Source organism: Aquarana catesbeiana, linkage group LG02 (genome assembly GCF_042186555.1).
Source record: "Aquarana catesbeiana isolate 2022-GZ linkage group LG02, ASM4218655v1, whole genome shotgun sequence".
Classification (NCBI taxonomy): Eukaryota; Metazoa; Chordata; class Amphibia; order Anura; family Ranidae; genus Aquarana; species Aquarana catesbeiana.
The window spans coordinates 260,777,764-260,921,942 of NC_133325.1; positions in this window are offsets into that span (position 1 = coordinate 260,777,764).

A 144,179-nucleotide genomic window follows, 5' to 3' on the forward strand; every position below is an offset into this window, starting at 1 on the left:
ATGAATGCAGCCTCTGAATGCAGCCTCACCATTGCCATGAATGCAGCCTCACCATTGCCATCAGTGCAGCTTGATCGATGCCTATCTGCAGCCTTGGAGGGGACAGGGAGGGGGCGGGACGAGCGCCAACAAATTATATACAGGAGAATCTCATGTTTATTCAGTGGCCTCTTTAATACAAAGTCCCACCTCCTATGATAGACAAAACAGTTGTCCAATGCCAGCCCAGGAGACTGGACTTCCACTGAGTAAACAAGAGATTTTCCTTTACTTCCTTTACCAGTGGGGCCGCATGAAACCGGATCACGGGCTGCAATTGGCCCATGGGCCGGACTTTGGACATGCCTGATCTAAGGCAACAAATGTTACCTGTAGTTGTGTACTAAGACTACTGTACATAACGATTTCCTATTTGCATGCTGTGAACATATTTGTAGATGTGGCATCAGAACTTCTTTGTTTTTCCAAAAAAAAGGGTGCCACACTCACAAGACAACAAGTACATCACCCCCTATAGTCTGACAGTTGACAAGTTCATAACCTTCCCTGTTAGGTAAGTGGACTACTTTTTATTCCAACACATGACAATGAGAGCAATTTCCACAATGGAAAATACCACAATCCTGAAAGTGATTGTTTCTAGGGCCCTCTTTTTACTCCTGCACACTAATTTGTCCTTCAAAGAGCTTGCCTGTTTGAATGCAGTTGATGGACCTGGACTTATAAACTGTTTAACCAAGAGGTCATCCATTCACTAGTTTGGAGGTTGTGCATTAGTGTAGATATAGATTGATATATTTTTTTTTAATTTTCACATTTACATATATTCATTTTATTGATTCTCCATATATTTTTTTTTCATACAAAATGTTTTATAATGTGTTTCTATATATTCATTTTGCAGGCTTATATTAATAGGTATTGACTTATTATTTAAGGTTTTTTACATATTGCAATTGTTACTTTTAATGGCGTTTAAAATAAGACGTTTTTATGCTGGATCAGTGGTTTCTAACATGATGGTTTTATTAGAATATGGTATTATAATGTGGTCTAAAGATGACAGGTAAATCTGTAATCCATGAATGCTGTTCGCTGGTTTGCGTGCTTCAGATAGTGATATGTCAGGGCCATTATTTATCGTTCTTCTTGGCAACACAGCGGCCGGCTTCCCGGCCCACTCCTTAGCAACCAAAACAGCATGGGGATCCTCCCGACCCCCAGGCTGTTTTTTTGACAAATACTGCATGTGATACCACAAGCTAAACCCTGGTGGTAATTATTGCATGCTTTTTTTTACTCTGTGGTCGGTTTGTGAATCCGACTTAAGAAGTTTTTATGCAATATTTACCGGCACTTTTTTTGTGAATTGGACTTAATTTACCGCATGCAATAATTTACGCAAATGAGTAACATGATACCCTTATCGCATGCCGTAAAGTTTAGTGAATTGACCCCCTTGTATTTTGTTTTTTACTTTAATTTTGTATGTTTGGGCCCACATTTGCTAAAGAAAGTTTTACTTACAAATAATACCACTGTCCATCTATAAATTATTCCTATATGCATTTCAAAAACGTGCTTCTCTACTGCAAGATTAGCAGTAGGAACTATCACACACTTTTTTTAACTGTTTACATGCTTATACTACCATATACAGTATGTCTTTCACCTGATTGGCCCAGATTACCTTATTCTTTAAGTAGATATTTTCTTTGTGCACTCTCATTCCAGTGCTTTATGCTGGCATTATTGAGAGGTGGGCTTGACCTGGTAGGTTTGAGTGCACTGGCCAGTGTGCTTAAACTCTGTTGCCCACATTCATATTCAGACACACTGTACAACAACTATCACAAGAAAATGGAGGTGAAACTATGAAAATAGAGCAAATAAGTACAACATTTATTTATTTCTGAGACTTTCACTGGGATTTGAAGTGGTATTAAACCCAAAGACAAAAATATTGCAACTTACCAATTCTTAGACATGGTGGTGGAGATTTACTAAAACGGAATCACACCGAATCTGGTGCAGCAGTGCATGGTAGCCAATCCCCTTCTAACTTCAGCCTGTTCAATTAAGCTTTGACAATAAAGCCTGGAAGCTGATTGGTTTATCTGCAGAGCTGCACCACAATTTGCACTCTCCAGTTTTAGTAAATCCGCCCCGGAGACTGCCTTATTTATTTTTTACCTTTCCTGTTTATTTTCACCTGTTGATCCTCCCAGTAGATGTGTTATTTTTCAATGTCCTTTATCAGACAGCGCTGCCCAGCAAAAGTGGCAAGTGGAGTGACACAAACCATTTACCACTAAAAGGGGTGCCTACAATGGTCAGCTTTTATTTATTTAGTTAAAACCTTTATCCCAAAAGGAAAAATACTGTTATTTTAACTGCTTAAAAAGTGTTAGAGGAAGTTTGGCTTTATTTCATTATTTAAGTCTATCTACATATTCCAGTATTCCAGTGCGTCTAATACCCCGTACACACGGTCGGATTTTCCAGTGGAAAATGTGTGATAGGACCTTGTTGTCGGAAATTCCGACCGTGTGTAGGCTCCATCACACATTTTCCATCGGATTTTCCGACACACAAAGTTTGAGAGCAGGCTATAAAATTTTCAACAACAAGATTCGTTGTCGGAATTTCCGATCGTGTGTACACAAATCCGACTCACATAGTGCCACGCATGCTCAGAATAAATAAAGAGATGAAAGCTATTGGCTACTGCCCCGTTTATAGTCCCGACGTATGTGTTTTACGTCACCGCGTTCAGAATGATCGGATTTTCCGACAACTTTGTGTGACCGTGTGTATGCAAGACAAGTTTGAGCCAACATCCGTCGGAAAAAATCCTAGGATTTTGTTGTCGGAATGTCCGATCAATGTCCAACCATGTGTACGGGGCATAACACTACTCTCTCCCCAGATTAACAATGTTTCTGCACAAAGATGTCTCTGTTGCTCCTCCATCTGGAGTGGAGACACCCTAAGACATAAAAAATGTTACTAGGAATTACCAAGTGAAAAAAGTAAAAAAAAAAAAAACTAAAGGCGCCACCATATTTAAAGTGGCTATAAAGGCAGAAGGTTTTTTACTTTAATTCTCCGTATTACAGTGAAAAAATCTTCTGTGACCAACTTCCTCATCAGCCTCCCCACAAATATTTTTCCTGAGCCTGATCTTGATTCGGTGCTCAAGAGCAACAGCAATGATCTCTCACTCTTCACTTGACATTGAGGCAGCAGTGGGAGCCATTGGCTCCTGCTGCTGTCAATCAAATCCTGTGAGGAGTGAGTGGGGGTGGGGCTGAGCCACACTACATGTGTCAATAGACTCTTGATTGAGCCTGCCTTAGGAAGAGGGAGGAGCCGGGAATGCCAGCGGGGGGCCCCAGAAGAGGAGGTTCAGGGCTGCTCTGTGCAAAACCATTGCACAGAGCAGGTAAGTATTACATGTTTATTATTGATAAGCAGCAATAAATTACGTTTTTAGGTTTAATACTGTTTTAAGTAGATCTTAATAGACATTTCATTTCATTTCAAATTTCATTTCATTACGAATCAAAATTTGGACAAAATGTTCCTTATTCGGAGATTCAAATGTATCCGAATCTCTGAATCACAATAGTAACAAATTTCAATGAATCTGAAATAAATTATAATGAAACAATGCATTTGTTTCATTCAGATGACACTATGCAATAGTTTGGGCCTTTTGTTAATGCTTGACGCATCCAAAAAAACATAACATAAGGAATGATCAAAATTGAATTGGATCCATTTCATTTTTATTTTGCATTAATATTTTTCATTTTTATATAAAATGCACTACACACAAAAAATGTTTGTGTTTCCTTCCATAGGATTGTGTCCAGTCCATTTGAAGAATATTTTTTTTCTCTAGAGAAAGTAGATCAACCTGTGAAGGATTGCTTTTAGGCTGCTAAGGATGTGACTGATAATAGTTTTTTGCTGCCTCTAATGATGTTTATACTTTGCAAATACGGGATATCACAAATTGCCCATTCACTGTGATTTACCATATGGTTTGTGGCATACGAGGTGGCGATTCTTCAGAAATGCCAAGTCAAGCGTCCCAAGAGATAAGACCTACAGACATCAAGTCTGTTTGTTTATTATAGTCTAATGCCATGTACACACGGGCGGACTTTTCAACCGGACTGGTCTGACGGAACAAATCCGCCGGACAATCCGACCATGTGTGGGCTTCATCGGACCTTCAGCGGACTTTTTCTGTTGAAAAACAGATGGACTTTAGATTTGGAACATGTTTCAAATCTTTCCGAAGGACTCGAGTCCTATGAACTTTCTTATTCTAGTCCCTTCGTACGTCATCATGTTCATACCAATGGACTTTCGAACAGACTTTAGTCCGTTCATGTGTGGGAAAGTCCGGTCATCCGAAAATCTGCCGTAACTCCATCGAAAGACCGTCGGAAGTTTGATGCTGAAAAGTCCGCCCGTGTGTACACGGCTTTAGTGTTTTCTATAGCAAGTATATGTAGCACTTACCCCCGAAGAAGTGGCTGAATATTTGCTATATCCGTAATTCACGTTTACTACTCAACCCTTGCAGCCCATAGATTTAAAAGTCACAGTCCTTAATGCTTTTTCTTAATGCTTTATTCATCAACATAAACTGGGATGGGAGAAGGACTTCCTTTGAGATGCTCTTCTGTTACATTGTCATCTTTCAAGAATCATACAAGAAAATCCGAGTACAATTGCGGACAGTCAAGAAATAATTTCTCAATGATCTCTTCAATCAGGGACGATGGAAGTAGATTTGATAGAGAATGAGTTGCTAAAGAGTCACTCTGAATAACTTCTTCATCTGGATAACTTTAAAAGAACGATCCATATCTCTACATGTGTGCTTGCAGCTTCACCGTGACCTTTTTACCACTACTTCCCACTGACATGGTAGTTCCAAATTAAGCTAAAGGAGAGCCAATCTGAATAACTCCTTCTGCTTGACTGATTGGAATCCCGGGGCAATGCTGAACTCAAAGTCATAGGCCATCACTGCCCATCTCACTGACTTGTGCACCAACAACCCTCAGTCTCTGGCAGCACCTTTCCCTTGGGCTTTCACTCACGTGATCGATAGTCCATGTGCCACTCATAAACGATCAATCGCCCAGTTTCCTTCCGCTTTGTTGCTACTTCATCCACAATGTTCCTCAGTTTCCCTTATCTCTTTGTGGCCCGTTCCCCTCCCCGCTGGGGCGGCCTACGACATCCACGACTACACACGGCAAGATGTTATCTGTTCCTCCATGAGGACTGGATCTCCACCCTTCTCGCTAGGGTGAAGCTCCATTGGCTCCCCGGAGGGGAAAACCTCCAGCTTCCCCTCCGGGAACCAGGCTGGCTCTCTCGCTCCTCAGAGCAGGACTGGACTTGAACTCCCGGACACCATGTGACCCCCCTTTTTATATGAGAGTCCCAGGATTACCAAGCAAATTAATGATTGGCCGAGACTAACGCATAAACACCTGTCACTCAAATAAAGAAATCACACAATACAGGCCTGCTGCAAATAGCATCAGCCTGTCTAAATTTACCTGTGTCAGAAAGCTATCAAGAAAAGGTCACCTACATAAAAGTAGGTGCCCGCTACATTTATGTCTGCGTTATTGCTGATATTAGTGGGTTAGGCTCAAAGTTCTCAAAGTTTTTGAGGATTTGAAAGACATTTGTAAAATCTTTTGGAGATCAGAGTTTTAAAATTGGTAGATTTCTGATGAAGCTTCAAATGTGAGTGTTTTTTAATAGAGATTTGGTAAGGGATTTTACATTTTTGAGCCGTTTATTTAATCAATCCTTATATATACAGTACATACTTTTGCTGACATAGTGAAAGTTGTTAAAGAGTAACTCCACTTTTGTTGAAAAAAAAAAAACATTCCCCTCTGGTTGATTAATGTACATTGCAAGGATTATAACAAACTTTGTTGCAGATTCCTACCTTATGTTATTCTGAAGAAATCCATGTGTGTTTCTCTGTGCCTCTGTTCTGAGTAGGTCTAATGGGAGTGGTTTCATAATTAACTGTCAGGTGTGGAGCTTCAGGGCACTAATGAGGAAATCTGCTGGGCCTGTATCCCTTTAGACGGGTTCCTATTGGAAATATCTCTCAAAAAATGACATATTTGTTGCAAGGGATGCCTGAAATCTGACTTGTATCTTAGGCAGAATTCTGGGAAATTTAGTGAGCCAATCACACAAGCAGGAAATTATGTTTTTGGGGAGCGGTCAATACACACTCTGGTTACAGAAAACTCCAGATAGCCATATTGCAATGTATTCTCAAGAAAATTACATTGGCTACAGATTGAAAAGGAAAGGTCATTTTTAACCACTTGCTGCCCGCTGTATAGCAAAATGATTGAGCCTGCCTTAGGAAGAGGGAGGAGCCGGGAATGCCAGCGGAGGGCCCCAGAAGAGGAGGTTCAGGGCTGCTCTGTGCAAAACCATTGCACAGAGCAGGTAAGTATTACATGTTTATTATTTAAAAAAAAAATAACTTTAGAATCACTTTAAATATTATTTAAAAAAAAATAACTTTAGAATCACTTTAAAGATTGATAAGCAGCAATAAATTACGTTTTTAGGTTTAATACTGTTTTAAGTAGATCTTAATAGACATTTCATTTCATTTCAAATTTCATTTCATTACGAATCAAAATTTGGACAAAATGTTCCTTATTCGGAGATTCAAATGTATCCGAATCTCTGAATCACAATAGTAACAAATTTCAATGAATCTGAAATAAATTATAATGAAACAATGCATTTGTGTCATTCAGATGACACTATGCAATAGTTTGGGCCTTTTGTTAATGCTTGACGCATCCAAAAAAACATAACAACATAAGGAATGATAAAAATTGAATTGGATCCATTTCATTTTTATTTTGCATTAATATTTTTCATTTTTATATAAAATGCACTACACACAAAAAATGTTTGTGTTTCCTTCCATAGGATTGTGTCCAGTCCATTTGAAGAATATTTTTTTTCTCTAGAGAAAGTAGATCAACCTGTGAAGGATTGCTTTTAGGCTGCTAAGGATGTGACTGATAATAGTTTTTTGCTGCCTCTAATGATGTTTATACTTTGCAAATACGGGATATCACAAATTGCCCATTCACTGTGATTTACCATATGATTTGTGGCATACGAGGTGGCGATTCTTCAGAAATGCCAAGTCAAGCGTCCCAAGAGATAAGACCTACAGACATCAAGTCTGTTTGTTTATTATAGTCTAATGCCATGTACACAAAGGCGGCCTTTTCAACCGGACTGGTCTGACGGAACAAATCCGTCGGACAATCCGACTGTGTGTGGGCTTCATCGGACCTTCAGCTGACTTTTTCTGTTGAAAAACAGATGGACTTTAGATTTGGAACATGTTTCAAATCTTTCCGAAGGACTCGAGTCCTATGAACTTTCTTATTCTAGTCCCTTCGTACGTCATCATGTTCATACCAATGGACTTGCGAACAGACTTTAGTCCGTTCATGTGTGGGAAAGTCCGGTCATCTGAAAATCTGCCGTAACTCCATCGAAAGACCGTCGGACGTTTGATGCTGAAAAGTCCGCCCGTGTGTACACAGCTTTAGTGTTTTCTATAGCAAGTATATGTAGCACTTACCCCCGAAGAAGTGGCTGAATATTTGCTATATCCGTAATTCACGTTTACTACTCAACCCTTGCAGCCCATAGATTTAAAAGTCACAATCCTTAATGCTTTTTCTTAATGCTTTATTCATCAAAATAAACTGGGATGGGAGAAGGACTTCCTTTGAGATGCTCTTCTGTTACATTGTCATCTTTCAAGAATCATACAAGAAAATCCGAGTACAATTGCGGACAGTCAAGAAATAATTTCTCAATGATCTCTTCAATCAGGGACGATGGAAGTAGATTTGATAGAGAATGAGTTGCTAAAGAGTCACTCTGAATAACTTCTTCATCTGGATAACTTTAAAAGAACGATCCATATCTCTACATGTGTGCTTGCAGCTTCACCGTGACCTTTTTACCACTACTTCCCACTGACATGGTAGTTCCAAATTAAGCTAAAGGAGAGCCAATCTGAATAACTCCTTCTGCTTGACTGATTGGAATCCCGGGGCAATGCTGAACTCAAAGTCATAGGCCATCACTGCCCATCTCACTGACTTGTGCACCAACAACCCTCAGTCTCTGGCAGTACCTTTCCCTTGGGCTTTCACTCACGTGATTGATAGTCCATGTGCCACTCATAAACGATCAATCGCCCAGTTTCCTTCCGCTTTGTTGCTACTTCATCCACAATGTTCCTCAGTTTCCCTTATCTCTTTGTGGCCCGTTCCCCTCCCCACTAGGGCGGCCTACGACATCCACGACTACACACGGCAAGATGTTATCTGTTCCTCCATGAGGACTGGATCTCCACCCTTCTCGCTAGGGTGAAGCTCCATTGGCTCCCCGGAGGGGAAAACCTCCAGCTTCCACTCCGGGAACCAGGCTGGCTCTCTCGCTCCTCAGAGCAGGACTGGACTTGAACTCCCGGACACCATGTGACCCCCCTTTTTATATGAGAGTCCCAGGATTACCAAGCAAATTAATGATTGGCCGAGACTAACGCATAAACACCTGTCACTCAAATAAAGAAATCACACAATACAGGCCTGCTGCAAATAGCATCAGCCTGTCTAAATTTACCTGTGTCAGAAAGCTATCAAGAAAAGGTCACCTACATAAAAGTAGGTGCCCGCTACATTTATGTCTGCGTTATTGCTGATATTAGTGGGTTAGGCTCAAAGTTCTCAAAGTTTTTGAGGATTTGAAAGACATTTGTAAAATCTTTTGGAGATCAGAGTTTTAAAATTGGTAGATTTCTGATGAAGCTTCAAATGTGAGTGTTTTTTAATAGAGGTTTGGTAAGGGATTTTACATTTTTGAGCCGTTTATTTAATCAATCCTTATATATACAATACATACTTTTGCTGACATAGTGAAAGTTGTTAAAGAGTAACTCCACTTTTGTTGAAAAAAAAAAAAAACATTCCCCTCTGGTTGATTAATGTACATTGCAAGGATTATAACAAACTTTGTTGCAGATTCCTACCTTATGTTATTCTGAAGAAATCCATGTGTGTTTCTCTGTGCCTCTGTTCTGAGTAGGTCTAATGGGAGTGGTTTCATAATTAACTGTCAGGTGTGGAGCTACAGGGCACTAATGAGGAAATCTGCTGGGCCTGTATCCCTTTAGACGGGTTCCTATTGGAAATATCTCTCAAAAAATGACATATTTGTTGCAAGGGATGCCTGAAATCTGACTTGTATCTTAGGCAGAATTCTGGGAAATTTAGTGAGCCAATCACACAAGCAGGAAATTATGTTTTTGGGGAGCGGTCAATACACACTCTGGTTACAGAAAACTCCAGATAGCCATATTGCAATGTATTCTCAAGAAAATTACATTGGCTACAGATTGAAAAGGAAAGGTCATTTTTAACCACTTGCTGCCCGCTGTATAGCAAAATGATTGAGCCTGCCTTAGGAAGAGGGAGGAGCCGGGAATGCCAGCGGAGGGCCCCAGAAGAGGAGGTTCAGGGCTGCTCTGTTCAAAACCATTGCACAGAGCAGGTAAGTATTACATGTTTATTATTTAAAAAAAAAAATAACTTTAGAATCACTTTAAATATTATTTAAAAAAAAATAACTTTAGAATCACTTTAAAGATTGATAAGCAGCAATAAATTACGTTTTTAGGTTTAATACTGTTTTAAGTAGATCTTAATAGACATTTCATTTCATTTCAAATTTCATTTCATTACGAATCAAAATTTGGACAAAATGTTCCTTATTCGGAGATTCAAATGTATCCGAATCTCTGAATCACAATAGTAACAAATTTCAATGAATCTGAAATAAATTATAATGAAACAATGCATTTGTGTCATTCAGATGACACTATGCAATAGTTTGGGCCTTTTGTTAATGCTTGACGCATCCAAAAAAACATAACAACATAAGGAATGATAAAAATTGAATTGGATCCATTTCATTTTTATTTTGCATTAATATTTTTCATTTTTATATAAAATGCACTACACACAAAAAATGTTTGTGTTTCCTTCCATAGGATTGTGTCCAGTCCATTTGAAGAATATTTTTTTTCTCTAGAGAAAGTAGATCAACCTGTGAAGGATTGCTTTTAGGCTGCTAAGGATGTGACTGATAATAGTTTTTTGCTGCCTCTAATGATGTTTATACTTTGCAAATACGGGATATCACAAATTGCCCATTCACTGTGATTTACCATATGATTTGTGGCATACGAGGTGGCGATTCTTCAGAAATGCCAAGTCAAGCGTCCCAAGAGATAAGACCTACAGACATCAAGTCTGTTTGTTTATTATAGTCTAATGCCATGTACACAAAGGCGGCCTTTTCAACCGGACTGGTCTGACGGAACAAATCCGTCGGACAATCCGACTGTGTGTGGGCTTCATCGGACCTTCAGCTGACTTTTTCTGTTGAAAAACAGATGGACTTTAGATTTGGAACATGTTTCAAATCTTTCCGAAGGACTCGAGTCCTATGAACTTTCTTATTCTAGTCCCTTCGTACGTCATCATGTTCATACCAATGGACTTGCGAACAGACTTTAGTCCGTTCATGTGTGGGAAAGTCCGGTCATCCGAAAATCTGCCGTAACTCCATCGAAAGACCGTCGGACGTTTGATGCTGAAAAGTCCGCCCGTGTGTACACGGCTTTAGTGTTTTCTATAGCAAGTATATGTAGCACTTACCCCCGAAGAAGTGGCTGAATATTTGCTATATCCGTAATTCACGTTTACTACTCAACCCTTGCAGCCCATAGATTTAAAAGTCACAATCCTTAATGCTTTTTCTTAATGCTTTATTCATCAAAATAAACTGGGATGGGAGAAGGACTTCCTTTGAGATGCTCTTCTGTTACATTGTCATCTTTCAAGAATCATACAAGAAAATCCGAGTACAATTGCGGACAGTCAAGAAATAATTTCTCAATGATCTCTTCAATCAGGGACGATGGAAGTAGATTTGATAGAGAATGAGTTGCTAAAGAGTCACTCTGAATAACTTCTTCATCTGGATAACTTTAAAAGAACGATCCATATCTCTACATGTGTGCTTGCAGCTTCACCGTGACCTTTTTACCACTACTTCCCACTGACATGGTAGTTCCAAATTAAGCTAAAGGAGAGCCAATCTGAATAACTCCTTCTGCTTGACTGATTGGAATCCCGGGGCAATGCTGAACTCAAAGTCATAGGCCATCATTGCCCATCTCACTGACTTGTGCACCAACAACCCTCAGTCTCTGGCAGTACCTTTCCCTTGGGCTTTCACTCACGTGATTGATAGTCCATGTGCCACTCATAAACGATCAATCGCCCAGTTTCCTTCCGCTTTGTTGCTACTTCATCCACAATGTTCCTCAGTTTCCCTTATCTCTTTGTGGCCCGTTCCCCTCCCCACTAGGGCGGCCTACGACATCCACGACTACACACGGCAAGATGTTATCTGTTCCTCCATGAGGACTGGATCTCCACCCTTCTCGCTAGGGTGAAGCTCCATTGGCTCCCCGGAGGGGAAAACCTCCAGCTTCCACTCCGGGAACCAGGCTGGCTCTCTCGCTCCTCAGAGCAGGACTGGACTTGAACTCCCGGACACCATGTGACCCCCCTTTTTATATGAGAGTCCCAGGATTACCAAGCAAATTAATGATTGGCCGAGACTAACGCATAAACACCTGTCACTCAAATAAAGAATACAGGCCTGCTGCAAATAGCATCAGCCTGTCTAAATTTACCTGTGTCAGAAAGCTATCAAGAAAAGGTCACCTACATAAAAGTAGGTGCCCGCTACATTTATGTCTGCGTTATTGCTGATATTAGTGGGTTAGGCTCAAAGTTCTCAAAGTTTTTGAGGATTTGAAAGACATTTGTAAAATCTTTTGGAGATCAGAGTTTTAAAATTGGTAGATTTCTGATGAAGCTTCAAATGTGAGTGTTTTTTAATAGAGGTTTGGTAAGGGATTTTACATTTTTGAGCCGTTTATTTAATCAATCCTTATATATACAATACATACTTTTGCTGACATAGTGAAAGTTGTTAAAGAGTAACTCCACTTTTGTTGAAAAAAAAAAAAACATTCCCCTCTGGTTGATTAATGTACATTGCAAGGATTATAACAAACTTTGTTGCAGATTCCTACCTTATGTTATTCTGAAGAAATCCATGTGTGTTTCTCTGTGCCTCTGTTCTGAGTAGGTCTAATGGGAGTGGTTTCATAATTAACTGTCAGGTGTGGAGCTACAGGGCACTAATGAGGAAATCTGCTGGGCCTGTATCCCTTTAGACGGGTTCCTATTGGAAATATCTCTCAAAAAATGACATATTTGTTGCAAGGGATGCCTGAAATCTGACTTGTATCTTAGGCAGAATTCTGGGAAATTTAGTGAGCCAATCACACAAGCAGGAAATTATGTTTTTGGGGAGCGGTCAATACACACTCTGGTTACAGAAAACTCCAGATAGCCATATTGCAATGTATTCTCAAGAAAATTACATTGGCTACAGATTGAAAAGGAAAGGTCATTTTTAACCACTTGCTGCCCGCTGTATAGCAAAATGACTACGGGAAAGGGGTTGTGTTATCCTGACCAGACGTCATATGACGTGATCAGGATAACAGAGCCGGCGCGCGCCCACGGGGGCGCACACCACAGCAATTGGAGGTGCTGTGTGTCAGTCTGATAGAGGCTTCTTACCGCATGATCAGCTGTGACCAATCACAGCTGATCATCGCATGAACCAGGAAGTGACGGTAAAAGGCTTTCCTCGGTTCATGGTCAGTGCCCATAATAGTGCCAATCAGTGCCCACAACTGTGCCAATCGATGCCCAAAGAAGTACCAATCAGTGTCCCATCAGTAATGCCTGTCAGTGCCCCATCAAGCTGCCAATCAGTGCCACTCAGTAATGCCTGTCAGTAGCTCCTCATCAGTGCTGCCTATCCAGTGCCGCCTATCTGTGCCCATCAATGCCGCCTATTAGTGACATTAGTGCCACCTATCAGTGCCGTCAGTGCTGCCTATCAGTGCCCATCAGTTTTTTTTTTCAAAATTGTCGGTCTTTTTTCATTTATAGCGCAAAACTTAAAAACCGCAGAGGTGATCAAATACCACCAAAAGAAATCTCTATTTGTGGGAAGAAAATAATAAAAATGTAGTTTGGGTACAGTGTTGCATGACCACGCAATTGTCATTCAAAATGCGACAGTGCTGAAAGTTAAAAAAGAGAAAAGGGAAAACTAATGAGCAAACTGGGACTAACTCAAGAATGAATGGAGTAGCTGCCAACATGCAAAGTGTTCACACACAAATAAAACTGAAAAAGGAAAAGTATGTTGTGTTAACTCAGTAAAAATGCAATAAATCCTGTAAACAATAACACTAAAGTGACCGTGCTCAACTAAATTATGGAAGACTAATAATTCAACATGTATAGCAATAATAATAGCACAATACAATGATAATTTATCAATGTAATGAATATATAATGAAATTATCATTGTATTGTGCTAATATTATTGCTATATATGTTGAATTATTAGTCTTCCATAATTTAGTTGCACATGGTCTCGTTAGTGTTATTGTTTACAGGATTTATTGCTTTTTTATTGAGTTAGCTAAAAGCTAAAAATTGTCCTGGGCAGGAAGGGGGGAAAGTGCCTGATATTGAAGTGGTTAATAACACTGAATCACAAAATTATTAGAGTCGCAATTATATGCGCTATATTATTTTTTCTTTATTTGCTATTTGTTTTCCACATAAAAGTGGAGTTAACTTTTTCATTTCACATGGAGGAAAGAAAAGGGAACTGATGTTTACTTGGTGCTTGTTTCAAATTCTATGGCTGGTGGTCCAGCATGATTAGAGGAGAGGACTAGAAGTGACCTCTGAGGTCGAAGATCCATGTGTATAAGATTAATGTCTGGAACAGTGTTTTGATCTACAGCAGAGAAGAAGTTCAGGAAAGGTAAAGCCTCCATTTTTTTGTTGGTTGCTGCATTATATGTAGGCTAATTTTGGTGTTTTTTCCAGGCCAAATGAATATCCAAAAATGTGTGGTATAGCTGTTTAGGGTCTGATTGTTCTAATATGAGTGGTATTGTTTGGATAATATATGAACTCTGTAAATGTCAGCATTTTATCAGACTAATTCTACCCATACATGATATCAAAGTTACAGTAGGTGAGACAGTTTTGTAAGCTGACCTTTGAGAGTTTTCAGTGTATTTGGGACTTTTTTTTGTTATAGTCAATGTGGGTTTTGGGTAATGTAAACTACCAACGAGGTATTTTGTTATTATACCGGATAAAGGGTTAGAGTTTTCTACAATGTGCTCTGGATTTGCCTACATTTACAAAGTATCCTGAGAGGCTGCCATAATGTATGTTTCAGTAAATATATGTTGGGTAGCACCCTTTTAAGTTTGGAAATATATAATTTGCAAAGGCTGTTATTTTCACTTTGCGGTTGCCTAGGTGTATGCTTTCAGTCAGGTAGAACATATGTAAGGGATTTGAGAGTTGGTCATTGATCAGTAATTTGGCTGCCAGGTTATCGTAGATACATTGAATGTACATTGTAAAGATAGGATCAAATGCTGTTGTGAATAATTTATGGTTTAACAAGACCCATTTTATTTATTAAATGCTTTTTCTGCATCAAGTCCTAAAAACATTGGTTTAGGGTCATAAGGGAATTTAGATTTGATGGTAGTTGCTAGTGCAGTGTGAATAACTACCATAAAATGCCTTTTTACACAGCCTAAATGATGCCTGAGCTGTACAAAGCCTAATTGATGAAAAGACAATAATGAGGGTAGAAAAGTTTAAATCCTCTTTATCATTACTTTAACAGCTATTTGTAGTTAATTGTTAGGTAGTGTTATAGGTCTGTAGGTAGGAACCTGCACTGAGTCACATCCAATATTAATTCTGTATGCATGTCGTAAAAGTCTGGGAAGGGGTTGTTATGGGTTATAATTGTATTGTATATGCACACCATCTTTTAGCACATATCTCGTCAATGTACAGTAATTTCTCTTTAAAAGAGTATAGGGCAGCACAGTGGCTAAATGGTTAACACTTTCACCTAGCAGCACAAGGGGTATCAGTTCAGATCCCTATCATAGCACTACCTGCATCTGGTTTGCATTTTCACCCTGTGCCTGTGTGAATTTCCTCCCACACTCCAAAGACATACTGGTAGGTTAAATGGCTACTGTCTGGCCCTAGTGCATGTATGAATGTGAGTTAGGGACCTTAAATTGTAAGCTCCTTAAAGGCAGTGACTGCTGTGAACATAATATAATAATAATATAATTATATATATATATATATATATATATATATATATATATATATTTTTTTTTTTTTTTTTTTTTTTTTTTTTTTTTTGGAGGAGAACCGCACCCAGCGTTGAGTTTAGTGCCAGCAAACAGGTCTTCCCACCGACCTTATATATAAAGAAGAAAATCCGAAAGGTTGCTGCACTTAAAAAATCTTTGTTGCTTTATTTCATCAAGTCTTGAAGGAAGATTACAAAGCAGACATAATCGTTCCAGACAAAATAGTAACCGTTGTCAATTCAGACATGAATGGATTACGTTTCGGGCTACTTTGCTTACGCCCTTCCTAAGATCCATTAAAGCACATTTTTTAAGTGCAGCAACCTTTCAGATTTTCTTCTATACATTTTTTTTATGATAGGCAAAATAATAGTCAAAAGTTAATATAAATGCAGTTTTGGTTTGTTTAATGCTTAACTTTTTTTTTAACAAATAACACCAATTAAAAATACAGTATTTTCACTAAATTATTTTCTTGTCTTAAGTGCAGGAACCCCAATCTATAGTGATTGTTATACCTACATCACAGCTGTTTAGTTGAAAAACATATCTATATTTTACATTTTCTAGTTATTAGGCATTCTCCAGTAAAATGGCTGCAACGGCTGTAATTTAAAAACTGGGTTGGGATTAATGAAAAACATATGATGAAAGAATTGATGGCTGCAGTCAAAACCCTTGAAGAACAGTTTCGCAATAGTTGGTTTTACTGGACCAATTTTACTTTCTCCACAGACTGCCAATCCCTAAAGTCTTCTTCTGGCTAGGGGAATACTCCATGATGATATATTTGACATGATATAGCCGTAGCAGGGAATCGAGCGCAAAATTTCCCTACATCTTTATTCCCTACCCATATTTGTTTTTTTCCCTTAGCCCCTTTCCTTCACATTTTCTTCCTACTTTATACACCATACTCTTCGTAGTCATACCCACTGGATCATGGTACTGCTTGTGTTGTGTTTTTCTCTGTGAGAGGAAATGCATTTCGAGATGTGGTAGGTGTCTATTTTGGATATGCTTGCTTTTAGACCCGTTAAATTCATTTTTCTTGGACGCTTTACTGTGACACATTCTGCTAATCCTTATTTCATGGTTAAACTCTCACAGGTATACCGAAACTGTATATGACTACAAAAACTGAAATTTAAAAAAAAAGCTGGGATGGGAGAAACCATGTGTATGTAAACCTTAACAATGAATTTCTCTTATTTTCTTTTTAGTCTGTAAAATATTGAAAGCAGTTTGTAATATCTGTTTTCTAAGTGCAAAAATGTTTGTTTATCCTACCAGAAATCGTTTGAATTGCATTGTCATCAGTTATCATCATTTCCAACGTTCTCTGTGGACTACAAAAACCTTTTCCATTTGTTATGGGGATGAGGAGAGGGGGAGGTGTTCTGTACTGCTGTCCTAGGATGACAACAATGCATAGAAGCAGTACGGTGAGTGAGTGTTGTCATATATATTACTGGCAGGATTATTGGTGAAAATAAAGAATGGAATGACTGGTAAGCTGCAAAAGATTACAGTTTTATTCTTGGGTTTAGCAACACTCAGTTTTCACATAATCCCCTACCAAAATGATCTAAACTTCCTTATTTGCATTGGAGATGTATAGGAGCCTGATGTCCATCACTACCAGTGCCAAGGCTGATGATCTGGGATAGAGAGGGGGACTCTAAACTGAATCCAACATCATTATGCACCCATTCTTTGAGAGGTTTGTATCAATCCTGCATACTGGTGTTGATGCTGTGGAGATACCAGCATGTATTTTGTTTGATATTTTTTAGGTTGGGACTGAAGGGGGTAGCTTTAAAAAAAATAAAATATAATAATAATAATAATTTGAAAACACATTCTGAGGACTCTGGTGAAGACTATTTGTAATAACAATGCAATGCAATTTATTCTCATGATACTATTTTACTATTTTTTTAACAAGATATTTTGGTTTTCTATAATCCAATCCTGTACCTGAAGTGATAAACCATTTTGTATAGTTTTTTCCAATGATAAATTAAATGCCTTTTTAAGCTACAAGCCACTCTGTATACAGGATAAATGATTAAATAATCTAAGGGTTTTCAAACTGAATAACAAGTTTTTCCAGCTACATTATTGGCTAACAAGCAGTGTAGAAAAGTATGATAAATCTAGGTCTTGTTACATTATACCTGTTACACATTTCAGAAAAGGGACACAATGAAAGCTGCCTGAGCTATTTCTTGATATTGAATAAAGGTGCAAATGTACAGAGGCCCATAGCAACTATCCAGCAATTAGTCCTATTTTTCTGTTTAGACTCTAGAGCAATAAAATGTCTGATCAGATCCTCTGGTTAGGAGCTTGCCTGTACCATTAAGCCACAGCTATGTTATCAAAAGAACCCTTTGAATACAATTTCATCACTTTTAGCTTGTTTTGCACATTACAAATCAAAAGGTAAATTTTGCAAATGCAGCATACTGTATATTTCTTCATTTTTTTTCTATATTTATAGGTAGGGATGAGTCGAACACCCCCCAGTTCGGTTCGCGGCAGAACATGCGAACAGACCAAGAATTTGTGCGAACACACGAACCCCGTTAAAGTCTATGGGACTTGAATTTGAAAAATCAAAAGTGCTAATTTTAAAGGCTAATATTTAGTTATTGCCATAAAAAGTGTTTGGGGACCCGGGTCCTGCCCCAGGGGACATTGATCAATGCAAAAAAAAAGTTTTAAAAACAGCTGCTTTTTTCGGGAGCAGTGGTTTTAATAATGCTTAAACTCCCTGGCAGTATTCCCGAGTCTGGCTCGAGGTGGAATTTCAGTACCAAAAGCAGTAACCCCGAGCCAGACTCGGGATCACATTGCAGTATCCAGACAAAGTAACTTACCTTGTCCCCTGGATCCTGCGATGTCTCCCCGCTCCCTGCTGTGTCTGTGATTCACAGTACCGAGTGCTGAGCTCCGTTCCCTGCGAGCGTTGCGTATTCAAAATATTAAAAACACACAATACATACAGTACACTGTAATCTTACAGAAATAAAAAAATTACACAAAAAATTACACAAAATAATTACACATCCCCTTTGTCCCTAATGGTTTGTCCAGTGCCCTGCATGCACTTTTATATTATAAATACTGTTCTTTCTGCCTGGAAACTGTCCATAGCAACCAAAAAGTGTCCCTTTACATCAAAAGTGGTTTTAGACCAGCAAGAAAACAGTGATAATAAATTAGAATCACTTGCAGAATTGAGTGATAGTGATTTGTGGGGAAATTCGTCATCAAACACTGAAAGTAATGACAGTGACAATTCTGCAACTGAGCAAATTTCAGTGTTTTTGATTTGATTACATTACATTATTGAATAATTTTTATTATTATTATATTATTATTTGTTATAATTATTTATAGTTATTTATTATATTATAATTTATGATTTTGTGTTTCAAACTTTATCATACCCGGGATGTCTACTAGACTCTTGTTTGGACAGATTTAAGTGTGTTATTCCTAAGAATTACAGGCCTGCAATATAAAACACCAAATTTCCATGCAAAATAATTGTACCGCTTTCAGCACCTAAAATCTTAAAATAATCATACCGCCAGGGAGGTTAAAGTGAAACAATAAAAGTGTAATATTCCTTTAAATATCGTGTCTGGGGGTATCTATAGTATGCCTGTAAAGTGGTGCATTTTTCCCGTGTTTAGAACAGTCCCTGCACAAAATGACATTTCTAAAGGAAAAAAATTCATGTAAAACTGCTTGTGGCTGTAATGTAATGTTGCCCCAGCCCCCCCCCCAGCCCGTTATCAGGCACTTTGGGTCTGGTAGGGATATTAAGGTGACACCCACACCCAAATTTAAAAAAAAAAGGCGTGGGGCCTCCAGGCCCTATATACTCTGAACAGCAGCAGTATACAGGCGGTCCCCAGGTTACAAACAAGATAGGGACTGTAGGTTTGTTCTTAAGTTGAATCTGTTTGTAATTTGGAACAGGTACTTTTGTAAGTTTAGCTCCAGCCAAAAAATCTATTTTTAAACTTTTTGGATAACATAGGGAAGGGTTATCATCACCCCTGTAACATTTGTTTTGCTGTCTGTGCCCCTGTTCAGAAGATTTCACTTCACTTTCTGTCCCAATGACAATTGGATTTTGAAAATTTTGGGTGTTTAGGGAAATAAGGATTGGTGATAAAGCATCAGTAGGGAGACACCTTTTTCCCATATTAACTCTTACAGGAGAGAATTTCCCTTCCTAGGGGTACATTTCCTTTTACTTCCTGTTGTCTCTCTCCGTTTGTAAGTAGGAGTCGTTTGTAAGTTGGATGTTTGAAAACAGTGGACCGCCTGTAAATACTATAGGGCCTGCCCTATACACTCTGTGGAAAATTGGGCCTTAGGTGTTGGTGGTACCAGAACACTGTAAGCCGTAACAGTTACTCTTGAGCGCTGGAATGGGCCCTGCTGTGAAATATTATATAAAGAATTGTAATTACATGGCCCTGTTAAACAGGGGCAGAAAAATTGGGCCCTAGGCGGTGGTGGTGGTGGCACAACACTGTAAAGCCTCACAGATACTTTTGTTGAGCGCAGGAACAGGCCCTGCTGTGAAGTATTAGAGCAAAAATTGTAATTACGCACCCCTGTTAAACAGGGGCAGAAAAATTGGGCCTTAGGTGGTGTTGGTGGTGGCACAACACTGTAAAGCCCCACAGATACTTTTGTTGAGCGCAGGAACAGGCCCTGCTGTGAAATATTAGATCAAAAATTGTAATTACACTCCCCTGTTAAACAGGGACAAAAAATTGGGCCTTAGGCAGTGGTGGTAGTGCCACAACACTGCAACTCCTCACAGACACTCTTGTTGAGCACAGGAACGAGCCCTGCTGTTAAATATTTGATCAACAATTGTAATTACACACCCCTGTTAAACAGAGGCAGAAAAATTGGGCCTTTAGGCTGTGGTGGTGGTGCCACAACACTGCAACCCCTCACAGATACTCTTGTTAAGCGCAGGAACGAACCTTGCTGTTAAACATTTGATCAAAAATTGTAATTATGTGCTCCTGTTAAACAGGGGCAGAAAAATTGGGCCTGGTAGTGGTGGTGGTGCCCTGAACCGAAAACATTCTTAGAAGCTATCATCATGAAAATTGAGGAGGAATAGTATAGTCACTCAGCATAATAGGATAGTCACTCAGCATCAGCATATGCAGTCTTCAAGGGATACCACATCCATAGAAAAATTTGGTTACATCAGCATCAGGTGCTTGGTAGCTGGTGATCCAAGACTGATTCATTTTTATGAATGTGAGCTGATCAACAGAGTCTGTGGACAGGCACACTCTGTTGCAAAGCCTCCAGCAGCACTGAATGTGCATTCAGAAAGAACGCTGGATGCAGGGCAGGCCAGTAGCTCAATTGCATATTGAGCAAGCTCTGGCCAGTGGTCCATCCTCAAGACCCAGTAACCCAGTGGATGTTTTGGTGGAAACGTCTCCAAGTCTGATCTTGCCCCTAGATATTCCTGCACCATGTAATTCAGACACTGGTGATGGTTGCTGGAACTGATCAGACCTGGGCACTGAGGACTGAAGAATTGCCTGAAGGCATAGGTCAGCCGGCCACCTTCTCCATCACTCTCTGTAACCGAACGAAGCCTCAGCAACATGTTGTCCAGCACCAGGAAATTGCAACCTCCCAGGCTCAGGAAAAGCATTGTACAAACCTTTCTGCAAGGACTCCCGAAGATGTTTCATCCTCTGCTCCCTCTGCGAAGGCAGGATAAGTTCTGCAACCTTACCCTTGTAGCATGGATCAAGAAGGGTTGCCAGCCAGTAATGATCCCTCTCCATGATAGCATGAATTATAGGGTCCTTTCACAGGCTTTGCAGAATCATGGAGCCCATGCAGCATAATTTTGCATAGGCATTCGATCCTGAGTCCTCTGGGTCACTAAGGATCACATGATCCTCAACCACCTCCTCCCAGCCACGTACAACTCCATGGGTTTCTGGGGACTGTAAATGATCCCTTGAAGACTGCTGCTGCTGCAGTGTTATCCTCCACCTCCATGCTGACACAATCCTCCTCTTCTTCTTCCTGTGTGATCAGCGGGCCTGCAGGAATACTAGTATCTGGATAAAGGGGGCCTTGAGAGGTAAGGAAGTCCTCCTCTTCCTCCCGCTGTTCTGCCTCAAGTGCCCTATACATTATTCCACGAAGTATGTGCTCCAACAGGAAGACAAGAGTGACAGTATGACTGATGCATGCACTGTCACTGCTCACCATCCTTGTGGCCTCCTCAAATGGTGACAAGACAGTGCATGCATCCTTGATCAGTAGCCACTGGTGTGGCAAAAAAAAGCCAAGCTCCCCTGACCCTGTCCTGGTGCCATACTTACACAGGTACTCATTGATGGCCCTCTGCTGTGTGTGCAGCTGCTGCAGCATTGCCAACATTGGGTTCCACCTGGTGGGCATGTCACAAATGAGACGGTTCTTGGGCAGGTTGCATTCTCTTTGAATGTCAGCCAGCAGAGCACTGGCATTATATGACTGGCGGAAATTACCACAGACTTTCCTGGCCTGCCTCAGGAGATCCTGTAAGCCTGGATACCTGCAAAAGAACCGCTGCACCACCAAATTCAGGACATGAGCCAAACATGGAACATGGGTCAAGTGTCCCTGTCAGAGGGCAGAGAGGAGGTTGGTGCCATTGTCGCATACAACCATTCCTGGCTGAAGCTGGCATGGCATCAACCAACTCTGAGTCTGCCCCTGCAGAGCTGACAGAATCTCTGCCCCAGTGTGGCTCCTGTCCCCTAAGCAGACCAACTCAAGCACCACATGGCATCTTTTTGCCTGAGTGCTCGCGTAGCTCCTTGAACGCCTATGCAGCACCGCTGGTTCAGAGGAGAAATCTGCAGAGGAAAAGGCCATAGAGGAAGAAGAAGTGGAGGGGTGGAGGAGAGATCTGTGGCAGAATCACCACTAGCATTTTGGTGACGGAACAAGCTCCAACAATACTGAACCCCATCCTGCATTCTTCCCAGCTGCCAGCAGAGTTACCCAGTGCGCCGTGAAAGAAAGGTAATGCCCCTGTCCATGCCTGCTGGACCATGAGTAAGCAGTAATATGCACCTTACCGCCCTGTCCAATGAGGCCAAGACATTGTCTTCCACATGCTGGTAGAGAGCCAGAATGGCCTTCCATGAAAAGAAATGGCATTTGGGAACCTGCCACTGAAGTACCACACAGTCCACAAATTCACGAAAGGGGCAGAGTCTACCAGCTGAAAAGGCAGCAGTTGCAGTGCTAGCAATTTGGCCAAGCTAGCATTCAGACACTGAGCATGTGGATGGCTGGGACCGAATTTCTTTAGATGGTTTAGCAACTGGGGTAGGGAAATTTGCCTGTTAAAATCCAATGTTGGTGTACCGCTAGCAGATTGGCCGCAAGTACTTGGGACACCTATTTCTATACCTTCATTCCTCTCAGTGCAGGTTTCTAAGAGGACTGGAGGTATAGTGGGGTTGGAGATCCCAGCTGATGAGAAGCAAGGAGAGGTCTGCCTTGTTCTTTGATGTGGGTCTTTTAAGTGCTGTTGCCAATAGACTGCATGGGAGGTTGTCCTATATCTGGTCAAGCATGTGGTGCCCAAGCAGCTGCTGTTTTGGCCACGCTTGATATGCTTCAGACATGTTGCAAACAGCAACAGTGCAATCTGCTGCACACGTGTCAAAAAAGGCCCACAGCAAAGAACTTTTCAAAATATGCAGGGAGTCAGCAGCACCCTGCACCTGCTTAGCTCTGCGGTGTGATGCAATAGGGTAGCTGCCCTGGAGGGCATCCTACCTTGTTGGAGATGTGCCTCCTCCTCCTCCTCTCTTCTATCAGGCATCCAAGTTGAGTCCATGACCTCATCATCCCCTCCCTCCTCATCACTGGAGAAAACTTGACAGTATGCTGCAGCTGGGGGGACATGACTGCCAGTTTCTTGACCTTCTTGGGCACCCTCTCTCTAGGCTGATGTTACTCCCTTCCTCAACCTGGGTACCATCATCGGAGCCTTCAAATCACTGCTCATCTTCCTGTAACATGTACCCGACACGGTGGTCGAATAGTTCGGGGGACTCCTCCGTGCATGATGGTGGGGCTAGGGAAGGAGTGACTGTTGACATGGAGCTGATGGAATAGGCCGCTTTGGCAGCTGCATTGGCAGGCAAGTACTCTGAGCTTGGGTGACAGAGGATAAGGAGGATGAGGAGGATGAGGACGGCTTTGTTATCCATTCCACCAACTCTTCTGCATGCTGTGGCTCAATAACACAGCCAGCTGCAGGATAAAAGGACAAGTGTGCCCCATGGCCACGTGTTATGGATGCACCATGTCCACGACCAGCACTATTGACTGCAGACACAGAGCCTGCTTGCCCTCTTTTAGTGGCCTGTGAGCGTCTGCCTCTCCATGGTGGCCTTCCGGACATGCTGTAAATTTTGTTTAACAAAAAAAACTAAACTGTATTGTGTACTGTGTACACCACCAGTAAGTAGTAACAACTGCAATAGGCGTGCACGGTACTGTGTACACTAGGGATGAGCCGAACGACCCCCGGTTCGGTTCGCACCAGAACCTGAGAACGGACCAAAAATTTGCACTAACGTTAGAACCCCATTGACGTCTTTGGGACTCGAACGTTCAAAATCAAAAGTGCTCATTTTAAAGGCTAATTTGCATGATATTGTCCTAAAACGGGTTTGGGGACCCGGGTCCTGCCCCAGGGGATATGTATCAATGCAAAAAAACTTTTAAAAACTGAAGTTTTTTCGGGAGCAGTGATTTTAATGATGCTTAAAGTAAAAAAAAAGTGAAATATTCCTTTAAATATCGTACCTGGGGGGTGTCTATAGTATGCCTGTAAAGTGGCGTGTATTTCCCGTGCTTAGAACAGTCCCTGCACAAAATGACATTTTTAAAGGAAAAAAAGTTATTTAAAACTGCTTGCGGCTTTAATGTAATGTCGGGTCCTGGCTAAATGGATGAAAATCAGTGAGACAAACGGCATGGGTACCCCCAAGTCCATTACCAGGCCCTTTGGGTCTTGTATGGATATTAAGGGGAACCCCACACCCAAATTAAAAAAGGAAAGGTGTGGGGCCCCCAGGCCCTATATACACTGAACAGCAGTATACAGGCGGTGCAAACAAGACAGGGACTGTAGGTTTGTTGTTAAGTAGAATCTGTTTGTAATTTTGAACTGGTGCATTTTTAACGTGTTTAGCTCCAGCAAAAAAATCTATTTTTAGCTTTTTGGAAAACCTAGGGAAGGGTTATCACCCCTGTGACATTTGTTTTGCTGTCTGTGCTCCTCTTCAGAAGATTTCACCTCACTTTTTGTCCCAATGACAAATGTTTTTGAAAATGTGGGTTTTTTTGTGAAACAAGGATTGGTGATAAAGCATCAGTGGAAAGGAGAAAACTTTTTCCCATATTAACTCTTACAGGAGAGAATTTCCCTTCCTAGGGGTAGATTTCATCTCACTTCCTGGTGTCTCCTTCTGTTTGCAAGTAGGAGTCGTTTGTAAGTTGGATGTTTGAAAGTAGGGGCCTGCCCTATATACTCAGCAGAAATTTGGGCCTTAGGTGTTGTTGTGGCCACAACACTGTAAGCCAGCACAGGGACCTGCTGTGAAATATTAGATCAAGAATTGTAATTACATGCCCCTGTTGAACAGGGGCAGAAAAATTGGGCCTTTGGTGGTGGTGCTGCTCATTGGGAGATTGCTGGAACTTATACCAAGTGGAACTTTTCTAAGTGGTGAGTTAAAACCAGAGGGAGAGTGAACAAGTTTTACTTTTTGTTTGCTGGGTAGCATTTTTGGGGCTTTTCCTTTTAGCTTTTCAATTAGCCTTTTCTGTCACTTTTTAAATAGCTTTTTTTTTTTTTTTTTTTCTTCTTTGGTTCCTTCAGGCTATTAAGTAGGGGGAGGGGTGATTGCTCACAGGTGCCTGCAGTCTATATAACTGTGTGTAGGACTCATCCTGAGCCTGCTCATTGGGAGATTGCTGGAACTTATACCAAGTGGAACTTTTCTAAGTGGTGAGTTAAAACCAGAGGGAGAGTGAACAAGTTTTACTTTTTGTTTGCTGGGTAGCATTTTTGGGGCTTTTCCTTTTAGCTTTTCAATTAGCCTTTTCTGTCACTTTTTAAATAGCTTTTTTTTTCTTTTTTTTTTTTTCTTCTTTGGTTCCTTCAGGCTATTAAGTAGGGGGAGGGGTGATTGCTCACAGGTGCCTGCAGTCTATATAACTGTGTGTAGGACTCATCCTGAGCCTGCTCATTGGGAGATTGCTGGAACTTATACCAAGTGGAACTTTTCTAAGTGGTGAGTTAAAACCAGAGGGAGAGTGAACAAGTTTTACTTTTTGTTTGCTGGGTAGCATTTTTGGGGCTTTTCCTTTTAGCTTTTCAATTAGCCTTTTCTGTCACTTTTTAAATAGCTTTTTTTTTTTTTTTTTTTTTCTTCTTTGGTTCCTTCAGGCTATTAAGTAGGGGGAGGGGTGATTGCTCACAGGTGCCTGCAGTCTATATAACTGTGTGTAGGACTCATCCTGAGCCTGCTCATTGGGAGATTGCTGGAACTTATACCAAGTGGAACTTTTCTAAGTGGTGAGTTAAAACCAGAGGGAGAGTGAACAAGTTTTACTTTTTGTTTGCTGGGTAGCATTTTTGGGGCTTTTCCTTTTAGCTTTTCAATTAGCCTTTTCTGTCACTTTTTAAATAGCTTTTTTTTTTTTTTTTTTTTCTTCTTTGGTTCCTTCAGGCTATTAAGTAGGGGGAGGGGTGATTGCTCACAGGTGCCTGCAGTCTATATAACTGTGTGTAGGACTCATCCTGAGCCTGCTCATTGGGAGATTGCTGGAACTTATACCAAGTGGAACTTTTCTAAGTGGTGAGTTAAAACCAGAGGGAGAGTGAACAAGTTTTACTTTTTGTTTGCTGGGTAGCATTTTTGGGGCTTTTCCTTTTAGCTTTTCAATTAGCCTTTTCTGTCACTTTTTAAATAGCTTTTTTTTTTTTTTTTTTTTTTTCTTCTTTGGTTCCTTCAGGCTATTAAGTAGGGGGAGGGGTGATTGCTCACAGGTGCCTGCAGTCTATATAACTGTGTGTAGGACTCATCCTGAGCCTGCTCATTGGGAGATTGCTGGAACTTATACCAAGTGGAACTTTTCTAAGTGGTGAGTTAAAACCAGAGGGAGAGTGAACAAGTTTTACTTTTTGTTTGCTGGGTAGCATTTTTGGGGCTTTTCCTTTTAGCTTTTCAATTAGCCTTTTCTGTCACTTTTTAAATAGCTTTTTTTTTTTTTTCTTCTTTGGTTCCTTCAGGCTATTAAGTAGGGGGAGGGGTGATTGCTCACAGGTGCCTGCAGTCTATATAACTGTGTAGGACTCATCCTGAGCCTGCTCATTGGGAGATTGCTGGAACTTATACCAAGTGGAACTTTTCTAAGTGGTGAGTTAAAACCAGAGTTTAAAACAGGAGATTATAACAGGGGTCATAGTACCTGTGTAGTGTGAGTACATGAGTGTTGTCTGAGTAGTGTGTGTGTGGATCGTTAGTACTTGTGTATTGTGTATTGTATACTTGAGTATTGCGAGTGTACATAGGTCTGCGACTGTTCTGCGATTGCACGTAGGTCTGTGAGTACCTGTGTATTGTCTTGTGTACCTGTGTACCTGTGTATTGTCTTGAGTATTAGTGCCAGGAAGCTAGCTGTTAGGTAATTTGGACAGGGTAAAATCCCCAAATCCTCACTAAATTTAATAGGTACGATGCCCGGCGGGTGTGGAGAGGCGACTCTTTGTACATCTTGCCGCATGTATGCGTTCCTTGATCATCAGATCGAGGGCGAATACTGCTGTGCAAAATGTAAGCACATTGTTTCCCTGGAAGCCCAGGTTCTGAATCTGGGGAAGCAACTGTCAGCACTGAGAAGTCCCTCCATACTAAAGGAGAGCCAGGAACGTACACGGCAGGTGCCGGCAGGGGCCAGCACAGAGGCGGGTGGAGACAAAGAGGTGCTGGCACTAGCAAAGAGTAGATGGGTGACAGTCAGGAGGGGTAGAGGGGGAAATGCCAGGGAGGCCGATCCAGGACTGGAGCATCCCAATAAGTACGCTACTTTGAGTGACATTGGTGAAACCAGTCAGGGACCAGCACTGCTGGAGATGAGGGACTCTCCTAGCTGCCGGGGGAAGAACTCCTCCAGTGAGAGTGGGGGGGCAGCAAAGGGAAAGGAAAGACAGATTCTGGTGGTAGGGGACTCAATTCTTAGAAGGACAGAAAGGGCAATCTGTAACCAAGACCTGAAGCGCCGAACAGTATGTTGTCTACCGGGCGCTCGGGTTCGGCACATCACGGATCTTGTGGACAGATTACTGGGAGGGGCTGGGGAAGACCCGGCTGTCATGGTGCACGTTGGCACCAATGACAAAGTCAGAGGCAGATGGAGTGTCCTAAAGAACGATTTTAGGGACTTAGGAGCTAAATTGAGGAAAAGGACCTCCAAGGTAGTATTCTCAGGAATACTACCGGTACATCAAGCCACACCAGAAAGGAAGAGGGAGATTAGGGAAGTAAACAAGTGGCTGAAGAGCTGGTGTAGTAAGGAGGGGTTTGGGTTCCTGGAGGACTGGGCCGACTTCTCAGTTGGTAACCGGTACTATAGAAGGGACGGACTGCACCTAAATGAGGAGGGTGCAGATCTGCTGGGAAGGAAGATGGCCAAAAAGTTAGAGGGGTTTTTAAACTAGGCGATGGGGGGGAGGGTCCAGAGGCAGAGATAGCCAGCGCGGAAGATATTCCAGAGGGTAGTATTGGGGGCATTAGTGGTAGGTTAACCAAAGCACAAAAACACAAGGTGAGTATAGTAGCAAGTCCTAGTTGCAATCTCGAAACACCCAATACGAGGACAATATGCGACCGGTCTAAACTATGTGGCATGTTCACCAATGCCAGGAGCATGGCGGACAAGATGGGTGAACTAGAGATACTGTTGTACGAGGAGGATTTGGATTTTGTGGGAATTTCAGAGACCTGGTTCAACAGCACTCATGATTGGCTGGCAAACATTCAAGGGTATACCCTATACCGCAAGGATAGAGAGGGTAAAAAAGGGGGAGGGGTATGCCTATATATCAAGAATAATGTACAAGTGAATGTGAGAGATGACATCACTGAGGGAGCTAGAGAGGAGGTGGAATCCTTATGGGTAGAGCTCCAAAGGGATAAAGCTAAGGGGAAAATAATACTGGGAGTATGCTATAGGCCCCCAAACCTGAGGGAGGAAGTGGAGACGGATCTCTTATCACAAATTGGATTAGCAGCAAGAATGGGAAGTGTTATCATAATGGGGGATTTTAATTATCCAGACATAGACTGGGCGGAGGGAACCGCACATTCATTTAAGGCTCGCCAGTTCCTTAATGTCTTGCAGGACAATTTTATGGGTCAGATGGTAGACGCACCAACTAGAAATAAAACATTACTGGATCTACTGATTACCAACAATACAGACCTGATCACGGATGTGGAAATGCGGGGCAATTTAGGTAACAGTGATCACAGGTCAATTAGTTTCAGTATAAATCACACAAATAGGAAACATAAAGGGAATACAAAGACACTGAATTTCAAAAGAGCCAACTTCCCTAAACTACAAACCTTGCTAAAAGGCATAAACTGGGATAAAATATTAGAAACAAAGAATACGGAGGAGAGATGGGTTTGCTTTAAGAGCATATTAAATAAGGGCATTAGCCAATGTATCCCATTGGGTAATAAATTTAAAAGAGCGAACAAAAGTCCTGGATGGCTTAACTCCAATGTAAAAATGCATATAAAAGCAAAGGAGAAGGCCTTCAAAAAATACAAGGTTGAGGGATCATCCTCAGCATTCAGACTTTATAAAGAATGCAACAGGATATGTAAAGGTGCAATTAGGACAGCTAAGATAGAACATGAAAGACACATAGCGGAGGAGAGCAAAAAAAATCCCAAGAAATTCTTTAAGTATGTAAACAGTAAAAAAGGGAGGACAGACCATATTGGCCCCATAAAGAATGAGGAAGGACATCTGGTTACAAAGGATGGGGAGATGGCGAAGGTATTGAATTTATTCTTCTCCTCAGTCTTCACGAGTGAATCGGGGGGCTTCAGTAACCAAAACTGCAGTGTTTATCCTCATGACACAACACAGGAAGCACCTCCATGGTTAACAGAGGAAGGAATTAAAATTAGACTTGAGAAACTTAACATTAATAAATCACCGGGACCAGATGGCTTGCATCCGAGGGTACTTAGGGAACTCAGTCAAGTGATTGCCAGACCGTTGTTCCTAATTTTTACAGATAGTCTACTGACTGGAATGGTACCAGCTGATTGGAGAAAAGCCAATGTAGCACCTATATTTAAAAAGGGCCCAAAATACATCCCTGGGAATTACAGACCAGTTAGCTTAACATCGATAGTATGTAAACTCTTGGAGGGGATGATAAGGGACTATATACAGGATTTTAGTAATACGAACAATATCATTAGCAGTAATCAGCATGGATTCATGAAGAATCGTTCTTGCCAAACCAATCTATTAACCTTCTATGAGGAGGTGAGTTGCCATCTAGATAAAGGAAGGCCTGTAGACGTGGTGTATCTGGATTTTGCAAAAGCATTTGACACAGTTCCCCATAAACGTTTACTGTACAAAATAAGGTCTGTTGGCATGGACCATAGGGTGAGTACATGGATTGAAAACTGGCTACAAGGGCGAGTTCAGAGGGTGGTGATAAATGGGGAGTACTCAGAATGGTCAGGGGTGGGTAGTGGGGTGCCCCAGGGTTCTGTGCTGGGACCAATCCTATTTAATTTGTTCATAAACGATCTGGAGGATGGGATAAACAGTTCAATCTCTGTATTTGCAGACAATACTAAGCTAAGCAGGGCAATAACTTCTCCGCAGGACGTGGAAACCTTGCAAAAAGACCTGAACAAATTAATGGGGTGGGCGACTACATGGCAAATGAGGTTCAATGTAGAAAAATGTAAAATAATGCATTTGGGTGGCAAAAATATGAATGCAATCTATACACTGGGGGGAGAACCTCTGGGGGAATCTAGGATGGAAAAGGACCTGGGGGTCCTAGTGGATGATAGGCTCAGCAATGGCAGGCAATGCCAAGCTGCTGCTAACAAAGCAAACAGAATATTGGCATGCATTAAAAGGGGGATCAACTCCAGAGATAAAACGATAATTCTCCCGCTCTACAAGACTCTGGTCCGGCCGCACCTAGAGTATGCGGTCCAGTTCTGGGCACCAGTCCTCAGGAAGGATGTACTGGAAATGGAGCGAGTACAAAGAAGGGCAACAAAGCTAATAAAGGGTCTGGAGGATCTTAGTTATGAGGAAAGGTTGCGAGCACTGAACTTATTCTCTCTGGAGAAGAGACGCTTGAGAGGGGATATGATTTCAATTTACAAATACCGGACTGGAGACCCCTCAATAGGGATAAAACTTTTTCGCAGAAGAGAGTTTACCAAGACTCGTGGCCACTCATTAAAATTAGAAGAAAAGAGGTTTAATCTTAAACTACGTAGAGGGTTCTTTACTGTAAGAGCGGCAAGGATGTGGAATTCCCTTCCACAGGCGGTGGTCTCAGCGGGGAGCATTGATAGCTTCAAGAAACTATTAGATGAGCACCTGAATGACCACAACATACAGGGATATACAATGCAATACTGACACATAATCACACACATAGGTTGGACTTGATGGACTTGTGTCTTTTTTCAACCTCACCTACTATGTAACTATGTGGTGGTGGTGCTGGTGCCACAACACTGTAAGTCCTCACTCGCTCTTGGTGGGTATAGAAACGGGCCCTGCTGTGAAATATTAGATCAAGAATTCTAATTACATGTCCCTGTTGAACAGGGGCTGAAAAATTGGGCCTTAGGCACTGGTGCTGGTGCCACAACACTGGAACCCTTCACAGATACTCTAGCTGGAGGGCAGGAACTAGCCCTGCTGCAAAGAATTGCATCAAAAATTGTAATTACATGCCCCTGTTAAACAGGGGCTGAAAAATTGGGCCTTAGGCACTGGTGCTGGTGCCACAACACTGCAACCCCTCACAGAAACTCTAGTTGGAGCGCAAGAACTAGCCCTGCTGCAAAGAATTGCATCAAAAATTGAATTACACGCCCCTGTTAAACAGGGGCTGAAAAACTGGGCCTTAGGCACTGGTGTTGGTGCCATAACACTGCAACCCCTCGCATATACTCTAGCTGGAGCACAGGAACTAGCCCTGCTGCAAAGAATTGCATTAAAAATTGTAATTACACGCCCCTGTTAAACAGGGGCTGAAAAATTGGGCCTTAGGCACTGGTGCTGGTGCCACAACACTGCAACCCCTCACAGAAACTCTAGTTGGAGCGCAAGAACTAGCCCTGCTGCAAAGAATTGCATCAAAAATTGTAATTACATGCCCCTGTTAAACAGGAGCTGAAAAATTGGGCCTTAGGCACTGGTGCTGGTGTCACAACATGGCAAACCCCTCACAGATACTCTAGTTGGAGTGCAGGAACTAGCCCTGCTGCAAAGAATTGCATGAAAAATTGTAATTACATGCCCCTGTTAAACAGGGGCTGAAAAATTGGGCCTTAGGCACTGGTGGCAGGACTGGCGGCACACAGAACCAAAAATGTTCTTACAAGCTATCATCGTGATCATTGAGGAGGAAGAGGATAATTACTCAGTATAACAGGATAGTCACTCAGCATCAGCATAGGCAGTCTTTGAAGGGATCTGACATTTCCAAAAAATGTATTCGGTTACATCAGCATCAGGTGCTTGGTAGCAGGTGGTGATCCAAGACTGATTCATTTTTATTAAGGTCAGTCGATCGACCGAGTTGGTGGACAGACACACCCTGTGATCAGTTACAAAGCCTCCAGCAGCACTGAACAGGGATGAGCCGAACACCCCCCTGTTCGGTTCGCACAAGAACATGCAAACAGGCAAAAAATTTGTTCCAACACGTGAACACCGTTAAAGTCTATGGGACACGAACATGAATAATCAAAAGTGCTAATTTTAAAGGCTTATATGCAAGTTATTGTCATAAAAAGTGTTTGGGGACCTAGGTCCTGCCCCAGGGGACATGGATCAATGCAAAAAAAGTTTTAAAAACGGTGTTTTTTCGGGAGCAGTGATTTTAATAATGCTTAAAGTGAAACAACAAAAGTGTAATATCCCTTTAAATATCATACCTGGGGGGTGTCTATAGTATGCCTGTTAAGGGGCGCATGTTTCCCGTGTTTAGAACAGTCTGACAGCAAAATGACATTTCAAAGGAAAAAAAGTCATTTAAAACTACTCGCGGCTATTAATGCATTGCCGGTCTGACAATACACATAGAAGTTCATTGATAAAAACGGCGTGGGAATTCCACACAGGGGAACCTCGAACCAAAATGACGTGGGGGTCCCCCTAAATTCCATACCAGGCCCTTCAGGTCTGGTATGGATATTAAGGGGAACTCCGGCCAAAATTTGAAAAAAAAATGGTGTGGGGTTCCCCTCAAACTCTATACCAGACCCTTCAGGTCTGGTATGGATTTTAAGGGGAACCCCGCGCCAAAATTTAAAAAAAAACATCGTGGGGTCCACCCAAAAATCCATACCAGACCCTTATCTGAACACGCAACCTGGCAGGCCACAGGAAAAGAGGAGGGGACGAGAGAGCGCCCCCCCTCCTGAACCGTACCAGGCAACATGCCCTCAACATTGGGAGGGTGCTTTGGGGTAGCCCCCCAAAACACCTTGTCCCCATGTTGATGAGGACAAGGGCCTCATCCCCACAACCCTGGCCGGTGGTTGTGGGGGTCTGCGGGCAGGGGGCTTATCGGAATCTGGAAGCCCCCTTTAACAAGGGCTTCTGACAGTCTGACAGCAACATGGGGACAAGGTGTTTTGGGGGGCTACCCCAAAGCACCCTCCCAATGTTGAGGGCATGTGGCCTGGTACGGTTCAGGAGGGGGGGTCGCTCTCTCGTCCCCCCTATTTTCCTGGCGTCACTGGGAATGCCACAGGGAAGTCCCGTCAAGTCACCGTGCGTCAGAGGAGGGCGGGGTCACCGGGTGGCCCCACCCCCCATTATTTAAGAACCGTCAGAAGAGGAGAAGCGTCACACAGCGGGAGCCTCCCTCCATGCCATCATGGATGCGGAGCGGCCCGAAAAGAAGATGAAGAGAAGAAGATGAAGAGAAGAAGATGAAGAGAAGAAGATGAAGAGAAGAGCAGGAGCCTCCCTCCATGCCATCATGCGGGCCAAGGAGAAAAAGGGAAGAACGCCGTGGAGGAGATGCCGAGCGAGAACACCGGAGGAAGAACCAGAAGAACCAGAAGTAGAAGAAGATGGAGGAAGAAACCGAAGGAAGATAGAAGATAGAAGAAAGAAGAAAGAAGAAGCATTTAAATAAAGGAATTGTCAAAAACTGTCTCTTGTCATTTTTAACATGTTTGACAGTTTTTTAGTGAAATGGTAGGGGTACTTTTGTACCCCCTACCATTTCACACAGGGGGAGGGGCTGGGATTTGGGGGTCCCCTTGTTAAAGGGGGCTTCCAGATTCCAATAAGCCCCCTGCCCGCAGACCACCACAACCACAGCCAGGGTTGTGGGGATGAGGCCCTTGTCCTCATCAACATGGGAACAAGGTGTTTTGGGGGGCTACCCCAAAGCACCCTCCGAATGTTGAGAGGCATGTTGCCTGGTACGGTTCAGGAGGGGGGGCGCTCTTCGGTCCCCTCCTCTCTTTCCTGTGGCCTGCCAGGTTGCGTGCTCGGATAAGGGTCTGGTATGGATTTTTGGGGGGACCCCACTCCTTTTTTTTTTTTTTTTTAATTTTGGCGCGGGGTTCCCCTTAAAATCCATACCAGACCTGAAGGGTCTGGTATAGATTTTGAGGGGGGCCCCAATCCATTTTTTTTTTTAATTTTGGCCGGGGTTCCCCTTAATATCCATACCAGACCTGAAGGGCCTGGTATGGAATTTAGGGAGACCCCCCACGTCATTTTTTTTTTAAATTTTGGCTCGTTGTTCCCCTGTGGTGAATTCCCATGCCGTTTTTATCAATGAACTTCTATGTGTATTGTCGGACCGGCAATGCATTAATAGCCGCGGGATATTACACTTCTATTGTTTCACTTTAAGCATTATTAAAATCACTGCTAACGAAAAAACGTCCGTTTTTAAAAACTTTTTTTGCATTTATCCATGTCCCCTGGGGCAGGACCCAGGTCCCCAACACTTTTATGACAATAACTTGCATATAAGCTTTAAAATTAGAACTTTTGATTATTCATGTTCGTGTCCCATAGACTTTAATGGTGTTCGCAGTGTTCGAACAAATTTTCTTCCTGTTCGCATGTTCTGGTGCGAAACGAACAAGGGGTGTTCGGCTGATCCCTAACCATGAATATAAGCCTTTAAAATTAGCGCTTTTGATTTCTCCCATAGACTTTTAAAGGGTGTTCCGCGGCATTCGAATTTGCCGCGAACACCCCAAATTGTTCGCTGTTCGGCGAGCTTGCGAACAGCCGATGTTCAAGTCGAACATGAGTTCGACTCAAACTCGAAGTTCATCCCTAGCACTGAATGTGCGTTCTGAAAGAACGCTGGATGCAGGACAGGCCAGTAGCTCAATTGCATACTGTGCAAGCTCTGGCCAGTGATCCATCCTCAAGACCCAGTAACCCAGAGGATTTTCGGTGGGAAAGGTGTCCAAGTCAGATCTTGCCCCTAGGTATTCCTGCACCATGTAAAACAGACGCTGGCGATGGTTGCTGGAACCGATTATACCTTGGGGCTGTGGACTAAAAAACTGTCTGAATGCATCGGTCAGACCGCCACCTTCTCCACCGCTCCTTCTTTGACTGACCGAAGCCTCAGTAAACACGTTGTCCAGAAACAGGAGTTTGTAACCTCCCAGTCTCTGGGAACGCGTTGCACAGACCTTTCTGCAAGGCCTCCCTAAGATGTTTCATCCTCTGCTCCCTCTGCGATGGCAAGATAAGGTCCGCAACCTTACCCTTGTAACGTGGATCAAGGAGGGTTGCCAGCCAGTAACAGTCCCCCTCCTTGATACACGAATACGAGGATCCTTCCACAGGCTTTGCAAGATCAGGGAGGCCATGCAGCGTAGGTTTGCTGAGGCATTCGGTCCGGAGTCCTCTGGGTCACTAAGAATGACATGAGCCACCTCCTCCCAGCCACGTACAAGTCCATGTGTTTCTTGGGACTGTAAATGATCCCTTAAAGACTGCTGCTGATGCTAAGTGCCAGGCTCCACCTCCATACTGACACAATCCTCCTCCTCCTCCTCCTCTTCCTGTGTGATCAGCAGAACACTGTCTGGATAAAGGGGGCCTTGAGAGCTCAGGAAGTCCTCCCTTCCTGCCTCTGTTCTGCCCTCAAGTGCCCTGTCCATTATTCCACGCAGTGTGTGCTCCAACAGGTGGACAAGGGGGACAGTGTCACTGATGCATGCACTGTCACTGCTCACCATCCTCGTGGCCTCCTCAAATGGTGACAGGACAGTGCATGCATCCCTGATCATGGCCCACTGGCGTGGGAAAAAAAAACAAGCTCCCCCTGATCCTGTCCTGGTGCCATAAGTCACACAGGTACTCATTGATGGCCCTCTGCTGCATGTGCAGCCGCTGCAGCATGGCCAACGTTGAGTTCCACCTGGTGGGCATGTCACAGATTAGGCGGTTCTTGGGCAGGGTAAATTCCTTTTGGAGGTCTGCCAGCCGAGCACTGGCATTATATGACCGGTGTAAATGCACATGGACTTTCCTGGCCTGCCTCAGGACATCCTGTAAGCCCGGGTACCTGCCCAAGAACTGCTGCACCACAAAGTTAAGGACATGAGCCAAACAGGGTCATTTGTCCCTGTCGGAGGGCAGAGAGGAGGTTGGTGCCATGGTCGGAAACCACCATTCCTGCCTTAAGTTGGTGTGGCGTCAACCACCTCTGAACCTGCCCCTGCAGAGCTGACAGAACCTCTGCCCCAGTGTGGGCTCCTGTTCCCCAAGCACACCAGCTCAAGCACCGCATGGCATCTTTTGGCCTGCATTTTTGAGTAGCCCCTTGAACGCCTACGGAGCACCACTGGTTCCTAGGACAAAGCACAGGAAGAGGCCATGGAGGAAGAAGAAGAGGAGGGGGTGAGGAGAGAGTTGTGTCAGAATCATTAGTAGTGGCATTTTGGAGACATGGTGATGGAACAACCCCCAACACTACTGCACCTTGTCCTGCATCCTTCTCAGCTGCCAGCAGAGTCACCCAATGTGCCGTGAAACTAGGTAATGTCCCTGTCCATGCCTGCTGGACCATGAGTCAGTGGTAATATGCACCTTACCGCTGACTGCTTTGTCCAGCGTGGCATGGACATTGCCTTCCACATGCTGGTAGAGAGCCGGAATAGCCTTCCGTGAGAAAAAGTGGCATTGGGTACCTGCCATTGAGAACAGCACATTACACTAACTCACTGAAGGGGGCAGAGTCTACCAACTGAAAAGGTAGCAGTTGAAGTGCTAGCAATTTTCCAAGCCAGCATTCAACCGCTGGGCATGTGGATGGCTGGGAGCGAACTTCTCTTGCACCGGTGCAGCAGCTGGGGCAGGGAAATTTTCCTGGTACAATCTGATGTTGGTGTACCGAAAGCAGATTGCCCACAAGTACTTGGCTGTGACACACCTAATTCTACACCTTCATTCCTCTCAGTGCAGGTCTCAGAGAGGACTGAAGGTATAGTGGGGTTGGAGATCTAAGCTCATGAGGAGCAAGGAGAGGTCCTCTTTGTTCTTTAGTGTGGGTCTTTTAGATACATTTGCCAACGAACTGCATGGCAGGTCAACATATGTCTAGTCAAGCATGTGGTGCCCAAGTGGGAGATGTTTTGGCCACATGAGATACGCTTGAGACACATGTGGCAAATAGCGGCGGTGCGATCTGATGCACTCGTCTCAAAAAGGGCCCACACCAAAGAACTTTTGGAATAACGCACAGAGACAGCAGTGCTCTGCACTGTTGCCTCTAGACACAGAGCCTGCTTGCCCTCTTTTATTGGCTTGTGACTATCTGCCTCTCCTTGTTGGCCTTCCAGACATACTAATGGCCTGCAGTGAGATGTAGCTGCACTAAGCTGGGATATATATATATATAATATATATATATATATATATATATACTGATACTGCAGCTAGCAAACTGCCTGCTTGTAGTATTATTAGTATGAGAAAACCACCAATCTTCTACAGGTAGCTTTAGCTGAAAACTGCGCAGAGGTCGCACTACACTAACTTGGTAGCTTTAGCTGACCACTGTGCAGAGGACGCACTACACCAACGTTAAAATAATGTAGCTGCCTGCGGTAGTGATAGGATCAGGAAAACACCACCAACCTTCTACAGGTAGCTTCAGCTGAACACTGTGCAGAGGACGCACTACACTAACGTGTAAATAATGTAGCTGCCTGCGGTAGTGACAGGATCAGGAAAACACCACTAACCTTCTACAGGTAGCTTTAGCTGAACACTGTGAAGAGGTGGCACTACACTACGTGTAAATAAATGTAGCTGCCTGCGGTAGTGATAGGATCAGGAAAACACCATCAACCTTCTACAGGTAGCTTTAGCTGAGCACTGTGAAGAGGTCGCACTACACTAACGTGTAATTAATGTAGCTGCCTGCGGAAGTGATAGGATCAGGAAAACACCACCAACTTTTTACAGGTACCTTTGCTGAACACTGTGCAGAGTCGCACTACACTAACGTGTAATTAATGCAGCTGCCTGCGGTAGTGATAGGATCAGGAAACTCACCAACCTTCTACAGGTAGCTTTAGCTGAACACTGTGCAGAGGTCACACTACACTAACGTGTAATTAATGTAGCTGCCTGCGGTAGTGATAGCATCAGAAAAACACCACTAACCTTCTACAGGTAGCTTTAGCTGAACACTGTGCAGAGGTCGCACTACACTAACGTGTAAATAATGTAGCTGCCTGCGGTAGTGATAGGATCAGGAAAACACCACCAACCTTCTACAGGTAGCTTTAGCTGAACACTGTGAAGAGGTCGCGCTACACTAACGTGTAATTAATGTAGCTGCCTGCGAAGTGATAGGATCAGGAAAACACCATCAACCTTCTACAGGTAGCTTTAGCTGAACACTGTGCAGAGGTTGCTCTACACTAACGTGTAATTAATGTAGCTGCCTGCAGTAGTGATAGGATCAGGAAAACTCCACCAACCTTCTACAGGTAGCTTTAGCTGAACACTGTGCAGAGGTCGCACTACACTAACGTGTAATTAATGTAGCTGCCTGCGATAGTGATATGATCAGGAAAACACCACCAACCTCTACAGGTAGCTTTAGCTGAACACTGTGAAGAGGACGCACTACACTAACTTTTAGCTTTAGCTGAACACTGTGCCGAGGTCGCACTACACTAACTTGTAGCTTTAGCTGAACACTGTGAGAGGACACACTACACTAACTTGTAGTTTTAGCTGAACACTAGGGATGAGCCGAACACCCCCCGGTTCGGTTCGCACCAGAACCCGCGAACGGACCGAAAGTTCGCACGAACGTTAGAACCCCATTGACGTCTATGGGACTCGAACGTTCGAAATCAAAAGTGCTCATTTTAAAGGCTAATTTGCATGGTATTGTCCTAAAAAGGGTTTGGGGACCGGGTCCTACCCCAGGGGACATGTATCATGCAAAAAAACTTTTAAAAACGGCCGTTTTTTCGGGAACAGTGATTTAATGATGCTTAAAGTAAAAAAAAAAAAGTGAATATTCCTTTAAATATCGTCCTGGGGGGTGTCTATAGTATGCCTGTAAAGTGACGCGTGTTCCCATGTTTAGAACAGTCCCTGCACCAAATGGTCATTTTTAAAGGAAAAAATCTCATTTAAAACTGCTTGCGGGTTAATGTCATGTCGGGTCATGGCAATATGGATGAAAATCAGTGAGACAAACGGCATGGGTACCCCCCAGTCCATTACCAGTCCCTTTGGGTCTTGTATGGATATTAAGGGGAACCCCGCACCCAAATTAAAATAAGGAAAGGTGTGGGGCCACCAGGCCCTATATACTCTGAACAGCAGTATACAGGCGGTGCAAACAAGACAGGGACTGTAGGTTTGTTGTTAAGTAGAATCTGTTTGTAATTTTGAACATTTTTAACGTGTTTAGCTCCAGCCAAAAAATCTTTTCTAAGCTTTTTGAAAACATAGGGAAGGGTTATCACCCCTGTGACATTTGTTTTGCTGTCTTTCCTCCTCTTCAGAAGATTTCACCTCACTTTTTTGTCCCAATGAAAAATGTTTTTTGAAAATTTGGGTTTTTTGTGGAACAAGGATTGGAAAGCATCAGTGGAAAGGAGAACTTGTTTTCCCATATTAACTCTTACAGGAGAGAATTTCCCTTCCTAGGGGTAGATTTCATCTCACTTCTGTTGTCCTCCTTCCGTTTGCAAGTAGGAGTCGTTTGTAAGTTAGATGTTGAAAGTAGGGTCCTGCCCTATATACTCAGCAGAAATTTGGGCCTTAGGTGTTGCTGTGGCCACAACACTGTAAGCCCTCACAGGGCCCTGCTGTGAAAATATTAGATCAAGAATTGTAATTACATGCCCCTGTTGAACAGCAGCTGAAAAATTAGGCCTTAGGCCACTGGTGCTGGTGCCACAACACTGCAACCCCTCACAGACACTCTAGTTGGAACGCAGGAACGAGCCCTGCTGCAAATTATTGCTTCAAAAATTGTAATTACACGCCCCTGTTAGACAGGGGCAGAAAAATTGGGCCTTAGGCACTGGTGCTGGTGCCACAACACTGCAACCCCTCACAGACACTCTAGTTGGAACGCAGGAACGAGCCCTGCTGCAAAGTATTGCATCAAAATTGTAATTACACGCCCCTGTTAGACAGGGCTGAAAAATTGGGGCCTTAGGCACTGGTGGTGGCGCCCAGAACCAAAAATGTTCTTACAAGCTATCAGCGTGATGATTGAGGAGGAAGAGGATAATTACTCAGGGATAGTCACTCAGCATCAGCATAGGCAGTCTTTGAAGGGATCTGAGATTTCAAAAAAAATTATTCGGTTACATCAGCATCAGGTGCTTGGTAGCTGGTGGTGATCCAAGACTCATTCATTTTTATGAAGGTCAGCCGATCGACCGAGTCGGTGGACAGACGCACCCTGTGATCGGTTACCACGCCTCCAGCAGCACTGAATGTGCGTTCCGAAAGAACGCTGGATGCAGGACAGGCCAGTAGCTCAATTGCATACTGTGCAAGCTCTGGCCAGTGATCCATCCTCAAGACCCAGTAACCCAGAGGATTTTCGGTGGGAAAGGTGTCCAAGTCTGATCTTGCCCCTAGGTATTCCTGCACCATGTAAAACAGACGCTGGCGATGGTTGCTGGAACCGATCATACCTTGGGGCTGCGGACCAAAAAATTGTCTGAACGCATCGGTCAGACGGCCACCTTCTCCACCGCTCCTTCTTTGACTGACCGAAGCCTCAGCAACACGTTGTCCAGAAACAGGAGTTTGTAACCTCCCAGTCTCTGGGAACGCGTTGCACAGACCTTTCTGCAAGGCCTCCCGAAGATGTTTCATCCTCTGCTCCCTCTGCGATGGCAAGATAAGGTCCGCAACCTTACCCTTGTAACGTGGATCAAGGAGGGTTGCCAGCCAGTATTGGTCCTTCTCCTTGATACCACGAATACGAGGATCCTTACGCAGGCTTTGCAGGATCAGGGAGGCCATGCAGCGTAGGTTTGCTGAGGCATTCGGTCCGGAGTCCTCTGGGTCACTAAGAACGACATGGTCCGCAGCCACCTCCTCCCAGCCACGTACAAGTCCATGTGTTTCTTGGGACTGATCCCTTAAAGACTGCTGCTGATGCTGAGTGCCAGGCTCCACCTCCATACTGACACAATCTTCCTCCTCCTCCTCTTCCTCCTCGTCCTCTTCCTGTGTGATCGGCGGGCACGCAGGAACACTGTCTGGATAAAGGGGGCCTTGAGAGCTAAGGAAGTCCTCCTCTTCCTGCCTCTGTTCTGCCTCAAGTGCCCTGTCCATTATTCCACGCAGCGTGTGCTCCAACAGGTGGACAAGGGGGACAGTGTCACTGATGCATGCACTGTCACTGCTCACCATCCTCGTGGCCTCCTCGAATGGTGACAGGACAGTGCATGCATCCCTGATCATGGCCCACTGGCGTGGGGAAAAAAAACCAAGCTCCCCTGACCCTGTCCTGGTGCCATAGTCGCACAGGTACTCATTGATGGCCCTCTGCTGCGTGTGCAGCCGCTGCAGCATGGCCAACGTTGAGTTCCACCTGGTGGGCATGTCACAGATTAGGCGGTTCTTGGGCAGGTTAAACTCCTTTTGGAGGTCCGTCAGCCGAGCACTGGCATTATATGACCGGCGGAAATGCACACAGACTTTCCTGGCCTGCCTCAGGACATCCTGTAAGCCCGGGTACCTGCCCAAGAACCGCTGCACCACCAAGTTAAGGACGTGAGCCAAACAGGGCACATGGGTCATTTGTCCCTGTCGGAGGGCAGAGAGGAGGTTGGTGCCATTGTCGCAAACCACCATTCCTGCCTTAAGTTGGCGTGGCGTCAACCACCTCTGAACCTGCCCCTGCAGAGCTGACAGAACCTCTGCCCCAGTGTGGCTCCTGTCCCCCAAGCACACCAGCTCAAGCACCGCATGGCATCTTTTGGCCTGCGTACTTGCGTAGCCCCTTGAACGCCTACGGAGCACCGCTGGTTCCGAGGAAGAGGCCATGGAGGAAGAAGAAGAGGAGGGGGTGGAGGAGAGAGGTGTGTCACAATCAGCATTTTGGAGGCGTGGTGGCGGAACAACCTCCAACACTACTGCACCTTGTCCTGCATCCTTCCCAGCTGCCAGCAGAGTCACCCAATGCGCCGTGAAACTTAGGTAACGTCCCTGTCCATGCCTGCTGGACCATGAGTCAGCGGTAATATGCACCTTACCGCTGACCGCCCTGTCCAGCGAGGCATGGACATTGCCTTCCACATGCCGGTAGAGAGCCGGAATCGCCTTCCGTGAGAAAAAGTGGCGTTTGGGTACCTGCCACTGAGGAACCGCACATTCCACAAACTCACGGAAGGGGGCAGAGTCTACCAACTGAAAAGGCAGCAGTTGAAGTGCTAGCAATTTTGCCAAGCTAGCATTCAACCGCTGGGCATGTGGATGGCTGGGAGCAAACTTCTTTCGGCGGTGCAGCAGCTGGGGCAGGGAAATTTGCCTGGTACAATCTGACGTCGGTGTACCAAAAGCAGATTGCCCACAAGTACTTGGCTGTGACACACCTAATTCTACACCTTCATTCCTCTCACTGCAGGTCTCAGAGAGGACTGAAGGTCTAGTGGGGTTGGAAATCTCAGCTGATGAGGAGCAAGGAGAGATCCTCTTTGTTCTTTGGTGTGGGTCTTTTAGATACGCTTGCCAACGAACTGCATGGCAGGTCAACATATGTCTGGTCAAGCATGTGGTACCCAAGCGGGAGATATTTTGGCCACGCGAGATACGCTTGAGACATATGTTGCAAATAGCAGCGGTGCGATCTGATGCACTCGTCTCAAAAAAGGCCCACACCAAAGAACTTTTTGAATAACGCGCAGAGACTGCAGCGCCCTGCACATGTGGAGCTTTGGGGTGTGATGCAGTCAATGTGCTGCCCTTAGGCTGGCCCCTGGAGGGCATCCTGCCTCGTTGGTGATGTGCTGCCGCCTCCTCCTCCTCCTCCTCCTCCTCCTCCTCCTCCTCCTCCTCCTCTCTCCTATCAGGCACCCACGTTGAGTCAGTGACCTCATCATCCCCTCCCTCCTCATCACTGGAGCAAACCTGGCAGTATGCTGCAGCAGGGGGAGCATGACTGCCAGATTGCTGTCCTTCTTGGGCACCCCCTCTGTCCGCGCTCATGTTACTGCCTTCATCGAGCTCAGTATCGTCATCAGAGCCTTCCAAACGCTGGGCATCCTCCTGGAGCATGTACCCAACACTGTGGTCAAACAGTTCGAGGGAATCCTCATGAGGACATGGTGGAGCTAGGGAAGGAGTCACTGATGACATTGAGCTGAGGGAAGAGGCCGCTGCTTTGCCAGACAAAGCACCCTGGGCATGGGTGAGAGAGGATGAGGAGGATGAGGACGGCTTGGTCATCCACTCGACCAAGTCTTCCGCATGTTGCGGCTCAACATGGCCAGCTGCCGAAAAAAAGGCCAAGCGTGTCCCATGGCCACGTGCTGATGAGGATGCACCGTCTCCACGACCAGCACTAGACACAGAGCCTGCTTGCCCTCTCTTATTGGCTTGTGACTGTCTGCCTCTCCTTCTTGGCCTTCCAGACATACTAATGGCCTGTAGCTGCACTAAGCTGGGATAGAACACCTGTAATTTTCTTCAAGTAGCTTTATATACTGTAACCAGACAAGCCTGCCTGTCAGTAGGAAGATAACAGGAACGGATCTAGCTGAACACTGTGAGCAGGACGCACTGTACTAAATGTAAATAGTCTAGCTGCCTGACCGTGGTACTAATAGGATCAAATAGAACACCTGTAATTTTCTTCAGGTAGCTTTATATACTGTAACCAGACAAGCCTGCCTGTCAGTAGGAAGATAACAGGAACGGATCTAGCTGTACACTGTGAGCAGGACGCACTGTACTAAATGTAAATAGTCTAGCTGCCTGACCGTGGTACTAATAGGATCAAATAGAACACCTGTAATTTTCTTCAGGTAGCTTTATATACTGTAACCAGACAAGCCTGCCTGTCAGTAGGAAGATAACAGGAACGGATCTAGCTGAACACTGTGAGCAGGACACACTGTACTAAATGTAAATAGTCTAGCTGCCTGACCGTGGTACTAATAGGATCAAATAGAACACCTGTAATTTTCTTCAGGTAGCTTTATATACTGTAACCAGACAAGCCTGCCGGTCAGTAGGAATTTAACAGGAACGGATCTAGCTGAACACTGTGAGCAGGACGCACTGCACTAAATGTAAATAGCAGGAACGGATCTAGCTGAACACTGTGAGCAGGACGCACTGCACTAAATGTAAATAGTCTAGAAGATAACAGGAACGGATCTAGCTGAACACTGTGAGCAGGACGCACTGCATTAAATGTAAATAGTCTAGATAGAAGATAACAGGAACGGATCTAGCTAAACTGAATACAGTGTATATATATATATGCAACACCTGGGATGCATATATATACACAATACACTGTAAGTGCAGCTAACTGACTGACTGTTCTGCCTAATCTATCTAACTCAAATCAAATGACACTGTCTCTCTCTCTCTCTATCTCTCAGCACACCGGAACACACACTACACAGGGCCGCCGTGCAGGCGGCCTTATATAGTGTGGGGTGTGTACTAAATGCCCTGAGCCGTAATTGGCCAAAGCCACCCTGGCTTTGGCCAATTACAGCTCTCTCTACTGACAGCGCTGTGATTGGCCAAGCATGCGGGTCATAGTGCATGCTTGGCCAATCATCAGCCAGCAATGCACTGCGATGCCGCAGTGAATTATGGGCCATGACGCGCCACACGAATTTAGCGCGAACGGCCCATAACGTTCGCAATTCGGCGAACGATCGAACAGCCGATGTTCGAGTCGAACATGGGTTCGACTCGAACACGAAGCTCATCCCTACTGAACACTGTTCAGAGGACGCACTACACTAACTTGTAGCTTTAGCTGAACACTGTGCAGAGGTCGCACTACACTAACTTGTAGCTTTAGCTGAACACTGTGCAGAGGTCGCACTACACTAACGTTAAAATAATGTAGCTGCCTGCGGTAGTGATAGGATCAGGAAAACACCACCAACCTTCTACAGGTAGCTTCAGCTGAACAATGTGCAGAGGACGCACTACACTAACGTGTAAATAATGTAGCTGCCTGCGGTAGTGACAGGATCAGGAAAACACCACTAACCTTCTACAGGTAGCTTTAGCTGAACACTGTGCAGAGGTCTCACTACACTAACGTATAAATAAATGTAGCTGCCTGCGGTAGTGATAGGATCAGGAAAACACCACCAACCTTCTACAGGTAGCTTTAGCTGAACACTGTGAAGAGGTCGCACTACACTAACGTGTAATTAATGTAGCTGCCTGCGGAAGTGATAGGATCAGGAAAACACCACCAACTTTCTACAGGTAGCTTTAGCTGAACACTGTGCAGAGGTCGCACTACACTAACGTGTAATTAATGCAGCTGCCTGCGGTAGTGATAGGATCAGGAAAACTCCACCAACCTTCTACAGGTAGCTTTAGCTGAACACTGTGCAGAGGTCGCACTACACTAACGTGTAATTAATGTAGCTGCCTGCGATAGTGATATGATCAGGAAAACACCACCAACCTTCTACAGATAGCTTTAGCTGAACACTGTGCAGAGGACGCACTACACTAACGTTAAAATAATGTAGCTGCCTGCGGTAGTGATAGGATCAGGAAAACACCACCAACCTTCTACAGGTAGCTTTAGCTGAACACTGTGAAGAGGACGCACTACACTAACTTTTAGCTTTAGCTGAACACTGTGCAGAGGTCACACTACACTAACTTGTAGCTTTAGCTGAACACTGTGAGGAGGACACACTACACTAACTTGTAGCTTTAGCTGAACACTGTTCAGAGGATGCACTACACTAACTTGTAGCTTTAGGTGAACACTGTGCAGAGGTCGCACTACACTAACTTGTAGCTTTAGCTGAACACTGTGCAGAGGTCGCACTTCACTAACTTGTAGCTTTATCTGAACACTGTGCATTACACTAACTTGTAGCTTTTGCTGAACACTGTTCAGAGGATGCACTACACTAACTTGTAGCTTTAGCTGAACACTGTGCAGAGGTTACACTAAACCAACTTGTAGCTTTAGCTGAACACTGTGCACTACACTAACTTGTAGCTTTAGCTGAACACTGTTCAGAGGACGCACTACACTAACTTGTAGCTGTAGCTGAACACTGTGAGAAGGACGCACGACACTAACTTGTAGCTGTAGCTGAACACTGTGCATTACACTAACTTGTAGCTTTAGCTGAACACTGTTCAGAGGAAGCACTACACTAACTTGTAGCTTTAGCTGAACACTGTGCAGAGGTCGCACTACACTAACGTGTAATTAATGTAGCTGCCTGCGGTAGTGATAGGATCAGAAAAACACCACTAACCTTCTACAGGTAGCTTTAGCTGAACACTGTGCAGAAGTCGCACTACACTAACGTGTAAATAATGTAGCTGCCTGCGGTAGTGATAGGATCAGGAAAACACCACCAACCTTCTACAGGTAGCTTCAGCTGAACACTGTGCAGAGGACGCACTACACTAACGTGTAATTAATGTAGCTGCCTGCAGTAGTGATAGGATCAGGAAAACTCCACCAACCTTTTACAGGTAGCTTTAGCTGAACACTGTGCAGAGGTCGCACTACACTAACGTGTAATTAATGTAGCTGCCTGCGATAGTGATATGATCAGGAAAACACCACCAACCTTCTACTGATAGCTTTAGCTGAACACTGTGCAGAGGACGCACTACACTAACGTTAAAATAATGTAGCTGCCTGCGGTAGTGATAGGATCAGGAAAACACCACCAACCTTCTACAGGTAGCTTTAGCTGAACACTGTGAAGAGGACGCACTACACTAAGTTTTAGCTTTAGCTGAACACTGTGCAGAGGTCACACTACACTAACTTGTAGCTTTAGCTGAACACTGTGAGGAGGACACACTACACTAACTTGTAGCTTTAGCTGAACACTGTTCAGAGGACGCACTACACTAACTTGTAGCTTTAGCTGAACACTGTGCAGAGGTCGCACTACACTAACTTGTAGCTTTAGCTGAACACTGTGCAGAGGTCGCACTACACTAACTTGTAGCTTTAGCTGAACACTGTGCATTACACTAACTTGTAGCTTTATCTGAACACTGTTCAGAGGATGCACTACACTAACTTGTAGCTTTAGCTGAACACTGTGCAGAGGTCGCACTACACTAACTTGTAGCTTTAGCTGAACACTGTGCAGAGGTTACACTAAACCAACTTGTAGCTTTAGCTGAACACTGTGCACTACATTAACTTGTAGCTTTAGCTGAACACTGTTCAGAGGACGCACTACACTAACTTGTAGCTTTAGCTGAACACTGTGAGAAGGACGCACGACACTAACTTGTAGCTGTAGCTGAACACTGTGCATTACACTAACTTGTAGCTTTAGCTGAACACTGTTCAGAGGACGCACTACACTAACTTGTAGCTTTAGCTGAACACTGTGCAGAGGTCGCACTACACTAACGTGTAATTAATGTAGCTGCCTGCGGTAGTGATAGGATCAGAAAAACACCACCAACCTTCTACAGGTAGCTTTAGCTGAACACTGTGCAGAGGTCGCACTACACTAACGTGTAAATAATGTAGCTGCCTGCGGTAGTGATAGGATAAGGAAAACACCACCAACCTTCTACAGGTAGCTTTAGCTGAACACTGTGAAGAGGACGCACTACACTAATGTGTAATTAATGTAGCTGCCTGTGGAAGTGATAGGATCAGGAAAACACAACCAACCTTCTACAGGTAGCTTTAGCTGAACACTGTGCAGAGGTCACACTACACTAACGTGTAATTTATGTAGCTGCCTGCGGTAGCGATAAGATCAGGAAAACACCACCAACCTTCTACAGGTAGCTTTAGCTAAACACTGTAAAGAGGATGCACTACACTAATGTGTAAATAATGTAGCTGCCTGCGGTAGTGATAGGATCAGGAAAACACCACCAACCTTCTACAGGTAGCTTTAGCTGAACACTGTGCAGAGGTCGCACTACACTAACTTGTAGCTTTAGCTGAACACTGTGCAGAGGTTGCACTACACTAACTTGTAGCTTTAGCTGAACACTGTGAGGAGGACGCACTACACTAACTTGTAGCTTTAGCTGAACACTGCGAGGAGGACGCATTACACTAACGTGTAGCTTTAGCTGAACACTGTGCACTACACTAACTTATAGCTTTAGCTGAACACTGTTCAGAGGACGCACTACACTAATTTGTAGCTTTAGCTGAACACTGTGCAGAGGTCGCACTACACTAACTTGTAGCTTTAGCTGAACACTGTGCAGAGGTCGCACTACACTAACTTGTAGCTTTAGCTGAACACTGTGAGGAGGACGCACTACACTAACTTATAGCTTTAGCTGAACACTGTGCACTACACTAACTTGTAGCTTTAGCTGAACACTGTGCAGAGGTTGCACTAAACTAACTTGTAGCTTTAGCTGAACACTGTGAGGAGGACGCACTACTCTAACTTGTAGCTTTAGCTGAACACTGTGAGGAGGACACACTACACTAACTTGTAGCTTTAGATGAACACTGTGCATTACACTAACTTGTAGCTTTAGCAGAACACTGTTCAGAGGATGCACTACACTAACTTGTAGCTTTAGCTGAACACTGTGCAGAGGTCGCACTACACTAACTTGTAGCTTTAGCTGAACACTGTGCAGAGGTCACACTAAACTAACTTGTAGCTTTAGCTGAACACTGTGCACTACACTAACTTGTAGCTTTAGCTGAACACTGTTCAGAGGACGCACTACACTAACTTGTAGCTTTAGCTGAACACTGTGAGAAGGACGCACTACACTAACTTGTAGCTTTAGCTGAACACTGTGCAGTACACTAACTTGTAGCTTTAGCTGAAAACTGTTCAGAGGACGCACTACACTAACTTGTAGCTTTAGCTGAACATTGTGCAGAGGTCGCACTACACTAACTTGTAGCTTTAGCTGAACACTGTGAGGAGGATGCACTACACTAACTTTTAGCTTTAGCTGAACACTGTGCACTACACTAACTTGTAGCTTTAGCTGAACACTGTGAGGAGGACGCACTACACTAACTTGTAGCTTTAGCTGAACACTGTGCAGAGGTCGTACTACACTAACTTGTAGCTTTAGCTGAACACTGTGCAGAGGTCACACTAAACTAACTTTTAGCTTTAGCTGAACACTGTGAGGAGGCCGCACTACACTAACTGTAAATAGTCTAGCTGCCTGACTGTGGTACTAATAGGATAAGAAGAACACCAGCAATTTTCTTCAGGTAGCTGTAAATACTGTAACAACACAAGGCTTCCTGTCAGTAGGAAGATAATAACAGGAACGGATCTAGCTAAACTAAATACAGTGTATATATATATATACAACACCTGGGATGCATATATATATACACAATACACTGTAAGTGCAGCTAACTAACTGACTCTCCTGCCTAATCTAACTTAAATCAAATGACACTGTCTCTCTGTCTCTGTCTCTCAACGCCAGAACACACTACACAGGGCCGCCGTGCAGGTGGCCTTATATAGTGTGGGGCGTGTACTAAACCCCCTGAGCCATAATTGGCCAAAGCCACCCTGGCTTTGGCCAATTAGAACTCTCTCTACAGATGGTGCTGTGATTGGCCAAGCATGCGGGTCATAGTGCATGCTTGGCCAATCATGAGCCAGCTATGCACTGCGATGCCCCAGTGAATTATGGGCCATGACGCGCCACACGAATTTGGCGCGAACGGCCCATATCGTTTGCAATTTGGCAAATGGGCGAACAGACGATGTTCGATTTGAATATGGGTTCAACTCGAACACGAAGCTCATCCCTAGTGTATACCAACAGAAGTGTAATAACAACTATGGGTGCACTGTATGTATTGTGTACACCACCAGGAAATTAGTAGCAACTGCACTAGGGGTGCACGGTACTGTGTACACCAACAGAAGTTTAATAACAACTATGGGTGCACTGTATGTATTGTGTACACCACCAGGAAAGTAGTAGCAACTGCACTAGGGCTGCACAGTACTGTGTACACCAACAGAAGTTTAATAACAACTATGGGTGTACTGTATTGACCACCAGAAAAGTATGAGCAACTGCACTATGGGTGCACAGCACGGTATACTGTGTACACCGCCTGAAGTATATTAGAAACAGTACACCAGGAACGGCCTGCAGTGAGATATAGATAAACTGTATGCAGTGGATATATATTAAATACACTGCAGCTAACTGAATCACCTACCTACCAGAAGTATATTAGGAACAGTACACCAGGAACGGCCTACAGTGAGATATAGCTAAACTGGATACAGTGGATATATATATATATATATATATATATATATATATATATATATATTATATATACAAGACTGACTGTATATATATATATATATTAAATACACTGCAGCTAACTGAATCACCTGCCTGCCTGAAGTATATTAGAAATATAAATGACACTCTGTCTCCATCCAAGGCAACGACACACTACACGAGGCCGTCATGCAGGCTGCCTTATATAGTGTGGGGCGTGGACTTAGTCCCCCTGAGCCATGATTGGCCAAAGGCACCCTGCCTTTGGCCAATTATGGCTCTCTCAGCTGAGGGCGCTGTGATTGGCCAAAGCATGCAGGTCATGGTGCATGCTCTGGCCAATCATCATACAGCAAAGCACTGCGCTCCCGCAGTGCATTACGGGCCGTTATGAACAGAAAGCTCATCCCTATTTATAGATAATAACTTTACTTTGAGTTAGTAAATCATATATACATCTGTAAGAAATGTATACTGCTCATGGGAATAAGCAGAAAATGTTTTAGACAGACCAAAGATTATGAAAGTCACAAAAAAGAAGTACTGCTCCAGGTAGGTCCACCTTTTCAGCCCAAATCCACAGTGGGTGCAGGTCCAGCATGTTACTTGTGTGCAAACAAAGAGGAAAAATCAGCTGACTGTATACAGGCATACCCCACTTTTAAGTACACAATGGGGTTTATTTACTAAAGCTGAAAAGTGCAAAATCAGGCTCACTTCTGCATAGAAGCCAATGAGCTTCTAACTTTGGCTTGTTCAATTAAGTTTTGGTAATAAAACCTAGAAGCTCATTGGTTTCTATGCAGAAGTGAGCCTGATTTTGCACTTTCCAGCTTTAGTAAATAAACACCATTGCGTACTTAAAAGTGGGGTATGCCTGTACCAATGTCACATAAAAACTATTTTCTTTATTCAAGCATTTAAAATCATCATATATTGGACAACATCACAGAAAACCCCAGGGAAGCCTATTGACACGTTTCATGTCACTGGGCACTTAACCATAAAGGTCTCATATTTAGCTTCCTATATGTGAGTGGAAGAATGGACTTAAATTTTTCACACTTTATACTGTATATGCTGTATATAAAAATACTTTTTTACTTCAGGGAGCGTGATCCAAAGATAGATCTTATTATGCCTGCTGATTTTTTTTTCTTACTAAAACCTGGAAACAGTAAACATGACATTTTCAAAGTGGTCATTGTAAAGAGCAGAGCTATAGCTTGTCTCCACATAGTAGCAGATTATGACATGTACAGCAGGAAACTTATTCCGTGTATTTATAGACCATAGATTACATACACTTAACACTGTCTTAGTCTACCACAAGCCATTGGTGAAGTTATGTATAAACAAGCATTTTAAAATAGGGTTGGCTGTAATATTTTTATCATGGAACATGGTTACCATTTACTGCACAGAAAACAATGAGCTTTTCATCATTTAAACCCCAATCCCTGAAATGGCTTACAAATGTATATCTGTGTCACAATTATTAAATGCAGAGTTGAAAGCTAACTTGTGCAGGAGAAAACAGTATACCCCTTCCCAGCAGTATACTCACATTTATCTTATGCTTTTACAGCACTCCATGCAGCTGCTGGGAGCAAATGAAGAAGCAATTTATTTACCCCATATAATAGAACTGGGTCAGTATATGAGCTGCAACTGTGCAAAATTAAGAGTTCATAGCCCTGTGGAATCTATAATTTAAAGTAGCAATAAACCCTAATTTTTTTGTTTAACATAACACATTGAGCGCAATGCAATAAAGATTACTCAGTAAACTATTTGTTAAAATTCTTACCCCAGCACTTGCAGTATGCACCTTTCAACTATTTTCGGCTGGACTCACTAGCGATTATTGCTAGCGGCTGCTATAGCAGATATTTGCTCGGCAGGAGGGTTTCCCCTGTCCGAACTGGCAGTGTTGATGTAGGAATCATGCACATTTTTTTCTTGCCCATGGTTGCAGGAAAGACATTTGCACTGTCTATGGCCTGCCTAAGGGTTTAATATCTTTATAAGCAGCCTTCTCCTGCTGCTAGTAGCCAAACAAAGCAGTAAAGGTGGTGAGGCGAGGAGGGGGTGAAGGAGAGGGGAGTAAATGCTGCTGGAGAGTGATGGCAGATTGAAGAAAACCTGAATGAATCAAAGTGCTGCGCTACTATAAATTTAAAAGTGACATAAGCAAAGATTGTTATTAAGCCAATCTAAATATGTGCATGCTCAAGTGATTAAACATTCAGTGCAACCAAGTCCATGAAATAACAAAACATAAGTGATTGAAAGATGTTGTTAAGTGAATCCCATGCAAAGACTGTCTCTGCCACCAGAGAAACACGTCAGGAGGCTTACCAGATATATATGTCTCAAATTTTAGAGAAGTCACATACTGTGGATGTATCAGTTGTTACACCAGGTCTCTTACTCTCCATAAGCATCTGGGCATCCTGGAGGGAGAATCTTTGCTCAATGCATGCAGGTATGTTAAAAGAAGAAAGGAGAACAAGCACTCCAAAGAGCGTACAATCCCATAAAATTATTTATTAATACAAATAAATGGACTTTCAAGTTTCTAAAGTTGAACACCACTGTCAAATATACATGCTCCAAGCTGAAAGCCGCACTTCCAGGGACACTTCTGGGTATGTGATGATGTCACAGTGCATGGCTCTATCCGATGCGTTTTGTCATAGATGATATATTCCAGTGCCCTGAATGGAAAAATTTGGCTTAGGTTTAAGGTCACAGATTCCACAAATTACTGTATTTTTGAAGCCTATGTACACGTGTTAATTTGACAGGTCTCCACAAGATTCTTAGCATTCCTCCTGACCGAGGACTCAGCTCCTTCAGCATAAAATCAGCAGGGGTGGAATGCATGGGCCTTTCCCAATATAAAATCTGCTATGTTGTGAATGGGGAGGGTAGGACAGGATAGTGTATGTTAGGCAGACAGGTGCAATGACAACCTACTTTTTGCAGAAAGAGAGCACATTCTTTGATAAAATGTTTTCACATTTAGATCTCAGAGGTTGACAATCCATTTTTAAACTGTAGTAAAAGCTGCATTTTTTTCAAGAAAACTGGTCTGTTTGGCCAAATACATTACAGTTTAAGCTGACAATTTATTCCCAAACTTAATATACTAAAAGCTGCCCTTTTTTAAGGAAACATAGACAAACTGACAAAAAATCATACAGTTTTATTCCCAGTAGCTAGCGATATAGTTCCAAAAACACTGAATTGTAATAAAAGCCGGTTTTTACAAATTACCTTGCTTTCTTTGTCCTAGAAACTGACAATTTATATTTAATGTCTGTGGAATATAAGTTGCACTGTAAGATATTTATTATCAGTCTACTAGAATCATTGTGATAAAATTTAGAGCTTTGCATTAATGAAATAATTCTTGGTCCTTGTATTGATACTTTATTTCCAAACAAAACTTACAAGTGTTTTTACAAAATGATGTTGCTTTATCCCTTTTATTTATAGAGCTGACTGTACATATACACAGTGTACTAAAAGCTGAAAATTGTGTGAAAGAATACTCAGAATAAAGCCCTTAAAATCTTATTTTGCAAATTTGCTAATTTTCAGGGTGAAATTTCTGCATTTTGCATGTAAAACCTGCAAAATGCTGACAGAAGCAATTATTCATTACTGGCTTACGCTTACCTACAGTATAACTACACACCTAAAAAGCTATGAATAAATGTTGCATATTTTTTTTGGTTTTAATCAGGTAGATCATTACAAATAGTACTGCCTAGATATGTGGATGTTTCCACTGATTTTTATTTGGGCAGTCTATAACTACACACATAGATAGCTATGAATAAATGGTGCATATTGTTTAAAATCAAGTAGATCATAACAAATAGTACTGCCTAGACATGTGAATGTTTCCAGTGATTTTTATTTGGGCAACACTATTGGGCAGTGACTTTTATAGCAGAAGCTACCAGAAGCAGTGGGGACTTATCCAATTTAACAGCAACTATTACATTGGAGTCAAATTTAGATATTAGACAAATACGCTTTTTCAAGATAAAAGGGGGTAAGGAATAAAACAGCGTCATCTACAGTATGATTTTTTTTCTCCTCCTCCTCCCCTCTGGAAATCCAGAATGTCAAATAACAAAAAATGATTGATGCTAATGTCTCTATGGCAAGTGTAAATATCAGAGTCAACAATCGGCAGCCTTGTCTAGTACTATTTCTTAAAGAAAGAGTGCAATTGGGAAATTTACTTTGATGTTGGGCGAGAGATTTAAAGTGTTACTAAACTCAAAACAGTAAAAACTGTATATGCAGTAAAGCATGCTTGTTATACTCACTATGGAATCCTCTGCATTGTGTAAAAAGGCTGCTTGATCTTGTATGCACAGATCCTCCTCTTCTTCCACTGAGCATGTCTGGATAGTACAGACCATTCAGACCCATTGGAGTCAGGCTACACATGCTCAGTTTGGTGTGTATTGCTAGAGAGATTTTTTTTTCTTGGGGGAGATAATGTGATCAGCACAGGGCCAATCAGCACTGTCCAGACAGAGGGTAAGGAGTCATTCATCCTGATAGGACAGATCAATGTAGTATGAAAACCCCTCCTACAAGCTTTACCAGGAACTGATAGATATCACAAGACTTCTATATACTGCTGATGAGAATGGTATTTCTTATAGTTCATATTTACTAAAAGAATTGCATTTCCATGTTCTCTGTGCTGTGGAAGACCGGATATAGTAAATGTAGGGTCCAGGGTTTAGTAACACTTTAAGTATAATAGTTGAATCCAGGCAATACAATCTTGGCCCAATACAAAAGAATCCAACATCTGCCAAATTTATTGCTACTCTATACGTTTGAATGCCCTGGTGGCATCTGATGGCAGGATGTCACAGTTAAGTTGGAATATGTAAATGTATATATAACCTGTGGATATTTATAGCAACTAATCTATTTGAGATAAGCTTGATTGATCTGGGTGACCCAGTTTTTGGATGATCTTTGACAGATGGCTGGAGAGCACACCAGAAAGTATTTCAAAATCTGATAATAACTGGTCTTTAAAATTCTGACAAGACCAGGTCTTTGCCTGATATTGGTAGCAGTGGCAGTGCGTCCATTAAGGCCGCAGGGGCGCCGCCCCCTCTGTCACGCCGCCCCCTATTTGACTAGTGGATAGATTCATGCATTGCATTAATCTATCCGTGGCCACCGCTTCCACCCCCTATTCAAGCATCTGGCCCCTTTTCGTATGCTGGGCGCCTGAATTACAGCAGCGGGGGGGTTTTTTTGAAGACACGTGATTAGAGCCATAGGCTTCAAAAAAAGGTGGACTCAGAGCGCAGAGCATTGCGCTCGGAGCCCATCCAGGTGTGTTAGAAATAGTTAATATTTGCTTTTCTAACACTGAACCGCCTCTCTGCCAATCAGGAAGCATGGGTCTAATACAAGTGGCTGCATATGAGGGGCACAAGTGGCTGCATATGATGGGCATAAGTGGCTGAATATGATGGGCACATATGTCCGAATTGCATGTTAATTTCCCCACCGCTCCTGTGTGTGTGTGTGTGTGTGTCTAGAAAGGGATTAAAGCACTATCTAGTCAGTTTAAGCAATGTTAGTTACATCAGAGGCGTAGCATGAAGCTTGTGGGTCCTGATGGACAATTTTACCTGGGGCCCTCCACTACCACCGACTGCTTCCACTGTGTGCCAACATACTCCCACTGCTTGCCAAATTATGGTAGCTGTATGGTGGCTGTCTCTCATCTCTATCTCCTGCTTCATGTCAGATGACCCCCTTCCCCCCACCAGGTAGTGACAGATGACCACCTTCCCCTCACCAGGTGTTGACAGAAGACCTTCCCCCATTAGTTAATTAGACCTTCCTCCTTCTGCTCATCCTGCTCACACTAGCACAGTAAAATCTACAGCGCCTGGAGCTTTGTGTGTCTATGTGCACGGATCCGACCATTGATTTATCTCATTGATGACAGCGGTTCTGGCTCCTGGACGGTGCTCTGCTCCTATTTTCTCACTCGGCCCTGTGACAGCTCATGTCCATCCCTGCCCAATTGTCAGCACTGACATTTTCCCGTCCCAGGTTGGCCGCTTTATCCTCTCTACGCCAGCTACGCTCCGGCTCTCCACTCAGGACTTGAACATTTTTTAAACTGCCTACTAGATGCCACTAATCCCTTTCTATATACACACACAGGAGTGATATCAGTTTCAGTATTGGCAGCACTTGGACAAGTAACGATACTAGCTCAAATGGCTAGTATCGGCACCGATACCAGTATCTGAGCACCCTAAATTTCTATCCATCTCATCTACTGCCACTAGAGAAGCATATTGGAAAAATCAAGTAAGAGTATCATATTCATAAGTAAATTGGTAGCATGGAGATATTCAAAATATTGTTTAAACTCATGCAAGACATCAGGGGTATCAGTCAGGAGCTGCCTACAGCTAGTGGGAATAGTAACTATATTGGTGGACCCTGTTAACATTTTGCCAATGTCTGTATATTCACCATCCGTATAATGTTGTTGGAATGTGAAAAAATTGTTTATTATCTGTTTTAGTCATAGAGAAAGTTCTATATATTGTTGTGTATCAACCCAACAACTGCAGCTAATATTATTATTATCTCATTACTGGCTTTGCTGCAATTTGAGATTGAACATGCTATATATAATGATTGATAATATCACATTCTTATTGAGTATTCTGCTGCTTTTTATGTGTGGTTGTTGCTTACATTAAACAAATTGGTGTTCATTTATTATTATTTTTATTATTATTCACGCTTTTATTTTTATACTTACATTACATTTACATTTTTGTCTCTATTTGTTTGTCTTGATTTTATTACTGTCCAGCAGGACGTGGGCACCTTATTTCATTCCTTTCATGTTTAACATGTTTTTGGAATGACAATAAAAATATCTTCATTCTTAAAATTTTGTTTTAGCCAGGCTGATGCTAAAGTGAAAGAGCAGAGTCAATGTTTAATATCCAAATATTTGGTAAGGTGGTGTTGTATTTCTGTCAAGAAATCTGGAAAGAGACTTTAAGATCTTAAATTTCAAATTGCTGTTTGGTCTGGCTAGTTTAAATGCTAAATTTACCAATCAAATTAACTATGCAACTGAAGGCTCCAGATTGTTAAAATATACTGTGTAGTTTTGAAAAATATTGCATAATGTAATTGTCATACCTGTAGGCTCTAAGTGGCACACCTGAAGCCAGGCTGGAAATCATATTGTTTGTATTTTCCATCTGGCTCATTGTTGGGAAGTGGCAGACATTGAGCCCTCACCCCACCACCACAGGAGTGAGCGCTTTACCTAGTGCAAAAGTCACACATGTCCAGTGTGCTCCTCCTCTCTCTCATTGTCACAGCAATGCTAAGCTCAGCCACTCTTGCTACAGAGGGACAGAGCTCACATCCACAGCTTTTGAATAACGTAGAACACTCAATCTTGTGGTCCAGAGGCCAATGCTCAATAACTGTCATACCCTAGCAACTAGCCAGGATATGGACTGCAAACAGAATGAGAGGTCTTTTCTACCAGGCTTCAAGTGTGCTGCAAGTAGCCTACAGATAGGCAATTATGTTAGGGATAAATTCACCTTTTAAGAAAAAAAATGAAACCTTTTTGCAGGTAAAAAAATGTGCATTTATTATTTTTTTTTACTAGGAGCCTGGAAATCATTGCACCTGCAATCAGCAGATTGTGGATGCCATGCAGCACTCCTGCAGACATACGGCCAGGCAGATACTCACTGACAGAAACAATGAATGAACTACCAGAGCAATCAACAGCACCATGGTACTTCATTGAAACAACAAGCTGAAAGCCGAAAAGGCTGTCAGGACTTGTAGTTTCCCATTCACAGAGGACTGTAAATGAATGATGTCGAGACCCGCACAGCCACGCTTTTTCAAACAGTGACAACGCGCACCGGGAGAAGATGCCCACCCGCTGTCACTAGGGGGGGTGGGGGGGAGGGGGAATGGCTGCAGGTGGAACATGTAACATGTTTCAAAAGGTGATCTTTTCCTTTAAGCAATATTTCTACTAGTCCATTTTACTCAAACAGTGAGCTAAGCCTTTAACCACTTCCTATAGCAAAATGACGGCCGGGCGGTGGTTCAGTTATCCTGATTGGACGTCATATGACGTTCAGCATGATAAGCAGCGATCGTGCGCCTGAGGGGGCACGCAGCTCAGAGATTGGTGGTGTAGCGTGTCATTCTGACACCGATCTCAGTAAAGAGCCTCTGACAAAGGCTCTTTACCACGTGATCAGCCGTGTCCAATCACGGATGATCACAGTGTAAACAGGGAGAGCCATTTATCGGGTTTTCCTCACTCTGGTCTGATAGACACGAGTAGAGGAAAGCCGATCGGCGGCTCTCCTGACAGGGGGGTCTGCGCTGATTGTTTGTCAGCACAGTCCCCCCACAGATGTCCACACTGAACCACCAGGGATGCCGCCAGGACCACCAGGGATGTCTACCACACATTGATGAGTAGTTATGCCCCCATGGCCACCAGGGATGCCACAAATGGTGACAGTCAGTGCCCACTATGAATGCCTGCCAGATGTCTCCTCATCTGTGATGCCCAGCAGTGCCACCCATCAGTGTCCATCAGTGCCCCCATCAGTGTCCATCAGTGCCACCTATCAGTGCCCATTTGTGCCCATTAGTGCCCATCTGTGCCACCTATCAGTGCCGCCCATAAGTTCCAATCAGTGCAGCCTTTCAGTGCCCATCAGTGCTACCTATCAGTGCCCATCTGCGCCGCCTATGAGTGCCCATCAGTGCCACCTATCAATGCCCATCAGTGCTGCATACCAGTGCCACCTATCAGTGCCATCTATCAGTGCCCATCTGTGCCGCCTATCAGTGCCACCTCATCAGTGCCCATCAGTGCCGCCTTATATACAACATTTTATAACAGAAACAACAAAAAACTTTTTTTTTCTAAATTTTCGGTCTTTTTTTATTCATTGCGCAAAAAATAAAAACCCCAGCAGTGATCAAATACCACCAAAAGAAAGGTCTCTTTGTGGAAACAAAATGATAAAAAAATTTGTTTGGGTACAGTGTAACATGACCTCGCAATTGTCATTCAGAGTGAGACATCGCTGAAAGCTAAAAATTGGCTTGGGCAGGAGGGGGCAAAAGTGCCTGGTATTGAAGTGGTTAAGGAAAGCTTTCTTATCCATATAATTAAAGTGTCACCTAAGGCAAAACTTTTTTTATTTTGTTATTAAGTAAGGGAGGTTTATAACCCCTGTCAGTCCTTTTTTGTCATCTGTGTCCCATTGGGGAGATTTCCTGATTCAGTTCCATAGCCAAAACAGGAAGTGAGAGAAAATCCCTCCAAAGTAAGGGAATCCTGGGGTGTCATCAAAGTCAACAGAACTAGTATCCTTATTGGAAGTTTTTCCCTCTATTAATGTTCTAATTGCAAACCAACATTAGGGATTTTTAAAGAAAAAATGCTCTGGGAGGGTCCTCTTGGTGTTAGAGGTGAGATAGCACCCTGTGTGACTTTTTCACAGGTAGCTAGTAGCCATTGTTTAATAAAGTCAGTGGAGTGGAGTCTCTGCAACAGGATCAGTGTGGTAGGTAACGGTGGGAGATTTGAAGCAAGTGTTTGTTCATGCAAACAGCCCCTAACTGTTAAATATTTACACAAACAGTGTTGGGACGATAAAAAAAATATGTATGCTAAAGGTTTCTGTGGTCATTTTATAAATATATACTGTACATTAGTAGATTTACACAATATAATAAAATCTGTTGATTTGCTAATTCGTAGCTTTACACATAATGATAATATCTGTTGATTTGTTACATAACATATTGAAGTCTTGATTCACTTTAAACCATGTTTTAGTCTATAAAACATGACTCCAAATACACAACCATAGCTAGTAGTCATTTGTCAAAAATATATTCTTTACACTAGAGGCAAAATAAACCATAATACATCACATTATACCATGTGGGCTTAGAATGTGAAAAATACTGCAAGGCAGTATATTATATTTCCAAAATAAATGGTTTGAATGGTGTCAGTGTTGTGTGCTGGGTTATTGAGTTTCAGCATTTATACCTTTACAAAATATAAAACCATAAAGGTTGTGCAGCAAAGAACAAACCAATAAGTTTTAACCAAATACATATATTTTCTGAAAGCAAAGACCTTGGAGCATAAAAGCAGTAGCTTTAATTTTTTATGCCACATGATATATTTTTTATTAAATGCAAAATTTCAGTTAAAAATACAATAAAGTTAATTTTATGTCACATACACATAATGTATTGCCAATTTTTGGTAAGAAATAAAAGATGAAGGTGTGTTGGGTAAATGAGTACCCAACAGGTCAAGTTTAAATTTGTGTGTGCCCACAAAATGATGACCAAATTCAGTAATCCATATTTTCCATAGGTGACGCTTTAAAAGCACATGCAGGCCATTAGCTTAGAGTTAACTATCAATAATGGGCCTGCCATGCATGGTGAAATGTAAAATGTATCCCACGCAATGCTTTTGTATGTAGGTGTCTCTGACTGGTGTGTTTACGTTCATGTATGCATGCACGTTTGCAAGGGAAGGGTTCACAATTTTTGGGGGGGGGTTTAGGTGCTTGAGTGTAACTTTATTTTTTGACATTTTTTTCACTAAATCTTTATTTATGTCACATAGGGGACAAAAAGTATTTTATATGACATAATATTTTTAGGACAGGTTCTCAGAGATCTCACCTACCTTTCATGTCTCACCTGCCCACCATTGAAGCTAATGGAGTGCAGATTGTGCTCCATTGGTTTTCAACACTGCTGCAAGGGTCAGGGCAAGTATTACTAGAAACTGAAAGTAACATTTTACACGTTGCTCCTGGGTTCATTCTAGCTAGGGGAAATCAGCAAATGGAATTTCATTAGTTTCCCTCCCCTCCACCCGGCAACACCTGCCATGCAGGTTCTGGGTCAGCAAGTGGGACAGAGGAGCCTGGGAAGAATGGTGAGGGGGTCAAACCGGGGGGGGTGATAGCCAACAGTTGGTTTGTGGAGTATACAACCCCCTCAACTATGATATAGCAGGCATTTTGGTATGCATAGATTTTCTTTATAGATATATTGATTTTTATTCATGCCTTTGATAATCCCCTTACCATTTTTTATGTCAATTCCATATGCAACATAAATAATGATAATAATGTGAAAATACTGTAAGGCTGTGCACCTTGGATACCTCTGCTTGACAAAGATTATGCTTTTAACATTATTCACAGGGCCATGTTCACTAAAGGATATATTCATGCATTGAAACAATTCTACACAAACAAGCAAAAATGCATGCTCACAGAACATACTCTGTGCCTTATGCATGCATGCTAATGCCAGCATATTTGCTACAGTGTATGAACACAGAATGTACTAACAATTGTTGCCTGTGGAATGTGCACCCCAGTATCTGAATTTGCAAATTACATTCCTTAGTGAGCTGGTCCCACCATTTTTATTTATTTTTTATTTTTATTTTTTTAGTAGATTTACTAAAAGCAAATAGACTGTGCAATTTGCAACTGTAGTTGCTCCAGAGCTTAGTAAATGAGGTAAAGCTTCACTGTACAAAGAATACCCAATTACATGCAAGGAAAACACAAAAAAACAGCATTTTGGCCTGCACATGATTGAAACATGGAAATCAGAAGAGCTCCCCTCATTTACTAAGCTCAGGAACAAATGCACTGGCAGAGTGCAACTGAGCTTGCAAAGTGCACAGTCAATTTGCCTTTAGTAAATTAACCCCTATGCAAGCAGACATCTGCAAGCTTATGTAGGCCCATGATGTAAGACTACTATTTATCCTAGCTCTGTTTTATTTGCATTAGTAAATCAGGCCCAAAATGTAAACAAATGATTATGTCAAATTTGTGTTTTCCCCAGTAGAATAGTAATAGAAATTATAGTAGCTGCAACTGTAACTGAGCTCCTGACCCAAAGAGGTTCACACTAGTTTACAATAATCAAATGTACTGTTATATAGTAACACTTAGGGGTCTAAAAATGTTTTGTGTGCTCTGCCTAATGCTAATGGTGGCCATACATGCTTTCATAAATCATCAACTTTTTTTGTGACCTAGCTCTTCCAATAGGATTGTATTTATTAACAAAGTATCTTGAGGCTGCCAATTGATGCAACATGATTGATCCTTTTCTGTCCTGGTTGCTTGACTCAGTTTTGATAGAATCCAATCTAATTTAAAGTGTTTGTAAAGTCTCATTTTTTATAATTACCTGCTCTGTTGCAGTGGATTTACACAGAGCAGCCCCGATCCTCCTTTTCTTGGTTCCCTCATTGCTGGTTTTGGCCCCTCCCTCCTGTGCCCCCACAGCAAGCAGCATGCTATGGGGCACCCGAGCCGAGTCACAGCTCCCTGTGGCCATTCAGACACGGAGCCCTGACCTGGCCCCACCCCCTCTCTCCCCTGATTGGCTAGCTGACTTTGATTGACAGATGTGGCAGTCAATGGTGCCGCTGCTGTGTCTCAACCAATCAGGAGGGAGAATCTCGGATGACTGAGACACTCGTGGACATCGCTGGACAGAGAGGGACCTCAAGTAAGTATTAGGGGGGCCAGGGGGGGGGGACTGCTGCAAGCAGACGGCTTTTTATCCTAATGCATAGAATGCATTAAGATAAAAAACCTTCTGCCTTTACAACCACTTTAAGTCTAAATAGGTCTAAAGAGAAATTGTCTATTCAGTTGTTTGCAGAATTCATCATTTTTAATCGAATCACAAACTTATTGGATAAAACTGAAGTGTAGATGGCCACCATAAGAAATCAATGCATAAATGTTTTCATAAAAGATTTACACAACTTTTACCTAGGGTGTACACATCTTTCCAATTGCATCTGTAATCCATAGATCACCAGGTATTTTTCTGTGGCATTTTAAAAGAAATAAAACATGGAAAATGTGCACATACTGGAAAGATGTACTGGTAATATTTTATTTTTATTGTTTGTCCATACACACATTTAAAACTCAGAATGTATTTAGTACCATAAGCTATTCTTTTTTTTTTAATTGACCAGGTCAGGGACAGAAGTCAAAAGTCAAGCTTTTGAAATATGACAAAATAAAGAGTACAGATGCTTTTATCAAACACATTCCATTTAATGTTCATTTAATGTTTTTTTTTTTTTAGTTTTAGTTCAATCATTTTTTTAGTTATGTTTTGTGGATTGTATCTTTTAAAAAACACTCTTCCTATTATACCAAGTTTCAGGATACTTGTTAAATGCAAGCAGTTATTGTGGTTAATGCTTTATGTTATTGCTTGGGATCAAACCGGATATATTGTGGGACATAACTGAGCTTCTTATATCCTCAGATAATTGTTTTCATTCTTAGAAAAGTTTCACTGGATGAATTTTCCAATCAATAAGGAGGATGTCTGCATCATTAGTTTAAGAAAATGATATTTGTAGTTTATAGTTCTTAGCATTTTGTTTCCATGGAAAATAAACTATTGGATATAAAAATATAGATTTGTGGGTTGCACTACAGTAACAACACAGTTAGCTGCTAGCACAAAATAGTGCAAACTCAAAATTAACATAAAGGTGCTGTGCTTATTATAACAAAACCTAATATCAATAATAGGAAATAAATTATTAATATTGTGAAATATACGTAAATGACTCTGTGTGTCACCAACCAATGATGAGGAATGAACAATGTAATAGTGTGACCATAATTCACAAATACACACAGTATATATTATAAAATAAAAATGTCAATGCATTAAAATCTCAAAGTGCAGCACAACACAAATATTGATATGTATGAAAAACTCAACACATAACAAGAACATTCCCCAATTTCATATACCATATATGCTCGACTATAAGCCGACTTTTTCAGCACATTTTTTATGCTGGAAAAGCCCCCCTCAGCTTATACTCGAGTGTGGGTCTCGAATGAGGGTCTTGAGTGAAGGTGCAGCCTCACTGTGCCCATCTGCAACTGTACCTTTAATAACCAAAACAGCGAGTGTCTCCCACTGTGTCATGCAGTCTGTTCAGCGGCCGTCCCCTGTAATGCCCCGTACACACGGTCGGATTTTCCGACGGAAAATGTGTGATAGGACCTTGTTGTCGGAAATTCCGACCATGTGTAGGCTCCATCACACATTTTCCATCGGATTTTCCGACACACAAAGTTTGAGAGCAGGATATAAAATTTTCCGACAACAAAATCCGTTGTCGGAAATTCCGATCGTGTGTACACATATCCGACGGACAAAGTGCCACGCAGGCTCAGAATAAATAAAGAGATGAAAGCTATTGGCCACTGCCTCGTTTATAGTCCCGACGTACGTGTTTTACTTCACCACATTTAGAACAATCGGATTTTCTGACAACTTTGTGTGACCCTGTGTATGCAAGACAAGTTTGAGCCAACATCCGTCGGAAAAAATCCTAGGATTTTGTTGTCGGAATGTCCGAACAAAGTCCGACTGTGTGTATGGGGCATTACAAAGCCCTGCCTTCTCCTCATCCGTGATAGGCAGAACACTGATACAATGCTGGGAAACTGAATCAGTTTTCTGTTTATCACGGACGAGGAGGAGGCAGGCCTTTGCTACAATGGACGACCACCAAACAGACTGCATGACACAGCGGGAGACACTCGCTGTTTTGGTTATCAAAGGTACAGCTGCAGATGGGCATATGGAGGGTGCAGATGGGCACAATGAGGCTGCAGATGGGCACAGTGAGGCTGCAGATGGGCACAGTGAGGCTGCAGATGGGCACTGATGATACAGGTGGGCACAGTGAGGCTGCAGATGGGCACAGTGAGGCTGCAGATGGGCACAGTGGCATTGTTTACCCAGTAGCTGCTGCATTTCCCACCCTAGGCTTATACTCAAGTCAATATGTTTTCCAAGGTTTTTGTGGTGAAATTAGGTATGTTAAAAGTGAAAGTGCCCTAAAAATATTAAAATATACTAATGTAATCACAAGTAATCTTTATTAATTCACAAAGGAAAAGGGGTTCCCCTAGGTGGATTTTTCCGGCACTTGCACAGCAAATATATAGAGGGTAAGAGTACAAACTCATATAAAGAGTAAAAACAATATTTTATTTAAAGATTATCATGGATTAAAAACATTGTACATATTATAAGCAATGAGAAACATTGTTAGTAAACATAGTTCAGAAGAATTTGTAGTTGTGTTCTACTCAACAATGATGTTTATAGGATGGGGACTCTTTTCAATCCCAACGCGTTTCGGGGTACATTAAATTTCAGTCCTTCTTCAGGGACTTACTTGGAAAGAGAGATTCGTCTGTTGTGTTAACGTTGCTTTCTTTAGAGCAAACAATAAAAACCATAAGGAGAGGCAAAAGATGCTTGGGAGTGGAATGACAGTTGGATATAGTTTGCATGTGTAAAATGCTGCTCTCTGGGTACTCTACCAGTGTACAGTAATTCCCCACATCGGGGTATGTAGTGTTACACCTACCCCGCCCGTCCCGGATGCGTGCCGGCCACAGCAGTATACTGGAGCAAAGAGGAAGCAATCCTGTAATTAGGAGATATTTAGAGTTGGCCAGCCACACATCCCAGCATCCGGCAAACACGAGGCATCCCCATCCTATAAACATCATTGTTGAGTAGAACACAACTACAAATTCTTCTGAACTATGTTTACTAACAATGTTTCTCATTGCTTATAATATGTACAATGTTTTTAATCCATGATAATCTTTAAATATAATATTGTTTTTACTCTTTATATGAGTTTGTACTCTTACACTCTATATATTTGCTGTGCAAGTGCCGGAAAAATCCACCTAGGGGAACCTCTTTTCCTTTGTGAATGAATTTTTATGGATGTGGCACTGCCCCCTTTTTGTAAGCCTAGGAGAGCTAGTTACCCTCTTGAGTAATCTTTATTAAATACCGTATTTGAAGAAAAAGTTCATAATCTTCTTCTTAAAAGCTGTGTATTATCAAATAATGTGTTTCATCACATGCATGCTTCAAATATAATAAGCAAAACAATATAAATGAAAAGAGGAAAGTGCTCCACTGCTGTGTCCCACTACCTGTCTCAGCTGCCTCTTACTTCAAAGGTCTACCTACACAATGGTAAGGTCAACCAAAGCTGTCCAAGACACCTGGGTCAAGTTACTGCAACAATGCCCCAAGAGTATATAAGAAAATCTCTTTCCACTCTGCATCTCAGGAAACAGTCCAATCAGCAGGGAAGATACAACATAAAACACTCTATAGTGTAATATGAACCAATAGAAATATTTTATTAGCCAGAAGATTAAAAAAAATACTCACAAAAAAGTGCACTAATAAATCCAGTGCATTAGATATAGTCACCTCTTTAAATTACATATATATTGTTCCCTTAAGCATAAACATCTAGGAATGATATGTAAAGATGGCCGATCTGTGAATTTCGGATGTGATGACGTCACATGGTTCCACTCTGACGCATTTTGTCACGTGGTACAGTGACTTCTCATAGGAGGAATGAGGAAGCCACTGTACCACATAATGAAACACGCGTTTCACTAAAATTACTAGTCTCTCCACTTTAAAAGTAGAGAATATCTAAAAAAACAAAACACATGACAGCATGGAAGAGTAAAGTACAATGGCAAACAATTTATATATATACTGTATATAAAATTGTTTGCCTTTGTACTTTACTCTTCCATGCTGTCATGTATATACTTTAAAGAATATATATATATATATATATATATATATATATATATATATATATATATATATATATGGGATCTACTTATAAAAAAACATATCCATCCAACCAGCAAATATGCCTGTACATTCACTGGGGAAAAAATATTCTTTAGGCTATTTTGTTTTCTGTACAAATTTGTATTACAATGGTAAGTAGTAAAATACTGCAATATGGCCTTTAGATAGAGCTAAGGAATGTAGAAAATGTATATGTCTTTGCAGCAATGTAACAAATGTGGACAAAGCTACAGGGAATTTAAATGTTGCATAAAATGTAAAGTAGTTGTCTTCATTCAAAAAGAAAATACATAAAACTACAATAAAAGACCAAAAAAATAAGTCTGTGAAATATATTGAGTTATAATTCATAAATGATAAAGTCTATGATAACCGAACCGCACGAGAACCGGAAGTGACGCACAGAGGCACCTGTAAAGCTGCACAATTTACAAACTTGATGTTTTTATTTCACACTGTTGTAAGTACCCACTTGGCTTTAAATAAATGTATTAGCTTATTCAGTATTACACTATGGGAGATACTTCTTTATCCTTTGCATATATCTGCTGGAAATGAACACATCCTAAGCCCCCATCATACCACGGTGTAAGAGGGATAGCCATTACAACACCCTGCAAAGATCTCCAGCCACACCCATCTGCATTGCTGTTTACCATTTCCATGGAGGTAAGAGGCCAGTACACACTGAGTGTAATACACGAAGAGTGATACACCGGCGGCTGTTTTGAAGAGCACATTGGAGCACTATTTGTGCTTTCATTTATCATAGACTTTATCATTTTCAATACTGTAAGTGAACTTTCCCATCTGTATTGTGGTAACTGTGTGATAATATTGGGAATTGTCAGCACACAGTCACATTTTTTAGCACAAGCATTGTTTTATTGGTATTATACATCATTATTTATTTATTTCACATGTTTTGTGGTTACACTGGAATTAGGGCATTAATATCTAGGATCATTATTGCATTTGCACAGCGCTTAGCGCACGCACTCTGTTTTATTTAGCACCGCTGATTGTTTGATTGTTGCTTTCAGCGATTTTACATAGAGGTATCATGTGTTTTTGCACAGTTGCAACATAGTCATTTAATGTTTATGTACACTAAACATAGGGCTATTGGTTTGTTCAGCACTGCTCATTGTTGTTTTCAGTGATTTTTACACAGCACCATTATGCGTTTTTGCACAGTCACAACATAAGCACTTTAGTATTCATCTACCCTGAACATAGGGCAACTGTTGCTTCAGTTATTTTGCACAGCATCATTTATTTACATAATCGCAATTAGCGATAATCTCAATTAGCGATTTTGTACACCATTTATTGCTTATTGTTAAATATTCCATATATATCATTAAACTGCACTGAATATCATTTACTTTATACCATTTAAGTGCATTTACACACTTTGGATCTAGCTGCAACTTATCTGATTAGCATATACTTAGCGATTTTACATAGCAGCATCATGCGTTTTTGCACAGTTGCAACATAGTCATTCTGTGTTTATATACACTGAACATAGGGCTATTGGCACTTTAATATATACTATGCATTTACATTAGTATATTAATACCCAGAAACACTATTGCAATTGCACAACACAACATACTCAGATTGATTTGTTCAGCACTGTTTATTTTGTTTTTTAGTGATTTTTACACAGCATCATTATGCGGTTTTGCACAGTTACAACATAGGCACTTTAATATTCATCTACATTGAACATAGGGCTACTGTTGCTTGAGTTATTTTGCACAGCATCATTAGCAATTTGCATAATCGCAATTAGCGATTTTGCATATCATTTATCTCTTATTGTTAATATTTTATATATATCATCAAGCTGCGCTGATCATTATTTACTTTATAACATTTAAGTGCATTTATACACTTTAGATCTAGCTGCAACTTATCAGATTAGCATATATTCACTTTGATAGCGCAAAGGATCTTACTTACAATGATCAATACATTCATAAACACCATTGGGTGCTGGCCAGGGATACGGAAATAAGAGAAAAAAAGGGCTTTGGGGGATAGGATACTGGCTTATGAGGAAATATCAGTATGTGAGGAATATAAATGAATTTAGTTTGGGTATGCCGGCCAGCGAAAGTGAACAAAATATGGGCAGAAATTGATGCTGTTGGGAGCAGGATACTGGCTGACAGAGAAACAGATGGGAAAGTGGGAGGGATGTGTAGATTATGTGTGGTGGAGGCTAGTGGGTCGGATAGGTCTGTGACCAGTAAGTTGGTGATTGGTTGTCAAAGATGTGGGGACATGCTCAGGTAAAGATCTGCAAACATGAACAGAATGAGCAACAGTATCTATCAGCCCACATATACAAACTGTCAAACTGTGCCATGGTAGGAGGACGCTTAGAACTCAACACTGGGACAGGCTCAGGCCAAGATCCGCAAACAAGAATCAAACGAGCAACAGTATCTATTAGCACACATAAAATTAAAGCACTGCATAAACTGTTGGTGCTATATGAATCCTGTATAATAATAATAATAAACAAACTGTCAAACTGTGGCCCAGTAGAAGGACACTTAGAACCCAACACTGGGACAGGCTCAGGCAAAGATCCACAAACAAGAATGGAGTGAGCAACGGTATCTATCAGCACACATAAAATGAAAGCACTGCATAAACTGTTGGCGCTATATAAATCCTGTATAATAATAATAAACAAACTGTCAAACTGTGGCCCGGTAGAAGGACTCTTAGAACCCAACAATGGGATAGGCTCGGGCAAAAATCCGCAAATAGGAACGTAATGAGCAACAGTATCTATCAGCGCACATAAACAAACTGTCAAACTGTGGCCCGGTACAAGGACGCTTAGAACCCAAAACTGGGCCACAGTCCCAGTGATTGAGAAACAGTGGGAGAGGGGATTTCTATGGGATTTCATATGTCTTGATTTTTTTATTATATATCTATGAACCCATGAAATTTAATTGCCTCACATATCTCTTAAAACTGAACTCTGCATGGGCACAAAAAATTTTAATTTTAATTTTGTTTATTTAAATATATTCGTAAAAAGCAACAAAGGATATTAATTTACTTTGTGTGCACAGATGCCTTTGCAAGCCCAGATATTACATTGTAACTGTAGCAGTGACATCCTTGCTGTGTTTACATAGGTGGTGTGGGAGAAACCAAGCAGGTTGCCTGCCAAAAACTACAGGGGAGGGAGTAGAGTTGCCACCTGTCCAGGATTCACCCGGACGGTCCGGATTTTGAATCATGTGTCTGGGTTTCAGTCCACCTGAAACCCGGACACATTATTCAGACAGGAATGTGGCTTGGAACAGGGCTTGACAGGAGGGTTTGGGGGCATCACATTACTATTCTCTTTGGAGTGCCCAAAGGTGCCCCAGGTCTGTTACAATCCTATAGTGTATACTAAAACAAAACAATTTACTGTGCACTGCTAAAGTGTTAGGGTCTGGCTTGAAGAAAAAGTGGTAACCCTAGGAGGGAGGCAGATACAAGATCAGTCATCCAGCACAAAGATAAAGGTCAGAAGTGACTGGACATTATTACAGGAGGCTCCTGCACAGAGGCAAAGTTTCACACTAGATGACTGCACAGATCTGGATGAAATACACAAAGCACATACAAATTAAAGTACCCAAGATTCAAAAATGCAAGTTATTTTAAACAATATACTACTACAGTATATGTTGTCCAGTCCAGAATTAGTAAATTAATGATTTAGAGAGGTTGATTTACTAAAACTGAAGACTGCAAAATCTGGTGCAGCTGTGCATGGAAACCAATTAGCTTCTAACTACAGCTTGTTCAATTAGGCTTTGACAAAGAAACCTAGAAGCTGATTGGTTTCTATGCAGAACTGCACCAGACTTTGCACTCTCCAGTTTTAGTAAATCAACCCCACTGCTTCTGTATTACCCTTCATTGGTATAAAAGTATGGCACTTCAGTCTCCTTCATCAGATGGATTCCAAAGTGGTTCTGGAAGCCATTCGGTTTGTAGGAGCAGCCATCAAGTAAAAAAACAAAAAATATATAACATGAATTTGAAACTCTTTACCAATTTATCCAAGATTAATAACTTTATTTAGCTGGAGCTAGGCGAGATCTCAGGGGAAGGTTTTTTTTTCTTTTAGGTGTCCTTTTATGAAACTGAGATCAGCGGCGATCCCGAGTCTCACCGCTGATCTCAGCGCTTTACCAGTTTATGAAACTGAGATAATCAGTGGAGAACATGTTCTCCGCTGATTATCTCAGCAGAGTGAGAATTCACAGAAAAGGCCAGTTTATGAAGGTGCGATCTCCACACCTCACTGGCGATCTGTGACAGAATTCTCACTTTCTGATTCACCATTTCAGAAGTGGAGAATCAGAGTGAGAAGCCTGAAACTGGCTGATATTCTGGAGAAAGAAAGAAGTCTTTTGACTTCTTTCTTTCACCAAACAGTCAGAGCACATCTTCCCCACCATTACACACCCCAAAACCAGCAGGATAGGAATTTATAGTGTGTATATATATATATATATATATATATATATATATATATATATATATCTATATATATAGCTATATATAGCTACATATATAGATATATATATATATATATATATATATATATATATATATATATATATATATATATATATATATATATATATCTATATATGTATCTATATATAGATATATATATATATATATATATATATTTTTTAGATGTTCACGTCTCTGGCTGGGTTCACACTTGTGCGATGCGTGAACCAGCGTGATTCCTGTGCGGGTTTTCACATCGCACCTACATTGACATCTGCGCACCACTGCGGGTGTCAATGTAAAGTTAATGACACCCCCAGATCATTTCACAGATCGCAGTGCGAACTATGTAATGGTGCAGGAATCGGATCGCATGGGTGTTCACACCCATGCGATCCGATTCCAGTGCGGACCAAATAAAGGGTCCTGTACCATTTTGGTGCAAATGCAATATGATTTAGGGCCAGTTCCCACTGCTGCGGTGTCCGAGATCGGATGTGATTCGCACCGCAGTGCAAAATCACATCCGATCTCTGTGCGATGCGATTTCAGCCATACAGATAGTATTGCTAAATTTGCATTGCCCTCAGACCAAACTCTTACAGGACCCTTTTTTTGGTCCACAGCAGAATCGGATTGCATGGGTGTTCACACCCATGCGATTCGATTACTGTCCGAGTTTGCAGATCGCACTGCGATATGCGAACTGATTTGGGGGTGTTAACTTTTAGGCCCAGTTCACACTTGTGCGATGCCGGACATCGCACAGGCATCGCATGTTATTTGCAGCACACTGCCATTCACATTACATGCGATGTCTGTGCGGTGCGATATCAGCTGTACAGATAGTATGGCTGATATCGCACCGCATTCGGTGCAAACACGCACAGAACCCTTTTTTCTGTTCGGACCAGAATCGGATCGCATGTGTGTTCACACATATGCGATCCGATTCATGTCCGAACTGTCAGTTCGCAGTGCGATATGCAAGCTGATCTGGGGGTGTCCTTAACAATGTATTGACACTCCCCAGCGATTCGCATATGGAAGTGTGAACTGACATGCGAGTCGGTGCGATGCGGGAACCCGCAGTGGATTCGCAGTGTTCTCGCATCGCACCAGTTTATCAATTTTTATGTTTATCTATAATGAAATATATTTTATTTTAATTTATTAATAAATATTTATACTTGTATACTTTATTAAAATTATTTTTTTAATGATTATAAATGTATTTTGCATTTATATGAATGGTGTATAGCTGCATTACATATGTGCATTACATTCATTTACTATACACCATTCACATTTAAATAGGAACATGTATGATCTTTAAATATTGATAAAAACAATGTTTTTTTTATAATTAGGTTAATGTATATTGTGTAGGGGGGAATTTATCTTTATTATTTTATTAATATGTTGGGGAATAATGTGCTGATTTGTGTTAAACTTTTGTATTTTATGGTTCCTCATACTGTAATCCCGCTATATCACACGAGATTACAGTGAGAGGAGCCATTCTCAGGAGTTCCCGGCGTTTGTAGATCGCTCCTCAACTCAACATGAGAAGCGATCTACACACTTTCATAAACAGGCACTCAGAGGAGAGCGATCTCCTCTGAGAATGCCTGAGAACTGAAAAGCGGTATTTTACCGCACTTTCATAAAAGGACACCTTAAACAGGCAAATCTAATGTTGTATGGGTCATGTGCAAGATGAACCACGTGATGTCATGGGTTCCAACTCTCATATGTGCTGTACTGAACTATATTGCAAACTGACCCGCCACATACATTTTCAAAATGGCACGGTGGGGGCACATGCAACAGAGAAGCAGCCTGAACATGACTAAAGAAAAAGGAGAGGCAGCATAAACATATGTAAGTGGACCTGTTTAGGTACACTGAGGGAGATTTACTAAAATTGGTGCACACAGAATCTGGTGCAGCTGTGCATAGTAACCAATCAGCTTCTAACTTCAGTTTGTTCATTAAGGCCTGGTTCACACTTATGCATTTTTTTTGTGCATTTTCAGTTTTGCAGAAACTTACACCCCCTTCCTGCCCAGGCCATTTTTCATCTTACAGCGCTGTCACACTTTGAATGATGATTGCGCGGTCATGCAACACTGTAACCATGTGAAATTTTTTTATCATTTTCTTCATACAAATAAAGCTTTCTTTTAGTGCTATTTAATCCCTGCTGTTTTTTTTTTTATTTTTTCTTAAAAAAAAAGACCAAAAATGTTGAAAAAAAAAGTTTTTTCTTAGTTTCTGTCAGTAAATTTTGTAAATCAGTATTTTTCTCCTTCACTGATGGGCACTGATGAGGCGGTACTGATGGGCACTGATGAGGCGGTACTGATGGGCACTGATGGGCACTGATGAGGTGGCGGCACTTATGGGCACTGATAAGGCGGTACTTATGAACTCTTGTTAGGTAGCACTGATGAGGAGGCACGAATATGCCGCACTTATGGGCACTGATTATGCGGCACCAATGAGCACTGATAGGCGGCACTGATGGGTGGCACTGATGGGCACTGATAGGCAACACTGGTGGGCACAGATAGGTGGCACTGGTGGGCACTGATGGGCATTGATGGGAGGAATCTGTCATGGAACGTCCCACACTTCACTTGAGTGCTTCCGTCAGTAGACTACTTCCTAAGTTCTGGAACACGGGTCCAATGGATCTGGCTATAGGAACCCCCAAGAACTAGACAACACCAGTCTTGGAGTACATCAGGACTAACTTTTTATTTGAGATCTCACACAAATATATACAGCAGGATGACTAAAACCTAACCTAATTAACATGAGCTAATTATCTAATCCTTTATCCAGCCTAGGTGACTAAGAGACATGACCTTTTAGAACAGACTTATGGTCACCGAGCTTCACACAGTAGTATTCTCACAATAGCAGAAGCTAATTACAATTAACAATACAAACAGTAATCTCCCCCCCCCCCCTCAGCCTAGTCATCAACAAACTATAGTAGGTGTAGACTGTCCCATTTTAAGCAATCAAAGACATACCCTCCAAGTCACCATTTCTCATATGACATACACAGGGTCCCCAGAGTCTGTGTGTCCTGGGGGACAAGGACCTAAATCCAAAGTAATGCCACCTCAAAGGTCCCCAGGCATACAGCTCACAAAAAGCACTGTTCCCCCAAATGCCAGGGCCCATAATCTGTCGGCAGGAGGCTTGCATTCAGTCCCCTCCAAAAGCCTCTGTCCTGGCTAGGTCTGTCACAGCATTGATGGGCAGCAGTGATGGGCATTAATGGGCAACAGTGATTGTCATTAATGGGCAGCACTGATAGCACTGACTGGCATCACTGATAGCACTGACTGGCATCACTAATGGCTACTGATTGCTGGCACTTGTGGGCACTGATTGCTGCCACTTGTGGGCACTGGTGGACACTGATTGCTGGCAGTGGTGGGCACTCATTGCTAGCACTGGTGGGCACTTAAAGGGGTTGTAAACCCTTGTTTTTTTCACCTTAATGCATCACTTTAATTTTAATCAGGGCACTGATGATCATTAACATGTTTGACCTGTCATGCGACTTTGGACATTAACCCCTTCCCGCTGACCGTATGCAGATGTGCATACTCGGCTTTTGGGGGTTATACCGGGATGATGCCCGCAGCTGCAGGCATCATCCCGGTACCGTTGTTTCGAGTGGGCGATTGGCTATCCGTATATAACAACTGATGCGGCTAAAAGCTGCTCGGCTGTTATACTGGAGGAGCGGGAGGGGGGGCTCTGCCAATGGCGCCGAATTTTAAAAAATACACAGTATTCAGAATCGCCATTTTCGGCAATCTGAATACTTTGAAGTGCAGAGGAGGGATCGGAGGTCTTTTAGATCCCCGATCCCTCCATAAAGAGTACCTGTCACCACCTATTACTGTCACAAGGGATGTCTACATTCCTTGTGACAGCAATAAAAGTAAAAAAAATACACTTTTTTAAACACAATTTATAAGTATAAAAATAAATAAAATAAATTAAAAAAATGTTTTTTTAAAGCGCCCCCATCCCTGCGAGCTCGCGCAGCGAAGAAAACGCATACAGAAGTCGCGCCCGCATATGTAAACGGTGTTCAAATCACACATGTGAGGTATGGCCAGAGTGAGAGCAATAATTCTAGCCCTAGACCTCCTCTGTAACTCTAACCTGGTAACCGTAAAAAAAATTTAAAGTGTTGCCTATGGAAATTCATAGCTACCATAGTTTGTCGCCATTCCACGAGTGTGTGCAATTATAAAGCGTGACATGTTTGGTATCTATTTACTCGGTGTAACATCATCTTTCACATTATACAAAAAAATTGGGGTAACTTTACTGTTTGGATTTTTTAAAATTCATGGAAGTGTCCCTTTTCCAAAAATTTGCGTTTAAAACACCGCTGCACAAATACCGTGTGATATAAAATATTGCAACAATCTCCATTTTATTCTCTAGATTCTCTGCTAAAAAAATATATATAATGTTTGGGGGTTCTAAGTAATTTTCTAGCAAAAAATATGGATTTTAACTTGTAAACACCAAATTTCAAAAATAGGCTTAGTCATGAAAGGGTTAAAGTCACATGACAAGTTTCACCCCATGTTTTCCAATGAGTACCATTCATATGTGTGCGATTTAAAGTCACAGCAACTTTAAAGTAATTCCTGCACTACTTTGGTTCAACTTTCTTGAGACTTGAGGACAATAGACTTCAACCATCAAAAGCCACATGAAAGTTACACCTGCATGATATACATGCAACTTGTGAGTGACTTGTAAAAAGAATGCTGACAATAAATGAATAAAACAGCGTGCTCCCCCACCCCCCCATCCATACCAGGTCCTTCAGGTCTGGTATGGATTTTAAGGGAACCCAACATCAAAATTTAAAAAAAATCTGGCATGGTGCCCCCCTAAAATCCATATCAGGCTCTTATCCAAGCATGCAGGTCAAGAAAGAGAGGGATGAGCAAGCTCTCTACCCCCAGGGCACATGCCCCCAACATGGGGGGAGGTGTTGGGGCAGGGGGGCTCTGTCCCCCAAAGCACCTTGTCCCCGTGTTGATGGGGACAAGGGCCTCTTCCCCACAAACTGGGGGACTGGGCGAATTCAAATCATTCTGAAAATTTGGAATTCCTTAGAAAATACAAATGTTTTCCTTTCTGCACATGTCTAGCGACTTTGTTGACCACAAACAAAATGATCACATTGGTTGGTTAAAGTCGTAACAAAGTCACACTCATGCAAAGTTGCATCAAAATTGCACTAAAGTCGCATCAATTTGCACAGTAAAGTCACAATGCAAAACGCACACTTTTTAAGTTGCATAAGTGTAAATGGACAGTAAAGCAGAGAAGCTGATTAGTTACTATGCACAGCTGCACCAGATTCTGTGTGCACCAGTTTTAGTAAACCTCCCCCACGTTTCAGATGTTATTGCCTTTTTTTTATAAAAGTGGTCCTTTTTAGAGTCCACAAGTAATAATATCAACATTAAATGATGAGAATATATCATGCCATAAAGCATACAAGAGTAAAATACAATCAAATAGAACACTATTCTCCAAAAATCTACACATTTAACATTCAAAAAGCAACAAATCAATGTTGAATACACTAAGCATATAATAAACTAAATATATAGTAGTAAGAAATATAAGTAAGTAAGTACACTGATCAAAAAGAAAACAGTAATGTCTATGCTGAAAAAAATATAAGCTATAAATCCTTTTTTGCAGACAAGCGCTAAATCTAAAAAAGTGCAATAAAAAATTCCCTATTGGTGTCCAAATACTAGATCATAAACACAACAGAACATAAGTCAAAATATATATCACTTAAAAATCATATAAAAACAAAAGGATCAATCATATATATATAAAAATAATGTGTAAAATCTTGTGATAGATAAACACAAACAATCCTTTAAATAATAAACAAAAATATCCATAAAGTGCAAAAAATGTGTAAACTGTGTATGATCGATTAAATCCGCCACAATACACCAACACTTAGCATACGCATCTTACCAGATAGTGTGAACCATGGTGTTGTCAGTAGCAGCTAGGGATGAGCCGAACACCCCCCTGTTCGGTTCGCACCAGAACATACGAACAGGAAAAATGTTCGCTCAAACACGCGAACACTGTTAAAGTCTATGGGACACGAACATGAATAATCAAAAGTGCTAATTTTAAAGGCTTATATGCAAGTTATTGTCATAAAAAGTGTTTGGGGACCCGGGTCCTGCTACAGGGGACATGGATCAATGCAAAAAAAGTTTTAAAAACTGCCATTTTTTCAGGAGCAGTGATTTTAATAATGCTTAAAGTCAAACAATAAAAGTGTAATATCCCTTTAAATTTTGTACCTGGGGGGTGTCTATAGTATGCCTGTAAAGGGGCGCATGTTTCCCGTGTTTAGAACAGTCTGACAGCAAAATTAAATTTCGAAGGAAAAATTCTAAAAACGTCATTTTTTTTTAAAATTTTGGTCGGGGTTCCCCTTAATATCCATACCAGACCTGAAGGGCCTGGTATGGAATTTAGGGGGACTCCCACGTCATTTTTTTTTATTTTGGTTCGGGGTTTCCCTGTGTTGAATTCCCATGCCGTTTTTATCAATGAACTTCTATGTGTATTGTCGGCAATGCAATAGCCGCAGGTAGTTTTAAATGGAATTTTTCCTTTGAAATGTCATTTTGCTGTCAGACTGTTCTAAACACGGGAAACATGCACCCCTTTACAGGCATACTATAGACACCCCCCAGGTACGAAATTTAAAGGGATATTACACTTTTATTGTTTGACTTTAAGCATTATTAAAATCACTGCTCCTGAAAAAACGGCCGTTTTTAAAACTTTTTTTGCATTGATCCATGTCCCCTGGGGCAGGACCCAGGTCCCCAAACACTTTTTATGACAATAACTTGCATATAAGCCTTTAAAATTAGCACTTTTGATTTCTCCCATAGACTTTTAAAGGGTGTTCTGCGGCATTCGAATTTGCCGCGAACACCCCAAATTGTTCGCTGTTCGGCGAACTTGCGAACTGCCAATGTTCGAGTCAAACATGAGTTCGACTCGAACTCGAAGCTCATCCCTAGTAGCAGCCTATCCCAAAATAATAATATGGAAGGTACCTCCCATATGTTGAGGGCATGTGGCTTAGCATGGTTCAGGAGGAAGGGTGAATGCCACACACACACACACACACACACACACACACACACAAAAGTGGTCCTTTTTAACCTCCCTGGCGGTATGATTATTTCGGATTTTAGGTGCTGAAAGTGGTAAAATTATTTTGCATGGAAATTTGGCGTTTTATATTGTAGGTCTGTAATTCTTAACAATACCACACTTAAATCTGTCCAAACAAGAGTCTAGTAGATATCTCGGGTATAATGAAGTTTGAAACACAAAAACACAAATTATAATATAATAAATAAATATAAATAATTAAATAAAAAAATAATATAATAATAATAAAATACATTTCCCCACTATTCATTATCGCTCAATTCTGCAAGTGTTCTATTTTACTATCGCTGTTTTCTAGCTGGTCTAAAGCCATTTTTAACGTAAAGGGACACTTTTTGGTTGCTATGGACAATCTCCAGTTTCCAGGCAGAAAGAACAGTATATATAACATAAAACTGCATGCAATGCATGGGCCAAAGCACTGGGGACAAAAGGGATGTGAAATAATTTCATTCAGTACTGTAATCTGTTAGATTACAGTACTGTATGTGTTATGGTTTTTACATTTTTTTGAATTTGCCGCCAGGCTCCGCCCCCGTGCGTTGCGATGCTCGCAGGGAATGGAGCCCGGCACGGAGAGGCTTCGGAGGAGACAGAGCGGAGGACATCGCAGGATCCTGGGGACACGGTAAGTAAAGCCGCACCAGGATCCTGCAATGTAATCCCGAGTGTGGCTTGGGGTTACTGCTAATGGGACTGAAATTTAACCCCGAGCCACACTCGGGAAAACCGTCAGGGAGGTTAAGGTCCACAAGTAATAATATCAACATTAAATGATGAGAATATACCATACAAGAGTAAAATACAATCAAATAGAACACTATTCTCCAAAAATCTACACATTTAACATTCAAAAAGCAACAAATTAATGTTAAATACACTAAGCATATAATAAACTAAATATATAATAGTAAGAAATATAAGTAAGTATGCTGATCAAATAGAAAACAGTGATGTCTATGCTGGAAAAAATATAAGCTATAAATCCTTTTTTGCAGACAGGTTCAGTTTAATTAAGTTCAAAACCAAATTTGGAATCTAGTACAGTATCGCATTTGACCACATTTTGATGACAAAAGGACATTTTGATAAGGGCAGTCAAAGCTGTCAAAAAAGATGGATGATCAAATTACACAGAGATTTAAATGTGGTTTATTTGATAAAAGACACATAAACAGATAATTGTGAAGCATCTAAGCAGGGAAAAATGTATGGGCCAATTTTATTTCCACCATATAGCTCAATTTATTTCTTATACAATTCTAAGAGTTACATCAGACAAAATATATCAACTACATAATACGACAGCACTATACTAAGTAACATATGGTTAGATCAAAATACAAGATTATGATCAAAACCGATACAATTTCTACTAGATTGTATCTGAAACTTTATTTAAAATGTTATTAAACTCTTGGGTGAGCAGAGTGATTGGTATAAGACAAGCAGTGCTAGAAAGAGTGCAAAAGATAGTAATCAAAGAATATACAGATATGGTTGCGTTTATTGTAACTTGTAGTTGTTGGAGATGTGACAGGAATACTGTTCAACACTGAAGAAAAAAATCAATTTACTGGATTACAACTATTATGAGAATCCAGCTAAAAATATGTGTAGTTTGTACTCACATGGATATGTTGCAAACCACCTTTCTTTTAAATATAATATCTATATTCTAAAATTGTAAATTGTATACACAAAACCTATGAATGTAAAATACTCCTCTAAGTATACCATTGACAGCACAATACCAGTTACATAGTTACATAGTTACATAGTAGGTGAGGTTGAAAAAAAACACAAGTCCATCAAGTCCAACCTATGTGTGTGATTATGTGTCAGTATTACATTACATATCCCTGTATATTGCGGTCATTCAGGTGATTATCTAATAGTTTCTTGAAGCTATCAATGCTCCCCGCTGAGACCACCGCCTGTGGAAGGGAATTCCACATCCTTGCCGCTCTTACAGTAAAGAACCCTCTATGTAGTTTAAGGTTAAACCTCTTTTCTTCTAATTGTAATGAGTGGCCACGAGTCTTATTAAACTTTCTTCTGCGAAAAAGTTTTATCCCTATTGTGGGGTCACCAGTACAGTATTTGTAAATTGAAATCATATCCCCTCTCAAGCGTCTCTTCTCCAGAGAGAATAAGTTCAGTGCTCGCAACCTTTCCTCATAACTAAGATCCTCCAGACCCTTTATTAGCTTTGTTGCCCTTCTTTGTACTCGCTCCATTTCCAGTACGTCCCTCCTGAGGACTGGTGCCCAGAACTGGACAGCATACTCCAGGTGCGGCCGGACCAGAGTCTTGTAGAGCGGGAGGATTATTATTTTATCTCTGCAGTTGATCCCCCTTTTAATGCATGCCAATATTCTGTTTGCTTTATTAGCAGCAGCTTGGCATTGCATGCCATTGCTGAGCCTATCATCCACTAGGACCCCCAGGTCCTTTTCCATCCTAGATTCCCCCAGAGGTCCCCCCCCAGTGTATAGATTGCATCCATATTTTTGCTACCCAAATGCATTATTTTACATTTTTCTACATTGAACCTCATTTGCCATGTAGTCGCCCACCCCATTAATTTGTTCAGGTCTTTTGCAAGATTTCCACATCCTGCGGAGAAGTTATTGCCCTGCTTAGCTTAGTATCGTCTGCAAATACAGAGATTGAACTGTTTATCCCATCCTCCAGGTCGTTTATGAACAAATTAAATAGGATTGGTCCCAGCACAGAACCCTGGGGAACCCCACTACCCACCCCTGACCATTCTGAGTACTCCCCATTTATCACCACCCTCTGAACACGCCCTTGTAGCCAGTTTTCAATCCATGTACTCACCCTATGGTCCATGCCAACGCACCTTATTTTGTACAGTAAACGTTTATGGGGAACTGTGTCAAATGCTTTTGCAAAATCCAGATACACCACGTCTACGGGCCTTCCTTTATCTAGATGGCAACTCACCTCCTCATAGAAGGTTAATAGATTGGTTTGGCAAGAACGATTCTTCATGAATCCATGCTGATTACTGCTAATGATATCATTCTTATTACTAAAATCTTGTATATAGTCCCTTATCATCCCCTCCAAGAGTTTACATACTATTGATGTAAGGCTAACTGGTCTGTAATTCCCAGGGATGTTTTTTGGGCCCTTTTTAAATATTTAAGCAGTTAGAATATGAACTTATGTGCTTGTTCATTTATTTATTGTAGGAAGGAAAAAGGTCTCTTAAAAAATAACAAACGGCATTAGAAAAAAGTGACCAGTATCCAAATTTAAAAACAATCCACTCACAAAGTGTTGATATCAATAGAGTTGTGGCATTTTCTATATACTTAATGTAAAAGAAGAATACAGTATAATAGAGTTTTAGTTTCCCCACTCATGTCAGCCTGACATAAAGATTGCATGTTCAAAATAATAATGTGGAAGGTACCTCCCACATATTGAGGGCATGTGGCTTAGCATAAAAATCAAGAAAAATCCTTGCTAGGTCAAATATAGTGTTAAAGGGTAAGCAGCCACTCAACCAACTATGATACCAGCTGTAAATAATAAGTGCAAATAAGAAGTGGCACTAAATCTAAAAAGTGCAATAAAAAAATTCTCTTATGGTGTCCAAATACTAGATCATAAACACAACAGAACGTGCAAAATTAGGATACATACGTCAAAATATATATCACTTAAAAATCAAATAAAAATAAAAGGGTCAATCATATACATAAATAAAGCAGTAAAAATAATGTGTAAAAGCTTGTGATAGATAAACACAAACAATCCTTTAAATAATAAACAAAAATATCCATAAAGTGCAAAAAATGTTTAAACTGTGTGTGTGATCGATTAAATCCACCACCATACACCAACACTTAGCATATGCATCTTACCAGATAGTACGAACCATGGTGTCATCAGTAGCAGCCAATCCCAAAATAATAATATGGAAGTTACCTCCCACATGTTGAGTGCATGTGGCTTAGCATGGTTCAGAAGGAAGGGTGAATGCACACCCCCAACACATACACATACCTTTTCTGGGCTGCCAAGCTCAGATTAAGGGTCTGGTGCGATTTTTCAGGGGACCTCTTTTTTTTTTTTAATCCATACTAGAGTTTGGAAATCCATAATAGGATTTTCCCTAGCTGTTTTTGACATTCCTGCTGTAGGATTTAAAGTGCCATGAAAGAGGAATGCAGAAGCTGACAGCCCCCAACTCCAAATGTATTCCTCTTGTCATTGATAAAGTTAGAAAGTATTTAGAGACATGGTGCATTACGTATACTTTGTCAGATAGGGGACATCATTGTAAAATAAAAATTACCAATGCTAGATCTTTTCTAAGAGTCTGGCATGTGTTTTGGGGGGTTCCATGCGAATTATTACAAAGAAAAACAAGTTGGCAGAAAGCTTTCATTACCTGCCAATTAAACAATATTTTTTTGTAAACATGCATTTTTAATATTTCACTTTAAGCATTATTAAAATTATTAAAATAGCCGCTCCTGGTAGAATGTAATTTTTGAAAAAAATATTTTAGCATTAGTACATGTTCTCCAGGTCAGTGCCCAGCTCCCATGCCATTTTTTTAAAACAAATCCTAGACTAATAGCTAAGAAAATGGCTATTATTGATTTTACAGATTCAGCTCCAATTGATGTAGGCTCAGATTCAGTATCTGAACTTATTAAATGTTCGTTAAACCCTGGCCTGGCTTCTATTTTTACAAATGACAGCTTGTCTCCCAGCAGCTCCCACTGAGTGCAGGGAGGTGACAAGGGAAATGCAGGCACCCAAAATACAGTGAAGTCATGGGCAAGAGGGGAGGTAGGCTGCACTTTCTGTGATCCAGGTGTCGGATAGTAACACCCCCGCTGGATGATCTCCTCCTACAGTTTGCAAGGAGTTGCTAATGCTGGCAGGGTGGTTCAGATGAATACAGCAGCAATGGTAAGACATCTGGATGGTGGAGCTTTTAAGGGGAGGGGGAGAACACTCCCAAACCCTGCACTCTGTACATGGAAGAGATGCCTAGATGGCTGCACTCCAATAAAATCACCTTTATTTGAATCCAAAAAAGCTAACACACAGATATATATACATACTGTACATGTTATACTGGCCTAGATCTATCTTAGACTGCAATTCAAAGTTAACCATGTGTAGCTAATGAGACACAGATGTAAGTGGTTAATTTATTAACTCCCCTGTCTCTCACACCAAACTCCTCATTTAACCAATTGTTTGTAAAAGAACCTGAAAAACAGATCCAAATATTACATACTGTATATAAAAACAGAGAGTGAAAAACAAAAACAAAACACAAAAAAACAAAAATGAAATCAGTAATACAGTAGTGAGTGACATGTATACACTAATCTGAATGGCTCAGCATTATCTGGATAACTCTTCTCTATCCCCCACACGCAATCTATGCTGCTGCTCAAATCCACCTCTAACTGAAAAATGATTCTTTGCCATCAATGTGCCTGAATGGTAATCTATGCTGCTGTTCATATCCGCCTCTAACTGAAAACGGATTCTTTCCTGTCAATGTGCCTTAATGGTAATCTATACTGCTGTTCAATCTTTACCTTTGTCCATAGTGCTATGAGGTTTATTTTCCTCTCTTATGGTCTAAACCTAAATTTATGAGCTGATATTAATCTTTAGACACCTTTCACACTGGGGCGCTATTCAGGTGTTTTAGCGCTAAAAATAGAGCCTGTAATGTGCTTGAAAAACACCTCTCAAGCCACCCCAGTGTGAAAGCCAGAGTGCTTTCACACTGGAAGGTGCGCTTGCAGGACAGGAAAAAAAGTCCTGCAAGCAGCATCTTTGGGGCAGTGCGAGAACGGTTTATACACCGCTCCTCCACTGCCCCTGCCTATTAAAATGAATGGGCCGCGCTGCCAAAGCGCCTGCAAAGTGATTTAGCAGCGCTGTAAAACGGGCGCTAATTACCCTTTCCTCGGCCACTAGCGGGGGTTAAAAGCGCCCTGCTAGCGGCCGAAAAGCGCTGCTATAACAGCAGTAAAGCACTGTTAAAACTAGCAGCACTTTACTGCTAACACCAGCACCACCCCAGTATGAAAGGGGTCGTACAACTCACCCCTCCTGCTCTCTTTTTATCTCTTGTAGTCTGCCTTTGGTGTGAGAAGTTTTCTCTTAGCCAGGTGTCTCTCCTATGCACTCCTAATTGGTTAATTGGCAATACCTCCACCCAACTCAGTATACGATTAGGGGATGCACAGGCAGGGATAGCAGTGGCAACTATCATCTTGGATAAAGTATTATTCTTGGATTAAATATTGTACTTCGGCTCTGCACTTCAGTGAATGCACGAAGTGAGAATCCATGGCAGACAACTGCAAAACACTAAAAAGACTACAGGTTACCTGTTAACTCATCCAGCTTTTTCATCTCTTACCCAGTCTGCATCTTAATCTCACCACTCTGTAACATGCACTGCCCACTTCTCCTTTCCACAATTGTATCTATCCTGAAAATCTCTCTCCTTTACCCCTCTTCTTCACCCCACAGCTTATATATATCACCCTCATTCCTGTCTTCACCTTATTACTGCATTCATTAACTCCTCCCATATAAGTCACACTCCCATATCACCTCTCTCACCCTTTTGCTTCTCCTAACTTCTAGAGATATTTCTCCAAATTCTGGATCGCCATCATTTACCTTTGGCCAACACACCCGGCACCATCTATCCTCTGACAGCAGCTGCAATCTACACAATCTGGTTTCTATGCCTCTTCTTCCTAAGACCAGACTTCCCTTCTCCTGTGCCCTTTGGAATGCCCACTCTGTCTGTAACAAACTCACCTCTGTCCATGACCTTTTTTTTTGTCACAAACTCCTTTAACCTATTTGCAATTACTGAGGCCTGGCTTCACGAATCTGACTTTCACTCTCTTTCTGCCCTATCCCACAGTGACCTCCTCTGGACTCACTGCGAGATCGCAGTGCATTGCTGTATAATGATTGGCCAAAGCATGCACCTGACCTGCATGCTTTGGCCAATCACAGCACGCTCTGCTCAGAGAGCCATAATAGGCCAAAGGCAGCGTGCCTTTGGCCAAACATGGCTCAGAGGGACTAAGTCCACACCCCATACTATATAAGGCTGCTTACACAGTGGCCATGTGTAGTGTTGTTGGTGTGGACAGAGAGATAGCGTGATTTAGATTAAGCAGGCAGGTTATTCAGTTAGTGGCAGTGTATTTATATAAATATATATATATATACAGTATCTCACAAACGTGAGTACACACCTCACATTTTTGTAAATATTTTATTATATCTTTTCATGCGACAACACTTAAAAAATTACGCTGTGCTACAATGTAAAGTAGTAAGCGTACAGCTTGTATAAAAGTGTACATTTGCAGTCCCTTCAAAATAACTCAACACACAGCCATTAATGGCAACAAAAGTGAGTACACCCCTAAGTGAAAATGTCCAAACTGGGCCCAATTATGAGTTTTCCAGCCCAATGTCTTGTGAGTCGTTAGTGTTACAAGGTCTCAGGTGTGAATGGGGAGCAGATTTGCTAAACTTGTTGTTATTGCTCTCATACTGGTCACTGGAAGTTCAACGAGGCACCCCATGGCAAAGAACTCTCTGAGGATCTGAAAAAAAAGATTTGCTGCTCTACATAAAGATGGCCTACGCTAGAAGAAGATTGCCAAGACCCTGCAGCACGATGGCCAAGACCATACAGCAGTTTAACAGGACAGGTTCCACTCAGAACAGGCCTCGCCATGATTTACTAAAGAAGTTGAGTGCACATGCTCAGCATCATATCCAGAGGTTGTCTTTGGGAAATAGATGTATGAGTGCTGCCAGCATTGCTGCAGAAGTTGAAGGGGTGGGAAGTCAGCTTGTCAGTGCTCAGACCATACGCCGCACACTGCATCAAATTGGTCTGCATGGCTGACATCCCAGAAGGAAGCCTCTTCTAAGATAATGCACAAGAAAGCCTGCAAATAGTTTTCTGAAGACAAGCAGACTAAGGACATGGATTACTGGAACCAAGTCCTGTGGTAAGACCAAGATAAACTTATTTGGTTCAGATGGTGTCAAGTGTGTGTGGCGGCAACCAGGTGGGAGTACAAAGACAAGTGTGTCTTGCCTACAGTCAAGCATGGGGGTGGGAGTGTCATGGTCTGGGGCTGAATGAGTGCTGTCGGCACTGGGGAGCTACAGTTCATTGAGGGAACCATGAATGCCATCATGTACTGTGACATACTGAAGCAGAGCATGATCCCTCCCCTTCAGGGACTGGGTTGCAGGGCAGTATTCCAACATGATAACGACCCCAAACACACACCTACAAGATGATCACTGCTTGTTAAAGAAGCTGAGGGTAAAGGCCAAGCATGTCTCTAGACATAAACCCTATTGAGCATCTGTGGAGCATCCTCAAACAGAAGGTTGAGGAGCTCAAGAAGCTCTGGTGAACTCCATGCCAAAGAGGGTTAAGGCAGTACTGGAAAATAATGGTGGCCACACAAAATATTGACACTTTGGGCCCAATTTTGACATTTTCACTTAGGGATATACTCACTTTTGTTATTAGCGGTTTAGACAGTAATGGCTGCGTGATGAGTTATGTTGAGGGGACAGACAATTTACACTGTTATACAAGCTGTACAGTCACTACTTTACATTGTAGCAAAGTGTAATTTCTTCACTGTTGTCACAAGAAAAGATATAATAAAATATTTACAAAAATGTGAGGGGTGTACTCACTTTTGTGAGATACTGTATATATATATTCTGCATCCAGTGTAGCCTATATCTACAGTATATTATGTGGTGTACTGTTTCTAATACACTTCAGGCAGTGTACACAGTATCTAATACAGTGTGTACAGTGTCTACTACACTTCTGGTGGTGTACACAGTATAAAATACAGTGCAGCCATTGTACAGTTTCAAATACAGTGCAGGCAGTGTACACAGTATCTAATACAGTATGTACAGTTTCTACTACACTTTTGGTGGTGTACACAGTACACAATACAGTGCAGCCGTAGTACAGTTGCTAATACAGTGGAGGCGGTGTACACAGTATCTAATACAGTATGTACAGTTTCTACTACACTTCTGGTGGTGTACACAGTACACGATACAGTGCAGCCGTAGTACAGTTGCTAATACAGTGCAGGCGGTGTACACAGTATCTAATACAGTGTGTACAGACAGTTTCTTCTAAAAAAAAAAGTATAGGTAACTGTAAGCGTAAATACACAGGTGCATACAATACAGGGGATAGAAATGGCTAAGCAACTTAGTCCATAATAATCAGACTGGCAGTTCAAGAGTTAAACAAGTGACTGGCGGTTCAAGGGTTTAGACAAGTATGGTAGTGGATCAAAAAGGCAGCTGCTGTCCTCAGAGAGCTGGCTCTGTAATGGGCAAGAAAAAGGCAAAAAAGGAAGCGGCACCTAAGTGTAGTATTAACAAATGCTTTTAATCACACCAAGTAAGGTTACACTTACAGGATAAGTGTCTACTACACTTCTGGTGGTGTACACAGTATCTAATACAGTGTGTACAGTGTCTACTGCACTTCTAGTGGTATACACAGTATAAAATACAGTGCAGCCGTTGTACAGCTTCTAATACAGTGCAGGCAGTGTGCACAGTACCTAATACAGTGTGTACAGTTTCTACTACACTGCTGGTGGTGTACACAGTACACAATAAATTGCAGCTGTAGTACAGTTGCTAATACAGTGCAGGCGGTGTACACAGTATCTGATACAGTGTGTACAGTTTCTACTACACTTCTGGTGGTGTACACAGTACACAATACAGTGCAGCCGTAGTACAGTTGCTAATACAGTGCAGGCAGTGTACACAGTATCTGATACAGTGTGTACAGTTTCTACTACACTGCTGGTGGTGTGCACAGTACACAATACATTGCAGCCGTAGTACAGTTGCTAATACAGTGCAGGCGGTGTACACAGTATCTGATACAGTGTGTACAGTTTCAACTACACTTCTGGTGGTGCACACAGTACACAATACATTGCAGCCATAGTACAGTTGCTAATACAGTGCAGGTGGTGTACACAGTACCTAATACAGTGTGTACAGTTTCTACTACACTTCTGGTGGTGCACACAGAACACAATATAGTGCAGCCGTAGTACAGTTGCTAACACAGTGCAAGCGGTGTACACAGTATCTAATACAGTGTGTACAGTTTCTACTACACTTCTGGTGGTGTACACAGTATGTAATACAGTGTGTACAGTCTCTACTATACTTCTGGTGGTGTACATAGTACACAATATAGTGCAGCCGTAGTACAGTTGCTAATACAGTGCAGGCAGTGTACACAGTATCTAATACAGTGTGTACAGTTTCTACTACATTTCTGGTGGTGCACACAGTACACAATACAGTGCAGCCGTAGTACAGTTGCTAATACAGTGCAGGCGGTGTACACAGTATCTTATACAGTGTGTACAGTTTCTACTACACTTTTGGTGGTGTACACAGTATCCAATACAGTGTGTACAGTGTCTACTACATTTCTGGTGGTGTACATAGTATAAAATACAGTGCAGCCATTATACAGTTTCTAAAACAGTGCAGGCAGTGTGCACAGTATCTAATACAGTGTGTACAGTTTCTACTACACTTCTGGTGGTGTACACAGTAAACAATACAGTGCAGTCGTAGTACAGTTGCTAATACAGTGCAGGCGGTGTACACAGTATCTAATACAATGTGTACAGTTTCTACTACACTTCTGGTGGTGTACACAATACAGTGCAGGTGGTGTACACAGTGTGACGGGAGGGCCCGTGGAACTCAAAATCCCTTGGAAAGTAGGGGATGCCATTGTTCCAGCTCCCCATACACCTCTTATGTCTAAGTCACCCTGTGCTATCCTGGCACAGCGTTAGTGAGAAAATATATCTTGGACTACTTAAAATGGGACAGTAATATTTGTGCACAATATCTCCCAGGATGTATGTAGAGACTATTCTTGGTTTGATTGATTCTGAACTCAACCTGTTAATTGAGTGAACTGTTCACATTAAAAAATGACAACGTCCAATAGGAAGAAACGTACGTCGGAAGGCAGACGCGCTGACGTCATCGTTTCTATCTCACTGTGAACGGGTATTTGCAGGCCGGCCGGCCGGCTGTTCCATGGTTACATGCTTTTAATCGTACTTCCTGATGTAAGTGCAATTATTCTTTATTTTAATAAATTGTTTATACTGATTCACACTATGAAGAATGTATCTTTCATTTCCTTGGGTTCCCCTTGCTGACCATTCGGTTTCTCTGGACGGAGAGTTCCGGTTGTCCTTCCTCTGTGATGAGATTGAGGGTGCTGTCCCCAATGAGTGGATTTCCAATATAAGCTGGTTTAAAGCTTACCTCTGGTAAGCGTGCATTTTTATAGGTGGCGGATTTTTCACTGGGTGCTTGCTGATGGACTTTTCAATCACCAACTGTGTATTTATTGACCTCAAGGACTTTTTCTTATTTTAATCACTGATATTTATTCATTTATTTATTATTTATTTATCTCCCAATTATTATTTATTATTTATTAAGTAACTAAGACCTGTCAGTTTAACTTCTATAGTCGGGAGGATACTGGAGCGTTTAATAATAGACCACATAGATGAGTTCTTGCTGGAAAAAAACATTTTAAGCAACAGACAGCATGGATTCATGAAAGACAGAAGTTGTCAGACAAACCTGATTTCTTTTTATGAAGAGGTAAATAAAACCTTGGACAGAGGGGTGGCTGTCGATGTGGTATACTTGGATTTTGCAAAAGCGTTCAACACAGTTCCCCACACACGGCTCATGTGTAAAGTAAAGTCTACAGGCTTGGAAATATCAGTTTGTAAATGGATAGAAAACTGGCTAAAAGACAGAATTCAGAGAGTAGTGGTTAATGATTCTTACTCTGAATGGTCCAAGGTTATCAGTGGTGTACCCCAAGGTTCAGTGCTGGGACCCTTACTTTTTAATATCTTTATAAATGATATAGGGACTGGGATCAAAAGTAACATTTCTGTCTTTGCAGATGACACCAAGCTATGCAGTGGAATAACATCCTTACAGGATGTCTCCAATTTACAAGCCGACCTCAATGCACTGTCTGATTGGGTGACTATGTGCCAGATGAGGTTTAATGTTGATAAATGTAAAGTTATGCACTTGGGGGCTAAGAATATGCATGCATCATACATGCTAGAGGGAGTACAACTGGGGGAATCCGTGGTGGAGAAGGATCTGGGGGTGTCAGGAAAAGCCCTCTTGCAAATATCCCGGCAAACTAAAGTTTAAAGGAATGCCTGTGCACAGAAGCGCCATCCGGCGCTCGCGCGTGCGCAATAGCGCCAATAGCGCTAACGTGCGTACGCGCAATAGCGCCAATAGCGCGAACGGATGTACGCGCATGCGCAATAGCGCCAATAGAGGCGCCCTGTGACAGCACTTGGCGCCAAAGAGGCTATTTAAAGAGGACTGTTCCACTGCTGCCTTGCTGTCCGGTCTACAGCGTTCCTGAAGACCCCTTGTGCCCTGTTACTTGCATTTGCTACCTGATACCTGTTGGACTGTTCCTGACTACTCTGTTTGCTGCCTGCCCTGATCCCGGCTTTTGGACTTTGACTACTCTGTTTTCTGCCCGCCCTGATCTCAGCTTTTGGACTTTGACTACTCTCCCGGATTTACCTTCTGTACCTGATCTGCCCGCCTGTGTTTGACCCGGCTTGCCTGTACCCTGCTGTCTACCTCCTGCTGCTGGACTACAAGACACCTCCCAGCTGTCTACATCCTGCTGCTGGACTACAAGACACCTCCCTGCTTTCTATATCCTGCTGCTGGACTACAAGACACCTCCCTGTTGTCTACATCCTGCTGCTGGACTACAAGACACCTCCCTGCTGTCTACATCCTGCTGCTGGACTACAAGACACCTCCCTGCTGTCTACATCCTGCTGCCGGACTACAGGACACCTCCCAGGTGACTACCTGATTCAGCTCTCTGCTCCAGCCTTCCAGTCAGGCACTTGTGCCCCTTCGCACTCCCGAGCCCCTGTCATCACTACCAGGGGTTCCCGAGTCGGAGGTATACGAGAGGCCATTCCCTGCATTCTGGGCTCCACCTACCAGGTACATGACAGGGGGTTTTGGTAGATCATAAGCTCAATAATAGCATGCAATGCCAAGCTGCGGTTTCCAAAGCGAGCAAAGTCCTTTCTTGTATTAAGAGAGGTATGGACTCTAGAGAGAGAGATATAATTTTGCCCCTCTACAAATCATTAGTAAGACCTCATCTGGAATATGCAGTTCAGTTTTGGGCACCAGTTCTCAAAAAGGATATCGGGGAACTGGAGAAAGTGCAGAGAAGGGCAACCAAACTGATAAGAGGCATGGAGGAGCTCAGCTATGAGGAAAGATTAGAGGAACTGAATTTATTCACTCTTGAGAAGAGGAGAATAAGGGGGGATATGATCAACATGTTCAAATATGTAAGGGGTCCATATAGTGATCTTGGTGTTGAGTTATTCTCTTTATGGTCAACCCAGAGGACACGAGGGCACTCTTTACGTCTTTAGGAAAAGAGATTTCATCTCCAAATATGCAAAGGTTTCTTCACAGTAAGAGCTATGAAAATGTGCAATAGACTCCCGACAGAGGTGGTTCTGGCCAGCTCAGTAGATTGCTTTAAGAAAGGCCTGGATACTTTCCTAAATGTACATAATATAACTGGGTACTAACATTTATAGGTAAAGTTGCTCCAGGGAAAATCCGATTGCCTCTTGGGGGATCAGGAAGGAATTTTTTCCGCTGCTGTAGCAAATTGGAGCATGCTCTGCTGGGGTTTTTTGCCTTCCTCTGGATCAACTGAGGGTATACAATTGGGTATATTGGATTGTACGATATTTTTTATTTTATTTATTTATTGTTTTTAAGGTTGAACTGGATGGACTTGTGTCTTTTTTCAACCTGACTAACTATGTAACTATTATTTATTATTTTTTATTTAAAGTCACATATGGTTTCCAGTTATCACCATTTGTGTTGGATTATACACGGGGTGTTTTTCACTTATTAATTTGCGGTATTTTGTGAGATCATTTTTTGGAATTTGTGGTCTATTCACATCCTTATAATTCATATGTTAACGCGGTTCTGTTGATTATTTTAACTGTTCACATTAGCCTCCAGGACTGGCTAGGAGACGAACAGTCTAATCCTACAATAGTTGTTGATGACTAGGCTGAGGAGGGGGGAGATTGTTGTTTGTATTGTTAATTGCAATTAGCTCCTGCTATTGTGTTTATACTACTGTGTGAAGCTCGGTGCCCACAAGTCTGTGTCCTACAGGTCATGTCTCTCAGTCATCTGGTCTGGGTAAATGATTTAGTAAACTAGCTCATGTTAATTAGGTTAATTAGGTTACAGGTGTATTGTTAGAGTAATATGAGCAGGAGGGGGGAACCTCATATTCTACTGTATATAAGACAGTATTCTGGTTCTAATAAAAATAGTCTATGTTAGCATCTAAGCAAGTCTCGTCTTGTTTTATGCTTGGGAACGGTTGGAATATCTGATATTTGTATTCAGACTGGGAGGAAGTGATATACTGATGGAAGCACTCAAGCGGAGTGTGGGACATTCCGTGACATTGGTGGCAGCAGTGGGATGCTTCCTGCAGTCTGGGAAATCTAAACCTCCACCTGGATCCAAGATCAGGATAGCAGACTTCAGTCACCCCAGAGGAGATATGGACCTGGCATCAGAGTTCCCGGGGCTGCTGCGGATCATCCTTTCAACATACACCAGGACTGTGTCTGAGGATGAATACCTGGAGCTTAGGCAGCAAATTGGGGTGGAGCTTTGGATTGGAGCCCTCCAGCTCGCTGGTATAAAACAGGGCAAGTGCTTTCCAACCCAAGACCAACAGGCCAGTGACCAACTGGCATTGCGGGTGGCATTCCTGGGAGAGCGGCCCCAGGAGCAATGGGTGACTGAGTTGGACAGGCTGGTCCAGCAGTAGATAGAGCTGGACAATCATTATCGGGCTCTGCAATGGCACGCAGAGCAGGGATATTTAGGGGAGACAACGGGATTGCTGTGTGAGAGCCTTACAAATCATTTTGTGTGTGGCGATGAAGGGGAACCTGACCTTGAGGACCTGCGAGAATATAGAGAGGCTATGCTCGGTCTTGCAGGGGTCTCAGAGCTCAAACCTGGACCATTTGCGAAGGAAGGAACAGCATCTGGAAAGGGCATACAGGAAACTGCTAGAACACGTTCAGCAGCATGCCAGAGAATCGGCAGTGGAAAATCTAAAGATTGCTGTCCCCAAACCTGAAGTGCTGACAACAGGGCAGAGCTCTGCTAACCTCTGCCCAGCACTGATAACATCTTCTGGGTTCCATGGACAGGAGATGGTGAACCTCTATCCCCAGACACCAGTTATAGAGATAGGGGATCTAATAGACTTTTCTGCTGAGGAAGAACAACCTGATGAGCCTCCAGCAGAAGAGCTGGTATTAGGGCCAAACTTCACTGTGCTCTGCCCAGCACCAACAGTAGTATCTGTGGAGTTACAAGGAACTTCCCCAGCTGGAGTGCTGGTCACCAGACAGAGGGTCCAAGACCTCTGCCCCACACCTGTGGCAGTTTCTGAGGCTCAGGGGGAGAAAGTGGCAATCACTTCCCAGCAGCAGATACAGTGTGTACAGATTCTACTACACTTCTGGTGGTGTACACAGTATCTAATACAGTGTGTAGAGTGTCTACTACATTTATGGTGGTGTACATAGTATAAAATACAGTGCAGCAATTATACAGTTTCTAATACAGTGCAGGCAGTGTGCTCACTATCTAATATAGTGTGTACAGTTTCTACTACACTTCTGGTGGTGTACACAGTACACAATACAGTGTGGCCGTAGTACAGTTGCTAACACAGTGCAGGCAGTGTACACAGTATCTAATACAGTATGTACAGTTTCTACTACACTGCTGGTGGTGTACATAGTACACAATACATTGCAGCCGTAATACTGTTTCTAATAGGGATGAGCTTCGAGTTCGAGTCGAACTCATGTTCGACTCGAACATTGGCTGTTCGCAAGTTCGCCGAACAGCGAACAATTTGGGGTGTTCGCGGTAAATTCGAATGCCGCAGAACACCCTTTAAAAGTCTATGGGAGAAATCAAAAGTGCTAATTTTAAAGGCTTATATGCAAGTTATATGTCCAGGGGACATAGTTCAATGCAAAAAAAGTTTTAAAAACGGACATTTTTTCAGGAGCAGTGATTTTAATAATGCTTAAAGTCAAACAATAAAAGTGTAATATCCCTTTAAATTTCGTACCTGGGGGGTGTCTATAGTATGCCTGTAAAGGGGCGCATGTTTCCCGTGTTTAGAACAGTCTGACAGCAAAATGACATTTTGAAGGAAAAATTCCATTTAAAACTACCTGCGGCTATTGCATTGCCGACAATACACATAGAAGTTCATTGATAAAAACGGGAATTCAACACAGGGAAACCCGAACCAAAATTAAAAAAAAAAAATGACGTGGGGTTCCCCCTAAATTCCATACCAGACCTTTTAGGTCTGGCATGTATTTTAAGGGGAACCCCGCGCCAAAAAAAAAAAAAAAAACGTTTGGGGTCCCCCCAAAAATCCATACCATACCCTTATCCGAGCACGCCCCCCGTTTTTTAAGAATTGTCAGACAAGGAGACGCCGTCACACAGCGGGAGCCTCCCTCAATGCCAGCATGGATGCGGAGCGGCCCGGAGAAGATAATGAAGAAGAGAAGAAGGAAGAAGAGAAGAGGATGAAGAAGAAGATGAAGGGAAGAGCGGGAGCCTCCTCCCATGCCATGGGTGCGGAGCGGCCCGAGGAGAAGAAGTACAGTACAGTGTCTACTACACTTCTGGTAGTGTACATAGTACACAATACAGTGCAGCCGTAGTACAGTTGCTAATACAGTGCAGGCGGTGTACACAGTAATTAATACAGTGTGTACAGTTTCTACTACACTTCTGGTGGTGCACACAGTACACAATACAGTGCAGCCATAGTACAGATGCTAATACAGTGCAGGCGGTGTGCACAGTATCTAATACAGTGTGTACAGTTTCTACTTCACTTCTGGTGGTGTACACAGTACACACAACATTGCAGCCATAGTACAGTTGCTAATACAGTGCAGGCAGTGCACACAGTATCTAATACAGTGTATACAGTTTCTATTACACTTCTGGTGGTGTACACAGCACACAATACAGTGCAGTCGTAGTACAGTAGCTAATACAGTGCAGGTGGTGTACACAGTATCTAATACAGTGTGTACAGTTTCTACTACACTTGTGGTGGTGCACACAGTATGTAATACAGTGTGTACAGTGTCTACTACACTTCTGGTGTTGTACATAGTACACAATACAGAGCAGCCGTAGCACAGTTGTTAATACAGTGCAGGCAGTGTACACAGTATCTAATACAGTGTGTACAGTTTCTACTACTCTTCTGGTGGTGCACACAGTACATAATACAGTGCAGCCGTAGTACAGTTGCTAACACAGTGCAGGTGGTGTACACGGTATCTAATACAGTGTGCACAATTTCTACCACACTTCTGGTGGTGTACACAGTATCTAGTACAGTGTGTACAGTGTCTACTACACTTCTGGTGGTGTACATAGTTTAAAATACAGTGCAGCCTTAGTACAGTTTCTAATACAGTGAAGACAGTGTGCACAGTATCTAATACAGTGTGTACAGTTTCTACTACACTGCTGGTGGTGTACACAGTACACAATACAATGCAGTCGTAGTACAATTGCTAATACAGTGCAGGCGATGTACACAATATCTGATACAGTGTGTACAGTTTCTATTACACTTCTAGTGGTGTACACAGTACATAATACATTGCAGCCATAGTACAGTTGCTAATACAGTGCAGGCAGTGAACACAGTATCTAATACAGTGTATACAGTTTCTACTACACTTCTGGTGGTGCACACAGAACACAATACATTGCAGCCATAGTACAGTTGCTAACACAGTGCAGGCACTGTACAAAGTATCTAATACAGTGTGTACAGTGTCTACTACACTTCTGGTGGTGTACATAGTACACAATACAGTGCAGCCGTAGTAAAGTTTCTAATACAGTGCAGGCGGTGTACACAGTATCTAATAAAGTATGTACAGTTTCTACTACACTTCTCGTAGTGCACACAGTACACAATACAGTGCAGCCATAGTACAGTTGCTAATACAGTGCAGGTGGTGTACACAATATCTAATACAGTGTGTACAGTTTCTACTACACTTCTGGTTTTGTACACAGTACATAATACATTGCAGCCATAGTACAGTTACTAATACAGTACAGGCAGTGTACACAGTATCTAATACAGTGTGTACAGTTTCTACTACACTTCTGGCGGTGTACAGAGTAAATAATACATTGCAGCCATAGTACAGTTGCTAATACAGTGTAGGCGGTGTACACAGTATCTAATACAGTGTGTACAGTTTCTACTACATTTCTGGTGGTGTACACAGTATCTAATACAGTGTATACAGTGTCTACTACACTTCTGGTGGTGTACATAGTATAAAATACAGTGCAGCCGTAGTACAGTTTCTAATACAGTGCAGGCGGTGTACACAGTATCTAATGCAGTATGTACAGTATCTACTACACTTCTGGTAGTGCACACAGTACACAATACGGTGCAGCCATAGTACAGTTGCTAATACAGTGCAGGCGGTGTACACAATATCTAATACAGTGTGTACAGTTTCTACTACACTTCTGGTGGTGTACACAGTACACAATACATTGAAGCCGTAGTACAGTTGCTAATACAGTGCAGGCAATGTAGACAGTATCTAATACATTGTGTACAGTTTCTACTGCACTTCTGGTGGTGTACAGAGTACATAATACATTGCAGCCATAGTACAGTTGCTAATACAGTGCAGGGGGTGTACACAGTATCTAATACAATGTGTACAGTTTCTACTGCACTTCTGGTGGTGTACAGAGTACACAATACATTGCAGCCATAGTACAGTTGCTAATACAGTGCAGGCGGTGTACACCGTATCTAATACAATGTGTACAGTTTCTACTACACTTCTGGTAGTGTGCACAGTACATAATACAGTGCAGCCGTAATACAGTTGCTAATACAGTGCATGCGGTGTATACAGTATCTAATACAGTGTGTACAGTTTCTACTACACTTCTGGTGGTGTACACAGTATCTAATACAGTGTGTACAGTGTTTACTACACTTCTGGTGGTGTACATAGTATAAAATACAGTGCAGCCAATATATAGTTTCTAATACAGTGCTGGCAGTGTGCACAGTATCTAATACAGTGTTTACAGTTTCTACTACACTTCTGGTGGTGTATACAGTACACAATACATTGCAGCCATAGTACAGTTTCTAATACAGTGCAGGCAATGTGCACAGCATCTAAAACAGTGTGTACAGTTTCTACTACACTTCTGGTGGTGCACACAGTACACATTAAAGATTGGCCATAGTACAGTTGCTAATACAGTGTCGGCGGTGTACACAGTATCTAATACAGTGTGTACAGTTTCTACTACACTTCTGGTGGTGTACACAGTACACAATACAGTGCAGCCATAGTACAATTTCTAATACAGTGCAGGCGGTGTACACAGTAACTAAGACAGTGTGTACAGTGTCTACTACGCTTCTGGTGGTGTACATAGTATAAAATACAGTGCAGCCATTATACATTTTCTAATACAGTGCAGGCAGTGTGCACAGTATCTAATGCAGTGTGTACAGTTTCAACTACACTTCTGGTGGTGTACACAGTACACAATACAGTGCAGTCGTATCAGTGCAGGCAATGTACACAGTATCTAATACAGGGTGTACAGTTTCTACTACACTTCTGGTGGTGCACACGGTGCACAATATAGTGCAGCCGTAGTACAGTTGCTAACACAGTGCAGGCAATGCACACAGTATCTAATACAGTGTGTACAGTTTCTACTACACTTCTGGTGGTGCACACAGTGCACAATACAGTGCAGCCATCGTACAGTTGCTAACACAGTGCAGGCGGTGTACACAGTATCTAATACAGTGTGTAAAGTCTCTACAACACTTCTGGTGGTGTACACAGTATCTAATGCACTGTGTACAATCTCTACTACACTTCTGGTGGTGTACTTTGTATAAAATACAGTGCAGCCATTATACAGTTTCTAATACAGTGCAGGCAGTGTGCACAGTATCTAATACAGTGTTTACAGTTTCTACAGTACACAATACATTGCAGCCGTAGTACAGTTTCTAATACAGTGCAGTCAGTGTGCACAGTATCTAATACAGTGTGTACAGTTTCTACTACACTGCTGGTGGTGTACACAATACACAATACATTGCAGCTGTAGTACAGTTGATAATTCAGTGCAGGTGGTGTACACAGTATCTAATTCAGTGTGTACAGTTTCTACTCCACTTCTGGAGGTGCACACAGGACACAATACAGTGCAGCCGTAGTACAGTTGCTAATACAGTGCAGGCGGTGTACACAGTATCTAATACAGTGTGTACAGTTTCTACTACACTTGTGGTGGTGCACACAGTATGTAATACAGTGTGTACAGTGTCTACTACACTTCTGGTGTTGTACATAGTACACAATACAGAGCAGCCGTAGCACAGTTGTTAATACAGTGCAGGCAGTGTACACAGTATCTAATACAGTGTGTACAGTTTCTACTACTCTTCTGGTGGTGCACACAGTACATAATACAGTGCAGCCGTAGTACAGTTGCTAACACAGTGCAGGTGGTGTACACGGTATCTAATACAGTGTGCACAATTTCTACCACACTTCTGGTGGTGTACACAGTATCTAGTACAGTGTGTACAGTGTCTACTACACTTCTGGTGGTGTACATAGTTTAAAATACAGTGCAGCCTTAGTACAGTTTCTAATACAGTGAAGACAGTGTGCACAGTATCTAATACAGTGTGTACAGTTTCTACTACACTGCTGGTGGTGTACACAGTACACAATACAATGCAGTCGTAGTACAATTGCTAATACAGTGCAGGCGATGTACACAATATCTGATACAGTGTGTACAGTTTCTATTACACTTCTAGTGGTGTACACAGTACATAATACATTGCAGCCATAGTACAGTTGCTAATACAGTGCAGGCAGTGAACACAGTATCTAATACAGTGTATACAGTTTCTACTACACTTCTGGTGGTGCACACAGAACACAATACATTGCAGCCATAGTACAGTTGCTAACACAGTGCAGGCACTGTACAAAGTATCTAATACAGTGTGTACAGTGTCTACTACACTTCTGGTGGTGTACATAGTACACAATACAGTGCAGCCGTAGTAAAGTTTCTAATACAGTGCAGGCGGTGTACACAGTATCTAATAAAGTATGTACAGTTTCTACTACACTTCTCGTAGTGCACACAGTACACAATACAGTGCAGCCATAGTACAGTTGCTAATACAGTGCAGGTGGTGTACACAATATCTAATACAGTGTGTACAGTTTCTACTACACTTCTGGTTTTGTACACAGTACATAATACATTGCAGCCATAGTACAGTTACTAATACAGTACAGGCAGTGTACACAGTATCTAATACAGTGTGTACAGTTTCTACTACACTTCTGGCGGTGTACAGAGTAAATAATACATTGCAGCCATAGTACAGTTGCTAATACAGTGTAGGCGGTGTACACAGTATCTAATACAGTGTGTACAGTTTCTACTACATTTCTGGTGGTGTACACAGTATCTAATACAGTGTATACAGTGTCTACTACACTTCTGGTGGTGTACATAGTATAAAATACAGTGCAGCCGTAGTACAGTTTCTAATACAGTGCAGGCGGTGTACACAGTATCTAATGCAGTATGTACAGTATCTACTACACTTCTGGTAGTGCACACAGTACACAATACGGTGCAGCCATAGTACAGTTGCTAATACAGTGCAGGCGGTGTACACAATATCTAATACAGTGTGTACAGTTTCTACTACACTTCTGGTGGTGTACACAGTACACAATACATTGAAGCCGTAGTACAGTTGCTAATACAGTGCAGGCAATGTAGACAGTATCTAATACATTGTGTACAGTTTCTACTGCACTTCTGGTGGTGTACAGAGTACATAATACATTGCAGCCATAGTACAGTTGCTAATACAGTGCAGGGGGTGTACACAGTATCTAATACAATGTGTACAGTTTCTACTGCACTTCTGGTGGTGTACAGAGTACACAATACATTGCAGCCATAGTACAGTTGCTAATACAGTGCAGGCGGTGTACACCGTATCTAATACAATGTGTACAGTTTCTACTACACTTCTGGTAGTGTGCACAGTACATAATACAGTGCAGCCGTAATACAGTTGCTAATACAGTGCATGCGGTGTATACAGTATCTAATACAGTGTGTACAGTTTCTACTACACTTCTGGTGGTGTACACAGTATCTAATACAGTGTGTACAGTGTTTACTACACTTCTGGTGGTGTACATAGTATAAAATACAGTGCAGCCAATATATAGTTTCTAATACAGTGCTGGCAGTGTGCACAGTATCTAATACAGTGTTTACAGTTTCTACTACACTTCTGGTGGTGTATACAGTACACAATACATTGCAGCCATAGTACAGTTTCTAATACAGTGCAGGCAATGTGCACAGCATCTAAAACAGTGTGTACAGTTTCTACTACACTTCTGGTGGTGCACACAGTACACATTAAAGATTGGCCATAGTACAGTTGCTAATACAGTGTCGGCGGTGTACACAGTATCTAATACAGTGTGTACAGTTTCTACTACACTTCTGGTGGTGTACACAGTACACAATACAGTGCAGCCATAGTACAATTTCTAATACAGTGCAGGCGGTGTACACAGTAACTAAGACAGTGTGTACAGTGTCTACTACGCTTCTGGTGGTGTACATAGTATAAAATACAGTGCAGCCATTATACATTTTCTAATACAGTGCAGGCAGTGTGCACAGTATCTAATGCAGTGTGTACAGTTTCAACTACACTTCTGGTGGTGTACACAGTACACAATACAGTGCAGTCGTATCAGTGCAGGCAATGTACACAGTATCTAATACAGGGTGTACAGTTTCTACTACACTTCTGGTGGTGCACACGGTGCACAATATAGTGCAGCCGTAGTACAGTTGCTAACACAGTGCAGGCAATGCACACAGTATCTAATACAGTGTGTACAGTTTCTACTACACTTCTGGTGGTGCACACAGTGCACAATACAGTGCAGCCATCGTACAGTTGCTAACACAGTGCAGGCGGTGTACACAGTATCTAATACAGTGTGTAAAGTCTCTACAACACTTCTGGTGGTGTACACAGTATCTAATGCACTGTGTACAATCTCTACTACACTTCTGGTGGTGTACTTTGTATAAAATACAGTGCAGCCATTATACAGTTTCTAATACAGTGCAGGCAGTGTGCACAGTATCTAATACAGTGTTTACAGTTTCTACAGTACACAATACATTGCAGCCGTAGTACAGTTTCTAATACAGTGCAGTCAGTGTGCACAGTATCTAATACAGTGTGTACAGTTTCTACTACACTGCTGGTGGTGTACACAATACACAATACATTGCAGCTGTAGTACAGTTGATAATTCAGTGCAGGTGGTGTACACAGTATCTAATTCAGTGTGTACAGTTTCTACTCCACTTCTGGAGGTGCACACAGGACACAATACAGTGCAGCCGTAGTACAGTTGCTAATACAGTGCAGGCGGTGTACACAGTATCTAATACAGTGTGTACAGTTTCTACTACACTTCTGGTGGTGTACACAGTATGTAAAACAGTGTGTACAGTGTCTACTACACTTATGGTGGTGTATATAGTACACAATACAGTGCAGCCAAGGTGCAGTTGCTAATACAGTGCAGGCGGTGTACACAGTGTCTAATACAGTGTGTACAGTTTCTACTACACTTCTGGTGGTGCACACAGTACACAATACAGTGCAGCCATTGTACAGGTGCTAACACAGTGCAGGCAGTGAACACAGTATCTAATACAGTGGGTACAGTTTCTACTACACTTCTGGTGGTGCACACAGTGCACAATACAGTGCAGCCATCGTAGTGTTGCTAACACAGTGCAGGCGGTGTACACAGTATCTAATACAGTGTGTACAGTCTCTACAACACTTCTGGTGGTGTACACAGTATCTAATGCACTGTGTACAATCTCTACTACACTTCTGGTGGTGTACTTTGTATAAAATACAGTGCAGCCATTATACAATTTCTAATACAGTGCAGGCAGTGTGCACAGTATCTAATACAGTGTGTACAGTTTCTACAGTACACAATACATTGCAGCCGTAGTACAGTTTCCAATACAGTGCAGTCAGTGTGCACAGTATCTAATACAGTGTGTACAGTTTCTACTACACTGCTGGTGGTGTACACAATACACAATACATTGCAGCTGTAGTACAGTTGCTAGTTCAGTGCAGGTGGTGTACACAGTATCTAATTCAGTGTGTACAGTTTCTACTCCACTTCTGGAGGTGCACACAGTACACAATACAGTGCAGCCATCGTACAGTTGCTAACACAGTGCAGGCGGTGTACACAGTATCTAATACAGTGTGTACAGTTTCTACAACACTTCTGGTGGTGTACACAGTATCCAATGCACTGTGTACAATCTCTACTACACTTCTGGTGGTGTACTTTGTATAAAATACAGTGCAGCTATTATACAATTTCTAATACAGTGCAAGCAGTGTGCACAGTATCTAATACAGTGTGTACAGTTTCTACAGTACACAATACATTGCAGCCGTAGTACAGTTTCTAATACAGTGCAGTCAGTGTGCACAGTATCTAATACAGTGTGTACAGTTTCTACTACACTGCTGGTGGTGTACACAATACACAATACATTGTAGCTGTAGAACAGTTGCTAATTCAGTGCAGGTGGTGTACACAGTATCTAATTCAGTGTGTACAGTTTCTACTCCACTTCTGGAGGTGCACACAGTACACAATACAGTGCAGCCGTAGTACAGTTGCTAATACAGTGCAGGCGGTGTACACAGTATCTAATACAGTGTGTACAGTTTCTACTACACTTCTGGTGGTGTACACAGTATGTAATACAGTGTGTACAGTGTCTACTACATTTATGGTGGTGTACATAGTACACTGTCAGGGATCTACCAGCACTAGACCGGGGTGTTTGCATGCGCCTATGCTCCGGCGCGCCCCTGTTCAGACACGGCAGCAAGCTGCTGCTGTTGCTGTGCATCAGCGCGGTGCTCGGGCACGCGCGGGTGCGTGTGCGCGTTCCTGCGTGCGCGCGCGTTCGCGTTAGCGCCGGTTTGGCGCCATTTAGCACATAAAAGTTTTCCTGTTCCATGGGAACATCGCTGCTTCGTCTCAGCTCTGTGATTCTGCTTGAACCTGTATCTGATTGTCTGCTACCTGATTTGACCCGGCTTGTTTGACCATCCGACCTGCTCCAATCCCGACCCGGCTTGCCTGACCATCCTGCTGTCTGTATCTGCTACCGTTGCCGACCTCTGCCTGCTCACTGACTCTGCCTTTGCCTTCTGTGATTACCTGTGCCAGTTACCTGCCGACCCGGACTGTCTGACTCTGCTTGTGCCTGCCGCTCTACTTGCTGTTGCACCTTCAGCTTCAGCTCCTGTGATCCCTCACCTCCAGTGTGTCAAGTCTGCTGCTGTTCCAGTCTCCACTCACCTGCAGTCCTGCCATCCCAGGAGGGATCTCTGCCTCTTCATCAGAGCCTATACTCCAACAGGCACTCCTACCCCACTGCGCTCAGGAGACCACTGTCCCCACTCCAGTGGCTCCTGAACCAGCGTTGTATGAGAGGTCTTCTCCTACAGTCAGGCTCTCCTACCAGGTACCTAACAGTACGAAGCAGCCATGACTGAGCCTGCAGGAGATACCTCTCCCTTGAAAGAAATTTGCACCCACCTTGCGGCCCTCACTCAAGCCGTGCAATCCCTCCAGGATAACTACAACAGATTGGAGGGACAGGTCCAGAACCTTGCAGGGCCTAACCCCCTGGCCTCCTCCTCAGCCGCAACCCCGGCACAGACGACTCCTGGTCCTTCCGTTGTAATGCTTCCACCTGAACCAAAGGCTCCCACTCCTGATAGATTCTCTGGAGATCGGACCAAGTTCCGGGCCTTTCGCAACGCTTGTAAGCTTTTCTTCGCATTACAGCCTCGGACTTTCTCACTGGAAGCCACTAAGGTGGGGTTCGTGATCTCCCTCCTACAAGGAGAGCCTCAGACCTGGGCCCATCGTCTACTTGAGGGGGACTCAGCACTAACCCAGTCCTTATCTTCCTTCTTTGAAGCCATGGCGCAAATATACGAAGACCCTCAACAGACTGCTACAGCTGAATCAGCTCTGTTCATGCTTCAGCAAGGCCGCAGACCTGCAGAGGACTATATCATGGACTTTAGACGTTGGAGTGCGGACACTCAGTGGAATGATGCGGCCCTGCGTCACCAGTTCCGCTTGGGTCTATCTGAAGGATTAAAGGACGAACTTGCCCGAGTGGGTGTACCAGATACTCTTGAGGCTTTGATTAACTTGACTCTTCAAATCGACCGACGTATCCGGGAACGTCGATCTGAATGATCTACTTTACAATCCCGCCCTATTTGGATGACAGCCAGAGCACCACTTCCAGCAACACGCTACGTACCCCCATCCAGTTCAAATCCAGCTAATGCCACGCCTGACTCTGCAGAACCTATGCAATTAGGACTGATGCGACCTGCCTTATCCCCTGAAGAACGGGCCCGACGCTGGCAACTCAATCTGTGCCTCTACTGCGGTGGGACTGGGCACTATGTCCTGAACTGTCCAGTCAAAATAAGTAAGTGCCCGTCTTCTGTGTATACCAGTCTCTCTGCTCTGTCTGCGAATTCTACCCCCATTGCCATTCCTCTGTCTTTGCAGCTGCAAGAAGGGACAATAATGATCAACGCCATCATTGATTCCGGAGCATGCAGTTGCTTTATTGATTCAAACTTTGCCAGCCAGCATAACATCCCATTACGAACCAAGACCCATGGACTCGCTGTATTTCTAGCTGATGGATCCCGCATCAGATCAGGACAAGTAACCCAGGAAACCCTGCCTCTGCCTGCTTCTACTCCCTCCCAACACAAGGAACTGCTGGTTCTTGATGCCATCTCCTCTCCTATGTTTCCCATCATCCTGGGCATTCCTTGGCTGCAGGCCCACAATCCATACATTCATTGGACATCTGGAGAAGTGAAATTCTCATCTTCTTACTGTCATGAACACTGTTTTAAGAAAGATTCGGATTCCTCATCCGCCCTACTTTGTTTGGACACCGACCAGAAACTTTGTCAGGTCATACCTAAACAGTATCATGAATTCCTTGATGTCTTCAGCAAGAAGGGGGCAGACTCTCTTCCACCGCATCGCCCCTACGATTGCCCCATTGAATTGCTGCCAGGATCCGAAATACCATTCGGACGCATTTTTCCATTGTCAGAGAAAGAACAGGAAGTACTAAAGACATATATAGATGTGAACCTGGCCAAGGGTTTTATACGCCACTCTACCTCTCCAGCTAGTGCCGGAATATTTTTTGTCACCAAGAAGGACAAGTCTCTCCGTCCGTGTATAGACTATCGTGAACTAAACAAAATCACGGTCAAAAATCGGTACCCTCTACCCTTGATACCTGAACTCTTCCAAAAATTAAGGACTGCCGTCATTTTCACTAAACTTGACCTGAGAGGGGCGTATAATTTGATCCGTATCCGGGCTGGGCATGAGTGGAAGACAGCATTCCGAACCCGATTCGGGCATTATGAATACCTGGTCATGCCCTTTGGACTCTGCAATGCCCCTGCAACCTTTCAACACCTGATTAACGATGTCCTCAGGGACTTCTTAGATGTGTTTGTAATCGCATACTTGGACGATATTTTGATTTTTTCAGAATCCCGTGAATTGCATCAAGAACATGTCTGCAGGGTGCTGGGTCGTCTCCACTTACGCAGTCTGTACGCAAAAGCGGAGAAATGTGAGTTCGAACAACAGAGCATTCAATTTCTGGGGTTAATTATCTCCGCAACAGGCATCAAGATGGACCCACAAAAAGTTTCCGCTGTTCTGGACTGGCCGGTACCCTTGGACAAGAAGGGAATTCAGCGGTTTGTGGGGTTTGCGAACTTCTACAGAAAGTTCATCAGGGGGTTCTCAGCCATAATTGCACCCATCACGCAGTTAACCAAACAAAATACCCTTTTTCTTGGAACCAATGTGCCCAAGACGCCTTCGAAAATCTCAAAAGATTATATACTTCAGCACCTATCCTCAGTCACCCTGAACCATCTCTACCGTTTATCTTAGAGGTTGATGCCTCCGAGATTGCGGTAGGTGCGATTCTTTCACAACGTAAAGGTAGCAAAGAGATAATGCACCCTGTAGGGTTCTTCTCCCATAAACTCTCCCCTGCAGAGAAGAATTATGACGTTGGTGACCGAGAGCTTCTCGCCATTAAGACTGCACTAGAAGAGTGGAGGTACCTGTTGGAGGGGGCTATGCATCCAGTGCTAATTTATACTGACCATAAAAACCTGGAATACTTACGATCTGCCAAGCGGTTGAAGCCTAGTCAAGCCCGCTGGGCTCTGTTTTTCTCACGTTTCTCTTTCCATATCACGTACCGCCCAGGTTCAAAAAATATTAAACCGGATGCATTATCACGTATGCATGACAATCCTAAGGACTTATCCACTCCTGACACCATCTTACCCGCAAACAGTTTTTTACTGCTACAAACAGATTTACTTTCCCTGATTAAGGAAGCATCCTCTGAGTCAGCCAGGCCTACTGGGATTTCTTTAGTAAGAAGAGATGGTCTGTTCTGGAAGGGAAGCCAAATTTTCGTTCCTGAAGATATCCGGGTCAGGGTTTTGACACTTCTCCAAGATCACCCATTGGCAGGCCACTTTGGAGTTCGTAAGACCCTGGACCTAGTACAGCGTACATTCTGGTGGCCCAATCTGAAAGACTTTTGTGAAAGATATGTCAGTTCCTGTTCCATCTGCATTCAGAATAAGTCATCCAGGAATCGAGCTTGGGGCCTATTGAAACCGTTACCTGTACCCGACAGACCATGGAAAATGATTTCTATGGATTTTATTGTGGAGCTTCCATGTTCTGAAGGTTGCTCAGCCATCTTTGTAGTAGTGGACCGTCTAACCAAAATGGCTCATTTTCTACCGTTAAGGGGAACCCCGTCTGCCACCGAAACAGCTCGCATATTTATCAAGGAGATTATCAGACTTCATGGAGTACCTGTAAACATAATTTCGGATAGAGGGGTTCAATTCACCTCTCGTTTCTGGAGATCCCTGTGTGAAACCCTAAAGATTGAATTGGCCTTGTCCTCGGCCTATCATCCTCAAACGAATGGTCAGACAGAAAGGACTAATCAGACCCTGGAACAATATATCAGATGTTTCACATCTTTCACGCAAGATGATTGGGTATCTCTACTACCCTTAGCAGAATTTGCGTACAATAATGCCAAACATTCTGCTACCGGTCAATCTCCTTTTTTCGCCAATTACGGCTTTCACCTAACCTTTCTACCTGATTTCCTTTCAGAGTCTTCGGTTCCAGCAGTACAAAGTACAGTGGAGTTCCTCAGTCACAACAGCCGGTTGTTGCAGGAAACAGTGTCCAAGGCTCAGGCAGATGGTAAGAGAATCTTCAACTGGAAAAGAAGGGGGGAACTGAACTTACAAATTGGAGACCAGGTATGGCTTTCTACCGTTAATATCAAATTAGCATGTCCTTCTAAGAAGTTGGCACCTAGATTCATGGGACCCTTTCCAGTTAGAAGGAAAATCAATGAAGTATCTTATGAACTGACTTTACCTGATTCATTTAAAATTCATCCAGTATTCCATGTATCTCTGCTCAAACCTGTTGTACCTGATCCCTTTCCTGCTAGAGGGACAAGACATCCTGAACCTGTTGTAATTAATGGCAGCGAGGAATTTGAAGTTGAGGCTATCCTTGATTGTAGAAGAAGGCAAGGGCAAAACCAATTCTTAATCAAGTGGAAAGGCTACGGCCCAGAAAGTAACTCGTGGGAACCGGACAGTAATGTGCATGCTAGGCGTTTAGTACGCGCCTATTTTTCCACTCACCCTGAGAAAAAGAGGTTGTTGGGCATCCGGGGGCTGCCCCTTGGGGGGGGGCAATGTCAGGGATCTACCAGCACCAGACCGGGGCGTTTGCATGCGCCTATGCGCCGGCGTGCCCCTGTTCAGACACGGCAGCAAGCTGCTGCTGTTGCTGTGCATCAGCGCGGCGCTTGGCGCCATTTAGCACATAAAAGTTCTCCTGTTCCATGGGAACATCGCTGCTTCGTCTCAGCTCTGTGATTCTGCTTGAACCTGTATCTGATTGTCTGCTACCTGATTTGACCCGGCTTGTTTGACCATCCGACCTGCTCCAATCCCGACCCGGCTTGCCTGACCATCCTGCTGTCTGTATCTGCTACCGTTGCCGACCTCTGCCTGCTCACCGACTCTGCCTTTGCCTGCTGTGATTACCTGTGCCAGTTACCTGCCGACCCGGACTGTCTGACTCTGCTTGTGCCTGCCGCTCTACTTGCTGTTGCACCTTCAGCTTCAGCTCCTGTGATCCCTCACCTCCAGTGTGTCAAGTCTGCTGCTGTTCCAGTCTCCACTCACCTGCAGTCCTGCCATCCCAGGAGGGATCTCTGCCTCTTCATCAGAGCCTATACTCCAACAGGCACTCCTACCCCACTGCGCTCAGGAGACCACTGTCCCCACTCCAGTGGCTCCTGAACCAGCGTTGTATGAGAGGTCTTCTTCTGGTGGTACACACAGTGCACAATACAGTGCAGCCATCGTACAGTTGCTAACACAGTGCAGGCGGTGTACACAGTATCTAATACAGTGTGTACAGTCTCTACTACACTTCTGGTGGTGTACACAGTATCTAATACACTGTGTACACTGTCTACTACACTTCTGGTGGTGTACTTTGTATAAAATACAGTGCAGCCATTATACAGTCTCTAATACAGTGCAGGCAGTGTGCACAGTATCTAGTACAGTGTGTACAGTTTCTACTACACTTTTGGTATTGTACACAGTACACAATACAGTGCAGCCGTAGTATAGTTTCAAACACAGTGCAAGCAGTGTACACAGTATATAATACAGTGTGTACAGTTTCTACTACACTTCTGGTGGTGTACACAATACAATGCAGCCATAGTACAATTGCTAATACAGTGCAGGCGGTGTACACAGTATCTAATACAGTATGTACAGTTTCTACTACACTTCTGGTGGTGCACACAGTACACAATACAGTGGAGCCATAGTACAGTTGCTAATCCAGTGGAGGCAGTGTACAAAGTATCTAATACAGTGTGTACAGTTTCTACTACACTTCTGGTGGTGCACACAGTACACAATACAGTGCAACCGTAGTACAGTTGCTAACACAGTGCAGGCAGTGTACACAGTATCTAATACAGTGTGTACAGTTTCTACTACACTTCTGGTGGTACACACAGTGCACAATACAGTGCAGCAATCGTACAGTTGCTAACACAGTGCAGGCGGCGTACACAGTATCTAATACAGTGTGTAAAGTCTCTACTACACTTCTGGTGGTGTACACAGTATCTAATACACTGTGTACAATGTCTACTACACTTCTGGTGGTGTACTTTGTATAAAATACAGTGCAGCCATTATACAGTCTCTAATACAGTGCAGGCAGTGTGCACAGTATTTAGTACAGTGTGTACAGTTTCTACTACACTTTTGGTATTGTACACAGTACACTATACAGTGCAGCCGCAGTATAGTTTCAAACACAGTGCAAGCAGTGTACACAGTATATAATACAGTGTGTACAGTTTCTACTACACTTCTGGTGGTGTACACAATACAATGCAACCATAGTACAATTGCTAATACAGTGCAGGCAGTGTACAAAGTATCTAATACAGTGTGTACAGTTTCTACTACACTTCTGGTGGTGTACACAGTACACAATACATTGCAGCCGTAGTACAGTTGCTAATACAGTGCAGGCAGTGAACATAGTATCTAATATAGTGTTTACAGTTTCTACTACACTTCTAGTGGTGTGCACAGTATCTAATACAGTGTGTAGAGTGTCTACTACACTTCTGGTCGTGTACATAGTATGAAATATAGTGCAGCATTATAAAGTTTCTAATACAGTGCAGACAGTGTGCACAGTATCTAATACAGTGTGTACAGTTTCTACTACACTTCTGGTGGTGTACACAGTACACAATACAGTGTGGTTGTAGTACAGTTGGCAGCACAGTGCAGACAGTGTACACAGTATCTAATATAGTATGTACAGTTTCTACTACACTGCTGGTGGTGTACACAGTACACAGTACATTGCAGCTGTAGTACAGTTGCTAATACAGTGCAGGCAGTGTACACAGTATCTGATACAGTGTGTACAGTTTCTATTACACTTCTGGTGGTGCACACAGTACACATTACAGTGCAGCTATAGTACAGTTGCTAATACAGGGCAGGCGGTGTACACAGTATCTAGTACAGTGTGTACAGTTTCTACTACACTTCTGGTGGTGTACACAGTGCACAATACATTGCAGCCATAGTACAGTTGCTAATACAGTGCAGGCAGTGTACACAGTATCTAATACAGTGTGTACAGTTTCTACTACACTTCTGGTGGTGTACACAGTATCTAATACAGTGTGTACAGTGTCTACTACACTTCTGGTGGTTTACATAGTATAAAATACAGTGCAGCCATTATACAATTTCTAATACAGTGCAGGCAGTGTGCACAGTGTCACGGGCAAGGCCAGAGCGGAGGCTGTTGGAGAGGACTGTGTGCAAGCCTGTTGCCCACCGATTATGGGCCCTAGCATTTGGGGCAATGGTGCTCTCTGTGAGCTGTATGCCTGGGGACCCTGGGGTTGGTGTTACTTTGGATTCAGCTCCATGTTCCCACAAAACACACAGACTCTGGAACCCGTTGTATGCCATATTAGAATGATAAGACTGAGTTATACTGTTGGGACACATCCTGTGAGGAGATGCTAATGTCATCATCTCCACTCACCTGTCTGATGTCAGCTATAATGGGTTTAATGTAAATAAGTTTAGTCTAGGTTCTAAAGGTATTCAACTCATTGTTGTTTGTTCTAATTAATCCTGTGTTGATGTTTATGGTAATGTGTGTTAATTGAATGAGCTGATCACATTGTCCTCTATACAATGTAGGAGACGGGACGACTCCTATTGGAGCTCATGTTAATTAGGTTAATTAGGTTATGTTTGTATTGTTAATTGTAATTAGCTCCAGCTATTGTGTTTATAATCCTGTGTGAAGCTCGGTGACCACAAGTCTGGGCAAAAGGTCATGTCTCAGCCACCTAGGCTGTATAAAGGATGAGATAATTAGCTCATGTTAATTAGGTTACGTTTGTATTGTTAGAGTAATCTTCGCCTGTGTATATAAGACTGTATTCTGGTTCTGAATAAAGTGAGTCCATGTTAGCAGTGAAGCAAGTGTCGCCTTGTTTTCTGCTCAGAAAGAGGTTGGAATATCTGATATCTGTATACAGACTGGGAGGAAGTGGTATATGACGGAAGCACTCAAGCGGAGTGTGGGGCGTTCCGTGACATTGGTGGCAAGCAGCGGGAAAGCTTCCTACAGTCTGGGGCATCCAAACTTCCATCTGGATCCAAGGTCCAGATAGCAGGAGAGGAGAGGTACAGATACCAGCCGCCATGGATGAGGAATTCAGAAGGAGGTTGCGAGAGATGCAGATACAGCACAGAGGACCAGTATCGGAGCAGGTCCTGCTGGGATGGTGTGATTCTATTCGCTGCAAACTCTGGAAGGAAGCGCTAGCCCGTGAGCAGCGACACCAGGGAAAAGTTCTCCCCTCCATCGAGGAAAGGTACTGGTCGCAGTACGGACTGTGGGTGCGGTTTTTGGGAGAAAAACCACACAAGAAGCAGACAGCTGAATTAAGCAGGCTGGTCTGGGCAGAGATGAAGTTGGATGAGAGCTACAGAGCCCTCCGGTGGCATGTATCCCAAGCATGTCCCTGGATAGCGGATGACAGCCCAATGGAAGGCTTAAGCTACGGCGGCTTGGGACTGTTGTTTGTGAAGCTGACAGGGGACCCTAACTTTGGGAGTGATTTGGAGCGGCGGGTGGACGAAATCATGGATTTCAGAGAAGGGCTACTGAACATTTCGGAAGTGCACTGGGCACAGGAAGATTTGGAGTTTCTGGCCGTTCAGGAATGGGAGCTAGAGATCGCCTACAGACGGCTGCTAGACATTGCTCAGTGCCAGGGCTGGGCTCCCTTTGCCTGGGACTATCAGGAAATACCAGCTGACAACCCTGAAATCCTGGCTGAAGAGTCGGCAATGTGGCAGAGCGATAGTGTGCTTTGCCAACCTGCCCCCACAGCTATGGAGGCGGAGGTCTTATGGCGGATGCAGCAAGTGCTGACTGACCTTGATGATCCTGTTTCTGCATGGGATGATCTTGGATGGAGGAATGTGCCTGTCCAGCAGCATGCCAGAGAATCTACAGTGGAAAATCTGGAGATTGCCATCCCCAAACCTGAAGTGCTGACAACAGGGCAGAGCTCTGCTAACCTCTGTCCAGAAATGATAACATCTTCTGGGTTCCATGGACAGGAGATAGTGAACCCCTATTCCCCGACATCAGTTGCAGAGACATGGGATTTGATAGACTTTTCTGCTGAGGAAGAACCGTCGGGTGAGCCCCCAGCAGAAGAGTTGGGATTAGGGCCAAACTTCATTGCGCTCTGCTCAGCACTGATGGCATCTTCTGAGTTCCACGGACAGGAGATGGTGAACCTCTATCCACAGACACCAGTTATAGAGGTAGAGGATTTAATAGACTTTTCTGCTGAGGAAGAACAACCTGATGAGCCTCCAGCAGAAGAGCTGCTATCAGGGCCAAAGTTCACTGTGTTCTGCCCAGCACCAACAGTGGCTTCAGCCTTCCTGAAAGAAGAGGTAGTCAGCCTTTCTCCCACAACACTGACAGGGACATGTGATTTTCTGCCAGCAGCATCTACGGAGTTAAAACAAACTTCTCCAGCAGAAGTGCTGGCAACCGGACAGAGGGTCCAAGACCTCTACCCCACACCTGCAGCAATTGTGGAGGTCCAAGGAGAGAATGCAGTCATCACCTCACAACTGCAGCTTGATCTGGTGTCAGTTGATGGGGCTTCAGTCCCCACCTGTATACCCCAGGGATGCTGGGCAGTCTGCCCAGATCCCCAACAGCAGGATGGAGTGAGCCCAGTCCCCCTGTCTTCTCTCCAGTGGCAGAAAGGATTCCAGGGAGAAGAGCCAGTCCGGGCCTCTCCCCAGCGGCAGATATGTTCTCTGAGAGAGGCAGAGGATGGCTGGGTGAGTAATGCACTGTTTGGGATGATTTGTTTGGGGTACTGTGTGGGTACAGGCAGTAGAGGACTGGAGCTGTGGACTAACTTCGGAGTCAACCCGTCTGGGGTCTCCTCCTGTGTTAGTCTCCTGCCGAAAGGGGAGAAATGTCACGGGCAAGGCCAGAGCGGAGGCTGTTGGAGAGGACTGTGTGCAAGCCTGTTGCCCACCGATTATGGGCCCTAGCATTTGGGGCAATGGTGCTCTCTGTGAGCTGTATGCCTGGGGACCCTGGGGTTGGTGTTACTTTGGATTCAGCTCCATGTTCCCCCAAAACACACAGACTCTGGAACCCGTTGTATGCCATATTAGAATGATAAGACTGAGTTATACTGTTGGGACACATCCTGTGAGGAGATGCTAATGTCATCATCTCCACTCACCTGTCTGATGTCAGCTATAATGGGTTTAATGTAAATAAGTTTAGTCTAGGTTCTAAAGGTATTCAACTCATTGTTGTTTGTTCTAATTAATCCTGTGTTGATGTTTATGGTAATGTGTGTTAATTGAATGAGCTGATCACATTGTCCTCTATACAATGTAGGAGACGGGACGACTCCTATTGGAGCTCATGTTAATTAGGTTAATTAGGTTATGTTTGTATTGTTAATTGTAATTAGCTCCAGCTATTGTGTTTATAATCCTGTGTGAAGCTCGGTGACCACAAGTCTGGGCAAAAGGTCATGTCTCAGCCACCTAGGCTGTATAAAGGATGAGATAATTAGCTCATGTTAATTAGGTTACGTTTGTATTGTTAGAGTAATCTTCGCCTGTGTATATAAGACTGTATTCTGGTTCTGAATAAAGTGAGTCCATGTTAGCAGTGAAGCAAGTGTCGCCTTGTTTTCTGCTCAGAAAGAGGTTGGAATATCTGATATCTGTATACAGACTGGGAGGAAGTGGTATATGACGGAAGCACTCAAGCGGAGTGTGGGGCGTTCCGTGACACACAGTATCTGATACAGTGTGTACAGTTTCTACTACACTTCTGGTGGTGTACAGAGTACACAATACATTGCAGCCTTAGTACAGTTGGTAATACAATGCAGGCATTGAACACAGTACCTAATGCAGTGTGCACAGTTTCTACTACACTTCTGGTGGTGCACACAGAACACAATAAAGTGCAGCCATAGTACTGTTGTTAACACAGTGCAGGCGGTGTACACAGTATCTAATACAGTCTGTACAGTTTCTACTACACTTTTGGTATTGTACACAGTACACAATACAGTGCAGCCATAGTATAGTTTCAAACACAGTGCAAGCAGTGTACACAGTATATAATACAGTGTGTACAGTTTCTACTACACTTCTGGTGGTGTACACAATACAATGCAGCCATAGTACAATTGCTAATACAGTGCAGGCGGTGTACACAGTATCTAAAACAGTATGTACAGTTTCTACTACACTTCTGGTGGTGCACACAGTACACAATACAGTGGAGCCATAGTACAGTTGCTAATCCAGTGGAGGCAGTGTACAAAGTATCTAATACAGTGTGTACAGTTTCTACTACACTTCTGGTGGTGCACACAGTACACAATACAGTGCAACCGTAGTACAGTTGCTAACACAGTGCAGGCAGTGTACACAGTATCTAATACAGTGTGTACAGTTTCTACTACACTTCTGGTGGTACACACAGTGCACAATACAGTGCAGCCATCGTACAGTTGCTAACACAGTGCAGGCGGCGTACACAGTATCTAATACAGTGTGTAAAGTCTCTACTACACTTCTGGTGGTGTACACAGTATCTAATACACTGTGTACAATGTCTACTACACTTCTGGTGGTGTACTTTGTATAAAATACAGTGCAGCCATTATACAGTCTCTAATACAGTGCAGGCAGTGTGCACAGTATTTAGTACAGTGTGTACAGTTTCTACTACACTTTTGGTATTGTACACAGTACACTATACAGTGCAGCCGTAGTATAGTTTCAAACACAGTGCAAGCAGTGTACACAGTATATAATACAGTGTGTACAGTTTCTACTACACTTCTGGTGGTGTACACAATACAATGCAACCATAGTACAATTGCTAATACAGTGCAGGCAGTGTACACAGTATCTGATACAGTGTGTACAGTTCCTACTACACTTCTCGTGGTGCACACAGTACACAATACAGTGGAGCCGTAGTACAGTTGCTAATCCAGTGGAGGCAGTGTACAAAGTATCTAATACAGTGTGTACAGTTTCTACTACACTTCTGGTGGTGTACACAGTACACAATACATTGCAGCCGTAGTACAGTTGCTAACACAGTGCAGGCAGTGAACATAGTATCTAATATAGTGTTTACAGTTTCTACTACACTTCTGGTGGTGTGCACAGTATCTAATACAGTGTGTAGAGTGTCTACTACACTTCTGGTCGTGTACATAGTATGAAATATAGTGCAGCATTATAAAGTTTCTAATACAGTGCAGACAGTGTGCACAGTATCTAATACAGTGTGTACAGTTTCTACTACACTTCTGGTGGTGTACACAGTACACAATACAGTGTGGTTGTAGTACAGTTGGCAGCACAGTGCAGACAGTGTACACAGTATCTAATATAGTATGTACAGTTTCTACTACACTGCTGGTGGTGTACACAGTACACAGTACATTGCAGCTGTAGTACAGTTGCTAATACAGTGCAGGCAGTGTACACAGTATCTGATACAGTGTGTACAGTTTCTATTACACTTCTGGTGGTGCACACAGTACACATTACAGTGCAGCTATAGTACAGTTGCTAATACAAGGCAGGCGGTGTACACAGTATCTAGTACAGTGTGTACAGTTTCTACTACACTTCTGGTGGTGTACACAGTGCACAATACATTGCAGCCATAGTACAGTTGCTAATACAGTGCAGGCAGTGTACACAGTATCTAATACAGTGTGTACAGTTTCTACTACACTTCTGGTGGTGTACACAGTATCTAATACAGTGTGTACAGTGTCTACTACACTTCTGGTGGTTTACATAGTATAAAATACAGTGCAGCCATTATACAATTTCTAATACAGTGCAGGCAGTGTGCACAGTATCTGATACAGTGTGTACAGTTTCTACTACACTTCTGGTGGTGTACAGAGTACACAATACATTGCAGCCTTAGTACAGTTGGTAATACAATGCAGGCATTGAACACAGTACCTAATGCAGTGTGCACAGTTTCTACTACACTTCTGGTGGTGCACACAGAACACAATAAAGTGCAGCCATAGTACTGTTGTTAACACAGTGCAGGCGGTGTACACAGTATCTAATACAGTGTGTACAGTTTCTAGTACACTTCTGGTGGTGTACACAGTACACAATACATTGCAGGCCTAGTACAGTTGCTAATACAGTGCAGGCAGTGAACACAGTATCTAATGCAGTGTGTACAGTTTCAACTACACTTCTGGTGGTGTACACAGTACACAATACAGTGCAGTCGTAGTACAGTTGCTAATACAGTGCAGGCGGTGTACACAGTATCTAATACAGTGTGTACAGTTTCTACCACACTTCTGGTGGTGCACACAGAACACAATACAGTGCAGCCGTAGTACTGTTGTTAACACAGTGCAGGCGGTGTACACAGTATCTAATACAGTGTTTACGGTTTCTACTACACTTCTGGTGGTGTACACACTATCTAATACAGTGTGTACAGTGTCTACTACACTTCTGGTGGTTTACATAGTATAAAATACAGTGCAGCCATTATACAATTTCTAATACAGTGCAGGCAGTGTGCACAGTATCTGATACAGTGTGTACAGTTTCTACTACACTTCTGGTGGTGTACAGAGTACACAATACATTGCAGCCTTAGTACAGTTGGTAATACAATGCAGGCATTGAACACAGTACCTAATGCAGTGTGCACAGTTTCTACTACACTTCTGGTGGTGCACACAGAACACAATAAAGTGCAGCCATAGTACTGTTGTTAACACAGTGCAGGCGGTGTACACAGTATCTAATACAGTCTGTACAGTTTCTACTACACTTTTGGTATTGTACACAGTACACAATACAGTGCAGCCGTAGTATAGTTTCAAACACAGTGCAAGCAGTGTACACAGTATATAATACAGTGTGTACAGTTTCTACTACACTTCTGGTGGTGTACACAATACAATGCAGCCATAGTACAATTGCTAATACAGTGCAGGCGGTGTACACAGTATCTAAAACAGTATGTACAGTTTCTACTACACTTCTGGTGGTGCACACAGTACACAATACAGTGGAGCCATAGTACAGTTGCTAATCCAGTGGAGGCAGTGTACAAAGTATCTAATACAGTGTGTACAGTTTCTACTACACTTCTGGTGGTGCACACAGTACACAATACAGTGCAACCGTAGTACAGTTGCTAACACAGTGCAGGCAGTGTACACAGTATCTAATACAGTGTGTACAGTTTCTACTACACTTCTGGTGGTACACACAGTGCACAATACAGTGCAGCCATCGTACAGTTGCTAACACAGTGCAGGCGGCGTACACAGTATCTAATACAGTGTGTAAAGTCTCTACTACACTTCTGGTGGTGTACACAGTATCTAATACACTGTGTACAATGTCTACTACACTTCTGGTGGTGTACTTTGTATAAAATACAGTGCAGCCATTATACAGTCTCTAATACAGTGCAGGCAGTGTGCACAGTATTTAGTACAGTGTGTACAGTTTCTACTACACTTTTGGTATTGTACACAGTACACTATACAGTGCAGCCGTAGTATAGTTTCAAACACAGTGCAAGCAGTGTACACAGTATATAATACAGTGTGTACAGTTTCTACTACACTTCTGGTGGTGTACACAATACAATGCAACCATAGTACAATTGCTAATACAGTGCAGGCAGTGTACACAGTATCTGATACAGTGTGTACAGTTCCTACTACACTTCTCGTGGTGCACACAGTACACAATACAGTGGAGCCGTAGTACAGTTGCTAATCCAGTGGAGGCAGTGTACAAAGTATCTAATACAGTGTGTACAGTTTCTACTACACTTCTGATGGTGTACACAGTACACAATACATTGCAGCCGTAGTACAGTTGCTAATACAGTGCAGGCAGTGAACATAGTATCTAATATAGTGTTTACAGTTTCTACTACACTTCTGGTGGTGTGCACAGTATCTAATACAGTGTGTAGAGTGTCTACTACACTTCTGGTCGTGTACATAGTATGAAATATAGTGCAGCATTATAAAGTTTCTAATACAGTGCAGACAGTGTGCACAGTATCTATTACAGTGTGTACAGTTTCTACTACACTTCTGGTGGTGTACACAGTACACAATACAGTGTGGTTGTAGTACAGTTGGCAGCACAGTGCAGACAGTGTACACAGTATCTAATATAGTATGTACAGTTTCTACTACACTGCTGGTGGTGTACACAGTACACAGTACATTGCAGCTGTAGTACAGTTGCTAATACAGTGCAGGCAGTGTACACAGTATCTGATACAGTGTGTACAGTTTCTATTACACTTCTGGTGGTGCACACAGTACACATTACAGTGCAGCTATAGTACAGTTGCTAATACAGGGCAGGCGGTGTACACAGTATCTAGTACAGTGTGTACAGTTTCTACTACACTTCTGGTGGTGTACACAGTGCACAATACATTGCAGCCATAGTACAGTTGCTAATACAGTGCAGGCAGTGTACACAGTATCTAATACAGTGTGTACAGTTTCTACTACACTTCTGGTGGTGTACACAGTATCTAATACAGTGTGTACAGTGTCTACTACACTTCTGGTGGTTTACATAGTATAAAATACAGTGCAGCCATTATACAATTTCTAATACAGTGCAGGCAGTGTGCACAGTATCTGATACAGTGTGTACAGTTTCTACTACACTTCTGGTGGTGTACAGAGTACACAATACATTGCAGCCTTAGTACAGTTGGTAATACAATGCAGGCATTGAACACAGTACCTAATGCAGTGTGCACAGTTTCTACAACACTTCTGGTGGTGCACACAGAACACAATAAAGTGCAGCCATAGTACTGTTGTTAACACAGTGCAGGCGGTGTACACAGTATCTAATACAGTGTGTACAGTTTCTAGTACACTTCTGGTGGTGTACACAGTACACAATACATTGCAGGCCTAGTACAGTTGCTAATACAGTGCAGGCAGTGAACACAGTATCTAATGCAGTGTGTACAGTTTCAACTACACTTCTGGTGGTGTACACAGTACACAATACAGTGCAGTCGTAGTACAGTTGCTAATACAGTGCAGGCGGTGTACACAGTATCTAATACAGTGTGTACAGTTTCTACTACACTTCTGGTGGTGCACACAGAACACAATACAGTGCAGCCGTAGTACTGTTGTTAACACAGTGCAGGCGGTGTACACAGTATCTAATACAGTGTTTACGGTTTCTACTACACTTCTGGTGGTGTACACAGTATCTAATACAGTGTGTACAGTGTCTACTACACTTCTGGTGGTTTACATAGTATAAAATACAGTACAGCCATTATACAATTTCTAATACAGTGCAGGCAGTGTGCACAGTATCTGATACAGTGTGTACAGTTTCTACTACACTTCTGGTGGTGTACAGAGTACACAATACATTGCAGCCTTAGTACAGTTGGTAATACAATGCAGGCATTGAACACAGTACCTAATGCAGTGTGCACAGTTTCTACTACACTTCTGGTGGTGCACACAGAACACAATAAAGTGCAGCCATAGTACTGTTGTTAACACAGTGCAGGCGGTGTACACAGTATCTAATACAGTGTGTACAGTTTCTACTACACTTCTGGTGGTGCACACAGAACACAATACAGTGCAACCGTAGTACTGTTGTTAACACAGTGCAGGCGGTGTACACAGTATCTAATACAGTGTGTACAGTTTCTACTACACTTCTGGTGGTGTACACAGTATGTAATACAGTGTGTGCAGTGTCTACTACACTTATGGTGGTGTACATAGTTACATAGTTACATAGTAGGTGAGGTTGAAAAAAGACACAAGTCCATCAAGTCCAACCTATGTGTGTGATTATGTGTCAGTATTACATTGTATATCCCTGTATGTTGCGGTCATTCAGGTGATTATCTAATAGTTTCTTGAAGCTATCAATGCTTCCTGCTGAGAACACCGCCTGTGGAAGGAAATTCCACATCCTTGCCGCTCTTACAGTAAAGAACCCTCTACGTAGTTTAAGGTTAAACCTCTTTTCTTCTAATTGTAATGAGTGGCCACGAGTCTTATTAAACTCTCTTCTACGAAAACGTTTTATCCCAATTGTGGGGTCACCAGTACAGTATTTGTAAACTGAAATCATATCCCCTCTCAAGCGTCTCTTGTCCATAGAGAATAAGTTTAGTGCTCGCCACCTTTCCTCATAACTAAGATCCTCCAGACCCTTTATTAGCTTTGTTGCCCTTCTTTGTACTCGCTCCATTTCCAGTACATCCTTCCTGAGGACTGGTGCCCAGAACTAGACAGCATACTCCAGGTACGGCCAGACCAGAGCCTTGTAGAGTGGGAGAATTATCGTTTTATCTCTGGAGTTGATTCCCCTTTTAATGCATGCCAATATTCTGTTTGCTTTGTTAGCAGCAGCTGGGCATTGCATGCCATTGCTGAGCCTATCATCTACTGGGACCCCCAGGTCCTTTTCCATCCTAGATTCCCCCAGTGGTTTTCCCCCCCAGTGTATAGATTGCATTCATATTTTTGCCACCCAAATGCATTATTTTACATTTTTCTACATTGAACCTCATTTGCCATGTAGTCGCCCACCCCATTAATTTGTTCAGGTCTTTTTGCAAGGTTTCCACATCCTGCGGAGAAGTTTTTGCCCTGCTTAGCTTAGCATCGTCTGCAAATACAGAGATTGAACTATTTATCCCATCCTCCAGGTCGTTTATGAACAAATTAAATAGGATAGGTCCCAGCACAGAACCCTGGGTAACCCCACTACCCACCCCTGACCATTCTGAGTACTCCCCATTTATCACCACCCTCTGAACTCGCCCTTGTAGCCAGTTTTCAATCCATGTACTCACCCTATGGTCCATGCCAACAGACCTTATTTTGTACAGTAAACGTTTATGGGGAACTGTGTCAAATGCTTTTGCCTTCCTTTATCTAAATGGCAACTCACCTCCTCATAGAAGGTTAATAGATTGGTTTGGCAAGAAGGATTCTTCATGAATCCATGCTGATTACTGCTAATGATACCGTTCTTATTACTAAAATCTTGTATATAGTACCTTATCATCCCCTCCAAGAGTTTACATACTATTGATGTTAGGCTAACTGGTCTGTAATTCCCAGGGATGTATTTTGGGCCCTTTTTAAATATTGGTGCTACATTGGCTTTTCTCCAATCAGCTGGTACCATTCCAGTCAGTAGACTATCTGTAAAAATTAGGAACAACGGTCTGGCAATCACTTGACTGAGTTCCCTAAGTACCCTCGGATGCAAGCCATCTGGTCCCGGTGATTTATTAACGTTAAGTTTCTCAAGTCTAATTTTAATTCTGTCCTCTGTTAACCATGGAGGTGCTTCCTGTGTTGTGTCATGAGGATAAACACTGCAGTTTTGGTTACTGAAGCCTCCCAATTCACTCGTGAAGACTGAGGAGAAGAATAAATTCAATACCTTCGCCATCTCCCTATCCTTTGTAACCAGATGTCCTTCCTCATTCTTTATGGGGCCAATATGGTCTGTCCTCCTTTTTTACTGTTTACATACTTAAAGAATTTCTTGGGATTTTATTTGCTCTCCTCCGCTATGTGTCTTTCATGTTCTATCTTAGCCGTCCTAATTGCACCCTTATATTTCTTGTTGCATTCTTTATAAAGTCTGAATGCTGAGGATGATCCCTCAACCTTGTATTTTTTGAAGGCCTTCTCCTTTGCTTTTATATGCATTTTTACATTGGAGTTAAGCCATCCAGAATTTTTGTTTGCTCTTTTAATTTTATTACCCAATGGGATACATTGGCTAATGCCCTTATTTAATATGCTCTTAAAGCAAACCCATCTCTCCTCCGTATTCTTTGTTCCTAATATTTTATCCCAATTTATGCCTTTTAGTAAGGTTTGTAGTTTAGGGAAGTTGGCTCTTTTGAAATTCAGTGTCTTTGTATTCCCTTTATGTTTCCTATTTGTGTGATTTATACTGAAACTAATTGACCTGTGATCGCTGTTACCTAAATTGCCCCGTATTTCCACATCCGTGATCAGGTCTGTATTGTTGGTAATCAGTAGATCCAGTAATGTTTTATTTCTAGTTGGTGCGTCTACCATCTGACCCATAAAATTGTCCTGCAAGACATTAAGGAACTGGCGAACCTTAAATGAATGCGCGGGTTCCCTCCGCCCAGTCTATGTCTGGATAATTAAAATCCCCCATTATGATAACACTTCCCATCCTTACTGCTAATCCAATTTGTGATAGGAGAGCTGTCTCCACTTCCTCCCTCAGGTTAGGGGGCCTATAGCATACTCCCAGTATTATTTTCCCCTTAGCTTCATCCCTTTGGAGCTCTACCCATAAGGATTCCACCTCCTCTCTAGCTCCCTCAGCGATGTCATCTCTCACATTCACTTTTACATTATTCTTGATATATAGGCATACCTCTCTGTAATGAGCTCCTTACTCGCTCGGTTCCACTCTCCCGACACTCCTCTGCAGCTATTGGATCAGATTGCAACGTCTGATGGTTCGGTCATCCAATGCTCCGGGATTGGAACTTCAGCTATGTGCCGTTCTAACCCAGTTGTGATAGCTCAGAACAAACACCAGGCAGGCTGTATGTAAGTTCAAACAGGAATCTCTTTATTTGCCAAAATACAGGCTTTTATACACTCAAAGTGGAAGTGCAGACCTCCTGCTCATATTACTCTAACAATACAGCTGTAACCTAATTAACCTAATTAACATGAGCTAATTAACTAATCCCTTTAGACAGCCTAGATGACTCAGACATGACCGTTAGGCCAGACTGGCCGTCTTGTAGTTCAGAAAATCCAATCAACATTATCACAATCAACATAGACTCTTCTTCACACATTAGCAGAGTTAATTAACACAAATAACAATGGGGATCTAATGACTCTTAGATCCCATAGTAGACTTATTTACAATATACATTTTAGCAGACAATAGACAGACAGGTGTTGGAATTTACATCATCATCTCCTAACAGTATCTGTCCCAGCATTATGAATCAGCCACTATTCCAATATGGCAAATCCAGGGTCCCCAGACATACAGCTCACAAAGAGCACCGTTCCCCCAAATGCAATGGCCCCCGATCGATCGGCAAGAGGCTAGCATACAGTCCCCTCCAAAAGTCTCTTTCCCGGCTAGGTCTGTCACATTTTCTCCCCTTTCGGCAGGAGACTAACACAGGAGGAGACCCCAGACGGGTTGACTCCGAAGTTAGTCAGTAGTTCCAGTCCTCTAATGCCTGTACCCACACAGTACCCCAAACAAATTGTTCCAAACAAAGTATTACTCACCCAGCCAACCTCTGCCTCTCTCAGAGAACATATCTGCCACTGGGGAGAGGCCTGGACTGGCCCTTCTCCCTGGAGTCCTTTCTGCCGCTGGAGAGAAGACAGGGTGTCTGGGCTCACTCCGTCATGCTGTTGTGGATCTGGGCCGACTGCCCAGCATCCCTGGGGTATACAGGTGGAGACTGAAGTCCCATCCACTTTCACAGGACATCCATCCTCTGTTAGTTGAGGACAAAGTCCAGCAGTACTCGGCCCTGTTGCCAGCCCTTCTGCTGGAAACCCCACACCATCTGCTCCAGCTAACTGTTGGGGAGGGACGACGAACACCTCCTCTCCCTTCTCCCCCTGTATCCTGATCTGCTGCTGGGAAGTGACCACCTTCTTCTCACCCTGAGACTCCAGAACCGCCGCAGGTGTGGGGCAGAGATCTTGGACCATCTGTCCGGTTGCCAGCGCTTCAGCTGGGGAAGTTCCTTGTAACTTCACAGATACTTCTGTTGGTGCTGGGCAGAGGATAGTGAAGTTTGGCCCTAATAACAGCTCCTCTTCTGCTGGAGGCTCACCAGGTTGTTCTTCCTCAACAGAAAAGTCTATCAAATCCCCTGTCTCTGCAACTGGTGTCTGGGAATAAAGGTTCACCATCTCCTCTCCGTGTAACCCAGAAGATGCTATCAGTGTTGGGCAGAGGTTAGCAGAGCTCTGCCCTGTTGTCAGCACTTCAGTTTTGGGGACGGCAATCTTCAGATTTTCCACTGCCGATTCTCTGGCATTCTGCTGGACAGGCACATTCCTCCATCCAAGATCATCCAATGCAGAAACAGGTTCATCAAGGTCAGTCAGCACTTGCTGCATCCGCCATAAGACCTCCACCTCCATAGCTGCGGGGGCAGGTTGGCAAAGTACACCATTACTCTGCCACATTGTCAACTCTTCAGCCAGGATTTCAGAGTTGTCAACTGGTATTTCATGATAGTCCCAGGCAAAGGGAGCACCACCCTGCTGCTGAGCAAAGTCTAACAGCTGTTTGTAGGCGATCTCCAACTCCCATTCCTGAACGGCCAGAAACTCCAAATCTTCCAGTGCCCAGTGCACTTCTGAGACATTCAGTCTCCGCTCTCTGTGCTTCATTATTTCCTCCAAACGCCACTCCCGATCACTTCCAAAGTCAGGGTCCCTGGACAGCCTCCAGTATAACAATCCCAGGCCATTGTAGTCAAAGGCTTCCGTGGGGCTGTCATCCGCTGTCCATGGGCACACTTGGGCTACATACCACTGGAGGGCTCTGTAGCTCTCGTCCAACTGCATTTCTGCCCGGATCAGCCTGCTTAACTCGGCTGTCCACTCCTGGTTCAGCTGTTCCCCCAAAAACAGCATTCGCACTTCATACTGCGACCAGTACCTCACATGGATGGAGGGGAGAACTTTTCCCTGGTGTCGCTGCTCACGGGCTAGCGCTTTCTTCCAGAGCTCACAGCGGACAGAATCAAACCATCCTAGAAGGACCTGCTCTGATACTGGTCCTCTGTGCTGTATCTCCTCTCGCAACCTCCTTCTGAATTCCTCATCCATAGTGGCTGGTATCTCTCCTCTCCTGCTATCCTGCTACCTTGGATCCAGGTGATGGTTTGGATGTGTTCACGGCAAGGAAGCACGATCCCACCATTCCCTCCATGGCTCTCAAGTAAGTCTTTCAGTGTGGCTCTCCTGCAGGCTGGTTTGGAGTGTCCCAGTAACTGGAGAGCAAATCCCACGGCTGCCAACCAATGTAACGAGCCCCTTACTCGCTCGGTTCCACTCTCCCGACACTTCTCTGCAGCTATTGGATCAGATTGCAACGTCTGATGGTTCGGTCATCCAATGCTCCGGGATTAGAACTTCAGCTGCTATGTGCCGTTCTAACCCAGTTGTGATAGCTCAGAACAAACACCAGGCAGGCTGTATGTAAGTTCAAACAGGAATCTCTTTATTTGCCAAAATACAGGCTTTTATACACTCAAAGTGGAAGTGCAGACCTCCTGCTCATATTACTCTAACAATACAGCTGTAACCTAATTAACCTAATTAACATGAGCTAATTAACTAATCCCTTTAGACAGCTTAGATGACTCAGACATCACCGTTAGGCTAGACTGGCCGTCTTGTAGTTCAGAAAATCCTATCAACATTATCACAATCAACATAGACTCTTCTTCACACATTAGCAGAGTTAATTAACACAAATAACAATGGGGATCTAATGACTCTTAGATCCCATAGTAGACTTATTTACAATATACATTTTAGCAGACAATAGACAGACAGGTGTTGGAATTTACATCAGCATCTCCTAACAGTATCTGTCCCAGCATTATGAATCAGCCACTATTCCAATATGGCAAATCCAGGGTCCCCAGACATACAGCTCACAAAGAGCACCGTTCCCCCAAATGCAAGGGCCCCCGATCGATCGGCAAGAGGCTAGCATACAGTTCCCTCCAAAAGTCTCTTTCCCGGCTAGGTCTGTCACACCCTCCCCTTTTTTACCCTTTCTATCCTTGCGGTATAGGGTATACCCTTGAATGTTTGCAAGCCAATCATGAGAGCTGTTGAACCAGGTCTCTGAAATTCCCACAAAATCCAAATCCTCCTTGTATAACAGTATCCCTAGTTCACCCATTTTGTCCGCCATGCTCCTGGCATTGGTGAACATGCCACATAGTTTAGATCGGTCGCATATTGTCCTCGTATTGGGTGTTTCGAGATTGCAACTAGGACTTGCTACTATACTCACCTTTTTTTTTTGCTTTGGTTAACATACCACTAATGCCCCCAATACTACCCTCTGGAATATCTTCCGCGCTGGCTATCTCTGTCTCTGGACCCTACCCCCATCGCCTAGTTTAAAAACCCCTCTAACTTTTTGGCCATCTTCATTCCCAGCAGATCTACACCCTCCTCATTTAGGTGCAGTCCGTCCCTTCTATACTACCAGTTACTGACTGAGAAGTCGGCCCAGTCCTCCAGGAACCCAAACCCCTCCTTACTACACCAGCTCTTCAGCCACTTGTTTACTTCCCTAATCTCCCTCTGCCTTTCTGGTGTGGCTCGATGTACCGGTAGTATTCCTGAGAATACTACCTTGGAGGTCCTTTTCCTCAATTTAGCTCCTAAGTCCCTAAAATCGTTCTTTAGGACACTCCATCTGCCTCTGACTTTGTCATTGGTGCCAACGTGCACCATGACAGCTGGGTCTTCCCTAGCCCCTCCCAGTAATCTGTCCACAAGATCCGTGATGTGCTGAACCCGAGCGCCCGGTAGACAACATACTGTTCGGCGCTTCAGGTCTTGGTTACAGATTGCCCTCTCTGTCCTTCTAAGAATTGAGTCCCCTACCACCAGAATCTGTCTTTCCTTTCCCTTTGCTGCCCCCCCCCCCACTCTTACTGGAGGAGTTCTTCCCCCGGCAGCTAGGAGAGTCCCTCAGCTCCAGCAGTGCTTGTCCCTGACTGGTTTCACCAATGTCACTCAATGGAGCGTACTTATTGGGATGCTCCAGTCCTAGATTGGCCTCCCTGTCACTTCCCCCTCTACCCCTCCTGACTGTCACCCATCTACTCTTTGCTAGTGCCTGCACCTCTTTGTCTCCACCCGCTTCTGTGCTGGCCCCTGCCGGCACCTGCCGTGTACGTTCCTGGCTCTCCTTTAGTATGGAGGGACTTCTCAGTGCTGACAGTTGATTCCCCAGATTCAGAACCTGGACTTCCAGGGAAACAATGTGCTTACATTTTGCACAGCAGTATTCGCCCTCAATCGGATGATCAAGGAACGCATACATGCAGCAAGATGTACAAAGAGTCGCCTCTCCACACCCGCCGGGCATCGTACCTATTAAATTTAATGAGGATTTGGGGATTTTACCCTGTCCAAATTACCTAACAGCTAGCTTCCTGGCACTAATACTCAAGACAATACACAGGTACACAACAAGACAATACACAGGTACTCACAGACCTACGTGCAATCGCAGAACAGTCGCAGACCTACGTGCACTCGCAATACTCAAGTATACAGTACACAATACACAAGTACTAACGATCCACACACACTACTCAGAAAACACTCAGGTACTCACACTATACAGGTACTATGACCCCTGTTATAACCTCCTGTTTTAAACTCTGGTTTTTAACTCACCAATTAGACCAGTTCCACTTGGACTAAGTTCCACAGCCTCACACTGAGCAGGCTCAGAATGAGTCCTACACACAGTTATATAGGCACCTGTGAGCAATTAACCACTCCCCTTAATTAATAGCCTGAAGGAACCAGAAAAAAAAAACTATTTAAAAAGTGACAGAAAAAGGTGATTGAAAAACTAAAAGGAAAAGCCCCAAAAATGCAACCCAGCAAACAAAAAGCAAGACTTGTTCACTCTAACTCTGGTTTTTAACTCACCACTTAGACCAGTTCCACTTGGACTAAGTTCCACAGCCTCACACTGAGCAGGCTCAGAATGAGTCCTACACACAGTTATATAGGCACCTGTGAGAAATTAACCACTCCCCTTAATTAATAGCCTGAAGGAACCAGAGAAAAAAAAATAAAAAAGCTATTTAAAAAGTACATACATAGTACGCAATACAGTGCAGCCATAGTACAGTTGCTAACACAGTGCAGGCGGTGTACACAGTATCTAATACAGTGTGTACAGTTTCTACTATACTTCTGGTGGTGCACACAGTACACAATACAGTGCAGCCATTGTACAGGTGCTAATACAGTGCAGGCGGTGTACACAATATCTAATACAGTGTGTACAGTTTTTAATACACTTCTGGTGGTGCACACAGTACACAATACAGTGCAGCCATAGTACAGTTGCTATCACAGTGCAGGCGGTGTACACAGTATCTAATACAGTGTGTATAGTTTCTACTACACTTCTGGTGGTGTACACAGTATCTAATACAGTGTTGGTGACAGCTCTCCAGTTACTGGAACACTCCAAACCAGCCTGCAGGAGAGCCACGCTGAAAGACTTACTTGAGAGCCGTGGAGGGAATGGTGGGATCGGGCTTCCTTGCCGTGAACACATCCAAACCAGCACCTGGATCCAAGGTAGCAGGATAGCAGGAGAGGAGAGATACCAGCCACCATGGATGAGGAATTCAGAAGGAGGTTGCGAGAGAAGGAGATACAGCACAGAGGACCAGTATCAGAGCAGGTCCTGCTAGGATAGTTTGATTCTATCTGCTGTGAACTCTGGAAGGAAGCGCTAGCCCGTGAGCAGTGACACCAGGGAAAAGTTCTCCCCTCCATCCTTGTGAGGTACTGGTCGCAGTATGAAGTGCGAATGCTGTTTTTGGGGGAACAGCCGAACCAGGAGTGGACAGTCGAGTTAAGCAGGTTGATCCGGGCAGAAATGCAGTTGGACGAGAGCTACAGAGCCCTCCAGTGGTATGTAGCCCAAGTGTGCCCGTGGACAGCGGATGACAGCCCCACGGAAGGCTTTGACTATGATGGCCTGGGATTGTTATACTGGAGGCTGTCCAGGGACCCTGACTTTGGAAGTAATCGGGAGTGGCGTTTGGAGGAAATAATGGAGCACAGAGAGCGGAGACTGAATGTCACAGAAGTGCACTGGGCACTGGAAGATTTGGAGTTTCTGGCCGTTCAGGAATGGGAGTTGGAGATCGCCTACAAACAGCTGTTAGACTCTGCTCAGCAGCAGGGTGGTGCTCCCTTTGCCTGGGACTATCATGAAATACCAGTTGACAACTCTGAAATCCTGGCTGAAGAGTTGACAATGTGGCAGAGTAACGGTGTGCTTTGCCAACCTGTACCCGCAGCTATGGAGGCGGAGGTCTTATGGCAGATGCAGCAAGTGCTGACTGACCTTGATGAACCTGTTTCTGCATTGGATGATCTTGGATGGAGGAATGTGCCTGTCCAGCAGATTGCCAGAGAATCGGCAGTGGAAAATCTGAAGATTGCCATCCCCAAAGCTGAAGTGCTGACAACAGGGCATAGCTCTGCTAACCTCTGCCCAGCACTGATAGCATCTTCTGGGTTCCACGGAGAGGAGATGGTGAACCTTTATCCCCAGACACCAGTTGCAGAGACAGGGGATTTGATAGACTTTTCTGCTGAGGAAGAACAACCTGGTGAGCCTCCAGCAGAAGAAGAGCTGTTATTAGGGCCAAACTTCACTGTGCTCTGCCCAGCACTGATAGCATCTTCTGTGTTCCACGGAGAGGAGATGGTGAACCTTTAACCCCAGACACCAGTTGCAGAGAAAGAGGATTTGATAGACTTTTCTGCTGAGGAAGAACAACCTGGTGAGCCTCCAGCAGAAGAGAAGCTGTTATTAGGGCCAAACTTCACTATGCTCTGCCCAGCACCAACAGAAGTATCTGTGAAGTTACAAGGAACTTCCCCAGCTGAAGCGCTGGCAACCGGACAGAGGGTCCAAAATCTCTGCCCTACACCTGCGGCGGTTCCGGAGGCTCAGGGTGAGAAGGAGGTGGTCACTTCCCGGCAGCAGATCAGGATACAGGGGGAGAAGGGAGAGGAGGTGTTCATCGTCCCTCCCTAACAGTTAGCCGGAGCAGATGGTGTGGGGTTTCCAGCAGAAGGGCTGGTAACAGGGCCGAGTACTGCTGGACTCTGCCCTCAACTAACAGAGGATGGATGTCCTGTGAAGGTGGATGGGACTTCAGTCTCCACTTGTGTACCCCAGGGATGCTGCGCAGTCGGCCCAGATCCCCAACAGCATGGCGGAGTGAGCCCAGACACCCTGTCTTCTCTTCAGCGGCAGAAAGGACTCCAGGGAGAAGGGCCAGTCCAGGCCTCTCCCCAGCGGCAGATATGTTCTCTGAGAGAGGCAGAGGTTGGCTGGGTGAGTAATGCTTTGTTTGGAACAATTTGTTTGGGGTACTGTGTGGGTACAGTCATTAGAGGACTGGAACTACTGACTAACTTCGGAGTCAACCCGTCTGGGGTCTCCTCCTGTGTTAGTCTTCTGCCAAAAGGGGAGAAATGTGACAGACCTAGTCGGGAGAGAGACTTTTGGAGGGGACTGTATGCTAGCCTCTTGCCGATCAATCGGGGGCCCTTGCATTTGGTGGAACGGTGCTCTTTGTGAGCTGTATGCCTGGGGACCCTTGAGGTGGTATTACTGTGGATTCGGGTCCTGGTCCCCCAGGACACACAAACTCTGGGGACCCTGGATTTGCCATATTGGAATAGTGGCTGATTCATAATGCTGGGACAGATACTGTTAGGAGATGCTGATGTAAATTCCAGCACCTGTCTGTCTGTTGTCTGATAAAATGTGTATTGTAAATAAGTCTATAGTATGGGATCTAAGAGTCATTAGATTCCCATTGTTGTTTGTGTTAATTAACTCTGCTATTGTGTGAAGAGTCTATGTTGATTGTGATAATGTTGATTGGATTTTCTGAACTACAAGACGGCCAGTCTGGCCTAAAAGTCATGTCTGAGTCATCTAGGCTGTCTAAAGGGATTAGTTAATTAGCTCATGTTAATTAGGTTAATTAGTTTACAGCTGTATTGTTAGAGTAATATGAGCAGGAGGTCTGCACCTCCACTTTTAGGGTATAAAAGCCTGTATTTTGCAATAAAGTGAGATTCCTGTTTGAACTTACATACAGCCTGCCTGGTGTTTGTTCTGAGCTATCACAATTGGACTAGAACGGCACAGAGCTGTATTTCTAATCCCGGAGCATTGGATGACCGAACAATCAGATGTTGCGATCTGCAGTCTGATTCAATAGCTGCAGAGGAGTGTCGGGAGAGTGGAACTGAGCGAGCAAAGGGGCTCATTACAACAGTGTCTACTAAACTTCTGGTGGTGTACATAGTATAAAATACAGCGCAGCCATTATACAGATTCTAATACAGTGCAGGCAGTGTGCACAGTATCTAATACAGTGTGTATAGTTTCTACTACACTTCTGGTGGTGTACACAGTACAAAATACAGTGTAGCCGTAGTACAGTTGCTAACACAGTGCAGGCAGTGTACACAGTATCTAATATAGTGTGTACAGTTTCTACTACACTTCTGGTGGTGCACACAGTACACAATACAGTGCAGCCATAGTACAGTTGCTAACACAGTGCAGGCAGTGTACACAGTATCTAATACAGTGTGTACAGTTTCTACCTCACTTCTGGTGGTGCACACAGTGCACAATGCAGTGCAGCCATCGTTCAGTTGCTAACACAGTGCAGGCGGTGTACACAGTATCTAATACAGTGTGTACAGTCTCTACTACACTTCTGGTGGTGTACACAGTATCTAATACACTGTGTACAATGTCTACTACACTTCTGGTGGTGTACTTTGTATGAAATACAGTGCAGCCATTATAAAGTTTCTAATACAGGGCAGGCAGTGTGCACAGTATCTAATACAGTGTGTACAGTTTCTACTACACTTTTGGTTTTGTACACAGTACACAAAACAGTGCAGCCGCAGTATAGTTTCAAACACAGTGCAGGCGGTGTACACAGTATCTAATACAGTGTGAACAGTTTCTACTACACTTCTGGTGGTGTACACAATACAGTGCAGCCATAGTACAGTTGCTAATATAGTGCAGGCGGTGAACACAGTATCTAATACAGTGTGTACAGTTTCTAATACACTTCTGGTGGTGCACACAGTACACAATACAGTGCAGCCATAGTACAGTTGCTATCACAGTGAAGGCGGTGTACACAGTATCTAATACAGTGTGTATAGTTTCTACTACACTTCTGGTGGTGTACACAGTATCTAATACAGTGTGTACAGTGTCTACTACACTTCTGGTGGTGTACATAGTATAAAATACAGTGCAGCCATTATATAGTGTCTAATACAGTGCAGGCAGTGTGCACAGTATCTAATACAGTGTGTACAGTTTCTACTACACTTCTGGTGGTATACACAGTACACAATACATTGCAAACGTAGTACAGTTTCTAATACAGTGCAGGCAGTGTGCACAGTATCTAATAGAGTGTGTACAGTTTCTACTACACTTCTGGTGGTGTACACAGTACACAATACATTGCAGCCGTAGTACAGTAGCTAATACAGTGCAGGCAGTGAACACAATATCTAATACAGTGTGTACAGTTCCTACTACACTTCTGGTGGTGTGCACAGTATCTAATACAGTGTGTAGAGTGTCTACTACACTTCTGCTCGTGTACATAGTATAAAATACAGTGCAGCCATTATAAAGTTTCTAATACAGTGCAGACAGTGTACACAGTATCTAATTGTAACGAGCCCCCTTGCTCGCTCGGTTCCACTCTCCCGACACTCCTCTGCAGCTATTGAATCAGATTGCAACGTCTGATGGTTCGGTCATCCAATGCTCCGGGATTAGAACTTCAGCTATGTGCCGTTCTAACCCAGTTGTGTAGCTCAGAACAAACACCAGGCCGGCTGTATGTAAGTTCAAACAGGAATCTCTCTTTATTGACAAAATACAGGCTTTTATACACTCAAAGTGGAGGTGCAGACCTCCTGCTCATATTGCTGTAACAATACAGCTGTAACCTAATTAACCTAATTAACATGAACTAATTAACTAATCCCTTTCGACAGCCTAGATGACTCAGACATGACCGTTAGGCCAGACTGGCCGTCTTGTAGTTAAGAAAATCCAATCAACATTATCACGATCAACATAGACTCTTCTTCACACAATAGCAGAGTTAATTAACACAAATAACAATGGGGATCTAATGACTCTTAGATCCCATAGTAGACTTATGTACAATACACATTTTCAGCAGACAATAGACAGACAGGTGTTGGAATTTACATCAGCATCTCCTAACAGTATCTGTCCCAGCATTATGAATCAGCCACTATTCCAATATGGCAAATCCAGGGTCCCCAGGCATATAGCTCACAAAGAGCACTGTTCCCCCAAATGCAAGGGCCCCCGATCGATCGGCAAGAGGCTAGCATACAGTCCCCTCCAAAAGTCTCTCTCCCGGCTAGGTCTGTCACATTTCTCCCCTTTCGGCAGGAGACTAACACAGGAGGAGACCCCAAACGGGTTGACTCCGAAGTTAGTCAGTAGTTCCAGTCCTCTAATGCCTGTACCCACACAGTACCCCAAACAAATTGTTCCAAACAAAGTATTACTCACCCAGCCAACCTCTGCCTCTCTCAGAGAACATATCTGCCGCTGGGGAGAGGCCTGGACTGGCCCTTCTCCCTGGAGTCCTTTCTGCCGCTGGAGAGAAGACAGGGTGTCTGGGCTCACTCCGTCATGCTGTTGTGGATCTGGGCCGACTGCCCAGCATCCCTGGGGTATACAGGTGGAGACTGAAGTCCCATCCACCTTCACAGGACATCCATCCTCTGTTAGTTGAGGGCAGAGTCCAGCAGTACTCGGCCCTGTTGCCAGCTCTTCTGCTGGCAACTCCACACCATCTGCTCCGGCTAACTGTTGGGGAGGGACGACGAACACCTCCTCTCCCTTCTCCACCTGTATCCTGATCTGCTGCTGGGAAGTGACCACCTCCTTCTCACCCTGAGCCTCTGGAACCGCCGCAGGTGTAGGGCAGAGATCTTGGACCCTCTGTCCGGTTGCCAGTGCTTCAGCTGGGGAAGTTCCTTGTAACTTCACAGATACTTCTGTTGGTGCTGGGCAGAGCATAGTGAAGTTTGGCCCTAATAACAGCTCCTCTTCTGCTGGAGGCTCACCAGGTTGTTCTTCCTCAGCAGAAAAGTCTATCAAATCCCCTGTTTATGCAATTGGTATCTGGGGATAAAAGTTCACCCTCTCCTGTCCGTGGAACCCAGAAGATGCTATCAGTGATGGGCAGAGGTTAGCAGAGCTCTGCCCTGTTGTCAGCACCTCAGGTTTGGGGACGGCAATCTTCAGATTTTCCACTGCCGATTCTCTGGCATTCTGCTGGACAGGCACATTCCTCCATCCAAGATCATCCAATGCAGAAACAGGTTCATCAAGGTCAGTCAGCACTTGCTGCATCCGCCATAAGACCTCCGCCTCCATAGGGGCGGGGGCAGGTTGGCAAAGTACACCGTTACTCTGCCCCATTGTCAACTCTTCAGCCAGGATTTCAGAGTTGTCAACTGGCATTTCATGATAGTCCCAGGCAAACGGAGCACCACCCTACTGCTGAGCAGAGTCTAACAGCTGTTTGTAGGTGATCTCCAACTCCCATTCCTGAACGGCCAGAAACTCCAAATCTTCCAGTGCCCAGTGCACTTCTGAGACATTCAGTCTCCGCTCTCTGTGCTTCATTATTTCCTCCAAACGCCACTCCCGATCACTTCCAAAGTCAGGGTCCCTGGACAGCCTCCAGTATAACAATCCCAGGCCATCGTAGTCAAAGCCTTCCGTGGGGCTGTCATCCGCTGTCCATGGGCACACTTGGGCTACATACCACTGGAGGGCTCTGTAGCTTTCGTCCAACCGCATTTCTGCCCGGATCAGCCTGCTTAACTCGGCTGTCCACTCCTGGTTCGGCTGTTCTCCCCAAAACAGCATTCGCACTTCATACTGCGACCAGTACCTCACATGGACGGAGGGGAGAACTTTTCCCTGGTGTCGCTGCTCACCGGCTAGCGCTTCCTTCCAGAGCTCACAGCGGACAGAATCAAACCATCCTAGCAGGACCTGCTCTGATACTGGTCCTCTGTGCTGTATTTCCTCTCGCAACCTCCTTCTGAATTCCTCATCCATGGTGGCTGGTATTTCTCCTCTCCTGCTATCCTGCTACCTTGGATCCAGGTGATGGTTTGGATGTGTTCACAGCAAGGAAGCACGATCCCACCATTCCCTCCACGGCTCTAAAGTAAGTCTTTCAGCGTGGCTCTCCTGCAGGCTGGTTTGGAGTGTCCCAGTAACTGGAGAGCAAATCCCACGGCTGCCAACCAATGTAACGAGCCCCCTTGCTCGCTCGGTTCCACTCTCCCGACACTCCTCTGCAGCTATTGAATCAGATTGCAACGTCTGATGGTTCGGTCATCCAATGCTCCGGGATTAGAACTTCAGCTATGTGCCGTTCTAACCCAGTTGTGTAGCTCAGAACAAACACCAGGCAGGCTGTATGTAAGTTCAAACAGGAATCTCTCTTTATTGACAAAATACAGGCTTTTATACACTAAAAGTGGAGGTGCAGACCTCCTGCTCATATTACTCTAACAATACAGCTGTAACCTAATTAACCTAATTAACATGAACTAATTAACTAATCCCTTTCGACAGCCTAGATGACTCAGACATGCCCGTTAGGCCAGACTGGCCGTCTTGTAGTTCAGAAAATCCAATCAACATTATCACGATCAACATAGACTCTTCTTCACACAATAGCAGAGTTAATTAACACAAATAACAATGGGGATCTAATGACTCTTAGATCCCATAGTAGACTTATGTACAATACACATTTTCAGCAGACAATAGACAGACAGGTGTTGGAATTTACATCAGCATCTCCTAACAGTATTTGTCCCAGCATTATGAATCAGCCACTATTCCAATATGGCAAATCCAGGGTCTCCAGGCATACAGCTCACAAAGAGCACCGTTCCCCCAAATGCAAGGGCCCCCGATCGATCGGCAAGAGGCTAGCATACAGTCCCCTCCAAAAGTCTCTCTCCCGGCTAGGTCTGTCACATTTCTCCCCTTTCGGCAGGAGACTAACACAGGAGGAGACCCCAGGTGGGTTGACTCAGAAGTTAGTCAGTAGTTCCAGTCCTCTAATGCCTGTACCCACACAGTACCCCAAACAAATTGTTCCAAACAAAGTATTACTCACCCAGCCAACCTCTGCCTCTCTCAGAGAACATATCTGCCGCTGGGGAGAGGCCTGGACTGGCCCTTCTCCCTGGAGTCCTTTCTGCCGCTGGAGAGAAGACAGGGTGTCTGGGCTCACTCCATCATGCTGTTGTGGATCTGGGCCGACTGCCCAGCATCCCTGGGGTATACAGGTGGAGACTGAAGTCCCATCCACCTTCACAGGACATCCATCCTCTGTTAGTTGAGGGCAGAGTCCAGCAGTACTCGGCCCTGTTGCCAGCCCTTCTGCTGGAAACCCCACACCATCTGCTCCGGCTAACTGTTGGGGAGGGACGACGAACACCTCCTCTCCCTTCTCCCCCTGTATCCTGATTTGCTGCTGGGAAGTGACCACCTCCTTCTCACCCTGAGCCTCTGGAACCGCCGCTGGTGTAGGGCAGAGATCTTGGACCCTCTGTCCGGTTGCCAGCGCTTCAGCTGGGGAAGTTCCTTGTAACTTCACAGATACTTCTGTTGGTGCTGGGCAGAGCATAGTGAAGTTTGGCCCTAATAACAACTCCTCTTCTGCTGGAGGCTCACCAGGTTGTTCTTCCTCAATAGGGATGAGCCGAACACCCCCCTGTTTGGTTCGCACCAGAACATGCGAACAGGAAAAAAGTTCGTTCGAACATGCGAACACCGTTAAAGTCTATGGGACACGAACATGAATAATCAAAAGTGCTAATTTTAAAGGCTTATATGAAAGTTATTGTCATAAAAAGTGTTTGGGGACCTGGGTCCTGCCCCAGGGGACATGGATCAATGCAAAAAAAAGTTTTAAAAACGGCCGTTTTTTCAGGAGCAGTGATTTTAATAATGCTTAAAGTCAAACAATAAAAGTGTAATATCCCTTTAAATTTTGTACCTGGGGGGTGTCTATAGTATGCCTGTAAAGGGGCGCATGTTTCCTGTGTTTAGAACAGTCTGACAGCAAAATGACATTTTGAAGGAAAAAACTCTTTTAAAACTACTCGCGGCTATTGCATTGCCGACAATACACATAGAAGTTCATTGATAAAAACGGCATGGGAATTCCCCAAAGGGGAACCCCGAACCAAAATTAAAAAAAAAAAATGACGTGGGAGTCCTCCTAAATTCCATACCAGGCCCTTCAGGTCTGGTATGGATATTAAGGGGAACCCCGGCCAAAATTAAAAAAAAAAATGACGTGGGGTTCCCCCTAAATTCCATACCAGACCCTTCAGGTCTGGTATGGATTTTAAGGGGAACCCCGCGCCAAAAAAAAAAAAAAAAAACGGCGTGGGGTCCCCCCAAAAATCCATACCAGACCCTTATCCGAGCACGCAACCTGGCAGGCCGCAGGAAAAGAGGGGGGGACGAGAGTGCGGCCCCCCCTCCCTCCTGAACCGTACCAGGCCACATGCCCTCAACATTGGGAGGGTGCTTTGGGGTAGCCCCCCAAAACACCTTGTCCCCATGTTGATGAGGACAAGGGCCTCATCCCCACAACCCTGGCCGGTGGTTGTGGGGGTCTGCGGGCGGGGGGCTTATCGGAATCTGGAAGCCCCCTTTAACAAGGTGACCCCCAGATCCCGGCCCCCCCCCTGTGTGAAATGGTAAGGGTGTACATAAGTACCCCTACCATTTCACGAAGAAAGTGTCAAAAATGTTAAAAATGACAAGAGACAGTTTTTGACAATTCCTTTATTTAAATGCTTCTTCTTTCTTCTATCTTCCTTCATCTTCTGGTTCTTCTGGTTCTTCTGGCTCTTCTGGTTCTTCCTCCGGCGTTCTCGTCCAGCATCTCCTCCGCGGCGTCTTCTGTCTTCTTCTCCTCGGGCCGCTCCGCACCCATGGCATGGGGGGGAGGCTCCCGCTCTTCTCTTCTTCTTTTCTTCTCTTCTTCTCTTCTTCATTTTCTTCTCCGGGCCGCTCCGCAATCCATGCTGGCATGGAGGGAGGCTCCCGCTGTGTGACGGCGCTCCTCGTCTGACAGTTCTTAAATAACGGGGGGGCGGGGCCACCCGGTGACCCCGCCCCCCTCTGACGCACGGTGACTTGACGGGACTTCCCTGTGGCATTCCCCGTGACGTCACAGGGAAGTCCCGTCAAGTCACCGTGCGTCAGAGGGGGGCGGGGTCACCGGGTGGCCCCGCCCCCCCGTTATTTAAGAACTGTCAGACGAGGAGCGCCGTCACACAGCGGGAGCCTCCCTCCATGCCAGCATGGATTGCGGAGCGGCCCGGAGAAGAAAAGAAGAAAAGAAGAAGAGAAGAAGAGAAGAAAAGAAGAAGAGAAGAGCGGGAGCCTCCCCCCCATGCCATGGGTGCGGAGCGGCCCGAGGAGAAGAAGATAGAAGACGCCGCGGAGGAGATGCTGGACGAGAACGCCGGAGGAAGAACCAGAAGAGCCAGAAGAACCAGAAGAACCAGAAGATGAAGGAAGATAGAAGAAAAAAGAAGCATTTAAATAAAGGAATTGTCAAAAACTGTCTCTTGTCATTTTTAACATTTTTGACACTTTCTTCGTGAAATGGTAGGGGTACTTATGTACCCCCTTACCATTTCACACAGGGGGGGGCCGGGATCTGGGGGTCACCTTGTTAAAGGGGGCTTCCAGATTCCGATAAGCCCTCCGCCCGCAGACCCCCACAACCACCGGCCAGGGTTGTGGGGATGAGGCCCTTGTCCTCATCAACATGGGGACAAGGTGTTTTGGGTGGCTACCCCAAAGCACCCTCCCAATGTTGAGGGCATGTGGCCTGGTACAGTTCAGGAGGGAGGGGGGGCCGCACTCTCGTCCCCCCCTCTTTTCCTGCGGCCTGCCAGGTTGCGTGCTCGGATAAGGGTCTGGTATGGATTTTTTGGGGGACCCCACGCCGTTTTTTTTTTTTTTTTTGGAGCGGGGTTCCCCTTAAAATCCATACCAGACCTGAAGGGTCTGGTATGGAATTTAGGCGGAACACCACGTCATTTTTTTTTTTAAATTTTGGCCGGGGTTCCCCTTAATATCCATACCAGACCTGAAGGGCCTGGTATGGAATTTAGGGGGACTCCCACCTCATTTTTTTTTTTAATTTTGGTTCGGGGTTCCCCTTTGGGGAATTCCCATGCCGTTTTTATCAATGAACTTCTATGTGTATTGTCGGCAATGCAATAGCCGCAAGTAGTTTTAAATGAGTTTTTTCCTTCAAAATGTCATTTTGCTGTCAGACTGTTCTAAACACAGGAAACATGCGCCCCTTTACAGGCACACTATAGACACCCCCCAGGTACGAAATTTAAAGGGATATTACACTTTTATTGATTGACTTTAAGCATTATTAAAATCACTGCTCCTGAAAAAACAGCCGTTTTTAAAACTTTTTTTTGCATTGATCCATGTCCCCTGGGGCAGGACCCAGGTCCCCAAACACTTTTTATGACAATAACTTGCATATTAGCCTTTAAAATTAGCACTTTTGATTTCTCCCATAGACTTTTAAAGGGTGTTCCGCGGCATTCGAATTTGCCGCGAACACCCCAAATTGTTCGCTGTTCGGTGAACTTGCGAACAGCCAATGTTCGAGTCGAACATGAGTTCGACTCGAACTCGAAGCTCATCCCTATTCCTCAACAGAAAAGTCTATCAAATCCCCTGTTTCTGCAATTGGTGTCTGGGGATAAAAGTTCACCCTCTCCTGTCTGTGGAACCCAGAAGATGCTATCAGTGATGGGCAGAGGTTAGCAGAGCTCTGCCCTGTTGTCAGCACTTCAGGTTTGGGAATGGCAATCTTCAGATTTTCCACTGCCGATTTTCTGGCATTCTGCTGGACAGGCACATTCCTCCATCCAAGATCATCCAATGCAGAAACAGGTTCATCAAGGTCAGTCAGCACTTGCTGCATCCGCCATAAGACCTCCGCCTCCATAGCTGCGGGGGCAGGTTGGCAAAGTACACCATTACTCTGCCACATTGTCAACTCTTCAGCCAGGATTTCAGAGTTGTCAACTGGCATTTCATGATAGTCCCAGGCAAAGGGAGCACCACCCTGCTGCTGAGCAGAGTCTAACAGCTGTTTGTAGGCGATCTCCAACTCCCATTCCTGAACGGCCAGAAACTCCAAATCTTCCAGTGCCCAGTGCACTTCTGAGACATTCAGTCTCCGCTCTCTGTGCTTCATTATTTCCTCCAAACGCCACTCCCGATCACTTCCAAAGTCAGGGTCCCTGGACAGCCTCCAGTATAACAATCCCAGGCCATCGTAGTCAAAGCCTTCCGTGGGGCTGTCATCCGCTGTCCATGGGCACACTTGGGCTACATACCACTGGAGGGCTCTGTAGCTCTCGTCCAACCGCATTTCTGCCCGGATCAGCCTGCTTAACTCGGCTGTCCACTCCTGGTTCGGCTGTTCCCCCCAAAACAGCATTCGCACTTCATACTGCGACCAGTACCTCACATGGACGGAGGGGAGAACTTTTCCCTGGTGTCACTGCTCATGAGCTAGCGCTTCCTTCCAGAGCTCACAGCGGACAGAATCAAACCATCCTAGCAGGACCTGCTCTGATACTGGTCCTCTGTGCTGTATCTCCTCTCGCAACCTCCTTCTGAATTCCTCATCCATGGTGGCTGGTATTCCTCCTCTCCTGCTATCCTGCTACCTTGGATCCAGGTGATGGTTTGGATGTGTGAAGCACGATCCCACCATTCCCTCCACGGCTCTAAAGTAAGTCTTTCAGCGTGGCTCTCCTGCAGGCTGGTTTGGAGTGTCCCAGTAACTGGAGAGCAAATCCCACGGCTGCCAACCAATGTAACGAGCCCCTTTGCTCGCTCGGTTCCACTCTCCCAAGACTCCTCTGCAGCTATTGAATCAGATTGCAACGTCTGATGGTTCGGTCATCCAATGCTCTAACAATACAGCTGTAACCTAATTAACATGAACTAATTAACTAATCTCTTTCGACAGCCTAGCTGACTCAGACATGACCGTTAGGCCAGACTGGCCGTCTTGTAGTTCAGAAAATGCAATCAACATTATCACGATCAACATAGACTCTTCTTCACACAATAGCAGAGTTAATTAACAGAAATAACAATGGGGATCTAATGACTCTTAGATCCTGTCACAGACCTAGCCGGGACAGAGGCTGTTGGAGAGGACTGTATGCAAGCCTGTTGCCTGTTGATTATGGGCCCTGGATTTTCAATGGAACGGTGCTCTTTGTGGGGTGAATTGGAGGTCCGGTTTGAACTGTATTAATTGGACTCAGTCGTGTATATATGTATATATTGTTTGTTGTTTGATTCTGTTGGGGACTCCTTGCTGTGGATCTGTGTCCCTGAAGAGGGAGGGGGGATTCCTCCAGCAGCCCCCTGCTGATAAGACTGATTCATTCTGTTGGGACACATCCTGTGAGGAGATGATGGTGTCATCAACCTGTGTTTATGTTAATTGAGAGAGCTGATCACATTAGCCACCAGCCCTGGCTAGGAGACGAATGGTCTAGGCTGAGGAGGGGGTAGATTGTTGTTTGTATTGTTAATTGTAATTAGCTCCAGCTATTGTGTTTATATTAATTTGTG